The sequence below is a fragment of the Numida meleagris genome, chromosome Z, assembly GCF_002078875.1.
Source record: "Numida meleagris isolate 19003 breed g44 Domestic line chromosome Z, NumMel1.0, whole genome shotgun sequence".
In the NCBI taxonomy this organism is placed as follows: Eukaryota; Metazoa; Chordata; class Aves; order Galliformes; family Numididae; genus Numida; species Numida meleagris.
The window spans coordinates 48799178-48926225 of record NC_034438.1 but is presented as its reverse complement, the minus strand read 5'-3'; the positions used below and the strand labels follow the sequence as shown (position 1 = coordinate 48926225).

Genomic DNA, 127048 nt, shown 5'->3' with positions numbered 1-127048 from the left:
GAAAATAACTGGGATTGTGTGTTTCTTGCTTATTGGTATTGTTTCATACTTTGTCGTTTACCACCTCATTGTCAATAATTCTTGGTTATGATATTATTAGCCTATCAATTAACATTTTCTTAATCTGTGAAGGCAAAACCTGGAAAGGACTCCCAGGCAAAGGGTTGACCCTGTACTATAGAATGATTAACTGTTTTTCATCTCACTAGTCAGGATTATAGAAATATGACTATGCATCACTCGAGACAAAGGTGCACACTATCTTACTTTGATTCCACATATGATTCTAATATAGGATTCTGGAGTATTGCCCAACAGATTTTTAGTTAGTTTGTTGGGAAACATTTAACTTCCTTACATACATAAATGTTAGACGATTCTCCATAAAGATGTGTCCTTTACCCACCTACATACACAATACCACAGTTAAATAGTTTAACTATTTATTTATTTAACAACTAAACTGGCAGCTGAAAACATGGACCAAAATATACTCTATCCATTATGCTTTTCAAGGGAAAGTTGAACTGCAAGGACTTTGAGCCACCATAGTGTGCATTTTTGTAGTAGAAAAAAGCAGAAGAAAATCCTAATTGTATGTTAATGTTGTTACACAGCGCCAGTAACAAATGCAGCATAAAATATATAAATCATGTAAATTGTGTTTTTGTTATTTGGTAAGTAACCTTGCAGTAATTGTTTCAGTCACTCCCTCCTATGAAAACACATCCTGCCTGCCTGACAAGGCCAGCATCCTTCTAGAAGATGACTGTGGAGGAGTAACTATTTGAGAATACAACTCCAACCAATGTAAAACTTTTGCCAGTTAAACAGTGTAATGATAATATTCAATCATCATTTATTTTACTGTATTTGACATATTATTTTTCCAGCATTGAATTTCTTTCCTATTCTCTTGCATGATTATTCAATTGAAACCAATGGGATATGTGAATACAAGGCAGTGGTTGAATAAATAATCATGGCTCCAGATAAAACGAGTTTCTGAGGCTGTGTCATGGTGTTTTTATATAATTTAATCACAGAGATGTATTTCTACTCCATCCTGTGCATGTCTGATGCACACCAATCTGTAAATCTACTCTAGGTACATATTAAGAGAATATAACTTTCTTTCTAGGCTCTGTTGCTAAGAAATTTAAGGAAAGTGAAAACACTCATTCTTGCCTTGATTGAATGCTTGTCTTTCTTTTTTTTTTTTTCTATCAAAAATAAAGTTTAAATTTAGTCTAGACATAATAAATCTAAATCAGTTATAAAATCCACTTTCACCAGATTAAAATGTCATGGGCACTCTGCACTATCAATCTAGTTATAATTTACAAAGATTTTTTTTTTAAGTGTCATTACTGACTTAAATTCATATCTTTCCTCACTGAAAGAGCTTCTAATCTTCACCTATCTATTGGAAAGACAGTGATTACATCCACATGTAATAGTTCATATTGTCACACTAGGTAAAAACATAGAAGTCAAAGTTTTGTATACTGATCAGAGGAGATGAAATGCAGAAGTTCTCGCAGCATTTTATTTACTGCTGTGTTTATTTATCCCAGACTAAATGCATAGGGAAATTGTCTGTTTTCAGTGCAGTCTAGTTAAGAAAATCTATATGATGTCTATGGTAATTTGCCCTGCTCCCTTCCTTTTGTGATAGCCACTTCTATCTGCCTAACCAGAGAACTGTGCACATACAAGATCTCTTTCAAGCAGCAGGTAAATGAGAATGCAAACACAATATTCTGACTCACATTTCCCCCTTCTTCTATCTTATCCTAGTTTATGCCAACATCTACCTTATATGCCAACTCTATCCCCACATGATTTCTGCAGAGAACTGAAGTGATCTGAGCCTTTTCATCTACCTCATGACCCTGTTTGCAGATAAATACGGGCATGTTCTGAAAGTACATGATCTATAGTTCAGCTGTCTGCATTTTGCTTCTGACGTATTCATAATATGAACTATTTCAATAGGCGGGCCTGGAGAACTGCCTTTCAAAACTCACTAAGTAGACCTTTTCATTACATTTATTTTTGTTTTAAATGTTAAGACAAAGCAGGATTCTAGTAAAAATGAAGATGCTTGGTAGCAGTAGAAATTTTGGCAAATGTCTAGCCACCATTTATTAGGGCCACAAAGCCTAATTTTAATAAAATAACAATCAGTATTACGAAGCTTTATTTTGGTTACATGTGGTACAAACCTATCACTGCGAAAATTTCAGTATATCTGATTTATTATTTCTATAGCATTTAACTGGCCTTGATTTTATTTGAAGCAGTCAATGTTGCAGGTAGGCTTTTGCTCATGCAAATCATTATCAGATAAATTTTTGTCACCAGTTGTCATTATTTCAGCAATAATCTTGGAGGAAGAGTGCTTAGCAGCACAGTAAAAGTGGCTGCTTAGCAATATCTAATAGTTAAAATGAGCCTCCTCTGATATTATCTTTGGAATGGAGCAAACTGTAGGCTAGAACTTTGAAGCTTGCTGCTAACATACAATCTGCGACATTTCTGCCCTTTCAAAAGCTTAGACATAGGCAAGAGGAACAGTTAACAATAACAGTTTCAAAAGACAATGAATTTAATATCCCTACTGTCTTCAACAAGAGAAATCGTATTCTTTTGTTCGATTAAGAGTCTGAAGGTTTTGTAGTGGAAAGGCTAATAACCGATCTCTCTGGCCTTGTTCATGCCACTTGCAAGTGTTCCTTCTGTTCTTTCATGAACTTTTTCCGGGTGTGGAAGAACTATGGGCCTATACTGATACAGCGACATTCACAGTTTTGGTTCTCTTGAAATCTGACATATTTATTTACTACTAGTACTTGACACTGTGTTGATATTTTGATGCCTCCAAGATCTTAAGCAGTAATAGGCATTCTTTCGTATGTGGAGTGAGAACCAGGCAGGGTTTGTGTGTTTTCTTGTGCACTGCTTTGTGTTTATCCAAACTGAAGTTATTTGGATTATATTTTCTCTTCATCAAAATCAGAGCAAAGACAAACCTTTACTTTGAAAAAAATAATTTTGTATTTTAGACAATTAAAAAAAAAAGCAGACCAAAAGAAAAAAAAAAAGAACAAAAAAACCACCAGCACCAACAAAAAGCCACCAACCAGTCAAGCTGAAAATATGCAGGCATAATTGTAGAAGCACTTTCACAGAAGTGGAGAATCCAAATTAGGGATGTAATTGAGACTTATGGCATAAAATCATAGGCTAAATGTTCTGTATCTTAATGACAGACTGCGCAGGGGAAAAAAGTAAAAAATTACTTTAATATATAAAGATGTTTACAGTAGGCACCCTGTATGGTCTGCTAATAAATAGCATTTTTGGAGCAATTGCATCTTATTGAGAGTATTACAATAACGGTTTTGAAACAAATTTCTTACCGTGAGATTTTTTATAGAGGAAATCAGTGACCTATGTGAAGGTCCTGTGTCAAAGATGTGAACCAGGTTGTGAAAGGAACAATAGATTCAGTCTGACTTGGTCAGAAAGATGCTCAAGGCATGAGAAATAACTACAAAGAAGGCAAGAGGGCAAGAATTTATTAACTACCATGTTTGTGTATTATACTGTTGAAAAGTCATTGTTTGTTATTACTACTTTTTTTTTTAATCAGAAATTTAGATGAGTGCAGAAGTGCAAGAAATTATACGCTGTGGCCTTGATTGACAGTTGAAGATTTCAGGTTATACTCCTTCCAGCAAAGTTAAGTGATTTTTCCATTGTCAATTGGCATGTGCCAGATGAACAAGCTTAGTGAAAGAGCTATGCTTGCTACAAAATGAGCAATTAATACAAAACCAAAGTGGAACTATATGCAGGCTCTAAAACTTTAATCCCTAGAAACTCCATATTGTGCCACTATGTCACATCATTCTCAGTGATAGATGCCATAAGTCAGAATATTGATTAATAACAAAGTAGTGTAGAAAAAGAATGGGTGGATGTGTCAATAAATGGCATGAGGAGAGAGGTAGAGTCTGAGGGGAAATACATACAGACTGAACAGTCTTTGTTATACTGTCTTTATCAAACAGGAGGAGTGGGTTAGGACCAGATGTAATTATTTTGTTTTGGAGAGAGAGAGAGTCTATTTCCAGAGAATTAGGAATGAAATGTTTAGGTCACCACAGACTAAGGTATGAAACTGTGACACATAGTTTGTATTCAGCAGTGCAGCAACATGCTGTGTAAAGAAATTTAAACACGTGAACGCTGAACACAATGGAAAGAGGCTTACACAAAATTGATTGAACTCTAATGGCTTTCCATGCTCTGTTTATGTGAACAGCGATAGAGGCTGACCAGGGAATAATGTTCATGTTGACCAGACAGCGCTTAACAATTTTCTGTATGTGTGGGGTAGTGTTACCCACTAGAATATTTAAAACCCCTCAGCTGATTCACTGAATCCCATACTAGAAGGGACAGCTATTGATTTCATTTGGGAAGTGGCAAAAGGAGAAGAACAGCAATGCCATTCTGTGACAGAAGTCCTTTGAATGCTGTTGAAATGGCATTTTTAGGTTCTGCCACTATAAATCCACAAAACAAAACAAAACAAACAAACAAACACCCATCCCAAGAACAACAACAACAACAACAAAAAAGCCCACAAGAAAGATGTAGTAGTCATTAGCGCAATACAGATATTAGGACTCATATGCTTGTCAAAGCAATGTCAGCTGAGGGGGCAGCAAAAAGCTGTGTGCTTCGTCTCTGTAAAAGACATCTATAGTAAATTCTTCTGACATATATAATTTCTTACAATGTTCATAGCCAAATTTCTCTGTTCTTATTTTTAAAGAATTAAATAGATAGATTGGATGGCTGTCTATTCAGGTTGCCTTTTATACCTGTGTGGTATCTACTTTAGCATTATTTCCCCACTTTAAGTCACTGAGAATATGCCTTTCATGGGCTTTAATAAAAAATGCTACTGCTTAGTTTCTCACTATGGGTAAATTTATCTCAGAAGCTCAGAAGCTCTCCAGCGTTTTGCTCCCAGTTGCCCAGTTGCTCCAGCTCTGTATCTGCTGATTAGCTGCTATTCAATAGGTCCTACTCAGCAGAATTTTGCAGACACGTGAAGAAGCAGCTGCTATTTCTAAACAATATATTTAGTTTAGATACTTATGATTATTTTAGCCAGTGCAATATAAATGGTAAAAAAAAAAAAAAAAAGGATTGGAAGACAAAAAAGCAAAAAAGTAGTCCTGTTGTCACTCTGCGTCAATTTCTTTTTTTGCTACTTATAAAAATGTAGATATGGAGAAACATGAAAGAACGCTGGGGCTTTTCAACAGAAAGCTCAGATCAGAAACATTCTTTTCAATCAGTGTTGGATACTGCAGTGGATTAATGCAGTGTTTTGATTTATGTTGTTTTAATTAACTTTCAGAGCTTGGAAGTATTGGATAGTTTCTGAAAGGCATGATAAATTTGCAGACTGGAAATAGTGCTTTTTCTATGTCCTTTACTGTTGCAGTATCCTATTATTTCTTTTCCTAGAGAAATACTCAGGGCTTTGAGAATTGTCTTAGTGTCAACTGGGACAGAATTGTTTTCTTCAGAGTGTCTGGTATGATGGCATGTTTTGGCTCTAGGAGAAAGTCTACGTGGATAACACACCAATGTTTATAGTCTCTGCTAAGCAGTGTTGTACAGAGCCAAGGCCGTTCCCTGTGAATTGTCTGAGGAGCTGGGAGAAAACAGGACAGCTGACTTAATCTGGCCAAAGGGATATTCCATACCGTATGACATCAGGTGGAAGGAGTTTTGAAAAGGGTAGGAGTTCATCTATCTCTTCCACTGCTTGGTGGGCTAGCTGGGGATTGGTCAGGGTGTGGTGAACAATTGCATGTGTACCACTTCTTATATACATTCATATATATATATTTGTCATATATATATGCATTTGTCATAACTATTATCCTTTTCCTTTTCTCTTTCACGGGAAATAGTTTTATCTCAACCCATGAGTTCTAGTATTTTTTTTTTCCTGATTCTCTCCCCAGTTCCCCTGTGAAGTGGGGAAGTGAGCCAATGACTATGTGGTGCTCAGCCACCTCCCAGGTTAAACCACGAGAACTTACTAGATATCAATGTATTCTATCAGTTTAGTCAAATCTTACTCATGAAGACTAACAGTATTTTTCAGCACCTTCCTCATCAGCCATTTTGGATATTGCTGACTTACAGGGCTGAGGTTTAGTATTTTGTCCTGTTCACAGTCCTATGCGCCAAGTGCAGCTAGCTGACCTGGGACATGTTACACTGATCAGTTTACACCGGCTGTCCAAAGGCCTTACAATGTATCTACACTCCTTAATAAATAAATCTTAATAAATCTTTATAAATCTTTTTTTTTTTTTTTTTTTTCCTGAGACCTAGGAGCATGGTAAGGACATTTTACATAGCCCTTGTCTCTGTGTCTTCTCCAAGGCTGTATGTGGTTTCATAGCCCAAGGAGACAAGGAGATAACAGTAAGGAGATAACAGTTATTTCCTGTGTTTTGTTTTTGCTTTTGTTTTGGCAACCAACAGAAATTATGTCTGTATAGGAAGTAACTGAAAGTTGTATTATGTGCCTTGAGGCGTGGCATAAAGGAAGACAGAGGTGTTTGCAAAAGTAAAGCCTGCTGATGCAGAGGCAAAAAGCTGTGCCACATGGGAGGAGGAGAACTGGCTGACGCTGCCTTGTCTACATAGCCTTCTGGGAATGGTCTTCTTGTACATGCCATTTACTGAAGTGTGGCTGGGTTTTATGTCAGAGAAGCTCTTGTGTTTTCATTTCATAGTATAGATATAGCCTCAGCAAATTCTGCACTCTTTAAGGCCCTGATATCCTTCCCAAGTCGTTTAATAGTATTATGTAGTTTATAGCTATTTTATCCCGTGGGAAGAATCAAGAAAGGAAATTTAAACAAGTTGAGTTCTGTAAAACATATCAAGATTTCACTATCACATGGAACGATTACATTAAGAAATTTTTGGTCATGGAAAATGCGCGTGAAGTAATAGTACAAACTTTCAAAACAGTCTCACATAGTAGCAGTTTGACTCAGGAGCTCACATTTGTTGTTAAAAACACAACAATATAATTAATGATGAAAACATTCATTGCATTTTAATATACATACACTGTAATAATGTAATTAATGTAGCATTACTTTATTTCTTATTCTGTTACTATGCTCGTTACACTTTTTTGTGTGTGTGTGTGTGGCAAAATTGCAGATTTTTGGCAAAGGCTTTCCTTGTTTCTTGCCTGATCTTGTGGGTGGCAAACCTGCCCATGGCAGGGGTGTTGGAACGAGATGGTCTTTAGTCTCCATTCCAACACAAGCCTTTCTATGAGTCTGATGATTCCATGATTAAATAACTGTCTTCTATAATAGACATGCCTGTATTTTTGATAAATTATTCTTGTACAGTTTACTCTTTAAAGCTTTAAAAAATATTTAGATGTGTTTAAGTGTAAAGATATCACAACTGTATTATTAGAAAGAAATTATTTCAAAATTATGACTCATTAAGTCAATAAAATAGGTCAGATCATATAATTTAAAAGGAAATTCTTCTTTCTGACTATTTTCTTACACTCAAGTAAATTGGTAGAATCTCTTTGCATTTACATGGATATATACAGCGAGACATAATCCCAAATTTTATAACTAACAACCCTCAAATTCATGGTAATAAAAATTGATGAGAGAGAGCTTTTGGTCTAAATATGGTAGACTGGTCAAATTAGAAGTTTGTTGGGCAAATGTTCAACATTGTCCAGAAGTAAATTTGGAATGATATGGATATGAAGTTTTAAAATTTGAAGTTTGCTTTGATCCCTTTACAAGCAAAAAACTTGCATTTTGCATGCTGAAGTGAAGAATGAAGCTCTCCAAAAATTCAGTGATAATCTTCTTGGTAGGTAATTGGCCTGTTTATCTTCTATGGATGCAGTCATATTTAAAGCATATTAAAATTAGATACATGTAAAAGGTGGAAATACAGTTGTGTATTTTCTTACACATTAAAAATTCACAATGGATATTAAAATGATGTATATTAAATTTTCTCCTCTCAAACTGTAGCAATATCTGTCTGTTATCTCACTACAGTTGCTAGCCACCAGAAACAATTCAATATAAACATCTTTAAAACAGTTATGTCTCTGTAAAGTGTTTCATCTTTCCTAAAACAAAGCATTTCAGATAAAGACACTCCAGTCAAATCTGTTAAATATATGTGTACACATACATACACATTAAGAATGAAATTCAGTTTTCCTAGAGCTTGGATAAGGGAGTGGGTATGGCTGTATAATTACCGTATAATGGGTATAATTAAAATATCTCTACTTTTATTTCTTTTTTTCCTGATCTGCTTATTAATCGTGGGACAGGTCCTGGAAAGGTGCCACGTATTTGAAACTCACATTGAGGATTAGTAATTGAAACCTTTCAGGATTTGGCCTTGAAGTTGTAGCACCATGGGATTCCAAACAATTTGCCCTCTGGAATATAACTTACCACATTATACATTAAAACAGATTCTCTATAAATTGCAGATTCCAAATCACTTGACCAAAATTTTCTGCAGAACAATTACAATTGTCACATATTTTAGTCTTTCTTTGATATTATTATATTGAGACAATAATAGACTTACACTTTGAGCATGTTATGAGGTAATATTAATGTACCAAATTCCTTGCCAGTTAAGTATTAATTATTAAAGATAAAATACAAAATAGTGTGCAGTGTTATCCTTTCTCTAAGGTAGCCCAACTCTATTGTTTCCTCAGTCTTGAGTAACAGAATAGAATAGAGTACATTGACGTAGGTTGGAGAAAACCTTAAAGATCATCTTGTTCCAATCCCCTTCTGTGGGGCTGTGATACAATGTTCTCTCCAACATATTTGACCTAAAATGGATTTCTGTACATTGCCTCTGGGAGATGCACAATATAGGGACTCTATTACACCTAAAATAATCTGGAGAAAGAAGTTGTCAATAAATTAAAGAAAGTACACCATTGCTAGGCTTTTATGTCTGATCAGCTATATCTTCACAGTAATTCTTGCAGTAATATTCAATCAAAGATAGGAACAGATCCAGTAAGTAAAATCTCCTCTTGTATTTAAACAAATTGTGAAACCATAATTGGCAAGTATAAGACCATATATAGACAGTAGATTAAATAATACTAGATTTGTGTGAGATACTTTACAAGATTTCCTTATGCAAAAAATGATTAATATCTTAGCCTTTCTTCCCTGATATGCAAACAGATAGATATCTCCATTTTCTTTATACCAACGTCTTATCATTTTTATATCACTTTTGTTAGCCAGTCTCAGTGGTTTTACTCATTTGCTCTTGATAGAATGAAGTAATACTAAAATATTCATCTGTCTGTCAAGATACAATAATTTTATGCCAGAAAGCAGCATGGAGAAGGGAGAGACTATGTTCTTGCCTTATCCCTGCTTTTCAGCAACTACATAGAGTGTACGTTTAGATCTTTAATATTATTGTTATATCGAGAAATGGTGCTGACTATTAGGATATCATCTGCAGGGAGAAATAATAATTGCTGAAGAACTGACATGCAAAATGCACACAGTTCTATGTCTTTTACTTCACTGAAGATTTAATTTAATTCAGTGGACTGGATTCTTATTTGCAGCTGGAGTTGAAGGAGCGCTCTAGAGGCACATCTTGTAGTCTAGTTTCATCCAAAATTAATCCAGTTTACACGCTACAAGATTTCTCCATGATGTGAAACAAAAATGCAATATGTGATTTCTTGCAAAAGGAGTCGCCTGATCTGTATAGACAATTTTAGATTTCCACCTAGAGAGAAGATGTCCTTTATCCCCCAGGAAAAGGCGCTTAGGCAGGTGTAGGCCAGATACCTTATCTGGATAGGATGGGGACAGGTTCTGTAGATCCTCAGCTGCTGCATTTAAATGCACTTGGGGCAGATTTCTGAAGTTCCCCTGAACTGAGAGCTCCAAATAGCCAAAGCAGGAAAATCTTTAGTATTGTTCAGATATGTCACACCCACACCAATGTGTGGGATTCAAGGCTAATGGAAGAAGAAGTAGCACTGCTTTTGCAGTTTTCTGTTGCTAATTTATTAGCTTGTACTTGGAACATAAGCTTACAAGATGAAGTTTAGTTATTTCTTCTCTAGCACAATTATCTGGTGCACAAACAGGAGAATTCGTGGTCTCTCAAAACCATTATTATCTGCCCAAAATATTAAAGTATGAACATGAATAGTGGTTTGAGAAGGAAGTTTTTTTCTGTTTGTTTTGTTAGTTTAGTTTTAAGAATTAAATTCAATCATGGTATGCCTGTTACTATTTCTTCTTTAATGAAAGCTAATGTAAACTCCCATGTAGATTGCATTTGGCCCCATGTATGTACACTTTACAATGAGAAGCTATGGTGGGGCACTGTACTGCAACTTCAGTTCCATCGGCAATGATGGAACAATGGAACTTTTCTATCATTTTTTCTGTAGAATGGTTTTTTCTAGTTCAATCCATCTTTTAGAGATGGTGACAGATTTGCCAAAATGAAGAAGATGATGTTATCATCTATTATGAAGCCATGTTATTTTTCAAATGGATCTATATCAAGAGTTGCAGATTTGTGAACAGAGCAAATTTTCTTTATTGGAATACGGCATGAACTACCTCTTAGTCAGTGACTAAAATATCTTCAGTTACATGTTAAATGGTATGTGCTGAACTTCAACTAAATGATGTCAAAAACCAGATGAGTTCAGAATGCTAATCTTTAGCCGTCAGATTCAAAGCTATATAATTATACTTACAAAATCCATTGTTCAGGATTGTTCACAGAGCCTGTGTGCAGTCTCCATAGGCTGGAAACTGTCCTCAAAATTACAGCATACAAGTTATCAACTTTACATATATTCTTCAGTGTCCAACCTCCATGCAAATGTTTCATCTCATATGATTCTTATGAACTTTTTTGCCTTGGGATGTTGCCACTACCAACTCTTACTCCACAACATCTTTGGATGTTGTGAATATAGTATTAAATAACATCACTCTTATTATTTTACTTGTTTGTTGTTGTTGTTTTTCCTAGGCACTTTGTGTTCCCAGTGTTGCAGACTCATACATGGAACCACTTATGACTTTACAGCAGTAGCCACGGATTATATGTGGGCTGCTATGAAGGTAATGTCTCCTATTTATTATGTTGTCCCACAATGTCAGAAGCGGATGGATGGTGGTGGTATTTCAGTAGAGTTTGAACCTTCCTACCAGTATTCCATTATATTTTGTTGCATGTGACAGATGACAGCAGAGGGGCAGTCTGACAAAATGGTGTCTGACATGGAAAAGCATATGAAGAAGGTGTGGAAGTGAATTCCTCTATGTAGAAAAAAATGCACCCATTGATATTTGTTGATGCTTGCTGAAAGTTTACAGAGACCAAACAATGGATGTAGGCACAGTGAGGCAGTGAGTGATGTGCTTCAGCAGTGACAAGAGTGACAGTGGGACACCTCCGCTGGTGCAGATTCTTAAGAGAGTGGCATGCAGGCTCTTGTTGATTGGTGGCAAAAATGCATTGCCAATGGTGGTGACTATGCTAAAAGCAGTGTTTTGTAGCTGAGAATTTCCTGTATCAAATAGTGTTATTGTGCTCTTTATGTTTGTTGTATTTTCCATGTAAATAAATAGGAAGCCTTACATTCAGAGCAACCTCCATATAAGACAACAATTTCCAGCACTGTCAATCTGGCCATTTCCCTGACACTAAATGAAATGAAAGATAATCAAATGACTATTTACAGATAAGAAGTTAGTTGAAAATTGAGATTTAGAAAATATCTCTTGGTATTGATTTGACTGCCTGATTATATAACAAGAAGCATGTATATTAAGAAAAAATAATTGTAAGGGTTAGAATTTCACTGAATAATTTTTGATCAATTCTCTGATCATTCCTTTTCATTTTACTGAGGTACTTTATAGCATATTATGCAGATAGCCATTCTTTACTTTTTACTTTTGAGATCCAAAGGCTGCAAATTTCAATTAAGTGTAGGGACTGAAATAATTGTAATGTCTGCAATAGATGTGAATTGTAGCAAATGAAGTTGTGTGTGATTAAAAGTGGTGAGAAAGTAATGACTTCAGAAGATCCAAACTCTGTCTGTGAAAAAAGGTTACTCGCGGCAGACAAAAAAAATGCCTAGATGTCCTTTGGATTTTTCTTTCATGAACATTTAATGGCAGTGTTCTCACATGCAGAATAAGAGTGTGAAAAATGGCTTTTTTTTTTTCCTTGTGGGCTCACATGGGATAGAATGAAAGGTAGGAAAACGACCATTAAATGTTGCAATTAATTTTTTCTCTTTTTTTTTCAACACAGTTCTTTTTTGATTCAAATTAAGATTTTCCTCGGTGTTTGCCATGCCTGTGTAATTTCATGTTAATTTTCAAGAGAAAAAGCTATTTTATCGTAATATACCTCTGTCTTTTAATCTTAGATTAAGCTGGTTGAAAATAAGTACTAAAATAATCCAAATGAAGGAAGGAGGAATATTATATGAGGGGTTCCAATGAAGAGATAGCTTCTGTATTCATATTAATGCTCATATGGTACATCTATTAAGTACATATCTTTTTAAAGGATGACCAGCCATAGTAAAACTAAATAACTTGAAGAGAAATATTAAAAAAATAAAAATAAAATATATAGCTATTTAAGATAACGTTCCCACATGATACACTAACACTATGTAAAACTGTAACAGGTTTATTGCCATAGAACGGTATTAGATTTAGTGAGTCATATGGTATTTGTTAAACCTGAAGATAGTATGGAAATAATTTCAAAGGAATAAAGGAATGTGTGCCAAACGTTATCATCCATTTACCTCATGGTTGCCATATTGCCATTATTACAAAAAAATCTGGGAACATAAAGAACTTGAGCTGACCCAGATATGGCTTTGTCATAGCAGTCAGTACAAAATGTAATTTTAATGGCATCTCCAAGCTAAAAGTTATGGAGCCAAGCAACTCAAAGAGATCACGTTTTTCTCCCAGATAGTTATTCTAACCTCAGAATGATGTTCAGCATGGACTGAGCACACTGTTACACTGGACAAAACTATACTGAATTTTCAAAAATGACATTTATTCCTGAAATTCTTTTTAAATAAAAAACATCCTTACTATGTATTTATTTATAGATTGAAAACTAGCCTTTAATTTCAGGTAAGTAGAACCAAGTACAGTGGAGTGACAGCAGAGAGAAAGGCCCAGTGGGCACAGTGGACCTCTTGCTTAACCTTCATTAGAAGCATTTGAAAAAAGGCAGCATGTCTTAAAATTTTTGCTCACAAAAATACATGTTTTGTAGCGCTTTAATACATTTTTTGAATTCTCTAATCATTTTTGTTTTGGTTCATGGAACTACATTGTTGCCTGTGTGATTCTCTCCTTCCCTCCCTGCATTTTTTTTCCGTCACTCTTTGGACTTCTGCATGCTGAATAAACTTAGCCACTTTGTCTAAATCTTGACATGAGCCATTCTACCCTAGTGAAGCTAATTCAACATGAAAACTTCATTTATATCAGCAAAGACAAAGAAAGAATTGTGCTGGGAATCTAAAAGTATTGATCTATGTGAAAGTTATATTGCTGAGCTCTCTATAATTATATGTCACAATACAATTTGCCACAGGGAAGATTTATTTTCAGCAGACTTCCACAAAATTAAAAAAAAATCTCAATATATGCTTACTGGAGGGATATAAAAATGTTATAATATCCACCTCTTTGGTTAGAATAAACAATCTGTAATGTCAGAAATGAACTGGCATTAAGCTGATAAGGCATATACAGTCAGACATTATGTAATATTTGGAAGTTAGTGCAAGTTCATTGATTTGTATTATTGCTAGTTCTAGTTTCCCAGTGTTGCTACAAAATGTTGTCCAAACTCATTAGATATTATTGTTGTAGTCAACAAAAACAAACAAAAAATAGCACACCTCACAGCTGGAATTGCACCATTATCGATACGGGAAATGATCACTTGTGCAGCAGTGAATATTGTCTGTTGATGAATATAGATTATCTCTGTGTAAGTTATGTAAGTTACATAGGAGAGTTGTGTAAATAAAGTGCAAAGTACTGGAAGTTGTTTAAAAATAAGATCCCGAATACATTTCCTCACTTGGTTAAGAAGCAAATTATAGGAGTCTGCCCTTGTTTCTTTCTTTCTTAACAGCCTTGCTGCTACTCAGCTTTCATCTGTCATTAAGATCCCTGCTGGTACAGCTTTAGGTACAATATAGGATAATGACACTGAACGCAGTAGGAGATCTTAACCACACTGAACTTTCCTTATGTTATAAAGACTGGTTTAACAGAATTAATATCTGCTATAACTGAGGATGGACTCTTTTTCCTCTATGACACATAATCACATTTTGTAATAATAAGGTTAGGACAGTTTCATATAATCTGGCACCAAGCCTCCTTTTGTAATATTGCTTTGTCTTTTGCTTATTGTAATCACAATCAGTTTTCTTCCTTTTTTCAAACCTTTGTCTCCTTTGAGTGAAAGCCAACTCCTGAACTTGCTGTAATAACAACATGTTCTGTTGTATACTCATAACAGCTTTTTGTTGTCTTTGACAAAGTATTTGGCATTTCTTCTACTTTTCCATGTACAGTTGCTATCTAGAGGATCCATGACTAGATTTACCTTTCTTCTGAATATGCAGACCGTATTTTTTAAGCTGGCCATAGCTGTGTAGGTGGCCACCTTCTAAAAGCTTCAGCATCTGTATTATTGAATAAATAGAAAAACTGGGAGGATGATATCCCTGAAAACTTTCTTTCCCCTCATTGCACCCGTTGTTTTAATAAAATAAATTTCCTCTCACTACAGACCTTACCTCATCATTTTGCATAATCATCATGACTGAAGTAACAATTGCTGCAGCTAGCACTATTGATCTCAATAGTGCTCAGGTAATTAAGAGCTCTTTATGAAGTACTCAAATGAAAAAGGAGGATTTTCAGCAGTTCTCAGCATTGTTGTTCCAGGTAAGAGCTATCAGCTTCCCACAAACTTAAAAAATCTGTCCATGGCACACTGAAAACATGTAGTACAGCATAAATTTGTAGATATTTAATTTTTTTGTCAAATCTGGTAAGCATATCAGGAGAGTTCTTACGGAATGTCTTACTGTTGCACAGGACTTGTACTGCAGAAATGGTGTGGATCCCCAGATGGAAGGAATTGTACTAATTGACACACTCTTTCAAGTAAGTTTCATTAGACTTGTCTCTTAGCAGGACTGTGAGGCTTGGCAAAGCAGGACTGTGGTCATTTTCAAACAGCTATATCAATATCACAATTTCTGGTGCTTTCTTACAATCCTACATAAGTTATTTCATTTGGCAGGATAGTTTCAATATGAAGTGGATTCTTTGTGAGCGATAAACTGATCCCATTTCTGTCATTCTTAAATTTACTGGAGAGATTTCTCAGCAAAAGTAGCTAAGTACCTAAAATTACAGCCAAATTAAAATACCCTTTTCCTATATCCTTTTAGGCCAACATTTCTCTCTTTACTAGATAGATAAATTAGTCACTTGGTTTTAAATTGCAAAGTAACACTAATCAAAGAACTAATTTGTTGGTGCTAATGATGATTTAGTCAAAGCAAACATATTACTCAAAGAGAGAAGACTGCTGCTGAGAAAGGCTTTGTTTTCCATTGGCAGATTAGTTATTCATTGGTGAATGATTATTTACTTATGTATATTACTGTATACTGGAAAAGAGAGAGTCAGATGTATTTATTTTATATGACCAATAAATGGTATTCAGCAATGAAACAGGTTTTCCATTGCAAGCTAGATTTGGAGAATGTTCAAAAGGAGGTACTTTATCCTAGCAGAGGTTTCCCCCTATGCTTCCTGCAGAGTCAAAGAAAAGAGATGAAAATAACAGAAAGTTCATCCTTTCAAAGTACCCTCTTAAGGTACTCTCAAGTCAGTTTTATTGTCCAGTGAGTAGAGAGAGAGCTGGGCTTTAGCTAGTTTTGGTGAACTGTTCATCTCTGCCAGTTAGTTTTAATAAAATGCCTTTGCCTGTTTATTTCATGAAGCTTGATCAGGAATCTAGTCCACAATTTGACAAAGCTTACTGATACTAGGGGAAGCTCAATGCCTACCTCTCAATAAAATCCAGAACCTCTGAAGCCAACACTTACTCAGTCCAAAGGGATAAAAATCTTAATGTCAGTTTGCACTCAGCATGTGTTTGATTTTCATGTTTCTGACAAGCTTTCTTAAATTTATTATCATGCACTATAAAAATAAACATGACTATAAGTAGGAAATTGCTTTTATGTTTTAAACTGAGGAATCTGTTAACTGAATCTCTTTTCATTTTACTCTTCATTATTAAAGAAACATTTGGTTCTAATACTCAATATTTGTCTCAGAGATTGTTGATTGAGGCTACTGACCAATCATGTAGGTATTTCTAAAGCTATTTCCGTGCTGGTGTTACTTAGATTTGCCAGTCTAGTATTCAAATCAATGAATCAAAAGGTTTTTTTTGTTTTGTTTTGTTTTTATTTTTATTTTTTGTGTTGCACAAGCTTAAAGCTGTAATGCATTTTAATATATATATATTTTTTTTCCATTTTAAATACTTGGAATGTTCTCTAGACTCAAGAGTTTATAGTAGACTGCTCTCAAGCCATGTTATGCCACCCCTTATGTACAGATGTTGAGTGGACAGAATTAATACTTCTTGAGTCAGTTTATTCTGAGTAATGACCCATTAGATGAGAAGCTCTGTGTATTTTTCCAAACACTATTTGTTGGAATAGACTAAGTTCAGAATATATTAGAATTCTCACAACTGAAGTTATTCCCACACAATTCTCAGTGCAAAAATATTGTGACCTTTGAAAATATTTATTTGACTAAATTCTTCTATGGTCAACTTTCCTTCATCTGTGATCTGAATCCTTCTCTTGATTCCCAAATGATTCATGAGGCCATTAGTTTTCCCTCAGAAATAAATATTTTTTCAGGGGAGTTAAAACATATTGTCATTTATGTTTTAGAGATTAATAGCAAATATTTCACTTGGTAAATTGTTACTTTATTGTAGAAAATGTGACATTCCATTGTAGATAGAAAATATATTCTGAGGGAGTGAATTCTATGATTCAGTGAAACAACTTAAAATCATGAGAAACAGAGAAGAAGAAAATAAGTTCGGTAGCATCTAATATTTAACGTTGAAAAAAGTAATTGTGGCTTCCTAGGCAAATTTGTTTTCTTTTGATTCTAAAGCTCCTGTCTTAAATTCATTTGTTGATCAGATTAGGACTACATTCTTGATATGCAGGGAAAATTAACGAAATCATAGCAATACAGAGTGTGCATTTTTCCTCTGCTTTGATATAGTCTGGTCGACAGATGAAACATTAAAAAGTAAGTTATACTGTATGTTTTGTGAAGATCATTGTGAAATTCTCACGATGCTGCATTTCAGACAGTTGGCATTATAAGACCTGTGTAACTTTGTTCACTTTCCTTGTCTGCCTAAAAGAAGTCACAAAAAATCCTATCAAAAAGCTTCATCATTAGTAAAATCAGAAGGGAGTCCAATACTAATTGTACGCATACTAGTCCACAAGTAAAAGAAACTGATAAATACATTGAAAAGTGAAATACTGAAAATATCAGAAGTTAGACTAGTGGATCATGCTATTGAGACTGGATTGATTCATGTCACTGAAACATATGAAAGCATATCTTGTTTTCTTAGAGACAAAAAAAAGAAAAAAAGAAAAAGAAAAAAAAGATTTATTATTTTAATATATATTAAAAAATGTCCTTCTTCTTTCAAACATTCTTTAATATCTCTCTCATTTGTTCTTCATTATTTGGCAGCTCTGCAGTCAAAATGACATTTCTGCTAATGTAGATTATCCACAACTGCTTCAGAGCACATACAATAACCAGCCAACCAAAATGACACAAAGATAAAGAAAATATACTGTATCTCCAACCTCACTATTCAAAAGATCAGTTATGAATAACCTATCCCTTACATGGCTTTATCTGTATTCTCTCCTCTGCCTACAGTTCTCCATATTTTGAGTACCAAAATATTGCTTTATTTCTTCTTTATTTTCACTTTATTTTTCTCTGTTTTCCCTCAATTCCTCTTTATTATTTTTCCCCTAAAGCCTTCTGCCAAGATGAAACATTTTAAGATGTTCACACAGTTAAAAAAATAAGGCCAGTGAGGCTGATTGAAATGCCAAAGTATGCTTCTAGAAAAATGTATTTTTAACTTTGGAAGAAAGACTGTACATAATCATATCTAGAAATAGCTTATATTTTGGCCTACTCCTACCCATGGATAATAGCAACATATCTGAGGGTTAAAAAGTATGGAAAAAATTAGCAAAAATATCTCATGTTCTTGTCTGGAGTCATTTACTCCTCCTCAGCTTCCCTAGAAAATTAAAATGCATTTTTAATAAAACATGAAAATGTGGATAGATTGATTATATTACTTTCATATAGCCTAATAAGCATTTAAAATCCAATGATATAATACAAGAAGGATGTATTATTAAAACCACATCAAGAATGACATGAATGATATATGCTTTAGCACTTCGCTTAGTTCACTTTTGCTGGCTGTTTACTTGTTTATAAATATTCATCAATTTCTTAATAATCATATCCATAGCAGACAAGTAATATCCGAAGAGGAGGATTAGGATTTTAATGTAGGCATAAGACTAAGTGAATTTCTGCTTTTTCTCTCTTGAAACAATAGACAAAAGATAATGTACTATGTATGTTAGAAATGTCATGTTTCCCACTCATTTATTTTTACTTAATAAGTAGACTCGTTCTGAAAAGTGAGTACAAAAATGTTTTATTTCTGCTCTACACAACACACAGCAGTCAAATCTCTCTTAAAGAACGTGGAACATTATTAAAGGATGGAAAAGACAAGGGCTTTTCAGCCTTGTAATGACTGTTCTGTATAGTGTTGCAGCCTGTGCTGCTAACGCTTTTAAGTGTGTGTGTAATGCATACACAAATGTCCTACTCTCAGGCTGAATTTCCACAATTCATGACTTTCTACCAATCTGTGACGCAGTCCACTTAGTACCATGCATGGTTCCCTTTTGGTTGCCATGAGATGATCCAAATCACTCACAAACAAAGTCTCATAACAATACAATGCTTTTTCTTCCATCTGTAGGTGACAGAATAGAATTACAAAGGTTGGAAGGCAGCTCTGGGGGACATTTGGCACATGTTGGACTAATACAGAAATACACAAAAAATCCTATAACCTCTCAAATCTTCCATGAGCCCAACTTTTAATTATGAATTAAGAGAAACATGTCTGGTTTATAGCTTGCTCCCGTGTGTAAGTCTTCCCAGACTTTGTTCACTCAAGTTATATTTGCTTGAATTCATGCTGCCTTACTTTCTCCCCTTTTACAGGGATTATGTGTTTTGACTCCTTCCTTCTCAGGCAATACACTTTTGTCACCAATGCTGTGATGAAATAGTTCTTTAGCTGTGAAGATGACTGGGCCTTTTCATAATAACCCGAACTTCTGACATGAAGTAAACATGCCATCTTTTACACTTGTTTTGGTTTACTAGAGAATTTACACTTTGTATTTCGATGGCAAACAATTACCTACTCCCAACTTTAAAAAAAAATCTAGAATAATATATCTTCTTGGAATGATTGTTTTTAAAAAACTGTACATGAACATTTGTAATGCTGGTGCATTTGCAATTGTACGTGTAGTGTTGAATACATATAATTGCATCATAAATATATAAGCAGTAAAGACCAGACTCCATTTTACTGATTGTCATTCAAATACAGAGGAAAGACATAGAGGTAGAAGAAAATAAGCATATGATTGATTTGAAAATGAAAAGGGAATGGTGGAAGATTTAAACAATTGTGTTATGATAATAGGTGAGAGACTTGGAAAATGGGCTTTTCAGAAACATCCTGAATGGATATAAGCAGGGAGTATGTTTGTCAAGGCCAGAGAAAAGAAGTTTCAGGTCATTCAGACGGTAGTTGACAATAGTTAGACCAAGAATGTCATCTCTCTGGATTAATTAACAAGGTTGCATATGTTAGGTATTGTTCCAAAAGGATACATAAATCCAGAGCACATCTGAGCAATTGTGGGTTAACTCAGTCACATGTATCGGCTGAGCTACAGCAATGTAGTGCATTAGAGACAGAACTTGGCTTCAGAGCAATACAGACAGAATGAAAAACTGAGGGAGAGGTGTGGTCTTACCTCCTAGTTTTGACAGGAGGTCAACATGTATGCATGGAAACACAACTGCAGAAAAGTTCATGTTGTCTCTCAGCATTTGCTTCTATACATTGACAAGAACTGCATCAACAGTACTCATTTTCCAAATGTTTTATAAATAGAAACTGAGTACGCAGCTTCTTCCTGCAATATTACACTTCTCTGTATTTCTTCCTCATTTGTATGGATGTATAGCCAGTCTCTACTTTCCACCCAAAGCAGGTAAGAGGTTAAAGATATTAGCTTAAAAGCTTTCATTGAGGTTTAAGGTACTTCACTTTTTCTCTCATTCTTGTGACACAGGTGATAAATGGCTATTAATTAAAATGTAGCAACTATAATCATAGATGAAGTCCTAAATCTGAGCCAGAGCAAAACTACAATGCAGACCATGCTCAATTTCAAGACACTGATATGACAATCAAAGGTGGTGGTGTAGTAATTGAGAAATGGGATAGCAGGCAAATATTAAGAGCTCAATTTACTAAGTACGTTTCTAATTTCATGGCTGGATTTGGTGTGCATACAGAGGTATGTGTTTTCACACATGCAGGAAATACAGGAATGGAGCAGTAGACCTTTTAGCCATTGGGCTACAGATAATAAAAGATTAGGGCTAGGTCTGGGGTTAGTTATGGGTTGATTAGGCAGCCTGACCTCTGTGCCAGGAAAGGTTATGGAGCAGACTGCCTTGGGGGAGATCACGTGGCATTTGCAGGACAACCGGGGGATCAGGCCCAGCCAGCATGGGTTTGTGACGGGCAGGTCCTCCTTGACCAACCTGGTCTCCTTCTATCATTGAGTGTCCTGCCTGGTGGATGAGGGAAATGCTGTTGATGTGATCTACCTAGACTTTGGCAAAACCTCCGACACTGTCTCCCACGGTATTCTCCTGGGGAAGCTGGCAGCCCATGGCTTGGGCAGGTACATTCTTTGCTGGATAAGGGGCTGGCTGGAGGGCCGAGCCCAGAGAGTGGTGGTGAATGGAGTTAAATCCAGCAGGCAACCGGTCATGAATGGTATTCCCCAGGGGTCAGTGCTGGCATCTGTCCTCCTTGATATCTTTACTGATGACCTGGATGAGGGCGCTGAAAGCACCCTCAGTAAGTTTGCAGATGACACCAACCTGTCAGGAAATGTCGATTTGCCTGGGGGTAGCAAGGCCGTACAGAGGGATCTGGAGAGGCTGGATCTCTGGGCTGAAGCCAATGGGATGAGGTTCAACAAGACCAAGTGCCAAGTCCTGCACTTTGGCCCCAACAACCCCAGGCAATGCTACAGGCTTCGGGCAGAGTGGCTGGAAGATTGTGTAGAGGAAATGGACTTGGAGGTGCTGCTCAATGCTTGGCTGAACATGAGCCAGCAGTGTGCCCAGGTGGCCAAGAAGGCCAATGGCATCCTGGCTTGTACCAGAAATAGTGTTGCCAGCAGGAGTAGGGAAGTAATTGTCCCTCTGTACTCAGCACTGGTGTGGCTGCACCTCGAGTACTGTGTTCAGTTTTGTGCACCTCTCTGCAAGAAAGACACTGAGGCCCTGGAGCCTGTTCAGAGGAGAGCAACGAAGCTAGTGAGGGGTCTGGAGCATAGGCCTTATGAAGAGCGGCTGAGGGAGCTGGGATTGTTCAGACTGGAGAAGAGGAGGTTCAAAGGTGATCTTATCGCTCTCTATAACTACTTGAAGGGAGGTTGTAGTGAGCTGGGGGCCAGCCTCTTCTCTTCTGTAACTAGTGACAGGACAAGGGGGAATGGCCTCAAGTTGTGCCAGGGGAGATTTAGGCTGGATGTTAGGAAATACTGCTTTTTTGAAAGAGTGGTCAGGTGCTGGAATGGACTGCCCAGGGAGGGTGTGGAGGTACCAACCCTGGAGGTGTTCAAAGAACATTTAGACGTTGTGTAAAGAGACATGGTTTAGTGGGGTTGTATTGGTGGTAGGTGGATGGTTGGACTGGATGATCTTGTAGGTCTTTTCCAACCTAGCTGATTCTATGATTCTATGATTCTACTCTGTGGATCTTAAGTCTTAGTACTTCATAGACTGTTCTCATCCAATGCAGGTTTTGCATGTGGCCTCAAAATAATTTTCTCTGTGTTACATTAAAGTACTGATACAGCTTCCATACTGTCTTGGGAGTGAGTTTTGTGATGTTGCCTACCTGCCTGTCATCCCCGATACCGAATTTCTTTCCATGAAGAAAACAAATTTTTTGGTTGGTATAATTTATGCTGGAGAATCAGGACCTGACAACATGGAATTACTACTAATCTATGGGGAATTCTCAAGCCTAGTTTAAACTTGTGTTATGCACTGAAGGTACTTCCTGGAATATTTAGTCTTTAGGAATTTTCTTCATCTGGGGGAAATTTATATGTCCATGCAATCTATGAATCAGGGCCATGATATCACTATGAAAAAAAAAAACCCAACAAACCAACACAAAACTGCTGTGGGTTCTTTTCTCACTTTCTTCCATAGAACAAGACCCCCAGAGTAAAATGACTGTGATACTGTAAACACCTTTTTACTGTATTTAGAATTTTAACTCTTATTTTGTGTTTCTATTCTGGTTTTTATTTTCTTGAATAGCTTTTCACCATTTCAGTGTGTTGTGGTACAGTGGATATTGGTTCACATATGTTTATGCTTATTCACTTTGATGAAAAAGATAAGTAATATTTCACAACATTGTAGAGACTTAGATTGGTATGCTGTTTTCCCTTTTTATATGTCATTTGTCTTTGGAGATAGACTAGATGAGAATTTAAAAAAATCAACAATTTTTTGAGACTTTGATCCAATATTTTCCTGCTGTAGATAGTTTTATTGTTTGATTAATTATAGTCAACTTTCATAGACAGAATACAAGCCTATGTAATAATCATATGAGGACTGCTCTGAAAGTAATGCACCTATTTTATAACGTTGGCCTACAATGTCAGAGGTGGATTATTCAGAAGCAAATTTCAGTAAAATAGCTGGGTTTAGAAACTTATTTTCTCACCTGAACAGATTTTGTAGTTTGAAAAAATTTCTCGCCATTCACTGCATATCAGAAGTGTCTATTGATCTGATAATGTTCACAGTTCTATGTTTTCTATTGTATTTAAACTAGCAACTTTGTATGAGTGCTTGCAAAACTAGTTTGAACCAACCAAAAGAAATCCAGATGCTGAGGAAAGTTACTCAATAGAAATGTTGATTCTGAGGATCCCTCTTGCTGCAGTTGTTGCAGATTGCTAAATGACATCTCAGCTATGTTTCTTACATAGTTAGGGTTCTGTTTCTATGGTGTAGATCACTAAGTCAGAAGATAAAATAAATGGCATGTGGCTGTCCACGATCCCTGTTCTTCTGCTGTGTTGTATTACTAAGGAAAATAAAGAAAAAAAAAATTGTGTGTTTTACCAAAGAAGAGAAATTCCCACAAGGTGTAGGGCTGATTTAGCCACCTGCAGTACCATTCTCAACTTCAGTTCCTGCCCCAGCTATAAATTCAGCCAGCACATGCTGCACTCAGGCTGCTGGCAACCAAGAAAGGATTCTTAGGGAGCTGATGCAAGTTGGCAGAATTTGAAATACTTCCTGTGCTCTTTTAAATGTTGCTAGTGGATGAGTGCAGTTTGACCTGTGATCATAAAGATAAGTAGATCTCTGATGTACTCTCTTTCTCAGAAGAATGTTGAAACAGCACATGACTTGTTTTAGATGAGTTTAGTGAATAACAAATACCAAATACTGTAGAAGGCACGCAAGAACATTGTGCAAAGTGTATTCGTTTGAGCTTTTTATTGAGCAGCTGAAGACAATGACCAAACCAGTAATTAATCATGGCCTTTATATACAGTGTGCTATCAGAGCAGAAGGGGAAAAAGAAAAAAGACAAAAACAAAACCAAGAAGACTTCATTGTTTCAGTAATCTATTGCAATGAACAATTTGTTGAGCTGAAGTATTAATTTCTTTCCAGTGCTTTGTTCTGCTTCCTTGTGGAGATAGTATTACTGTTTTATTTTCTCATTTTCCTTTTACTGCTGATGACTTTTACTAATGACTTCTGAGACAATGCCTTCCAGCCAGTAACTACCTAGTTTATGCTGGAATTCATCTTTGCTACATGTTTGATTGGGCAGAAACTGGGATTAAGAGATATGTAAAATCAGTAACATACAAGGATTAATTGATACTCTGCTCCCATGGTAATTTTTTTTGCAGGTTTGTAGCATGAGTAAGTGGAACTGAAACTCAAAATGACTGAACAGGTTACCAATAAGATCTTTTGTTACTGAATTTACATAAAGTAGAGAGGAATAACTTTGAGATCCAACTGAACTTTGATATGGACTGGCCTAGATTATGTTGGTTGCTTTTTTGGATTCTCTAGGTAGACTTAAAAGTCAACAATAATCTCTAGTGTAAATTTAATTATGTAAGAATGTTAATTTCTATACAACATTTAAATGAGATCTCAATAAAACTTTGGAGAGTTAGATTTACAGACGTAAGCAGCATTGCTATGGTTCAGGTTCCTCTTTAACTGTCAGCAAAATGAGATGTGCAATACCCCCCTCTGAACTGCATGAGTCTAAGACATTGCATTTGAAAGGACCTGTCAGAGAGATGTGGCACTTCTAGCCCCACAGATTGTCACAAAATATATTAAATTCATGTAACAAAATGTAGCTTAGGTAGTCCACTGTGAATTGATAGCTAATCTTAAAATAAACTACTCCATAGTTCATAATTAATAAAAAGAAGACATGTCAGATAGTGGTAAACATCAGCAAGAAAAACATAAAATTATACCTAAATTTTCCACAGCTGTTGTACAGTATGAATCTAGTGGTAATTTAAGCTGATTAGACAAGTAATCTCATAGGTAACACCTTGCATATGCTTTATATACCTGTGTGATTTATTTTACAGTTCTTTAACTGTAAAGGTTGAACAGGACACAAATATTTTGACTTCAACTTATTTATTTAATGCAAGTGACAAATTCCAGCAGATAGAGCACATATCAATATTGGTAACTTTATTTAAAATAGTGGAAGTGTTGACCTCTATCCTCAAGAAAATTGCTTAAACAGTTAATCTTCATATGAACTGTACTAGTGATGTTATTATGTTTTAATAAGAAGTCAAAGCAATGACAGTGCTACCTGGTATTCATTCTTCATACTGCCTTTGAGCTGGATCCTTTTTCAAAGTGGTTATCAGAATGGGATTGCTGTTAATTTTTCCCTGACTGAGTTTCTAGGAAAAAGTCAGTAGAGACTTTCAGTTTGGGCTTTCATTGCATTATCCTGCTTAAACAGTATCTTAACATTAAGGAATTTGTAGAAATAAAAGTTTGAAAAACTTGATTGTCTAACTTTCGAAGAAATGAATTGCAGAAGAAATGAAGAGATAGAGAAGCTTCATTATCATATTGGATTATGCATTATCTTCAGACGTCAATTGGAATAAGAATTTCTCTGTACCTATTCAGGGAAGTCAGAGATGTGAAAAATGAAAGAGAAGATCAAAGAGATCTTCTCAGGTAACTTATTTTACTATGCGTAAATTACTTAGATTTTCTCCTTCATCTTGAAGGCTAGAGTAGGTTGGTAGAAGCATCTGTAGAATCATCATTCCTCAGAGGAAGCATTATATTCTTGTCTTTATTGCTGTTCACCAGGGACAAATGGATATAAATTACTCAATTCTATGTTTTCTATTCTGCACAGAATATTTCCTGCACAGAGCAGTGCTTAGATGCAGTATAATAACTTGCTGTAATGTAGTACTTGAGTAATTTTGGCTTGTGAGTGTCTGTTGGATAAGACAAGGTCAATGAAAAGGCTTTACTGATATATTTTATGTCATGAGGTCAAACATGACTCCTTGCTGTGTACAGCATAGGACAAGAGGAGAAAGAACACATGTTAAGGAGTAGCAGTGCACCTTCAGAATACATCTGAGAATGATATGGCTTTCATATATAAAACTGTAGTATTTGTTCTGGAGTTAGAATAATATGGATACAATGAATATGAAATAAAAGGCATATGCTCAATAATAAGACCTTTCCTTAATATGCCCATGTGTTTTACAAAGAATTCAGCATCATTAGTCTGTTTACCAGCTGGATATACTGAGAGACACAGAAGTTCCCTCAGCAGGCCAGAGGCAGAGCCAAGAGTAGAATGTCTGCCCTGTAGTCTATTCACTGGGTCATGTTAGATTAACTTTAGTTTGTATTACCTAGGTCTTTTGTTTTGGAAAGGCAAAGCAAAGCAAAGAAGGCAAGGCAAGGCAAGACAAGGCAAGGCAAAGAAAGGAAAAGAAAGGAAAGAAAAAGAAAAGAAAAATTCCACTATGAGTTACTACAATGGTCTTATTTTTCAGTGTGTAGCTTAAGTGTAGAATCCCTTTTACAACTGAACAATTAACAGATACAATATGTTATAATAATGCAATTATATGTCATTGCCAAATAAAAGATAAGCACCAGATGGTAAGTTTTATGTTAACTTACAGTGCAAACCTTCTGCTATTCATTTACAGTAAAACAATATATTAAGACAAAAAAATCCCTCATTTTTGAACTACAGTGTTCTCTGTACTTTGTGGGCGCTGAAAATATTTTTCCTGCATGGAATATAAAACATAAACACTGTATCTCAAAAATTACAGCTCTTCTGTAGTTATCTTTTGTCTCAAAATAAAGTACAATTTCTCAGTCTCATTACTATATCATAGGTTTATATCACATCTATGCTGAAGACACATTTGTATAAGCACATATAAGAAAGAAAATAGTCAATGAAGATGGAAGAGGTTATAGTATCCTATGCGTTATAGGATATAGGTTATATGTATCCTATGTAATGCCTTAGTCTTTTATGCTACTGAATAATCATTACATTCAGCAGACTCCACTTACTCTAATACTGGCTTTGACTTCAGTGGCACTGATCTGAAAGCAGTGCATGAACTGATGACCTTCTTTGAAGACTCTCTTCTACCATATGGTAATTATATATTTTTTATGAAAAATAACATACTTTATGTTCTATATTTATTCTGTTCTCAACATTATCATAAGTAATCAAATAATCTAGGTAGGTGGCTATGAAAATGGTGCCTTCTATTTATTTCCATGGAAATTACAACAGATACGAAGAGCACAATAACACTATTTGATACAGCAAATTCTCAGATACAAAACATGATTTTTCAGCACAGTCACCACCATTATCTATTCATTTTCATCAACAAAAAATAGGAGCCTGCATTGCATGCTTGTAAAAATCTGCATGGCCATCTGGAACATGGCTTGTATTTCACATCACTGTCACCATTGCTGAAACACACAACCCACCAACTCATTGTGCTCACATCCACTGTTTGGTCTCTGTAAATGCTCAGCGAGCAACGGTGAGTGTCAATGGGTGCAATTTTTTCCATACGGAGGAAATCAATTCCACAGCTTTTTGTCGTATGCACTTCCATGTCAGACACTGTTTTATTAGACTGCCTCTCTGCTGCCATCTGTCGCATGGCAACAAAATGTAATGGAATACTGATAGGAAGGTTCATTCTCTACTGAAATACCACCTCTGATGTCATGGACCAACATAATAAAATAGGAGGCATTACTTTTGGAGCAGCCCTCAGACTTCTTATTTTTGTCATGGCTTGTTTGCCAACCTGAAATGTAAAAGGAAGGAAAGAAAAGCTCACTTCTGGTCAATGCTGCCATGCTTCTTTTCCTTTAAAAACAAATAAACAAAAGAAACATTACTTTCTGTGGGTTAGGAAGAATTGCGTAGTGGAAAACTATGTTTTAGATGTTATAATCAAGAGGTTCTGTTATTTTTCATTCTCTAATTCATTTCCATCTGTCATAAAATGAGACTAATCAGCTCTTTTTTTATTAGATCTTTTTTTAAAAAAGTTGTATTTTCTTTAGAATTTCTCAGTCATTTTCTGTACATCCATCAGTTTTAAAATGTTTTTGATGAGTTAGTGTAGACACTGTGAAATGTCTGTAACATACTTGCCAGAATGGCTATCTCCAAATTATCAGCAGTCACAGATTTGTACGTCTTGAAAAGCCTCAAAAATCCTCCTTTCTTGCCATCAAAAGCCTCAGAGAAACTCTGCAAGGTTACAGGAAATGCTATGACACCAGGCATGTCTGTAAATCCCTTGATAAATGAAGCCTCATCATTGGTTTAATGAGGATAGAAAAACAGGTTTTTTCTTCCTTGGGAAAACAAATATTCAGTGCAAACATTTAAATCTGAAATATTTTCGACAAATATAAAACACATCTGGCCAAATATTTCAGCAGTGGCACTGCAATGAAATCTGTAGTCTGGTTCTTTCATGTTCTCCTTTACCCCACTCATCCAGATAGGCTGGATGGATTACTAGTCCCCTGCTGTAAAGAAGTGCAAGGACAGCAGTACTTGCTAAGAAGGGCACTCTGGGAAGAACAGAATACCAAAAAGTAACTGGGAGGCTTCCCTCCATGTACTGCAGATCAATCTGGAGACAGTTTTTGGATTAAATATTGTATTTATATTATTATAATATTATATGCATCTGATAAATATATGGCTGGAATTTTGGCTTTTTTGACCATGGGGTAATTTACTTTGTACCTGGCTTGATGGCTGCAGATGGGTCCCACCTGTCTCAAAGAGGGAAACAGATCCTAGCCCAGGAACTGGCAGGGCTTGTTGAGAGAGCTTTAAACTGGGTATGAAGGGGTTAGGAGTTAAAAGAAGTCTCACTAGAGATGAGTTTGGGGGAACAATGATGGGGTTGGGGCTGAGGCAAATGGCTCAGCTGAAGTGTATCTACATCAATGCATTCAACATGGGCAAGAACAGGAGGAACTGGAGGCCACTGTGTGGCAGGCAAACTATGACTTAGTTGCCATTACTGAAACATGGTGGGATCACTCCCATGACTGGAGTGCTGCAGTGGATGGCTACAAGCTTTTCAGAGGGGATAGGCAAGGAAGGAGGAGCAGTGGAATGACTCTGTGTTAGAGAGTGTTTTGATGTTGTAGAACTGAGGGCTGGGAATGACAATGTTATCTCCATAGGTAAAGATCACAGGGATTACCAACAAGGCTGACATCTTGATTCTGTTCTATTAAAGACCACCCAAACAGGATGAAGAGACAGATGAAGTGTTCTATGAGCAGATGGCAGAAGTCACGCACTCACTAGCCCTTGTTCTCATGAGGGACTTCAATTTACCAGACTGACATTTGCTGAAAATATAACACAGCAAACAGTCTAGGAAGTTCCTTGAGTGTGTGGAAGATAACTTCCTGACACAGCTAGTAAGAATACTTACCAGGGTAAGCACCCCACTAGCCCTTCTCTTCATGAACAGAGAAGGACTGGTTGGAGATGTGGAGGTTGGGAGTTGTCTTGGGCATAGCCACAATGAAATGATAGAGTTCTCGATTCTTGGTGAAGTCAAGAGGGAGATCAGAAAAGCTGCTTTCTTGGATTTCCAAAGGGCAGACTTGGAACAGTTCAGGACGCTGGCAGATAGAGTCCACCGGTAGTCAGTCCTGAAGGGCAGTGGGGTCCAGGAAAGCTGGCCATTACTCAGGGTGTTAATTTTAAAGACTCAGAAACAGTTTCTCCCTGTGTGGTGTAAGATGATCCAGCAGGGAAGAAGACTAATGTGGCTGAACAGAGAACTTTTCTGAGCCTCCAGGAGTAAAAGAGCGTTTACATCCTGTGGAAGAAGGGACTACCAACTTGGGGAGAGCACAAGAAATTTGCTAGGACATGCATGGAGAAAATTAGATGGGCAAAAGCCCAGCATGAGCCAATCTGGTCACTGTTGTAGAAGACAACAAAAAATATTTTTTACAAATATATTAACAGTAAGAGGATGGTCTAGGAAAATCTCCATCTTTTCTTTGATGCAGTGGGCAATATGACTACTGTGGATATGGAAAAGGTTGAAGTTCTTGATGCCTTCTTTACATCTGTCTTTAAAAATCAGACCAATTATCTCGGGTACTCTACCTGAAAGTCTGGGATGGAGAGCAGAATAAACCCCCAATAATGCAGGTGGAAACAAAGACTTGCTGGACTGTTGCAAGTCCATGGAAACAGATGGGATCCACCCAAGGTGCTCAGAGAGTTGACAGAGGTGATTGCCAAGCACTTTCCACCATCTATCAGTGGTCCTAGTCAACAGGGGGCTCCCAGATGACTGAAGGCTTGCCAATGTGGCTCTCATCTACAAGAGATGCCAAAAGGATGATCCAGGAAACTATAGGTCTGTCAGCCTGACATTGGTGCCAGGGAATGTTATGAAACAGATCATCTTGAGTGAGATCAAATGGCATGTGCCATTTGTGCCATGAACCAGGGGATCAAGCCCAGCCAGCATGGGTTCATGAAAAGTAGGTTCTACTTGACCAACCTGATCTCCTTCCATGATTAAGTGACCTGACTAGTGGATGAGGGAAAGGCTGTTGACATAATCTACCTAGATTTTAGCATGGCTTTTGACACCATCTCCTACATTATTCTCCTGGAGAAGCTGGCAGCCTGTGGCTTGGACAGGTGTACTCCTGGATGGGTGAAAAACTCAAAGTGGTGGTAAATGGAGTTAAATCCAGTTGGCAATAAGTCACAAATGCTGTTCTCCAGGGGTCATTACTGGGGCTGACCCTGCTTAATATCTCTGTTCTTGACCTGGCTGAGGGGATTGTGTGTAACTTCAATTAGTTTGTAAATGATACCAAGTTGGGAAGAAAGGTGAATCTGCCTGAGTGTAGGAAGGCCCTAGAAAAGGATCTAGATAGGCTGCATTGATAGGCTGAGGCCAGTGGGATGAAATTCAACAAGATCAAGTGCTGGGTCCTGCACTCTGGTCACAACAAGCCCAGGCAATGCTACAGATTAGGGCAGAGTGGCTAGAAAGCTGCATGGAGGAAATGGACCTGGAGATGCTGATTATCACTCTGCTGAACTTGAGTGAGCAGGATGACCAGGTAGCCAAGGATCACAATGGCATCTGGGCTTGTACCAGAAACAATGGAAGCAAGGAGGTGATTGCCTCCCCTGTACTTAGCACTGGTGAGGCTACATCTCGAGTACTACTTTTCTGAAAGAGTGGTCAGGCGCTGGAACGGGCTGCCCAGGGAGGTGGTTGAGTCACCGTCCCTGGAGGTGTTCAAGAAACGTTTAGATATAGCGTTGGGAGACATAGTTTAGTGGGGTTGTTGGTGGTAGGTGGATGGTTGGACTAGGTGATCGTGTAGGTCTTTTCCAACCTAGCTCATTTTATGATTCTATTCTATGATTCTACTATGTTCAGTTTTGGGCCCCTCTCTACAAGAAATACACTGAGGCCCTGGAGCATGTCCAGAGAAAGTCAATGAAGCTGATGAAGGGTCTGGAAAGCTTTATAAGGAGCAGCTGAGGGAACTGGGATTATTTATTCTGGAGGAGGCTCAGGAGAGAACTTATTGCTCTCTAGAACTACCTGAAAGGCGAGGTGGGGGTTTCCAGGTAACCTGTGATATAACAAGAGGGAATGGCCTCAGTTTGCACCAGGGGATAGTTACTGCACACCAGGAAAGTGTGTGATATACACTTGATTTTTTTCATTAGAAAAAAGATTTTCCATTAAAAAAAATCATGTAGAACTATTCAAGGAACCTTGCTGAGCCAACATTTAACTCTCACTGAACATATTTTGGCACCATAAATGTAAATGAACACAAAAAATTGTTAGTAGCTTTCACAGGGATGTGCACCATGAGTAAGTCCATACCCATCCTATATTAGATATTATTTACACTGCATCAGTCATGATTTCAATTATTATAAATCCCTGTACTCTGGGAGTGTTGTTTTGCTCAGGAACACAATCCAGATATTCTTCTCTTTTTCTAGCTATATTGAGTGGAAAGAAAAAATAAATATCTGATGCACTCAATGCTAATCAAAAGTTCATGTACATGGAGTGAATTTACTGCCAGTCAAAAGATGGCTGTGTTAGAAAAAAAAGCCTGTGAAAGAGTTTCAATACATCTGCTTTGTTAGCATTAAGTGTCAAATGTGCTACGTATTTCACTGTGTTTCTGGTTCTCTGCCTCTTTCCTTTTTCTCTTAAGATGAAAGGTGTCAGGTTTGTGGAGACTGAGATTTGCTATTACTGCAAAAGGAGTGCTGTTCATATATTTATCTTTCTGGCTTTTTCCGCTGACATTAGGAGGATTTCAGAGCTACCCTGCCTTAGCCTTTTCAAACATTGCTTGGGTTGAAAAAATCATTTTCTGAACGTTTTCTCTGGGTTATACTCAATAAATACATGCAATCCATGGCTGTCTTTTCAGTATTCAGTTTATTGTGCTGCATTTTATGTAAGGTAGCTTGATGATTCTGAAAGTAATAAAAATGATTACTTTAAGAAGGTAGACAAAGATTTTTTTTAAATTTTTCTTTTCCTCTCTGTCCAAGATGTTTTGTTTTCTTATTTCTTTAGTTACCCATATGTATCTGCTATAGTAGCACTTACAGTGATATATTTCAATTACAAGTCTATCTCTTCACCCTAGTGTTTCACAGTTTATTGGTAAAACTTATTACATGGGCAGTCTTGCCTTCCCATTCTGAATGGCATGAATGTCAGTTCTTTTTACCTATTAGTTACCACTACAAACAGTCTTTATATATACATTACTAATTATTAGTTTATTACCACTAGAAAGAAGAAATGAGATTTTCAGTGGGCACTTACATAATTTTTATGATAGTGAATATAGTCATTCAGTTCCCTATTCTCTTTGATTAAAAAGAAAAGACTAATTCATTTAGAAAATGTTTCCTATTATATCATGAATATATACCTGTTAGATAATCCAGTAAGGGACAAATTCTTACTTCTCCATAGCTCATGAGAAACTTTATTATTTTTTTGACTAGATATCTTTGCTCTAATTATACTCCAAACTTTCATTAACCATACAGAAAACATATTTCTATTGGATCTCTGTGCCCTTGTTTTGGAAGTCCTCCTTCAGACTAGACAGATAATTATAGGGCTTTTCATTGCTGCTTCACATTTTGGAATTAAATTGCTATCCCTCATGTTCACCAGTTTTCATAGACTTCAGTGCACTCAGCTGCCGAATTTGAGAATGGAGGACATGAGTTGTCCTGTATTGTCTCTTGTTTTCTGGGTAATGTTCTCTAAACAGGAGGTGACACTTAGATTATCCTTGATGGGAATTTGGTCTGGTATTGCTTTTCCATCTCATGGAAAGTATTCTATGCTGAGGAACAATAAAACAATAACATTAAAATGAAACTAAAAACTGCAGCAATTAATTTCTGGGAAAAATATTGATGCTCTATCAAAGTCTGAGTATATTTGGACTACTATGTGAAGATTTTGTACAAAAATATTTTACTTTTTTTTGCTGAAACTTGGATCTTTTCCGTTTTCAATTTTTCTCTGACTCATTCCCCTCCTCTTCCCCTTCCCCCTCCCGTTCCCCCTCCCCTTCCCATCTCCTCTTTCCTTTCCTCTTTCCTTTCTTTGCTTTTGGCTTGCCTTTGCCTTGCCTTTCTTTCTTTGCCTTTCTTTGCCTTTCTTTGCCTTTCTTTGCCTTTCTTTGCCTTTCTTCGCCTTTCTTCGCCTTTCTTCGCCTTTCTTCGCCTTCTTTTGCCTTTGTCTTGCTCTTGCCTTTTCTTCCTCACTTTCTTTCCTATTTTTTTTTTTTTGGTTGAAAGAAAGCAGATACTTTAAAGGGTAAAATTAATTCATCAAAACTCCTTCAAAAAACCTTTTCAGCATATAATTTTCAGCTAGGCCTATATGCAATAATAAAGCAGAATAATAAAACCATAGCAACAAATGCCTGTAGTAGTGCACTTCACAGCCTGCTAAGTGACGGATTACTACTGAGCATCAAACAACACATAAGTATTTTCAGAGAGCTTTAGTTTGCCTAAATAAATTTCCTCCTTACAGCTTTTCTACCTTAGAGTTAATGAAAACTTGTCATACATTACAGTTCCTGCTGCTCACAGCTCCTAGCAAAAAACCTGCCCACCCTGGATGGTTTTTGGTACCTCTGAATAGAGGAGATTTGTTTGTTTGAAACAGTTTACTCCAGTGCTCAGTAACCCATTTGTTTTTCAATTTTGTTGAGCTGATGCGATATCATCAGCCATGTCACATAATAGTATCGGACAGAAGTAACTAGGCATGACGTCTTGTAGTGATGACCCATCAGCCTGGGAAATTCTAAATGACATGCATTACTGAAAGCAGCCCTTACAATTAATCTGTTTTTGAAACAAACTGCAGTGATACTCTTTGGATGATTGGAGAAAAGCAGGGAAAAATTAGAAATCAGCTCCTGTCCATAAAAAATGGTCACACACAAAGTATTTGCACCTAATCTTCTCCATATGTATTGCCAGAAAATATACCTTCTGCTTAAATAGCTTTGTTAATGGCCTGGAAAGGGATATGAAGAAGAAAAAAAAATGCAGTTTTTTTTGGTTGTTAGAAGGGAAGGGGAAACTGGAAAATGTAGAAACTGCCTTGACTTTCTGGGACCTCTGCAGAAATAGACTGTGCCTCCCAAAGTTCCTCCCAGGCTCTTCTAAGTCATCAGTGAAGCACAGGTAAATATTCACCTGGTGTTCATTTAGTGATTTAACTCTTCTTAAAAATGATGTAAATGATGTAGCTTAGAAATGGTGTTAAGGCAAGGAAGACAAAACAGTAGCTGAATGCTGATATCATAGGTCATAAGTGTACTACTATTTCAAAAGGAAGTGTTTGAACTTCTGTGCAAAGTTCATATTCTAGATGTAAAGGGAGTTCCTACTGATAGTAAAGCTGAAGAAAAATCAGATCTGATTATGTGCTGCTAGCTAATGCTGTCCTGGTGCTGAATAGGACTGAGTTGTTCAAAATGGTAGTGCTGGAGTGATTTATGCTTTGCGTAAGCTGCATCCCAATGAAGAGGACAATTGCTGGTGTTTTAGTATTAGTATAGGTATAATTTTGTAACATTTTTCTGTAATTTGCCAGCACATATTCAACCTCAAAATTAGAATGAATGGTTAAAGCAAGGGCTTCAGTACATATCAGCACATCATTAGTATGTAAAAACCTCATTTGGATGGAAGAACTACAGAACCCTGTAATATAAGAACTTCTAGTGTAAGGCAGTGCTTGTGCATTTGTCTTTTATATCTGTGACAAGAAGGTGACAGATTTTTTAAATTTTTTTTTGTGTATGCACAAACCATTCTTCTGCTTTGTTTAACAAGCTCTGGCTCCTCAGTCAAACCTGTACTAGAATGATTATTAAATGTCAGGGTTTTTTTTTTTTTCGTTTCTTCTGGTAAAATCTGTCTTTTTCACACAATTATGATACCAAGTTACTCTGTGAAAATTCTATAATTGTCTTGAAACTGTATCTTTTTTACCATTTTTCCTACTTCCTACTGTTCTCTGTGATGTTTATAAGAAAGCATTTGTATTGGACCCATGAATGCTGAATGTAGGCAATCCCAGAGATACACAAATTTATCATCTCACCAGCCTTTTCTGTCAAGATAGTATGCCACCCTGCTCATAAAATAAATGAGTGGAGGTGAAAGACCTAATCCAGGGACACTTATACTATGTGCATCTTACTTGCACATTATTAAGTCACTCTAGAAGTGTACTTGTTGAGGACACAAAATTCATGAGCTTTGGTAACTTTCCCAAATACATTTATGACTTAAATTTCTCCTCACTATTCTTCATGATTAAATGACACTGAAGTCTACCTGCTATGGAAACTCTCAGCTGTTCTGCCATGTTTTCATATCTCTGTAGTTTATTTTTTCAACTGAGACATTCTCATCACCCATTAATATCAAGATCACTGATGACTCTTTTTTACTTTCAAATCGTATCCTTGAAGTGTACTCTGCAAAGGTATAGCTATTTACTGCTCTGTGTATTATTAGTGATTAAGAGGTCCTATTTCTTTATAAAGCAGGTGTGAGAAAGAGGAGCATTATTCAATGCAGTGGTTTTTTTTTTTTTTATCATTTAAAGTAAGGGCAAAATGAAAGAAGGCCATAACTGGTTGTTATGGCAGTTTCCTAACTACTGTGACTTCCAATACTTATTAGAATATTAATCTAGGTTGAGAGTCACTGAAAAATGCAAGATGGGGCCATCAAAATGTACAGAACATGGCAAAATCTGGACAATTTAAATTCAGCAGTACTTAAATACATTGTACAGAAAAGCAAGGAGCAAGTTACTGGGAAAAAAAAAAAAAGGACATTCACACTCCACAATTTTCTGTAAATTGAGGTCATACTGTTTTTGCTTGCTCTTAAGTTGAAGCCTGACACCTTGCAGAGGGATAATAAATATAATGGACATATCCTGTTAATTGGTACACCAGTAGGAGGCTGACCTAAATTGCTTCTTTTTGGAATAAAATTTCCAGGAGGAGAGAAAGAGACTGTATCAAACCAAGCCTTTTCCAATTTACATCAGTGAAAGAGAGAAGGGTACACTTCATTACCTGTGTTATATGAGTCCACTTTTGGCTTGCACTGTCTGAATAGTCTTTCTTAAAAGGCAATTTGGGGGATATAAACATATACATTTTCAGACTCTGTGAACTTTAGTGCTCAGAGAAGCTTTTCCATGCAAGTTTGCCAAGGCAACAGCAGCTGTTATTAGAGACTCCCATGAGTGCACAGAGACAACTGTGCCAATTTATATGCCATGTGGTGATTTTCAGGTGTGGACAAATGACCAGTGAAGATAAAGCAAATCTAAACACCATGCAACACTACCAAATATCCAGTTCTAGGTAAAGGTCTTCAGAGGTGAAAGGTAATTTCAGGAAATCTATGCACATGATTTAAAAGATTTTTGCACGATTTCCACTGAGTATCAGTGAAGTCATAAAAGACTTATTTAAGTGAACAAGCTCATGCAAATAATCCTATTGGCAGTGCTTGAGGAAAGCCTGCTTATGTAAGTAAATGTTGTTATGAATTATACATGTAGCCTGACTATGTTAAAAATCCTGTTATTGCCTAGCTCTTCCATGCCTTTCTGTTTCTTCATTTACCTTAATCACCTTACCTTTTATACTGTGAAGTCTTCTGGGCTGAGATTGTCATTTTAGCCTATTTTTACAGAACTCAGCTTAATGAAGCCACAACATATAACAAGAACATGCAGTGTTTAACACAAAGGAATATCATGATGAAATAAAACTCTTGAGCTCACATTTTGATGTTTTACATCCATCCATCTGCATGAAAAGCTTAGCTAATGTCTCAGAGCTCTATCTTAAAAAAAAAAGAAAAGAAAAAGAAGAAATATATAGTCTGATGAATTGCAATAAGAAAATAAGGTGGATGCTGCCAATGATCATTAACAGAACAGAGGAATCCTGATTATCCTTGTAAGTCTTATTTTTTTATTTTGCACTTCAAATACTGTGAAATCATAATCTCCATCATTTTCTCATAAAATTGAACACATTTCACTCATAAGTGCGTCCTCCTTAACATAATCTGAAGCATCTCAGATTTTATTCACAGATCATTGAGAACCAAAAAGGCCAATTATAAGCAAAAATCAAGCAAAGTAATAAAATCCCAATCTATACTGAGAGAACAGGGCTGTATACTCTATTTTTATTACAAATATGTAAAAGCAATTTAATTTAATCACCTTGAATTACTAAGTGCTGCCAGAGAAATAGTCAGAAGAGAATGCATATTTTCTAGTTTATTCCCTGAACTGTACCACTACTGCATATTTATGATATTTTTATGCACTACTGTAGTTACTGTTATGGCAAAAGAACTTAAAATAAAGTTTCACAAGAAGATCTCCATTGAAGTTAGAGTGATGCAGCACTAATACATTCCATCTGCTCTTCTTCCCAAATGAGAACACACTTTTTCTTTACAGAATTGTAGGGGCTGAAAGAGACTTCTGAAGATCACCTAGTCCAACCTGCTGCTAAAGTAGGTTCCCTGCAGTAGGCTGAACAGGAAAGCATCTAGGGGGGTTTTAAATATCTCCAGGGAAGAAGACTCCATAGACTCCCTGCGTAGTCTACTCCAGTGCTCTGTCACCATCAAAATAAAGAAGTTTTTCCTCATGTTGGTATGGAAGTTCCTGTGTCCCAGTTAGTGCCTGTTGCCCCTAGTCCTGTCAGTGGGCATCAACAAAAAGAGCCTGGCCCTATCCACTTGGTTCCTGCCCTTTAGATATTTATAAACATTGGTAAGATCCCCTCTCAGTGTTATCTTCTCTAAGCTAAACAGTTCGGGTCTCCCAGCCTTTCCTCATTAGAGAGATGTTCCAGGTCCCTAATAATCTTTGTGGCCCTCTGCTGGACTCTCTCAAGTAGTTAACTGTATTTTTTGAATTGGGAAGCCCAGAACAGTGCATAGTACTCCAAAGGTGGCCTCAACAGGACAGAGTAGAAGGGAATAAGAACCTTTCTTGACTTGCTGGCGACGCCCTTTTTAATGTATCCCAGGATACCATTGGCCTCCCTATAGAATCATAGAATCATTAAGGTTGAAAAAGACCTCTAAGATCATCTAGTCCAAGCGCTGACCCATCCCTACCATGCCCACTAAACTGTGTCTCTCAGAGCCACATCCACACGTTGCTTGAACACTTCCAGGGACAGTGACTCCACCACCTCCCTGGGAAGTCTGTTCCAATGCCTTACCCCTCTTTCTGAGAATAAATTTTTCCTCATATCCAATCTGAAACTCCCCTGGCACAACTTGAGGTCATTCCTTCTAGTCCTATTGCTAGTTACATGGAGAAGAGGCCAACAACCACCTCACCACAGCCTTCTTTCAGGTAGTTGTAGAGAGTGATAAGGTCTCCCTTGAGCCTCCTCTTCTCCAGAGTGAACAGCCCCAGTTCCCTCAGCCGCTCCTCATAAGACTTGTGTTCCATACCCTTCAACATTTTCTTGGCAACAAGAGCACACTGCTGGCTCATGGCCAACCTGTTGTCCACCAGGACACCCAGCTCCTTTCTGCAGAGTTCCTTTCCAGCAGATCAGCTCTAACCTGTACTAATGCATGTGGTTCTTCCGCCACAGATGTAGGACTCTGACTTTGTCCCTGTTGAGTCTCATAAGGTTCCTCTCCACCCAATTCTTTAGCCTGTCCACGTATTGCTGAGTGGCAGAACTGGTGTGCTTCTGATGTGTCTTCTGAAGTGTCAGTCACTCCTCCCAGCTTTGTATCATCAGCAAACTTGCTAAAGGTCCATTCTATCCCTTCATCAAGGTCATTCATGAAGATTTTGAACATCTTCAGAGGGACCGTGACAAACTTGAAACATGGGCCTGTGTGAACCTAGTGAGGTTCAACATAGCAAAGTGCAAGTTTTTGCACTTAGGTCAGAGTAATCCCAGATACATATACAGACTGGGATAAGAAGTCCTTGAGAGTAGCCCTGTGGAAAAGGACCTGGGGGTCCTCATGGATGAAAAACCGAACATAAGCCACCAGTGTGCTCTTGCAGCTCAGGAGGCCAACGATATCCTGGGCTCTGTCAGAAGGAGGGGGCCCAGCAGGGGTAGGGAGGTGATTGTCCCTCTCTACTCTGCCCTTGTGAGGCCCCATCTGGAGTACTGCGACCAGCTCTGGGGCCCCCAGTACAGGAAAGATGTGGAGTTGCTGGAGAGGGTCCAGAGGAGGGCCACAAAGATCATCAGAGGTCTGGAGCACCTCCCCTGAGAAGACAGGCTGAGGGAGCTGGGCTTGTTCAGCCTGGAGGAGAGAAGGCTGTGAGGAGACCTCATTGCAGCCTTCCAGCTGCAATGAGCTGTTTAAAAGGGGATTATAAAAAAGAAGGAAATCAACTTTTTATTTAGGTGGATAGTAATAGGACAAGGGGGAATGGTTTTAAGCTCAAGGAGGGAAGGTTTAGATTGGATGTTGGGGGGAAGTTCTTCACAGATAGAGTGGTTAGGTGCTGGAACAGCTGCCTAGAGAGGCTGTGGATGCTCCATCCCTGGAAGTGTTCAAGACCAGGTTGGATGGGGTCCTGGGTGACCTGGTCTAGTACCAGATCTGGAGGTTGGTGGCCCTGCCTGTGGCAGAGGGGTTGGAACTTGGTGATCCTTGGGGTCCCTTCCAACCCAAGACATTCTATGATTCTGTAATTCTAAGACTGGACCCGGTACTACCCCCTAGGAATACGGCTAGTTGTAGGCTAGTTGTAGGACTCCAACTAAACTCTGATTGCAGCTGTCTGAGCTCTGCCAGTCAGACAGTTTTCCATCTACCTCACTGTCCACTCATCTATCGCACACTTCCTAAGCTTACTGATGAGGGAGGCAGTATCAAAAGCCTTGCTGAAGTCAAGGTAGACAACATCCACTGTTCCTCCCTCATCTACTCAGCCAGTCGTGACATCATTCTTCATGACTTTTCAAACTTCAAATAGATACAAATGATTTAGAAACCACCGACATGCCATTTCATTCTGATCAAACACATCAAGGACACACAATGAATGCAATTTGAGATTCACTGATCATAAACTCGTCATGTGGCCATGAAAACAGATACGAGACACCACAAACAAAAAATGACTGTAGCATCTTCTAACCACGTCTTCCATGCTGTTTGCTGGTAATTGGCAGAACATTCACATGTATAAAGCCTGTGCACTCTTTCCTCTTCCTGAGTGTTTGAGGTTGGTAGGAATTCATATCCAGTATCTGGTCACTCTTCTGTTGTGAAACAAGGTACATGATGAATGCTGGCATGCAGTTTGACAGCTAACTTACACTTAACAGCTTTATCCCTAGTTCTGTATCCTTCCCCTTGACACTGCATAGTTACATAGCTACATTTAAAGTATCCTTTCACTCTGCTATTCTCTGGAAAGTTAAGATTGCTATTTTAAATGAAGAATGTCCTGGAGCTATTTCCTGTCTTCGAAAATGGAGGAAACATTTAGGTGTGGTCATAGCCGCCGGTAAGGGATTCTCATTGAGTCGGTCACCAGAGGGCAGTAGCAGCAGGGCAGAGAGCTTCGTGCAGCGACACGTACCAGTCGCATTTTTTAAGAATAGACGTTTTTTGGCGCTCAGAAGAAAAACATTCCAGACTAGAACTGCGTTCAATAAATTAAATAAATACATTCTATTATGTACTGATTCTGTTATTAATCACTGTAATAAGCCATATGCAATTTTGTGGTAGATCTCTGACAGCAGTCATTTTGGAAGAGGAATATCAGAGGCCTCTTTAGGAGAAAAGGGCATCAATTTAGAGGAAAATGTCATTATTTTTCTTTCCATTAATGAAAAGAAATATGCTTAGAAATAATTGCAATGGGCTTAAAAGGATCGTTACCTTAGTTCAGGTTTCCCCAAGATGTTTTATTTCATTTGTAGGTAAATCCATTACCTATGAAGTAAAGCATTTTAATAGCTATAACTGTCCAGTGAGATATCCTAAGTGAAAAGTATTGAACTAGCATGGTATGTAATAACAGTGTATTGACACATTGGGGAGTGGGGTTTTATCTGACCAAGTCAAGTGCTGGAGAAAAGCCACTTTGGGGGTCAGTGTGTGGAATAATGGTACATTAAGCACTGAGGATGCCAGCCCTCAGGCTGGCATTCCTGCTTTGCCTTACCTTTCAAACTCCCACATACTCATATCTTGTTGTAGAGTCTCTTCATATGTTTGATTGTTCTTAAAACTATGCTCTTGCTCCCTCTGTATTACATATTACTAATGCAGCACTGAGGAATGGGTTTTATTTTTATTTTTTTCACCCCTAAGGAACAATAGGTGAAGAGTCAATACCTCAAAGCCTTGCTCTCTGTGGAATTGTACATACCAGTTATACTTCTCATTGCAGTGTGACAGCTGACTTTAAAATATTAATTGGAAGTTACACCACATTAAGGATTTGTTGACTGCTTTAATAGGTATTGTGAGACTCAGAGAAGCCTTCATTAGCCCTCTAGCTTTAATGATTCTGAAGGGATTGTTTAATGAGATACCAAAATAAGTCATTCCAAGGAAGCAAAAAATACTATCCATAGCAAGAGGATTACCTTTTTCCCTTCTTCCTATTTTATTTTATTTTATTTTATTTTATTTTATTTTATTTTATTTTATTTTATTTTATTTTATTTTATTTTATTTTATTTTATTTTAACAAATGTACCTGTTTGTAGCTTTATCTGGATTTAAAGCATGGCTGGTGAGCTAAATCTTTGTTATGGGTTACAAAAAAACTGGAGATTATTTCCAGATACTTGATTAAGGAATGTGCAGCCACTTTAGTTTGATCCAAATACCTAGTAGCAATCTATTTCTCTTTTTAAGATCTTGTTGACAACATTCACTTTAGATCTTGCAAAATTATGCTGGTTATTAGCTTTCCCTTCCCTGGAAGGGGTACAGAAAGCTAAAAGGTAGAATTAGTTTTAATTTTTCTCCAGAGGAAGTTTCACTAAAGTGAAATCTCATGAAACAGTCTTCCCCAAATAAGTACCCCTTCTCTTAAGACATAAATGAACAAACTTGCTCTCAGAAAGAAAAATCATAGGAAAGAAGAAGTAAAATCAGTATTGCAACAAGTCAAACCAGCTCCAGATGCTCTCAGGAATTTTTGGGAGCATGCAGAAATGTCATTGTGCTCATTAAACTCCTAGGCAGCACTTTTGTTTTCACAGTGAAAGCCATGCTGACCTTGCCAGTCCATTAAACTCTAACAAGGGTCTCTGCAGGTTCATAGTTCCAATTATGACTCAGTTTATAAGACCCTAGCAATAAATACAGTTTGACTCACTCCACTGTGGGTTGATCTTTGCTCCTGCTGTTGCCAAATAAACAATGGGCTGGAGGTGGAAACTTGAATGCCTTGTCTTTTTTTTTTTTTTTTCTTTTGAAAGTAGAAGACTTTCATGTAGAAGAACATGTAAGCTAACATCCAACTCAGTTTCACAAGCAGGCTTTTATGGGCTTCTATTGAAGCTCTGTGCTACTGCTGAGTCTAATCACTTCCTTTTGGCTGGCATGAAAACTTCATATCAATTCTGAAACGAATATTAAAAAGGAAATTAGAAGAGCTATAATATTATATATATGTGTGCAAGTGCATAGATTATGTCTGTATTGGTTGTAATAGGTATGATTTACCAATGGTAGCTGGTAAAGAGAAGTGAGGAGGTTAGTGGGAAGTTATTGTATTAGTCAAAGAAGGATTTTAGAAATGGGAGTTCAACTTTTGAGAGTATATCTAAGAAGGAACTGAGACCTGATGTTCTGTACTGAGGTGGAAAGTGACGAAAAAAAAATTGAGTGTATGTTATCCATTATTGTCAGAATTGTTGACAGTGTTCACAAACTTCATCAAAGACACAAATTTAACTGAGGGTGTAATAACTGAGGGGCAATGTTTGTGTGCACAGCTAACACATGCAAAAAAAAAAAAAAAAAAAAAAAAAGAAACAAACCCCAAAACAATTGTTCTGAAAATGAATAGTTTTCATTCAGTACAAAATATTTTGTTTACTTATATAAATATTTGTCATTGTCATTGTAAGAAAGACTGGATCATTTGTATAATTGTAAAGGAATAAGTTTAAAATATGACCATGTTATGTCAGAGTGATGAGACAAGCTGTTCATTTTTTTTTCTCAAAAGTGCCTGTAGGCTATATTTCAAAGGTATTTGAACTATTACAAAGTGCAAAGAAGAGCTTCATGAGAGTTTCAACGAAATATTTAGGGCTCTCTAACTGTCTGATTGTCTGTGTCTGTGTCCAGCTGCCCAGAAAAACAGTGAGATATTGTGTATAATAAGAGTTATTATTAAAATAATTCTATATTATACATACTCTGGGCTCAAAAATTAGGAAAATAGGGATGAACTAGAAGTAGTACATGTACTAGAAATACTATGAAAGGATCAACTTTTCTATATTTATGGTATTGAAGGTTGAATTATATAAAATCAAGTTGACAATTTTTGCAGTCAGAATATCTGCCATAAATCTCAGCTTTTTTTTTTTTTTTTCTGTTCTAGCAGTGCTTTTATGAAAAGTTACTGCAAAGACCTTCAAATGAAAATGACCCATACCATACTATGTTAGTGCTTGAATTTACTTTTATAAGTCACAAAAGAAGACACGGAGATATGTCAATGTCATTGGTGGGAAATAGGAATAAAAGAAATATATGACCTTTTCCCTGTAATTCTAAGATATCCAAATGTATTAGATGCGTTAATGCAGTAATTCCCATGCAGAAAGTTTGAACAAAGCTTTGTAAAGCTCTGGAATGATTTCAGTTTCCAAAAAAGCAGAAATACACATCAGTGAGAAGATTAAATAATAAGTTACATTTAACACAGCTCTATGTAGTTTTTTGTTGTTGTTTGTTTGTTTTTGCATATTGCAGTTTTAGGTCCACAGTTACCGTATGACTGCTATGAAACTTAAAAAAAAAAAAAAAAAGAAATAATGAATCCAATACCAATAAAGTTCTCATTATTCTCTTTGTCAGTCCAAGACATTGAATAACCTATTTATTTATATATTTATTTGTTTGTTCTTTTTTTTTTTTTTTTTTTTTTGCATGGGTAGAGACAGAAACATTTCCAGAGTATGATTAGCTTATGTCTCATACATAGCCTTTCAGCTAGAGATTTATACATAACTTGTGTACACAATTTATGAATGGTCATTGCATTTCAAATCTGAAAGGGCTAGAAAATGCTGTACGATCATGCAGACAAATTATGTATCTTCTTGACAGGTATGTAGATTGCTTGCTTAGAAAACTGCAAAGATTAATAGTCAGTCCTACAAGTTATACATGATCTGACATGATATTCTGAAATTCAATCAATAAGCGAATCTGATAAATCCCTAAAATAAAATAAGATAAATAATGAACAAAAATAACAATATTTCTCATGCACTTCTCCCTCCTAGAACAGAAAAAAAAGGCATGTTAAATGATTATACGAGGTTCAGTTAAGGTTAAGGAAAAGTACGGCCTGAGAAAAAACCCTATTTGAATACCTCTGCTTGAAAAAGCAGAATAAACTATCTCATTGATAAATTACCATGAGATCAACATGCTGGAATTACATGACAGGAAAATATACCTGATATTTATACTGTATTGTAAGAACCTTTTTCTTGTCTTTTTACCCTTATAAAATGCTGAATGACTAATGAAGTCATTCTTTCTAGGATAACTATTTCTTTCAAAGAATGTTCTCAGTTCTAAAAAAATCCTGATGTATTCCCTGCTTTTTCTCTTACCTTCCAAAACATTTCTACAATTCAATTATATCTTTGCCCGATTTTGAAATTGTCAGATTTTTGAGTTTCCTGCCTTTTGATGTTTCCAGCAGAAATATGAGAAGCTGTTTTAGAATCTACATATCAACATTATTTATTTATTTATGTATTTCAACTGCTTTACAGTCAAAACAAAATGGTAGTTCAAATGAGTCCGAAATCACAAATAGAAATTTTCAAATACAAAAATCAGTAACATTTCAAATGTACTAATACAAAAGTGATAATTCGAAGATACACACTGTGGTATAATTTCCCATCAGGAAGTATTTGCTACAGTGCGATGGACTCAGAAGCTCAAACCATCACTTACTGAACTTTTTATGTATCCCTACAGATATGGCCAATCTCTTCAGATTCAGTCTATTACATCTTATGCCAGTTTTTGCTACTGAATCTGCACTCATATTCACTCTAGGCTAAATTTGAATGATATTAAGATATTCAGGCAGGATTGTTGGAATGACTACAAAAAAAACAAACAAACAAACATACAAACAAACAAAAACAGAACCAGAAGAAAAGTTCATGCATCTGTGACTATTACCTCCTTTTTGCTCATAATGTCCTATGTTTCACTGATGTATTGGTTTGGATGCAAGACAGTAAAGCCAGATTTATCTTTGTTGTGCTTTTGGAACATACAGCTACAGAAGAATATTCAGAACAAAATATTGACAGATGGAATGGCAAAAGAAGAATGTTAGTGAAGATCAATAATCACTATGGCACAGAGAATGTAAATATATTCCTTTACTTTTTATGAGGCATGTGCCATGTGAGCTCAGGGTGTTCCAGCTCCCTGAGGTTGATACTCCCTATAGGACACTGGCATATATTTTCTTCTTCCTCAGTTCTTCACATTTCTATTTCTAGTAAGCTGCTTTGTGGAAGAGCTTGTATCACACATATGTGTCTTTGAGGAGATCGTGAGCATATTGTGATGGGAAAGGATAGGAAAGCAACTAGTCATTGCCAGTTTTTTTTTGGTTGTTGTAGTTTGAGTTGAAATGAGTTGATGACAAATGATTATCAAGACTAGGTCAAACATATCTTCACATCTTGGCAGTCTGAATTAACATAAGTAGAAAGGAGAAAATTAGGCAGAGGTAATTCAGCTATTCTGTTACAACCTCTCCCAAAACAATTATTAGAAATCATGCTGAAAACATTTCATATAGAAAACTGACAGAATGAGCAGACTTTAGGAACACCTTTTATGATGGGTCCAAGAGCAAACCATAAAAAGAACTGTGAGGTGAGAGTCCTTTTCTGAGTTACGAGTGTTGGAGGCTAAGCCTATTTTGTAAAATCAACAGGTCCATTAAACTTCATGCTAAGACTTTAGATGTCTGCCACTGAAAGGAAGTTTTGATGTGGCTCAGCTGTGTAACATTGTCTCAGGCTGCCAAGGAATTTGTGAAGCCATAAGGATAAACATAGAGAAAACCATCTAAGGTAAGACAGGTAGCATTGCAGGCAAAGCTAAGATTGTTCAAAAAGGCATGGTTAACAGCTCAAGGATTCAAGAGGAAAAGCACTCTTATAAAGTGATATAAAATGCTGAAGTTGAACAAACAAACAAACAAAACAGAGAACTGGAAGACGAAGATGTCAACTCAGAATAACTGTTCGAAGTAGCAAAGGTTGCTACATTTCCTGTGCCTGCCTGATGGTCAGGGTTTTTGGTGAGCACATCACTGTTTAGTGTTTAATTTGGATGGTAATACCAACTCCCAAGATCCAGTGACATGGTATGTATGTGACTAATGCGGTGGAGGGTTGTATGGAAAGCACCATTGTATGCCAGCAAAGATAACAAAAGACCACTGGCAGATGAAGTGGCTAGTCCACTTCAACAATATGAATATAGTTTATCTCCCTCCCTACAGGCCTGTGTCTCAGCTGTGGATAAACTGTCCCAGAAGTTCCAGCAGTTCAAAGATGACATGTTCTGCTCCCCACATGTACAAATCAATATCTCAGCTACTAGAAGTAAGCATTCCTGTTCTTGAGAGAGAGGATATAGTGGATACACAGCACATACCATCCTGTAGTTTTACTTCTGTGACCTTGGAGAGGATATATGGAAGTGGGGTGGAATACCCACCTTGATCCTATAGGTGTGGGTATGTGAGTTGCAAGGGAAAACAGTCCCAAGAGAGGGTCCTTCCAGGAAAATGGTAGCTCCAGTTTCCAGCAGACGGTTCTCCAAATAGAGAAAATGGTCTCATCTAATCTCTGAAGTTGACGACAAGTCTTTTGGTTCTCATACATGAGAGATAAGTAATGAATACAATAACCAGAACTAGAGGGGCCTTGCCTCCAGCTAGGTGGAGGGAAACGACAATTGAGTTTATTGGACTGTATGCATTTGGTGGCCTGTTACATCAGAACCACAGAAATAAGAGGCTCTAGTAGACACCAGTGCACAATGTACTCTAATGCCATCCAGTTATAAAGGGACAAAACCCGTTTGTATTTCTGGAGTGACAAGGGTATCCCCAAAGCCAACTGTATTGGAGACCAAAGTGAGTCTAACAGGAAATGAGCGGCAAAAGCACTCCATTATGGCTGGTCCAGATGCTCTGTGCATCCTTTGTACAGATTATCTCAGGAGAGAATACTTCAAGGACCAAAAAAGGTATAAATGGGCTTTTGGTGTAACTGCCAGGAGATGGAAGACATTAAGCAACTGTCTACCTTGCCTGGTCTCTCAGAGGACCCTTCTGTTGCGGGGTTGCTAAGAGTAGAATAGCAAGTGCTGACTGCTACTACAACAGTGCAATATCAATATCACACCAACCAGAACACCCTAATTCCCATTCCTCAGCTTCTTTGCCAACTGGAGAACCAAGGAATTATCATCAAGACTCACTTGCACTTTAAATGTCCCATATGGCCAGTGCAAAAGTCCAATGGAGAGTGGAAGCTAACAGTGGACTGTTTTGGCCTGAATGAAGTCACACCACAGCTAAGCACTGCTGTGCCAGACATGCTAGAGCTCCAGTATAAACTTGAGTCAAAGGCAGCCAAGTGGTATGCCACAATTGACATTGCTAATGCATTTTTCTCAATCCTTCTGGCAGCAGAGTGCAGGTCACAGTTTGCTTTCATTTGCAGGGGTGTCCAGAACATCTGAAATTCAGTGTCCCAGGGGTGGAAACACAGCCCTATTGTTTGTCATGGGGTGATCCAGATTGCACTGGAACAGGAGGAGGTTCTTGAACACCTGCAAAACATTGATGATATTATCATATGGGGCAACACATCAGAAGTTTTGGAGAAAGGGAAGAAAATAATTCAAATCCTTCTAAAAGCCAGGCTTGCCATAAAGCAAAGTAAGGCCAGCACTGGAGCTTCTAGGCTGTCTAGCTCCAGTATCATCTCCAGCTACTTTTGTGACATATAAACTTTATTTTCATTTGAAGGAATCTGGCAAGAGTGCTTGATGTTTGCTAATATGAATTTCTCAACCATAACCTGGTGGAGTGCTGGATAATTGCTTTGACATATTGGTCTATTTCTGCGTATCCTTGAAAAAAATGATAGAATATTTCAATATTTTACCTACTTGAAAATATTTACTAGTTGCTATTTTAGTGAGACTGCTCTTTGTTATATTAAGGCTATTTTACACTTACCTCAAGGCTACTTTTCAAAGATATTGTGATACTGAGCTAGCATTAGTAAGAAGGAACTAACACATTTTAAGCTAGTAATTTATTCTTCTAAAGGGTAATGATATGGAGAAGAAAATTTTTGTTATATGAAAAATTTTGGAAACAGTGTTAAGGTTTTAAAAAAGCATGTTGTAAAGTGAGTCTTTCATTCAGATGCTTTTCATTTCTAATCTCTAAATTCCATTAAGTAGTTCAGACCATTAGAACACCTTCTATTTTTCATGTTTGTTATCTTGCCTTATTTTTTTTTCCCATCTGCATTCTGACAGAATATCAGGGACAGTCTGCCCTCCCCTCCCCCCTTCCTCCTCCCAGCATAATACCAGTTTCTCAGCTGGGGCAAGTGCAGTCTATGGTATCAGCTGTTGGAGGTGTATAGTGGTAGAGTGGTATTGTGGTCAGTCTAGATTTACGTCAGATGAAAAATAACCTTTTGCAATAATCTCAATGGGAGACCCTAGGTTAGGTTGATTATTTCTCATTTTACTTGGGAATTCTACAGCTGCTTATTAATTCTTTACCTTGTTTTCACAACTGAGTGACTAAATTTGGGTAACAGCTGAGGACTTAGGATCAAGCACGTTTAAAGAAAAACACAAATTTTAAAAGTCATCAATGGCAGTATCTGCAAATTGAAAGTGCAGGCAAAACAAAACAGAACCACTCAAAAATTCCCAGTGAAAACAGTAAAGCTTGTCTTGCTGTTTAAAACTGCTATGATATGAGGAGTCAAATAAAATGCACCATGACAGAAACTCAGGGTGGATTATAGCCTTTGATAGAGACATTGAATAATTTGGGGGAACATTTGAAGAAAGAGACATTTGATAATTTGGTTCTTTTACTTCTTCTCTTGGATATTTCAAGTGATATGTTTTCCCTTACGTATTTCAAATACTCTCCTACAGAGTACTACTTAAAATCAGAATAACTGAACTTCATTGAGTTGGAGGGGACCCATGTGGATCATGGACGAGGCCAGACCCTTTTCAGCTGCATGTAGCGATTGGACAAGAGGAAATGGCCGCAAACTGGAGCATAGGGAGTTCTGTACAAATGTGCTTGAGAACTTCTTCACAGTGAGGGTGACAGAGCACTGGAACAGGCTGCCCAGAGAGGTTGTGGAGTCTCTTTCTCTGGAGACATTCAAGACCTGCCTGGACGCCTACCTGTGCAACCTGGTCTAGGGAGCTTGCTTTGGCGGGGGGGGGTTGGACTCGATGATCTCTGGAGGTCCCTTCCAGCCCCTACAATTCTTTGATTCTGTGACCGCCAAGTCCAACTCCTGACTCTACACAGGGCAACTTAAGTGTTAAATCATATATCTAAGGCCATTGTACAAACACTTCTTGAACACCAACAGGAGTGCAGCTGTGACCATTTCCCTGGAGTACTTGTCCCAGTGGTTGACCAACCTGCAAGTGAGTAGTGAAAGACTCGAAACTTTCTCAAAATAGCCAGTTAGCTGCTGTCTTGAAAACATTCCTTCATGCTCTACCACTGACCGGAGAAGAAATTAGCACATTCCACTCACACTTATGAAGAAGGTGTAAGCTGCCTTGAGGTCACCCCTCAGTCTCCTCTTCCTCATGTCAAACAAACCATCTATCCTCAGACACTCCTCATAAGTCATGCTGTCTAGACCTTCTACCATTGTTGTCCTCCTTCGGACACATGCTAATATTTTTATATCCTTCTTACATTAATGAAGCCCCAAAATGCATGCAGTACTCAAGGTGAGGCCATGCCAATGCTAAATATAGTGGGACAGTCCCTTCCCCCAGTTGGCTAGCTGTACTGTGCTTAATGAAAACCAAGACATTGTTGGCCCTATTGGCCATCTGGTCACATTAGTGACTTATTGAGCTGCACACCAGCCACTTGTCTCCCAGTCTATTCATACATTCCAGGTTATACTGTCCCAGGTACAGAATCTGGTACTTACTCTTTTCAGATTTTGTATGGTGATTGTATAGTCCTCTAATTTGTCAAAATCACTCTGTAAGACCTCTGTTTGCTCAAGGGAATCAGCAGCTTCTCCCAAGTTAGTGTCATCCACAAAAGTACTTGTATGAACTCAAATTCAGTGTCTAAGTCATTAATAAAAACATTGAACTGACCCTAAAACTGACTCATGGGGAACATCATAAGTGACTAGCTGACAAAAAAATAACTCCATTTACCACAGTGCTTTGAGGTCATCCCTTCAGTCAGTAGTTCACTTATCATATGATGTCTAGCTATATGCTGGCCATTTTGTCCAGAAAGATACTGTACCAAAGCTTTGCTAAATCCCAAAACCCACATTCACCATCTTCCTTCTGTCTTCTAGGTGGCTCACCTTGTCATAAAAAGAGTTTAAGTCAGCTAGGCATGATGTTCTCTTAATGAACCTACCTTGGCTTTGACAAATGACTGTGTTGTCTTTCAAGTGCTTTTCAGTAACTCCTAGAATAATCTCCATGCTTTCACCAGGCTTTAAAGTGAGGCTTACATGGTTATAGTTATGAGGATCTTCTTTCTTCACCTCTTGAAAACTGAAGTAACTTTTTCCAGCTTCCATCCAACAGAGATGTCTCTGGACTCCCAAGACTGTTTATAAATAGTGGAGAGAGATTTTATAATAACATTGACCAATTGCTTCAGTACCATGAGATGAATCTTATTAGGTTCCAAACACTTATGTGCAGCAAATCCCATACAAATTCAACATCAACTGGGAGATTTTCAGTCTTCCAGTTTTGGTCCTCCAGCCCAAGCTCCACAGGCCCCAGGGTCCCTCACTGGTTCTAAGAGGTGGAGAAGGCCTTAAATGTCTCTGCTTTATCTTCATCCTTGTTTGTGAGGTGACCAACTGCATGAAGTAATGAACCATTATTTTCCTTAGTCCTTCTTTTGCTGTTAACATACTTTTAAAAGGTTTTTTTTTTTTTTTTGGTTATTCATTGCTAGACAGCTTCAACTCCACTGCTTCTTGAGTTATTCATTGCTAGACAGCTTCTTGAGTGTCCAGCATTTGTGGACCTAATACCCCTGAAAGCAGCTTATGATAAAAAACTATTAACTTTCTGATTACAAAAAAATGAAATCACATTTGTTTACCTTTCTTGATTCAGACTTCCAACATGTCTAACCTAGGAAGGAATGGAAATACTTGGTTTGCAAATTCCAGCAGCTTTCAATTGTATCTTTATAAAATATACTTTATTGACAAAGTGTTGGGAGTCAAAAAGACAGACACCACCATAAACCATGTTTATGACACCACTAAGGCAACTAAAAAATATGTATATATATATGTCAAAAGACTGTGATACCCAGAGCATGAAATTATAAGAGTATGCATATACTGGAAAATTATGAATGTCTTGAAGAAAAGATGGTTCTTCTTGTGCAGCCTCAGCCTCCTCGCTAAGCAGATAATATGAGAAAGAGGGAGGCCTTGATGCTTTGGAAATGCTGCTATGAAATAGCTAAAACATTGGTGTGTTGCCAACACTCTTTGACCACCAGTCTGTAACACAGCATCAAATGGGCTGTGGTGAAGAAAATTAACTTGATCATGGCCAGACCCAGTACAATCATATAAAACATTTCAATTAAAAATCAGTTATTCAGAGATTAACTGATATCAAACCGAAGGATTAATACTTCCTCTTACAAGCATCCTGTTAATATATGATATAATAACAAGTAATGGAATCATAGTCTTGTGTATGTATAGTAGAGATGAAGTCATTTGCAGTTTTATTCTTTTAGACTTCAGCTACTTCAATTCAATTTGGTCTTCGAGAATGATAGGATTTGAGGATTCCATTTTTATGTAATGACATAGCTACAGCATTTCCTGCCTCAATGTAGTTTTCATTTTGTGCACCTTCACCTGGTTTCTGTGGCAATCATATTAAGCAAAGATGTTGACTTCAGTTTCTGATCATGCTGAGTATGATGCAGCGAAAGACCACAAAGAAGACTGATGCTTAGCTTGATACTTATAGGCTGACTAATACCTACAGAAAGTTCCACTTTCGTTCTGATTTTAACTCAGCTGCATTTTGTGTTTCCATTTGCTTCACATTGTGCAGCTAATAGAGCTTCTCCTCTACTGAATGTTTCCATCTTAAATTTAAATGGGATTAATGCTGTGAAAAGTTCTTTTTAAATGATTAGGTTAATAATCTGGAAATTATGGCTCTCCACATAAAGCCTTCGAGCTAGCACCAGTCTTAGAATTTATTGCAGTTCAATGGAAACTTGTGTGTGTGTTCGCATGCAGTTACTAGTTTCTCAGGTCATAGTTCAGAGACCTAATTGTAGTCATAACTGTGATTTAACTCCTACTTATTTTACCTGTAGGGACTTAGAAAATAGTGAACATGCTCTTGATTGCATCAACAGCTGTAGACATTTCCAGGTGTCACATCACAAGCTAGGTGAATGGCATAAATCTTGGAATAATTAAAATTTGGGTTATAGTTGAATGGACACCTCTCATTATTGTTAATTTTCCATTAAATGAGGTTCTAGCTTTAGAGCATAACATAAAAAAGTCAACAGATCATTATTCTGAAACTTTCTGTCTTCCGTATTTTATCTTTTTATTTGTTTGTGTTGCAGTCAATTTTCCTCCTGAGAAAACTTGCTTTGCTGAGAAGATAGTGTGAGATTCATTACATGGGATGTCATTTTCCGTACTGCATATACTAAAATTAACCAACACCTACATGAAAAAATTGTCAAATTATCTCTCATTTTGAACTTTCCTATTAATTCCTCCTTAGGATTTCAATTGCAAATCACGTGAAAAGTACAGACACCTTTCCTAAATAAGTAAAAAGAAGAGAATATGTTGAGTGAAGTAGTCAGGATTTAAAAGAGACTGGAGATTTGTCAAATGAAGAATTTACAGGTAAGAATAAAGTACCTAGGGACATCTTGTATGTCTTTTTCCCTGCACTCCAGATCTGTGTATAGACAAATAATCCATCACTGCTGTATCAGTCACATATATGACATTTTTACAAAGTTACCTTTCAGTACATATCTTTTTCACAGCCAAATCTCTTTCAGCTCTCAGATCAGAAAATCAAGTGCTCTAAGAACAGTATAAATATAAGTACAAACAAGATCCTGCATTGTTATACAAATGTATACTTCTTCCTAATCTATGTAACTTCTTGGGGCCCTTGAATTGGTTCAAAAGTATCTTCCTTTAATAAACACAATTTTAAGCACTGAATTATTATTATTATTATTATTTTGTTTGGACTTGTCTTTTGCAGTAAATAAAGGAAGCATAGGCTTCAGTGTGGGGATGGCTTGATTCCACTGATTCCACTGGTGTTACATGCAGTGTTTCATGGTGACACTGCAATCACTCTGGCTCTATGTGCTTGTTCTTTCCATTTTTATATTGTAATCTCTGGAATAGTTGCTTTAAGAAGCCACATTTTCAGGCTTGATAATAACCAATTTCATGATACATTAAATTTGGGAAGGGACAGATTGAGCAACATGGCTCAGAGGGCTCCATATAGAGATGAAACTTCAATTCATAATAAAAGGACTTACATTTATACATGAACTCCCCCAGATCATCCCCTTATCCATGTTGACAGCATAAGTTCATGAAAAATTGAGCTAGATTTATCCTAGAGAAAACGTGGAAGGTGGAGGTAAGTAATGTAAAGACCTGTGCTATAAGACAGTCTTTCAGCTCTAAAGGTAACTATTCAAACCCATTTGAAGCTGATGCTGTCAGTGAGTAATTGCAGTCTGAAGAGCTGATTGTGCTCTTTAAGAAATGATAAGTTCAGCCTCAAATTTAATAAAAGTTATATCTGTTATCTAACAATGTTAAGACCACTTGAAGAAAACTTCTGTCATTTAATACTGAAATTTATTGGTAGTATTATCTCTTGCTTAGCTGTGAGCACAAGGGTATCCATAAGGACAATATGATGACTTCTCTAGATGCAATTAAGCTTGAATATGAGTTTAGATGTGTTTCAGAGCAGGAACAAATTGAAATGCATAACTTCATTTAAATTTCGAATACTGCTCCCATAGGTTTTTTGAGGTGATATCAACTGTAGTAGTAGAAGCAGCCATTACTATTTCTGGCCTTTTACTAGGGAATGTACATGTGCGGGAGTAATGTTTAATACAATTACAATTCGGAGTTTATAGTTTGGGATTCTTGTTTTGCAGAGTGACCTTATGTCAGGTGGCATAGAGTTGATTTTCTTCCTAGAGGAGCTTTGCAGAAATAAAAAATACTCAAAATCAGCATCACCAAGAACAGCAGTGTTGTTCAGAACATCTGTTATTGAAGAGCTCGGCCTCAAGCATCTTTAAATGAGCATCTGGTTGTTTATTTATTTATTTGTTTACTGTTGCAATTGATTTTAAAATAATCAAGACATTGTAAATCCAAAAGTCTTTTAGAAGTATTTTAAGGAATGCTGGAAAACAATTGTTTCTACAATTGAACAGCTTACCTATGTTTTGCACAGCAATATCAGACTGCAACAATAAAAAAACCAGTTATTCTTCTGTCATCTAAGTAATTCTCATTAAATTATTATTTTTTTAATATCCCGCATCAGATAATTACTTCTTACCAGTTCACACACCTTACACCAACTATGAAAACTGATGAATGATATTAGTAAAATATCCCTCGACTTCTATATTCAATCATTCAGGAGTTAAGTAATTTAATATATTAAATTTGTAATTTTGAGGTCAATTTCACTAAATAGGAATCTTGTAAATAGGTGTTAGAGGTGGCTGTGCAAAACAAAAACCAACAGTAATGACGGTGATAATTTTATAACATAAAATGGAAGTAAGCCAAACAAAACAGCCAAATAAAGTAATCACAGTCAGCTAAATAAAACATCTCAGTTTATACATGCCATTGACAGACAACAAATCTGCCGATTAATCAGTGTACCCATACCAATATGATTTGATTCCAGAAGCAGAAAAAGTCAGAACATGAAAAAATTTGAAGACACTGACACATAGATTTTCCCATGAATCTCTGGTAAAAACATTACATAATTCTCATCTTCTGTTCATCGTTTTAACAGATTCTGATTTTTGTGAAATAGTCAGATGATTTAACATCACTTATTTTTCTGTGGAAAAAGTATAAGAAATGAACTTGGTATGTGGAGGATTATACATAATTCTTCACAAACTTTTCACATGTGTTTCTGTTCTTTAAATCTCTTGTGTAAAAATAAAAAAAGAGACTTTTCCTTTCAAGTTTTTGCTTTCTCATTGACTTCTTTTATACAGCCAAATGTTTCTCATTTTGAATCCCACTGAATGAAGGAAATGCAATATATTTCAATTAGAGTTGGGCTAATCTTTCTGCCAAATTCACCAGTCTGTGTAAAACTCTGATAAGAGTACTGACTGAAATTGATAAAATTAGACATCTTTGGCTGAGTTGTTCACATCAGAATTATAAGTTTAGATGACAAAACTAATTTAAAAAATGGACTTTACTGATTCCTACTTTATACCAATATAAATGCCACAAAGAGTCAGAACTGATGGATGACAGCATCATGAAAACAGCAAATGGGAGACCAACAGGGTCCATTTCTAAATTAGATTCACAAATTCAACCGTGTGAGAGCAAGCTATGTAGCTGGCACCACAACAGGAAATGGTCCACATTAGGGAAAAAAAAAAGTTCATGACATTTCTTCTCTGTCTTAAATTATCACATGCATTTCACTCTCCATCTTTCACCTTAGTTTCCATGACCAAAGCCTTGCAGCTGAAGTATTGTAAAAGTAACTGCCTCTCTAGAGGCAACTAGTGTTCAGGCTTGCTATGTGAAACAGGCTCCACTTAATGCAATAAATCCATTAATATTTGAGCAAAAATTGAGATGCTTTCCTGCTCAAACCAAGTAACAGAACAGATTTTATTAGTGTGGTATTAGAGAGTGAAACAGTATGAACAGGTGGAACTGCAGACAGGCTGAACTAATATGAATGAAAACACAATAATTCCACTCTTCCATGCCTGCTGAGTACATTATTGTAGAAGGAGGGTGTAGCATTTACTGCAGACATTAACTGAGTGGCCTGTTCTCTGGGCTCATCAATGTAAGTAGTTCTATGATTCCTTACACTGTGCACTTAGTTTAAATCCTACAGAAATTAACTTTAACTTCATGCAAGAAAGTCAGTACAGTCAAATTAGCTCCATGCACCATCCAAGTTACAGAGCCCTGCTGACATGCAGTTTGTGTGACCTGAGCTGAGCATATTACAGCTGTAGATATCTTCCTCCTCCTAGTGATACTGTTGACCTCAGAGCTCATTCAAAGCTCTGTATGGAAGCACTGCATTGCACTGTCTGTTTTCGTACCTGCTTCTATAAACAGTGTTATCTTCTGTTCCTGGAAATAATTTGTTTCTGTCTCCTTATCAGAAAGCTGGTCTCTCCAGTGGTTTGACCTCCTGCATCAGTCCAGATGTGTGAAATATTCAGAGTCTTCACTGACCGTTGCAGGAACAGTGTAGGGCGATATTGTTAAAATATTTATATTCAGTTTCAGATACTGTTAAAGCATCAGCTTGGCAGAGAAGACAGAATCCTAAACTTCGCAAGCAATGAAGGAGCAAATTATTTTCAAACATTTTGTTTTAAAATGTAAATATAGCTACAACTTTAAAATGTTGCACATATGGAATCTTAAATGTTCTAATAAAACCTTTGAATTTTGCTTTAAAGTTTAATGGAATGTTGGGAAACAGCTTGCTTGGCAGCGCTCGGTAGCACGTAGTTACTGATTTACTAATGATTTATGATGTAATGATGTAATCCCTAGATACATGGAATGTGGTGTTTCCAGTGTGTTCTAGTATATTTCAGCATATCCATAGTATTCTGTATCCATAGTATTGTAGTTAACAACATATCCCATATATGGTGATTACTCGGGCAACGATTTGTTAGCGTGTGCGTTGCATAGAGCTTGTATCCCTGGACCCTGTATCCCTGGAAGCATATATGCTATATAAGATGGTGTGTTGCTACAAAAAAGTAGAAGCCGTGAACTCATGTTGAGTGTTGAGCTTCCCGCGCCATAGGGTTGCCTGTGGGAAACTTGGGGAGTTTCCCCACAATGGAAAGCCTGTCAATTCTTTTGGATCTGTCTTTTCCACACGTAGCTTTCACTAGTTCTATTAAATGGAAGTATAGAACATGAATATTGTATCTATTCAAATCTTAATAAAAGAAATGTAGAAGAATAAAATCCTAATAACCTCTTTTAATGTAACACCATTACACACACATTTATCTAGTTTTATTTTTATTTTTTTTCCCCCAGTTTTAGTCTTTCTAAGCATGTGTACATTAGGGTACAGATTTTAAACTGTTCATGTACAGTGTTCTTCACTGAGGGATAGAAGAGTGAATGGAAAGAAGAAAAAGAAAATAAAGAAGGGAGAAGGGGCAACAGTCAGACTGGAATGTAAATCAGCAGTTTGGCTGAGGATCCGAACCTGATAACTTTTCTGAATACAAGTACAAACCCCAGGCTAATAATGCTTCAGCATTTCAAAAATTGAGCAGATATAAAACAACAAAACCAGGCTTTTGAAATTGAAACACTTGTCTGGTTTTGATTTGTTATTCCCACATAAACACAGCACATAAACTGCTTCCCATTGGTGCCAGTTTTACCACAAGGCATGAGTTGTATAATTTGGGAGCATGAAATATGAAACAGGACATTTTTATAAAAGAAAATATAAACTAAAACCATATTTAATACATTGCAAATCTTCCCTTTTCCTGTTCTACAGCGATACACCCCAAATGAATTTTTTTTTTCTATACTATAAAGTAGGCCTTATCTCCAACAGCTTTTGGGCAGGTTAGACTTCCATTTGAAGGGATAAAGTAAAAATTCAATGAGATATGTAATGATTTTTTGGGGCATCTTAACATCATCCTTCTTTGTATCATTTATTTATCCTATCTCAGACCTGTAATAAATTGCTCAAGCTTGTTCTCAAGATCCTAGGCTAAACAGAAAAGGAGCATATCCTTGGGCTTATCTCTCCTCTGATAATTCTGAACACAGATGTAAGATTATACTTTAAAAAAAAAACAACAAAAAAACCCAACACGTTACGCTATCTTAGGTATAGGCCTGTCCAATGCCTGTTCTAAAATTAGAACAGAATCTGTTCTGCTTATGTCAAGCTTGTAATGGTACCCAGGAACCTAAGAAAACTGTAATCTCCATATCACCTATAGATGTTGCCTCAGTAGTCTGAATCATCTCTCCTATGAGGAAAAGCTGAGAAAGCTGGGACTGTTCACTCTGGAAAAAAGAAAACTCACAGGGGCTTTCTTAAATGTCTATAAATATCTGAAGGGTTTTGCAGAGGGGATGGAGCCAGGCTTTCTTCAAAGGTACTCAGTGGCACCCAGTTTTTGACAGTGGTACCCAGTGATAAGTCAAGAGGCAATGGACAAAAACTGGAATGTGGGAATTTCCTCCTGAACACCAGTGTTACAGTGTGGATGATTGAACACTGGTATGAGTTGCACTGAAAGGATGTAGAGTCTCTCACATAGAGATACTTAAAAGCTTTCTAGACACAGTCCTAGGCAACCTACTCTAGGCTGTCCTGTTTGAGCAAGATTGTTGGACCAGATGACCGCCAGAGATCTCTTCCAACTTCAGCCATTCTGTAATTCTGCAAAAAGGCAAAAATGCCTTGGTCCTATTGGAGTTCTTTCTGGTCATACGCATACATATCCATTAAGACAAATAGAGATGCAGGAAGGGAAAATAATTAATTCCACATTTGTGTTATTAGTGAATTGATCTGACAGATGGTAACTGTCAGTTTAACTCCTTGCTCTCATAGATGCTTGTGCAAAATGGAAGTGCTCCAACTTGAGAGACTGAGAAAGCCTGTTCTTCACATAATTTATCTGAAAGCAAGATTCCAGTAATATACAGAGCTCATACACTAGTTGTTTCTTATATGGGTTGTTTTTGCTTTAGGCTTCCTGTGATTGTACCCGAACATTTACTTTTGCTGGAGAAATCTTATCTTAGGCAAAGCAATGTCCAAACAGAAAATCTTAACAGAATTTTTATAATGTTGACTGTCAGCTCATTAGACACACAACAATTCTAGTATGTTAAATATTAATGTTGACTCATATTTACAGACCAGCAGAAATCAGAGAATCATAGAATCATTGAGACTGGAAAAGGTAATCTTCAAGATCATCAAGATCATCAAACTGACAAAGAAGTAAAATGGTGTTTTGTATTTATTGTTGGCACCTACACTCATAAGGGAAAGGCATATTTACTTCTTCATTTAGATGTCTCTGTCTTGCTTACAATATCATTATTAAATAATGATCAAGTTAGTAAACATTTGGAGAAAACATAGGTTATCCTAGCAATTCTGATGTGTGTAGGACTTATATGGTGAATTCACATGTTAATAGATTTAAGTACTAAAATACTAAAGTGCTCTCCAAGCCGTGGCTAAGTTGACCTAACAACTAGCATAGAGGGAAGTATGAGGAGTAGGTATCTTGGTAATTAATATACTGCTACACTATGGAGCCAGCTGGTTAGCAGAGAACAGGCGAAGGTTGGATAATAATGATTATGGGAAAAAAATGGCACAGTCAGCCACAGCTGACTGGCCAGAGTAAATCTATAGAATATTTAAAAATAAAATGTGCAGCTAAGCATTTTTTGAGGATGCTGGCCATAAGAAAAAGGATAATGTGCATTATTTATACCAGTACAATATAAAAAAATAGCTGCAGATTTCTGAGTTTCTTTTGGTCTTTTTTTTTTTTTAATTTTCATTGGTTTAGTACACCCTTTCCCTATTTCATTCTGTTATCTGAAACATTGCTTTCTTCTTTTTTAAGCAATTTTATTCTTGAGTAGATGTATCATCATTTCCTCACAGATAAATTAATGATATTGTTCGAAGACATACCACATAATTTTGTACTTTCTCTTTCCACCAATTTTGTTATCTCAGTTAACTAATAACACTACTGCCAGAGCTGAAGATGATAACGTAGAAAAGAGATGCCTTGGTATGAAAATATGTTATTACAGAGTGAACTTTTTATTGCTTTTAAACAAATAAAAGCATGAATTGTAAATTAGACAATCACCCTGTCACTCACCAAGCTCAGCAGGCTTAGTTATTAGTTCATTTACTACTTCTCTGAGGAGTTATTCACTACAAAGAACTGCATCTTCTGTTCATAAGAACTCAACTGGACACTTCCAACATAGTTTGAATGGGATAAACTGTCAGCTGTGTGAACTTTAAAATGTTTTGTCATTTAAAACCCATAAATTGCTTGTTTTTCCACTAACAATTATAGTTAAGATCCATTAACTATATTTGAGCGAGTTAATTATCAGGTAAAAATGGAGGGACAAGACTGGGAAGAAGAAACCTAAACAATCTGACCACACTGAAAAATATATCAAATCCTTCTAGGCATTCCTTTCTTCCTATGGTACTAAAGGAGAGGGCTTCAGTTGGTTTAGAAGAAATATCGTTGAGCCTAATGATTTTCCAGTATTTCTCTAGGTGTTTTATGCAGAAGTCTCTGCCCTTTTACTTACATTCTTCTCTTCCTACCTCCTGCTACTCTTTTTGTCCATTCTCCTCTCTAGGCCATCTCTTTCTAGAAAGAGGTAGACGGTAATAAGCTGACTTTTCTGGAGTTGTAAAATACATAGTGCTTGAGGAAAACAGGAACAAGTCTTCGAAGCTGTTACCTTTATGTTAGGAAGCAAGAAGTGGTGAAATGCAAGAGGTGTTGTTGTGACTGTATTTACCAACTGGGAAAATGCATGAAACTTTCAAAGCGCTCAAGCTTCTAAAATTTATTAGCACTGAATTTCTGATTGTAGATAGTGCACTTCAACATCTTTATCAGTGAAAATGGTCAGAGGGCTGAATCACCTCTCCTATGAAGAAAGGTGAAGGGAGCTGGGCTTGTTTGGCTTGGGGAAGAGAAAGCTTTGAGGATACTTCAGCGTGGTCTTCCAGTACATGAGTGGAGCTTGAAAGCAGGAGGCCAACCATGTTTTTACTTGGTATGTTAATGATAAGGCAAGGGGGGAATGGTTTTAAACTAAGAGCAGGTAGATTGAGATTTGATGTTAGGAATTTTTTTTACTCAGAGAGTGGTGAGGCACTGGCATAGGCTGCCCAGAAAAGTTGTAGATGCCCCATTCCTGGAAACACTCAAGGCCAGGTTGGATGGGCCTCTAGGCAGCCTGATCTGGTGGGTGGCAACCCTGCCCATGGCAGAGGGATTGGAATTAGATTATCTTTAAGGTCTTTTCCAACCAAAGCCATTCTATGGTTCTGTGATTCTACAATTCTGTGATACTCTGAGGATTGTGTTGCAGACAGAAAGGAGCTGTATCTCTATAAAACAGAGAGAGGACTTTGTTGCCAAACAATTATTACAGGTACAAGGGGAAAAACCATTTGCAGATAAGAGATCATTCATATAGTGAGTGCCTTTTTGAGAAATGGTCATAAAGTGTCCTGTTAGTGTAAAATGTACTGAGATATTTGTGAAGTAGACACATTTATGTTCTTTGAACCAAGCAAAGGTTATTAGCCTGTCCACTTACTATTAATCAACACTTGTTTTTGATCAGTGACCTATCTGACTTTTTTGTAAAAATGAAGCATCCAATTAGTTTGAAAAGAACTCCTTTTCAAACTCTGCACAGCTTCCAAACATATTCTTTTAATTATATTTCTTTTCAAAATACAAACGAAACAAAAAATATTTAGAGAATGAAATTAATAATAGCCATTTATCATTTGCCAGTGTCCTTTTCTTCCTTTTTTGTATCTTTAATAGATCCTTTTTGATACAAGTAAGCTTTGGCTTCCAAAGTCACTACTGTATTGTTGAAAACTTGCAATTTATAAAACACAAGTGCCACCTAAACTTTCAAGTTTGATATTGCATTCATCAGGTAATTCAGATGAGGCAAAAAGTACCTGCTTTTAAGTTTTTTCTCTTCAACTCAGAAGCACTGGCAGTGGATAGGCAGAGAAAAAGTAGACTACAGTAGGTGCAGTCTACACTTATATCACTCTCTTCAATGCTTTGCACAAGAATCATATCTCTGTGTTGCTAATGTGTTGTACTCTGTGACTTTTTGTATCTTGAATATGGGCTTTGTGGGATGTCTGCTTGCTAGTGTTGCAGGGAGTAAAAGCAGGATCTGAAGCAAGGCCAGGTTCAGCTGCCTGTGTCTGCAGGTTTACCTAAATTTAAATTTGAATTTCAGTGTGTGAAATCAGTGTTCACTCACACATTAATTTCTCAAGGTTGCACATAATTTCTCTTACAAACCTTAAATCAGATCTTCTAAACTCTCCAAGGTTTCCACATATCTGCAAATCCTTTGCAGTCATCCAACCAGCAGTTCTACATTTAAGACTGTACATTTTATTTCCCTTACTATTCATAGAAGCCAGAAATCTCAGTTAGTTGAAACTTGTTTGTATTTCTCAGTACTTTATTTAAATCTTTTTTGTTTGGCCACAGAAATCACCAGATTCTTGCTTTCATAGACTTTCCTTAATACCTACTGGAAATAAGTTGCCCCTCATGTAACTGTATGATGTCACATAACATGCAAATATTTAATATATTATAATGAATGGAATGAAGAAAAACGTGGTCAAGAAATCCTTAAAGTCTGTGCTTGAGAGGTTCAGAAAACTGCCAGGATATTCAACAGATATTTCTTTGTTAGGCAGGTTGATGGTAGTTGTCCGGGAATGATTTTGTCACTACATTTCAACTGGATGTAGAGCTCAGCCTTGGAAAATAACCTACCACAAGAGCAGACTAAAATGCATGATAAGCCATTGTATATGCATAAAGAATATGTGAAAAAATGTGAGAGCTTAAAGGCTACATAGCATGGTCTAATAGCTGGGATTTTATTTCTGTCAGAGGCTTGACTCATGTATGAATATTTTTAATTAAATGAACCAATACAAAACCAGACAAACCAAAAAAAAGAAACAGTAGTGAAACTCAGTGGACCCCAGGATCAGCATAACTCCAGAAACTGCCATGCTCACTGTCTGTACAGAAGTGGCCCACTGCAGTGCAGGAATAACTTTTTTTAGAAGCCAAAGTAGTAGTTCAAATTACATCTGATGTAGCACATGGGTGTCCCACACAAAGAGGAGTGAGGAGCAGGCACTTCATCAAGGACGTGTAACATTGTGTACTTCATGATATGATAGTTTAATTTTTTTCTGCTTTATTCTATGCATGGTTCCATGGGAAAAATTATTACAGTATTGATTCTGGGTCAAAATCAGAGCTTCTGTTTTTGTCCCGCTACTTGTAGACAGAAAATTATCTTGGAACAATGAGCAAAGATTCTCCCACCATAAATGGGTGGTAATGATAGCACAGATATGAAAAAATTAACCTGAAAAGGGACAGGTGAAGATAGTTGAGATATCCTGCTTGATTGCTTCAGTCTCCTTTATTTAGATTAGATGAAGTGGCCTTTTCAATGAAACTGAAAAAAGTAGCTTCAAATCACTTCCATTTCATGGTGTCCTTCTCATTTGTAATAAATATGAATGTGCCACAACAGAGACTGTTATAACAGTACATTGTTTCAGTTGTTTTGTAAAGATTGAATATCTTACATCAATAAACTCCAGTACAACAACAAACCAATGAGTTAATTGCTGGAATAATTATATCAGTCACCAACTCTAAAGTGCTGCAAAAATGCTCCTGGAAAAAAAATTTATACTCGTAAAATGTCTTTTCTTGTCCAATATGTTTCACTTCTGCAGATGAAAAAGGAAATTTGCCTGTGTCAGGTCAGTTGTCCTTGCAGAGATATACGAAAAATAATTCTGAAGCCGTTTGTTTCCCCTTAAATAAAAGTATGGCAGTGGTACATTTGTAGAAATGTCATTATTTTGTTGTTCTTTGAATTGCCCTGCTGGTAATGTTTTCCTGCTTTTCTCTCTATTCTGTAGAGCTTTCAAAACAGCCTAGTATTTAAACATTAAGTGATATTTCAACATACTGCAGAGCTCCAAGGTGCTGGCGCAGGTTCAAAGCATATAGGACTTTGCCCCCCTTTAAAATAAAAGAGGACAAAGAGCGCAAGAGAGGAGGAAAGAAATAACTTCTAATGAATTCCACACTTGCATAGCTGAAAGGCACTATATGTATTTAGGGGTCTCAGGAGTTTTTCAGGACTGGAGATTATAATACAGCAATTAAAGGCACATTGTAGTAGCACTCATTATCACAGCAGATCACTATAACCTATAATTGACAGAGAATTTTTAATTTCAGTCATATAGTAAAATAATTTTTTGGAACAGTTACATTAAGCAGAGAGGAAAGAAACCATGTTTGGAGTCATATTACATTTTGAAAAATGAAATTAGCAATAATTTCTGATAATTTCCATTTCCAAGGGAAAATAACAACACTTATTAGGTTCCTGAAGTAAGATATTGAGTGAACTTGTGGGTCTGATCCTTTAGTAAGGAGATGAATTGCTGAAATTCTTGGTTTTGGCCTCTAGGAAGTAATTTTTGATTTTACTTTGTTCACTGACCACATTTGCTTTTACTTAATTTTTGAGTAAATATTTATAAAAACAGTCCTGAAAAAAAACAAAACAAAACAAAAAAAAACAAAACAAAAAAAAACCTGAAGGAAGAAGGTCAAGAGAAAGATTTTCTGAAGCAATATTTATTTAAAAAATTAGCTTTAGGCACATGCAAAGTTTCATCACACAGTCCACAATGTATGCTGGCTGGAATCACTCTTAGCTGCAGTGATACTTGGGATCAGAGCCAAGATAGCAGATCCAAACTGGCCAAATGGATGTCCCACACCACAGAGCGTCATGCCCGGAAATAAAACTAGGGGAGATGTTATTATTATTTTTCCCTTCTTTTTCTATCCTTTTAAAACTGTCTTTTTCTCAACCCATGAGTTTTACCACTTCTGTTATTCTGCTACCCATCTCACTAGAGACAGCTGTGTGGTTTAACCCAGCAGGCAGCTCAGCACCACAACTATCAGTTACACCCACGCCGAGGAGAAACACACTCCTTTATGTAAAACTATTTTTTTATCTAAGTACTGAATCTCAATGATATAACATTCTGTGCTTCTGTGACAACATTTATATCCTACTGTAAATCCCATTTTTATGATCTAGTATAAAACAAGATAGTACTTCTACAATATTCTTGTTGGTGTGAATAAGCCATGGAGCTGCAACTATGTTGTTAGGCTAGTATTTATGCATAAAATAGATCACAACCTTGGCTAGGTTAGTTTCTTTGCAGATGATATTATTATATTTTGGAAACTCTTGTGCGGAAGAAAAACTAGGAGTACATGTACAGCACATGTACAGCTGAACACAATCAGAAGGACTGTAAGTTAGTAGCGTCCAGTCACTCCTGAGTGAATAAAAATAGGAAAAAGAGAAGTGGAATAGACAAAAGGCAAAATTCAGCCAGAAATTCAGACAGTTATATTTTAAATCTTAAGGGTAAAAAGCAAAGGCTCTACCATCCTCCCCACTCCACACCTGTAAAGTCTGCCAACACTACTGTATGAAGTTTGATATGTTGCCACGTTATATTATTATTATAAATAAAATGTTATTCTCCAGGAGTGTTTTTCTTCCAATGATTCTTAAAGATCAACTCAAACTCCCATTTTGCCAAATTGTATCAGATGTAGAAAGACCTGTGTCACAAACACTGAAAAACTTACCCTTCCCTCCATTCCCACACCCACAACAAAGAGAAGGGCTGTTATATAGCGTTAAGAGAATGAGGATAACCTAGTAGCATAAAATTTGAAAGAGGCTGGAGTAGGGTTTTTTTTTTTTAATTTATAGTTTCACACATATTTCCCAAATGGTGCAAAAGAAAACTAATTCTTGGGCAATAAAATATACTTACATTCTTCAGAAAGGTGCACACCTTTTGTGGAGAGCAAGTCCGTATGTCAGTGAACTCACCCCCAACCCCTCAATTTTCCTCTTTTGGCATAGCCGTTACATACAAGGCCTTGCTCAGGCACACAGTGGGCACAGCACCAGTAAAATTCAAAGTCTCACTAAGGCAGATAATGACAACAAATCTGTCTCAAACTGCAGGCTGAAATTGCTGATGGCAAACACCTGGTTCAGAAGCTGAGGGCCAATTGAGCATGCACAAAAAGCCATCACTAGGAAACATCTCCCTCCATAAATAGTGGGAACAGTGTAGTGGCAGGTTGTACAAGAGGAGCTTTCCTTGAGTAGTGATGCTGTTCAAGGTTATGCCTGCACAGAGGTGCCTTACATCCTAATGTCAAGAGACTCCTCAGTAAGTGACTAATTGCATAGGATTTGTTTGCTTTGCTTTGCTAATAGTATATCTTACATTGATCATGCTCTGAGGCATAAACTGTTTAAAAAGTCTGGGACTAGGAGCGGATTCAACTGCACCTAGATTTCTCTGAGGAGTTTAGAAAGTGAGGGGGAATCAATGGGAAGGTCTCCAGGATGAGTGTGTTTAAACTTACTCTCTATGCAGTAAATAATCAAGTGTACCTTGCCACCTCAAATCTTGTTAGGTTGCTATGTTCTTTGATTAAATCACAATACCGCAACAATAAATATATTCCTGTCTCTCTCTCATTAATAAAGTGTTTAGTTTATACCTGTGATAGTCCTCTATCAGGATTTATTCATTTACAGTGTGCTAAGGAAAACAAAACTGTTCCCTGTCCTCCACTGAGCCACTGGAACAACTTTCCTCTGCTTTATTAAGCATGACCCCTTTATTAAGCTTCTGGTTTGTTTAGTGGGACTAATACAAATGAGTGAAACTTCTTCTATTTGCATGATCTCCTGTAGTTTTGAAGGTACACAGGCAGGCAAATGTGTATGGCATACACAGTTCTTGCTATCTCAGGTGCTTCCAAGATGATTTTAGTTCCAAATTTCACAACTGCCACATATAGAGGAACTTTTCTGAAAATCATCAATTTACTAAAGATCAAGATTCATCTTGAAAATGAAACTGTTATGTTCAGCATCTTAAAATACTTTTGATTCCTTTTTTTCTGTTCTTGAATAACTCAGAAAGCATCACTTGTGGAGAGAGGTGAGATAAAGTTCTTGTGGCAAAATAAAACTTCTCCATGATCGATCCCTGCTGACCTCTGGAAGAGATGTCAGAACACCTGGCTGCAGAAGACAAGCCTGCCTCATGCAGGCACCATTGCCAGGATTGGTTATCCTGGGTACAGTTGCTTAATTCACCAGCTGTTTGGGGCTAGATGATCTTCATAGCCATATGAGCTTTGCCAGGATTTGCTTCATTTAGTACACAGTAATTAGATAGGATGACTTTGCCCAGTGTTTCATGTGGTGAGGGAGCATAAATTCAGAAAAGAGGAGTGTTTTATGAATCTTGAAACTTTTATAATAATCTACATTTTCTGTTTTGAAGAAGAGAATTACAGTGGCCTTCTAGAAGTTAAATGCTTCTTGCATTGGAGGAAATCTGTAAGAGTCACAGTGAAACATGGAAAATATGAAACAATTGAACATGCCTGTTTGGCTTTAGAGTTGAGAAAAACTTTGAATTGTGACAGAGAAGTTGTGCTAAAAACACTTTGGATACTTAACCAAATAACATGTTTAGGTGTTTAAATGGATTTTGTAGGATAAAGCAATATAAGTTTATATCTGTTCTGTCTGTTCCATATTCTCTTTATCATGGTGGAAAGTCACATTTCTATTTTTCTTTGCAATACTGTAGGAAATGATCAGCACCCTGAAAGAGCAACTGCATATGGTCTAGGTGAAATCAGGCATAGAATTTAAAGCCTGAGTGAGTATGTATAATATGTATCAGCAGTATTTTCAATTACATGAATCAAATTTGGGCAGCTGAATACACCTCTATCAGCATTAAAATGCTTAGATTTCTGAGCAGTTAACAACTTATTTAACATCATTAACAGTTTTTGGCTTGGCTTTAAGCTGTTAATTCTGAAGATGTCCCTTTAAGCTAAATGTGATTGATTTCAAAAGCATTATTACATTGACACAGTCAATGTCTGCAAAGAAGGACCGGGATGTGCTGGTGGGAGAGCAGGTTGGCCATGAGCTAGCAGTGTGCCCTTGCAGCCAAGAAGGCTAATGATGCATTAAAAAGAGTGTGGCCAGCAGTTCAAGGAAGGTGATCTCGCCCCCCTCCACCCCCTCCTCTGCTCTGCCCTGGTGAGGCCAAATTTGAAATGCTGTGTCCAGCTGTGGGCTCCTCAGTTCTATAAAGCCATGGAGCTCCTAGAGAGAGTCCAGTGGAGGGCCATAAAGATTATTAAGGGCCTGGAGCATCTCTCTTATAAGTTCTTGTGATTGTTTGGCCCAGAGAAGACTGAGAGGGGATCTCATCAATGCTTATAAGTAGGCTTTTTTTGTTGGTGCCTAGTGGCAGGACAAAGGTTAATGGACACAAACTGAGACATAGGAAGTTCCAGACCTACATGAGGGGAAAAAAAATCTTACTTTGAGGGTGACAGATCACGGGAACAGGCTGCCCAGACAGGCTTTGGAGTCTCCTTCTCTAGAGGTATTCAACCTCTCCCCCAGATGCTTTCCTGTTCAACCTACTGCAGGGAATATGCTTTAGGAGGGAGTCGGACTGGATGATCTCCAGAGGTTCCTTCTGACTCCTATGACTCTGTTATTCTGTGTTTCAGTGAAAGACAAGAAAGTTAATGTTAGCTAGCCTAAATATAAAATAGTATAACCTGTCAATATACTAGTAACAACTTACAGACTTCACAAGAAAAAAAAGAATGAGGATCTCTGTTTCTTAGGTAACTCTGAATGGCAAAATATAAAAACAGAAATTTCTACTTAAAAAAAGCGCTGATATTCCTCTTTCTCTTAAGTAATTTACTTAACAGAAGAATGACTATACTTAGGTCTGATAGGTAACCACTGTACTTACAACGTTAAATATAATTATTCGTCTATAAACATTTATCTATGAAATGAATGTATTCTAAGTTAGACATTCTTTATCAGCATTGTTGCCTGGCAATTTTTCTTTTACTGATGTATGAGAATTATTGCGATTTAGCTGAGAAAAAAGTGTTATAAATAAGTCACTTGAAAAGTAATGCCTCCTATGGAAGCTATAACAGACACAAAGAGCTAAAGAATACTATTTGACATAGCAAATTCTCAGCTACAAAACACTATTTTTCAATAGTCAACAGTCATCACCATTAGCTATGTATTTCCACCAGCAACAAACAAGAACCTGCAAGCTGGACTCATAAAAATCTTCATGGCCATTCAGAATGCAGCTTGTCTTTCACTTTGCTGTCACCACTGCACCACTCACCACCTTACTGTGCTCACATCCACTGTTTGGACTCCATAAATGTTCAGCAAGCATCAATGAATGTCAGTGGGTGCAATGTTTTCCACATGGAGGAATTCAGTTTACACAGCTTTGCTTCATACACATTTCCATGTCAGACGCCATTTTGTCAGACTGTCCCTGTGCTGCCATCTGTCACACTGCAACGAAATGTAACAATATTGGTGAGAAGGTTCAGTCTCTACTGCCATACCACCAACAATTTTTCCCACTCTGAAAGTTTTGAGATTTAGCAAGACAAGGCAGACATGGAGATGCAGATCTAGTACTGGTAATTTACTGAGCATGGGAATATCAAATTTATAAAAAATTATATGGTTTATGCTGACTAATTTGTAATCAGAAAATAAATGATTTCACCACTAAGTCCTATAGTGTTAGGGCAGTGTCGCTTAGTTTAATTAGATTTTTAATTTGCATAGTAAAAGCTTGGCTTGAGGTATTTTTGTCTGCATATCTTTTGGATAGTATTGTTTGAAAGGGCTGTTTTATGCAAAGCTCTTGTAGCTTTCTCATAATATCCCCTTCTGCAAGAAGAGGGGAAAGGGTGATGACACACTTCTGTAAAAACAAGTGCAATCAAGGTTGAAAGGAAAGTGCTTAGACAACAGCTTCCAACCAATTTAATTCCAAGAGAAATTCCTCACTGCCTGGTTTCTGAAAAACTAAGAGGTTTATTTTACTACAAATCACAAAATGATGGTAATTTCAACAGGAATGCAACTATTTCAAAACTATTCACAATATCTTGAAAATTTACAAGAGGTAAAGAGGTAGAGTGTACCTTCTGATATACGTGAAATTTGGGGCAAGGGATAAGGGCTGTCTGCAAGAACTATGGCGTACTATAGATGTGGTTGCAGTTTTCAAATACATTGGCTTATTTTAGTCTAGAAACTTTTTACTTCTTTGTATGGTACCTGATCAGAACAAGATCCTCACTCTGGGAATAGCGTCTAGTTACTGGAGTCAATTATAAGCAGATGACAGGATAATTCCCTAATTTTCTTATTTGTCACTGCATTAAGTTATGGAGGGTTAAAAGGCACTGTAACAGTATGCTGAAGAATTTTGGCACTTAAAGTGGTATTTCTGGTGCTCTCAGCCGGCTGCCTCTTCAACCTGGGAACAGCTGCATCTTTTGATTTTCAGAGATGTCAGACCCTGTCAAATTTGTGCTTTTTCTCCACACATGAACAGTGTGTCATGTGGTAGCTTAACACCAGATAGGCCTGATAGGTATCCAAAAATTGGATGTTCTCTGAGATAAATTCTAGTAAGCAACCTAATGGAATCTAATGCAAATAGACAGGATAGGGCACTACACAAAATGAATTTATCTCTAAATTGGAAAGATATGTATCTGAAGGGTGGACTATACAATGGATAGGGAATTGATTGGATGGTTGCAGCCAGAGGGTTTTGGACAATGGCTCTAGGTCCAGGTGGAGGCAAGTAATGAGTGGTGTCCCCCAGGGGTCTCTGCTGGGACCAGTGCTCTTTTACTTCTTTATCAATGACATAGACAGTGGAACTGACAGTACCCTCAGCATGTTTGCTAATGACACTAAGCTGAGTGGTGCAGTTGATACAACAGAAGGAAGAGATACCATCCAAAGGGACCTGAGCAGACTTGAAAAGTGAGCCCACGTGAACCTAATGAGATTCAGCAAGGCCAAGGGCGAGGTGTTGCAATAGGGCTGGCGCAATCACAGATATGTGTATTGACTGGGAGAAGAACTCATTGAGGGCAGCCCTGTGGAGAAGGACTTGGGAGTTCTGGTGCATGAAAAGCTTGGTGCAAGCCAACACATGCACTGGCAACCTGGAAAGTCAACTGTATCCTGGGCTGCATCAAATGAGAGGCAGCCAGTAGGGAGTGGGAGGGGATTGTCCCCCTCAACTCTGCCCATGTAAGTTGCCACTTGGAGTACTGCATCCAGGCCTGGGGTCCCTAGCACAAGAGGAATGTTGAGCTATTGGAGCAGGTCCAGAGGAGGGCCATGAAGATGGTCAGAGGACTGAATCAGCTCTCCTATGAAGAAAGGTTGAGAGAACTCGGCTTGTTTAGCTTGAAGAGAAGGCTTTAGGGAGACTTCACTGTGGTTTTCCAGTACATGAGTGGAGCTTAAAAGCAGGAGGCCAACCAACTTTTTACATGGTCTGTTAGTGTTAAGGCAAGGGAGGAATGGTTTTAAACTAAAAGCAGGTAGGTAGAGATTAGATGTTAGGAACTTTTTTACTCAGAGAGTGGTGAGACACTGGCATAGGCTGCCCAGAAAAGTTGTAGATGCCCCCATCCCTGGAGGTATTCAAGGCCAGGTTTGATAGGCACAGGGGAACTGGAACTAGATGATCTGCAGTGTTCCCTGCAGATTCTATGAATTTGTGGCTACTGCTTTTGTGAAATCCATCCACATAAGATTAGAGTTCCTTTTTCTTCACTGGATAAAATATTTATGTATTAATCCAGAGACCTCCACTTTGTCTGCAGCCTGGGAATGCTAAACTTTTGTATTCCACAGAACTCTCTGGTTTAGCTGGGATAATGGATTGAAGGCAGATAGAAAAGTATTTTTTTCTGGCATACTGCAAGGCAGAAGTGATGAAAATAGAACTGGAAAGCTCAATGGCTTTATGATTAGTGAAATTATCTAGGAAGCTTCTTGTTAAGTGTGTAGGTATTTTTACTAGATATTAACTATAGAGCAAAAATTTGTGTGTTTTTTCTCTCGGAATAGGTACATAGAAAATAGGCATTGAAGTTTCTGTGTTTTAAAAATGTAAGTTATAGCTCATCTCACTAAAATCAAGAGTACTCTATACTTTTCAGAATGTGTCGTTTTTGTCCTAGACTCCTTTTTTTCTTTCTTTTTTTTTTTTCTTCAAAACTAAAGCGATTAAGATGCCAGTGCTGCTTCATTCATTGTTTTTGAACTACATTTGCTAAATACAGTAATAAATAATAGATCCAAGAAGGTGCCTACTATTTTCATTTCATCTAATTCTTGATAAGCTCAGTCCATTAGCACCAATTATTTTGGCAGACACAGAAATCAAAATTACTGTGAGAAGTAGGCCTGAAATTAACAAGTTGAAATTTAGCATAGACAAGAATACAATACCTAGAAAAATGATAATTAAAAACCAACAAAATTGGGAATATCTGGGCAGGCAGCCATCTATAAGCAAATGTCACAAGACACGCAAACTACATGCAAGTCGCAAAATTTTTTGTGTCATCCTTTAGCCCACTGTCCCAGGAGAATGACTTGATTATAGTAGAAAAGCCAGTAGCAAAGCAGTTAAACCAGTACAACTTAGTTAAAAGGACAGTGTTAGTGTATACTAATATTATAGGAGACACAGCATTATTTGTCTGACCCATCAACTTATACCTTTTCCATCAGAAACCCCCCAAGTGCTGAACAGATCAGGTAACTGTCCTAGGGAGTACTAGATGACCTCTTGAAGAACTTTCCAAACTTACATGTGAGCAGTGTTAGGGTATTGTGCCAGCTCCAAATTTTGGGAATAGGAAGATGAAAGCAGAAATTAAATTTTGAGATTTGAATGTATCATTCTAGTTTTAGCTCCAAGTGATATCCTTTAAGATCTTGTTCTATGAAAAACCTATTTTCTAAATCTTGGAAAAGAAATGAATAGTTTGAGATTTTAGCCACGTATATAATAAGAAAACCATATCTTAGGTTAAATATTTCTGGAAAAGTAATTGCAGAAGAGATGAAGGCAGCATTAGATGTTTGGTAAAGAAGCAGTATGCTCCAGTCATCTCAGCAAGTCAATTGCACTTTATACATCAGAAGGTACAAGTCCCTTAAAGGATCCTGCCAGTTTGGAAGAGCAGAAAACTTCTGCAAGCATGGTAGAAAGGCAGATCTGACATGCCCCTGTAGTTGATAGAGTCTATCTATCATCTCAGCACAGACATGGCTAAGTCTGATATATGCCTCAGAGAAAACTGGGGGAAATAAAAATCCAAACCCAGAGATCAAACTATCCAGCAGAGAAAAATCCTTCCTGACCACTGTAGATTATTAAGTTAGATGCTGAAGTATGAAATGTGATTAGATTCATTATCATAATATAGAACTGTAACTATTAAAGTGACTTTAGTATTTTTCACTTTAGAAATGATGTCAGAAATTATAGAGTCAAAGAATCATAGAACTGTTTGAGTTGGAAGGGACACTTAAAGGTCATCTAGTCCAACTTCCCTGCAGTGAATAGGGACATACACAGCTAGATCAGGTTGCTCAGAGCCTGGTCCGGCCTGACTTTGAATGTTTCAAAGAACAGGGCATCCACCAGCTCTCTGGGCAACATGCTCCAGTGCCTCCTCAAAGCTGTTGGAAAAACTTCTTCCTTATATCCGATCTAACTCTCACCTCTTTTAGTTTGAAACCATTTCCCCTTGTCCTGTCACAGCAGACCCTGCTAAAGAGTCTGTCCCCTTCTTTCATGTAGCTCCTTGTTTAGATATTGAAAGGCTGCTATCAGATATCCAAGGAGCCTTTTCTTCTCCTGGCTGAACAGCCTCAACTCTCTCAGCCTGTCCTTGCAGGAGAGGTGTTCCACCCCTCAGATCATCATTTTTGTGGCCCTCCACTGGCCATGCTCCAACAGGTCCATGTCTCTCCAGTACTGAAGACTCCACATCTGGACATAGTTGTCCAGGTGAAGTTTCAGCAGCACAGAGTAGATGGGCAGGATATCATTTCCCTCTACCTGCTGGCCACGCTTCTTTTGATGCAGCCCAGGACATGACTGGCTTTCTGGACTGTGAGGGCACGGTGCTGACTCAAGTGCAGCTTGACATCCACCAATACTCCCAAGTTCTTTTTGGCAGGGCTGTGCTCTATCCTTTTGTCTCCCAGCTTGTACTGATAGTGGGGGTTGCCACAATCCAGGTACAAGACCTTGTACTTGGATTCATTGAACTTGTTCCAGTGTTTCACTACCCTTATTGTAAAAAACTTTTTTCCTTAGATCCAGTCTAATCATTTCCTTTTGGCACCTATCTTATGTCAGTAGTGCGGGTTGTCATGACCCAGGTGCAAGACCTTGCACTTGTCTTTGTTGAACCTCATGAGGTTCTTCTGGGCCCATTGCTCAAGCCTTTCTAAGTCTCTCCAGATGGCATCCCAGCCCTTACGTGTGTCAAACACATCACACAGCTTGGTGTCATCGGCAAACTTACTGAGGATGCACTCAATCCCACTGTAGATATAATTGATGAAGATTTTGAAGAGCACTGATCCCAGTACTGATCCCTGGGGGATGTTTCTTGTCACTGATTTCCATCTGGACAATGAGCCATTGGCTACTGCTCTCTGGATATGATCTCATTACCAGTTCCTTGTCCACTGAAGAGTCCACCCATCAAATCCATGTCTTTCCAATTTGGAGAGAAGGATGTTGTGGGAGACCATGTCAAAGGCCTTGTTTAAGTCCAGATAGATGACATCAGTCCCTCTGCCCTTTGTGAAGCCATGCTGGTTATTCCATATCACCTCCCTCACTTCCATGTGCTTTAGCATAGGTTCCAGGAAGATCTGTTCCATGATCTTCTTTGGCACAGAGATGAGGCTAACAGGACAGTATTTCCCTGAGTTGTCCTTTCTACTCTTCTTAAAAATGGGTGCAGCATTACCTTTTTTTTTCCATTCACCAGAGACTTCACCTGACCGCCGTGACTTTTGAAATATCATTGAGTGGTCTTGGCAACTGCATCAGCCAGTTCCCTCAGGACTCTGGGATGCATCTCATCAGGACCCATAGACTTATGGATTTTCAGATTTCTCAGGTGGTTGTGAACCTCTTGCTCTCTTACAATGGGAGTAGCATCGCTCCCCCAATTCCCACCTTCTGAACTATCCACATGAGGGCTGTGTGTAGGGCAGTCACTAGCGAAGACTGAGGCAAAACCACTGTTGAACACCTCAGACTTCTCCTTGTCTGTTGTTACCAGCCTGCCTGTACTGCTCACTAGATATGGTATGTCCCCCTGGACTTTCCTTTCCTGGTTGTTGTACCTATAGAAGCCTTTCTTGTTCTTTTTTGTGCCTGTCAAGTCCAGTTACAGTTGGGCCATGGCCTTCCTGACACCATTCCTATGCAGCCTAGCAGCATCTCTGTACTCCTCCCAGGTTATCTGTCCCTGCTTCCGCATCTGTACATTTTCTTCTTGCTCTCCAGTTTGACCAGCAGGTCCTGGTTCAGCTGAGATGGTCTCTTGACTTCCTTTCCCAACTTCCCACACTAGGGGATGGAGAACTCTTTTGCCCTATGCTTCATTAAAGATCTGCCAGCTCTACACTGCTCCATTGTCCCTGAGGACAGATTGCCAAGGAGTTTTGTTGACTAACTCCTTGAAGAGCTGAAAGTTGGCTTTTCTGAAATTAAGCTTCCTGATTTTATACTTTGCCAGTCCAGTATCCCTCAAGAATGTGATCTCCACCATTGCATGGTCACTGCAGCCCAGGCAGCCTCCAATCCTGATGTCATCTATCGGTTAACTTGCATTGGTGAACTTCTACCAGAGTCTATTTAAAGAAAAACCAAACCAAAACAAAAATAGCTTTTTTTTTTTTTTCTTTTTTTTTTCCCCCCAGGATGAGAAAGAGAGAAAAGAAATCAAATTACTATGAATTTCCTTATCTTGCCTGCTATTTAAACTGTGACAATAAATTTTTTCAGGATTTATATTCTGCACATTGCATCACAGACAGTTTATCTGCACACTGTAGAATATATTTATCTAAAACAATTACTTGCATAAATGAATCTGGACTTGAGTCAACCGGATCATCTGAGTTTCTTTATGAGTATGATTCCTCTGGGATCATTCAGAATGGCAAAAGAGAAGGTAGAATACACTGTGATATTTGACTCTAAAAAGTCCACTGTTGATCCATAGCAACATTTCTTTTTCTTTTTCTTTAATTTATTAATGTAAGGCAAAGTCTTTTGAGATCTTTTATATCTTTTTAAATCTATCAGGTTTTTGAGTATCACATATAGCTTTAAAATGGATGAATGTAATTCCAACTTGTTTGAACTAATTGTCTAGCTGACAATGATACATTTGCTTTGAAGTCACATCGTTTACAAGGCCATAAAACTCCTATTTAACTTGACCTGAAGTCTCTGCAGTTCCTCGAGAGAGAAGCTGCTAGATGAAAATGAGCAGCTCTTTTAGTAGCAGAGCAAGTGCTTAGCCCCAGAGTGTCAAAGGTATTTAATGCATCCAATTGTTATTTAGGTTATTAATCTGTGTAACTTCTATCTGTTCAGCCTCCTGGAAATATCTGCTCACTTCACGTACCAAATGGTTAGCTTTAACATTAGTCTATCCACATCCTCACTTACAATTACATCTGTCTGTAAGCATAGATATTCCTACATGTGCAGTTTATCTTCTCCTCAGATTTTATTTTTTTTAAATGTTCGAGACATGGTTTGTGAAAATGTAAAATAAGAATGATAATGTGTTGTGGTTTAACCTGGCAAGTGGCTAAACTCCACACAGCCTTTTGCTCACTCCCCTCTCCAGTTGGTTGGGAGACAGAATCAGAAAAAAAAAGTAGAACTCGAAGGTTGAAATGAAAACTAAGACAGAAAAGGAAGAAACAACAGTAATGATAATAATTATACACAAAACAAGTGATTCACAATGCAATTGACCACCACCCAATGACCAGTGCCCAGCAAGTCCCCAAGCAGTGGCAGCCCCTCCTGGCCAATGATGTCATGAGGTATGGAACATCCCATTGGCTACTTAAGTCAACTTCTTGGGCCCCTTCAGCCTCCTTGCTGCTAGGACAGTATGAGAAGCTGAGAAACTGAAATGCCCTTGGCTCTGTACAGAACTTCAGCAACAACTAAAACATTGCTGTGTTATCAACACTGCTTTTCTCTTAAAGCCAAAACATAGCATCATTCTAAACACTACAAAGAAAATTAACTCTGTCCCAGCTGAAACCAGGACATGTTAAATATAGCATTAGTAACTAAAAATATGCTGTGAATTCTATGGCATAGGCATACAGTATGATAATATAATGATTCAAATGATTTTACATGGAATTTCATTTTTAAACAAAAAGAAGAAAGTTTTCTTCATTTCATTAATGCCTCTGACATTCCCCAAATGCTCAAGTACAATACGGAAGCCTTTATTTTCCCCTGATCTTCAGGCATTGCCAGAGATATCAGATCTGGCTGACTTAGAATCAGCTATGTATTCATTAGTTCTAAGATATTTATAATAGTTCGCCTTCATTTTTTATTACTTATATTTTTAAAGGGAAGGTTGTTTTACCCAAAATCTAGCCTGAGCTATATCTTTCACTCTCATTGAAATCATCCTGTTCTTACCAAGGTATCAATTTGGCCCAACACAAGTTAAAAAAACAAGGATATATTTTTTGAGCATTTCTTGCATATGTTAATGTTAATTTGTTGATTAAATGTTAATTAAATTTTTCTTATTATTAAATTTTAATTGTTAAATCCAAGATTTTGATTCAGAATATTTTAACATTTTAATGGGGCTTTTAGAAAAGTTTTCAAAGTTGTTCCCTGGTGGTGAAAGATGTTCCCAGCTGCTGAACAGCCAGCCCTTCATGTCCATTACCCATACAGATACCTGATAGAATTTCTCAGTTCTTCTTGGATCACTTTCCAGATTAGTGCACGTAGATAGCATATTTCTAACCCAAACTTCTTTGAACATATCTTTGCAAAATCTAGAAGTTTTAATTTGGTCAGGATTTTCTACTTGCGTGACGAGTCACAGGAAGATTTAACAGCATAATTAATTCAGATATTTAAAAAATATATATTTTGACGATATTTTCATAGAAACAACCTTTTCATTTTATTTAGATTTGCTTTTTGCACAGAAAATCACCAATGCAACAAATACTGTTACATTTCACACTTTTGGCATTAAGATTACTGAAAGAAAAAAATTAACTGAAAAGCTGTGAGAAGGTAAATCAGAATAACTGAGTAGGAAAACGTTACGTGGCCTTCAAAAAACCTGACTCAGTGAGATCATGTCTCAGCACTAGTTCTGTGGTTTGAGAAAGAGTCAGAGCTGGCTGGACAATGGCCTGGTAGTCTCAGCTTGGGCAGTTTTCTCAAATAAGTATCAGAAGTGATCTGTCCCTGCAAAATCAGGCTGTTTAGTGTTTCATTCATGATAAAAAGCTTTGCGCTACAATTACAAGGTGAACATATCTTTTTTTTTCTCCCCATAATTACGTTCTGGATTGTCAAATCACTTAGTTTATGTAGTCAAGATGGGTATGGGAGAATAAACAAACAAGCAACTCCCCAGAAAATTTTAATAGTAATTTGTGTCCACAGTATGTCATAAACTGCTCTCCTTATAAAGGTAGACACTTGTGTTCCTCAACAAACACCTAGATATACCCATAGTATTTTGTTTAGATCTAATAATGATACAACATGCTTAGGCATTTCTCCTGAATAATTTATTTTCTAAAACAACTAAAAACAACTTTTCATGAGATGGATCTCTAAAAGCATTTATTATGATATTTGAAGCTTTTTTTTTTTTTCATTTGCAGTGCGGGCAGATCCTGTAGCAATTTGTTTAATGTACCAAAACATACACTGAGAAGGAAAACAAATCAGTTGAGCTGGTTGTATCAGTGCCCTTTATTAAATGTGCTCTAGATAGTAACAGTTTTTTACTATTGCTGCACATCCAACATGACGATGACTATAACAGACCTTTGATTTCTCCACAGAGTTTGGCAATAATATTTCTGATATAGTGTGACTTGAAAAGGACTCTGCATTCTAGAACAGTTTTGTTTTGTTTTGTTTTTTTAAAAAGAAACTCATAAGATTAAAACTATCTTCCCAGTGTTTTCAAATGGTTTGCTTTCCCTTTAGGGTCCAGCTTGTGTCTCCTCTATCTACCTAAAGTAATTTTAACACTTTCATATTGATATTTTGAATTATACGGGGAGAAGTTATTGAAATCTAAAATTCTCTTACGGTTTCATAGTAGACTAATAGTTTCATTTATAATATTGATTAATATGGTGAAGACAGATATCTAATGCAATCTACAAGCCTACATGGCAGACTGTCTTATCAGTGCATTCAGTCAATATAATTATTTATTCCAACAATTTTGGGAAAAAGTCAAAGGAATTATACAATGTATTTTACAGATTAAATTGGTTTTTTTTTGTTTGTTTGTTTCGTTTTTGATGTGTCTGCTCTTATGAAATAGCAGGCACTAAATATTTATTAGTTAAAAATTCTAATTTTTTCACAGTATCTGAAATTTTTCTGGGTAGTAAAAATAAATGGATTATTATCAATCACACTGTAATTCTGTGTCAGACAAAGATACGTGTATATTTCTTACCAGAGAGTATTTGGTTTCCCATTAACTCCAGATGAAAGCATCAGAACCTCTGGGATTACAATAACATATTACAATCTTAATGTTCGTTATTCACTATGGAAATTTCTGGTGTCACTGTTGTGGATCTTAGGATCTGAGGGTGTTCCTGGCTGTTTACTTCTGAAAGTGGCTTAGAAAGCCATTTTCTAATCATGAAAATATGTCAGATTTTGAAGTTCATGGAACTTCGAAAAAAATTATCGGTGTGAATAAAATACAGTGTTGAGCCAATAAAAAATATCCCTAACTAACTATTCTGCTCTATGACTCTTAATAATCTTTCCAGTTAAGAGGTAAATAATATTCCCTTACATCCTTCCACATTCGGAACTAAGGGCAAGAGATTATCATTATCAGGAAACAACCTGCTCTTCCACAAAATACTTCAGCTGAAGGACACAATGGCTTTGGAAGAGAGTTATGTTGATGATATTTTTTATGTAGATTTACTTGTACTTTTGAGTAATTATTTGGTGTCCCTTTAACTTTAGAGAATTATACCACTTAGATGAAAGATGGATTTGGCCTCACGGGTTGAAAGTCTACTGACATTCAGAGAAAAAGGCTGATGACAACAGCAACAAAATTGGATGGAAAAGAAGATCCTGCCTGTACTAGATAATTTTAGGACTCTAAGTAGAATAAAAGAGTATCTTGCATTATTTTCTTGATATACTACACCCAAAAATCTCTTTTTATCAACAATAATTCAAGAAACTGGAGATGAGACTTGAACTATTTGAACCTCCTCCTCTGGTAGAGGATCCCAGCCTCTGATGGTAAATGTCTTCTGACATTAGATTTTTTCTCTTCCTTATCTGAAGCAATAGCATCTCCTTTTCACATAAGTATCATTCAGTAGTGGAGAATGGAGAATACCTTAAAGGTGAACTTACCAACAGATTTTCCTTCCTCAGTTCATTCAGTATCTCACACATATGCCCTTTTATTTTCCCCACAGCACGTATGCAACAATTATGGCAAAAAGAGTTAACATAAAGGTTTGACATGAAGAATTTCAAAAGAATCAGAAAACTATTTTGTCTGACATTCTCCCAACACTTGCTCTGTGGTCATTTTCTGCTTTCAGATCTGTTGCATCACATTTGAAATGCAGACTTCTGGCTATTGTTTTTCACTACATACATATGTTAAACATTCTTACTGGGGGCACTTTTTCTTCACTTTGTTCTCTTCTGCCATCATTATTCTTTTGGTGTTTAAGTATGCACTTTGTCCTCACCTGTTCAAATTCCTTTCAGGTTGGCAGTCATCCTTCTAAGGATAATAGTAAAATGATATAGTACAGTACTAGCTCACAGTCCTTCAGGAGGTCCTTGAATAGCACAAATTAGAGGTGACTTATATATTTATTTTTAAAAACGTTCAATTTGGTGTGCAGTTATCATCCAACTGAAACATTATCCTTTATTTCTCATCAAGCTGAACCTGCAGTCTGTGTCCTATATGGAGGCTAGAATATTTTACTTCTCATCTGTGTTGTCAACCAATGCTAATTGAAATGTTTATAAAATTTTGATACTGAAATATTACCGTTTAACAGCTCAATAATTCTTTAATGAGCCCTCTGTTTTATTAATAAAATGATTTATAGAAATGCTTAATCTCACTGATTTACCATTAACATTAATGAGTCTAGTTATTAAGCACTTAATTTCAGAATGCCACAAAAATACAGACCCTGTAAAACATGCAATATCTTTTTTACTAAGTTATTTTATACTTAGAGGGAATCAATGATGTTGAAAACTCACAGTTTCCCTCAGTAAAACAAAGATATTTATTAGCATAGAATTAGAAGACTCTTTCATATAATTTCTCTGTTGTTATTATTAGATTTTATCGAAATAATTTAGTAAAGGGCCAATCACAGAAGTAATTCTACAGACTGAAAATAGAGGAGCATACTCAGTTGACAGAAATAAAAGTATTTTCATTTTCCTTGACTACTAAGCAAAGACTGAGAATTGGTTCCATTAGTAAGAATCTGTTTCTTTATTACCATCATTATAACATCTTGAGATAAGTAGTTTTATAACACCTTGTTGGATGTTACGAGATTTTTACAAAAATACAATCATAATTTTATTTTGTTTATAGATTTTCACTGCTGTGCAAATGAAGTGCTCTTATTTAACTGTTAGTGAGACAGCTTTCACTCAGCCTCTTTCATGGGAAATGTCATGAAGTGCAGTTTTTACATATGGGATAACTTTCTCCTGTTATGAGTTCAATGAAGAAGATGCAAAAGATGCAAAAGAAATTTCATGGTCTTGAAAGATGCCGCAGTCAAACTGTTCCCTTCATTGACCCCTCCCAATTTTAGTCTAAGATAGACATTTAGGAAGGACAGAGAAGAGAAGAGGAAATTTATTTTCTTAGTTCCATTAGAGCATTTGACCTGGTTGTTATGTCCTCCTTTGGTTTTAAGTGTGAGGAAGGGATGCATTTGGCTTTCTCAGTCAAATTGTTGGGCCTGTTTCTTTTTTTTCTTTTTCCTTTTTTTTCTTTTTCCTTTTTTTTCTTTTTCCTTTTTTTTCTTTTTCCTTTTTTTTTTTTGGTAACTTTTTCTTTTTTTTTGCCACATCAAATTGCATTTATGCATTTTCATCTGTTTCCTTTACTCAGAAACTTTGTTGCGTGTAATTTTTTTTTTTTGTATAATCATGGTAATTAGTATTCAGAAAAAATAATTATTCCTTGTGTTTTCCTAAAAAAACATAGTCTTTTCAGAAAAACATGAGGTTTTGTGGATACATGACTTCGTGTGTATTGCGGTAAGGTTAAGCAATGCTTCCATAAATGTCAGCGAACACCAGAACTTCTCAGAGATATCACAAGAGATAGCGAATGTGACATATCTTATTTATGTCATGTACAATTGTAGCACTCGGTGGTTTTCTAGGTGATTTCTGAGGCCTTAGGTTCATTCTGCAGAGTCTTAATTTGCCCAGTGTTTTGCTTTTAGGGACTCATTTCTCCTGGTGAAAGAGAAATATTGTTGTTACAGAGGTGGTAGGCAGAGGGTAATTGTGTAGGAGCACATGCAGACAGGGGCTTACATCACCCACAGAAAAGCTTAATTACACAGAGAATCAGATATTAATCAATGATTTTCACTGATAGGTCAGACCACCATATTTACTGTGAAAAGGACTGAAGAAAAAAGTTCTTTACTGGAGCAGTTTTTCTCTGACCAGGCAGATGTGCAGACAAGGTAATTTCACATAAGCTACACTGTCTGAAGTTAATGGAAGGAGATAGTGAGGGACATGATAGTTTACTTTTTGCAGGGTAATAGGTGTCTGATCTGATGCACAAAATTCACTTTTTACTTTGATCTGAGGTACATTTAGACACTCAGACTATATTCTGTATTTGTTCTGTTGTTCTGTTTGAAATTGCTGCTTCTGTTTTTTCCTATACTTCCCAGCCATTTCTGACTGTTCTGATAAACACAGGACGCTGCCCGCACTTCCATTAATATTATCATCATTTCTGTTATGACTACTTTTAATTCTACAATTAAAATATTGTGCTTTCAGAAGGAAAGAAAAATACTAACTACTTTTTTGGATTACAGTATTTAAAAAAAAAAGTTATTTTGAAGCTTAGATAGATGAAATAAAGTCAGTAACACTCACAGAAATATTTTTTTCCAGACAATATCAGCCTATTAAATCAGGCCATAGTTACTGTTTTTTCCTATCTTTGCTTCCTTGATGTTTTCTGTTAGGAGAAGCAGACATTATCCATTTCAATGAAAGACAGCACTGAGAATGGTAAATTTAATTCATTTCAAACCACTCTGCTCATATAAGTGTGTGTGTGGATGTGTGTGGACGTTGATGAGGTGCTTTCATTTTTAAGAGTGTGCTCTGTACCATTCATCTGTGTATTTAAATAAAGTTGTTGGGAATATGATACTTTAGCCTTAAGCTGTCAAAAATGAGATTCCAAAGTATTCAGCAGCACAAAATAGCATAAAAAGAGCTTTACCACTATTTATCTCTGCTTGCCAGCTTGTAGTGTTGATGTGTCATTATAAAGCACTGAAAAGAATACAGCAACGTAAAAAAGCGAAGCTACATGGTCACAGACGCTGAAACATTTCCGATTCTGCCATCTTCCTCTTTTATCTACACACACTCACGCTAAAAGACACAAGCAGTCTCTCACAGTGAGTCTGTTATAATTTGGCTATTTGACAAATACAGACATGGTGTACACTACAGCCTTCCAAATAATTAAAAAAGGAAAATAAAAAGAAGAATAAACTTTTTTTTCCCATAAATCACAGATTCATAATTTCTACTGACCATCATGACAACACTGAAGCTCAACACCTTCTGAAATCCTGGTCTATGTCTGATTTTTCCCTCACAGTTTTGTGATGTTTTAAACTTCTTTCAAATTATTTAAAAATATATTTGTTTTTAAAGCAAAAATATACAATACTTCTCCCTCACCTTACTTGTTGATGTGAAATATTTAGAACATACATAAAAAAATACAGTAAACCGAACAAGAGAGACCATCTGGTGCCTTGGATTTTTTTTCTTCTGAATTTAATCAATGTAAATGTTGATTTAAGGAAACCAATTCTCGATAAATCAGTAAGTCCCACCTTACTACAGTGTTAGGGGAAGAAGACAATATGTCTGATTTTTTCATACTTGTTAGAAGTTGCTCTGCAAGAAATGAAATTAAGAAGGAAAAAGAAACATATTCACCAAAACAGAATTGCTAATATGAATAACAGTAAACAAAATTCCTTTGTTAAGTATCTTTTCCTTTTAGCTGTTGACCTGGAAGTCAATTTCTATCACAGTCCCATTGTGGAAACAACAGCAAAGTGTTGTAAATAAAATACATGACACTATTACAAGTTAATGAAAAAATGCTTTGAAAACTTTTAGCTAGTTCCCAATATTGAGAGCTAGTTGCGAACTAGCGAGAGCGAGAGTGAACTAGCTCTCAATATTATGTTCCCTTCTCTAGGCTAGATATTCTGCTTTCTTCACTGTGGCAATATTCACATGAAAATCTTCCCCCTAATCCCTACTTTGTTCAACCATCAGTCCAACTTTAACTGTTTTACAGAGAATGTATTCAGAACTGTTTGTTTTTTTTTTTGGCTCGGTGAAACAGAAATCATAATTTAGTCTAGTTTTTGCAGTCATTTATTATCCAATAAGATTATTTATTCCACTGCATGAATATATTTTCCTTTGTTTCCACTTCTGTTTTTTTTTATCTTTCTCCTTTATCTTCTTCAGGCAGTCATTCCAGGTAGTGTCCAACTTTGCAAGGTTATTATTTTGTATATATAACCACATACTTATATTGGCATTAGTAATACTGCTTCTGTGTATCTAATACATAAAAACATAACAAAAAGAATATTCACAATTGTCCAGATGTCTGTCTGTAATACATTATGTGAAGGATAATTGATTATTGTAATTGTATACAAGTATTATACCCTAAAATTTATACACATGCACACAGGCACATGCAAAGAAATGACATACAATTAGTAAGTACATTTTCTGAATTTGTAGTGTATTATTAGAAGGCAAAAGGAAACATCATAGACAAGTGAGTGACCTGTCTCTATCAGAGAGCAATAGAGAGTTCAGAAAGGCAGCTGACATTTGTTTCACTACCCTGTGTTGTTGTTTTTTAAAAGCTTACTGAAGTCTGTAGACATGCACTGAAGATGTACTTATTTCAGAAAGTTTTTGCACTGATGTCTTTGTGAAGATATGGATTTCAATACAGTTCTGGATGGAGAATTCTACATTTTGAAATTGTTACAGCTTTCTCCATCCCCAAATATTACCAGAAGAAAGCAGCCCACTTTCGTAGCATATGGCATTATGTTGAAGCCTGTGTCTTGACTTGCACCTCTTTTTCTCACTGCATTTCCCTGAGGCACTGAAATCTTAAATGCAGTTTGCATGCTGCTGTTACGGCCACAAATATAGTTCTGTACAATTACACTATTGTTTCTGTTAATATTTTCTATATATTTCTTACTTTAGTTTTAAAAGCAAAACAGATTCCCTGAAGTGATATCATTTTGAATTTGTGAAGAAAAGAGACAATTGCAAATTAAAAGTGGATTTTTTTTGTATTACTTTTTAGCTTATGCATGAAAACAATCAGCACATGTTAACATTACAACAGCTTTTTTCACGTTATGACAAGGGTTAGCAAATGGGCTATAAAAGCCCCATCTTTTATAATATCTTTCAAAAACGTTAATTCAGTTATTTATTTTTTCATATTATAACAGCTGCCATTTCCCATGGAAGATCAACTGCTGCAGTCCTAGGGCCCTTTTTGTCTCTGTGAGCTTGTTGATAACATCCATGCAAAGAAATACAAAAGTGAAATCCCCAAGTTATAGTCAGTGATGGAGACACAGGCATGAAAATTTTGAATGTCATCCGCTGCAGATGAAAATAGTTGAATGGATAGTTTGAAAATGCCCTGTATGTAACATGATAAAATTTAATGCTTTACATTTTTAAAACCTTGTGGTAAAACAGGAACCGGACCAAATTTAGATTAGATTTGAGAAAACACCATTATATAACTAATGGAATTTGAAAGATTTTTTTTTAGAAATTCCTTTGCAATATTAGCTGACTTAGAAACATTTAGAAAATACAAGGCATTATATATATTTTTGGGAGTCAATTGCCCTGTTCTTTCAGTTCCATAAAAAATTATTGCCCAGCTTTCCTAGTGTTAATACCAATAGATTCACTGCCCCTAACTGCTGCATGATAAGAGCAAGTAATAATCATGAGCTGCAGGCACTCACTTGAAGTATTCATAAATGCACAAGTCTGTATTTGGCTTCAAATAATCAGTGAATGAAAATACATAACAACGTTGTACATAGAGATTAAAGAGCAACTGATTAAAGTAATTTATTTAATTTTCCTGAGAGAAAGTTATGCTGACTTAAAGATTAATATAAATCTTTAATGAAATTTATTGGGTCAGTTTCCTTCCGTCTGAGAAGTTTTCACATCCTAAAATGGAATAGACAATTCTTATATAATGCTTATTTTTCTGCTATGTTTTCCAATTTCAGATACTGTTATTTATCATGAGAAAAATGAAATAATAGCGATTAAATTATTAGGAAAAAAAATCAAGTGGTAATCTAAAACTTTTGAAAAATTGACAGGTGTATGGATTTGTCTATTTTTTAGTATTTTTTTTTTTTATAGCGGCTGCTCATAAGACAGCTTTTGGAGGTAAGCTGAGGATACACCACACACTGGGAGTCTTTTGTTTTCCAGGAATTTGATTAAAATCTCACCAGCTTCATTCCCATATGAACAACAGCTGCACCCTCCACTGCCTCAGAAAAGCAGCCTTTTTTTTGTGAGTTGATGGGGTGGGCAGTGCCCAGCATGCTCTCAACCTCAAACAAGACAGTAGAGAGGCTGCAAGGAGATAAACGCTCCTTTGATGATAGCCATAGAAAATAAAAAGATTGGTATATTTTACTCCTGCATACGAATGAAAGTGTAACACTTGCTGTAACAGGCTGAATATTGCTGCATTTAACTTAAATGTAATTTAATCTACATTTTATTGCCAAGGAATGTGAGGATTCGTCCATGTGCACCAAAGTACTCACTTATGCTTTCCTTGATAAGCATACATGGCTCATAAGAAAATACTTACTCAAGTAGAAGGTACAATAGATAAAATAATCGTTAAATTTCTGAAGCAATAGCTATCAAATGTTGTAGGATACTTATATGGACCTTTGTAAGACAAAGTTTCAAAAAATGTTGACAATACCAAATTCATACCGTGGGTATAAGTATCTGGAAAAGTTGCTTCGGAAATGGGAGGTTTGTAAGTAAAACATAAGGGAGACAAAACACTTGGAAGGAAAAATGTTTCAGAGCTGAGATGAGACAAATGCTAACAAGCTGGTTTCTGCCATGGGATGATGTGATCAGTCTATTAAAAATTATATATATCTATTTATATAAAAATAGATATGAACATAAACACGTGTATTTGTATATGAATGTGTATATGTATATGTACATTTTGTTCACTCTCTATCATTTGGAACATATGGGGCAGGGAGATAGAGAGGAGGAGACATTTTTGTTCTTTCCTTGTGATTTAATCTGAAAATATTCATCTTAATTCTATTTAGGCAAGTCTTATTGAGGTATGTAGACAAACCGTTCACATATATATATTTATTACTGATATTCTTTATGAAATTTGACTTTTGGAAATGCACTGTTGCATGTGGGAAAAAATCAGTCAACCTTTTCCTTGAGGATAAGGACTGACGCCTCCCACAGTCATGGGAAGGAAAATAGAAGGAACACAGGACCAACCTGAAACAATAATTTGGTAACCCAGATATGTGAATAAGCAATGATACTCTGTTTTGTGCGGTAGTTCAGCACTAAACAAAATGTCCTCAAAAATACCAGTGGGAAGGTGAGAACTGGAGGTTGAGGTCAGAATAACACAAATGAATGTTACTTCTACTCAGTTTTTCCACTTCTTGTACTCCACACATCAGAATAGTTTTCAGAAAATGCAGCAGTAATGCACTCCCAGTGTTTTAGAAGTGAGATAGATGCTCTGGGATAGACCTGCTCTTGCTTTATTACATACTTTGAAAGATCTGCTGGAAGAAAGAACCCCAGGTTTAAAGTATAAAGCTGCTTTCAAAGGATGTAATCTAAAGATCTTCTGTGTTGCAATTCCTACCTATGCACTTAGAAAGGCAGATCAACAGTCGAAGAATAAAAAGTTCAATTGAGGTTCTGAGGTAGTTTAAAGTCAGTGGATCATGTGCACAGTTCTTCAGCCATTCATAGTAGATAATCTTTAACTGTGATTCTGTGATATTTGGACAGTTTCTTGAATTCTTGGATACTAACAGGAATAATCCTTCTGACTGCAGGAAGTTTATCAGTATAGGACCTCATTGCTTGAGTTATATGATTGAAACAGGAATATTTTCCTTTCTTCATATTCCAGACCTTCCTGAAGCTTATCTGGGTCAATATAATATGCGATTTCAGTAGCATGAAGTGAGTCAGGTTCTCTCCAAACAGAATAAGACCATTCCTCCAACTATTCATAATGTTTTTTCTTTGATGCTTGGTTTTGTTATTGATTTTGCTCTGTGATATTCCCTTTGAGTGCACAACTATGATTATTGGAAATGAGCAACTCATATATAATCTAATTTCTCTGGTTTTGCCGTTTTCTCTTACCTGTCCATCTGATTTTCTCCTTCAATCCAACTTTAGTGAGTAGGACAGTATGCGTGTTCCTCCTCATTAAAATAATTTTATTCTCAGTATTGTTGGCCATAGATACATTTTGTCCTAAAAAAAAAAATGTTTGTTGGTAAATAATGAATATTTCTATACATAGTTCCATTTTCATTAACTGACTTTTTTTCTTCTTATGAGTGTGTGGCAAAACAGTATAAGCAGTAGAAATGTTTATCTTTGCATTTTTCCTTTTATTTCAGTTTAACTAAGCTTAAGTTTTCCCCGGTTGACATTTACCTTTTTGTCTAAGGCCCATGAGAATGGTGTGAAGAAGTTGACTAATCCCATTCCATTTAGAAAAGAAGGCAAACTCTGATAGAAGAACAGACTGGAAACTACATTTCAATTTCCTTGGTTTTCTGATTTCAAAATCTGGAAGTCAGCATGTTATTTCCTTTGTATTTTGCTTTCAAATCTTTGGGAATGGGTGTTTGAGAAAAAGATTTGGGTCTGTGTCAATGGTTTATGGGCGTTCGGCCCAGTTCCATGACGAAGGGGACGGGGGATCCATGGGTCCACGCCCCGGGAAAAGGGAAAAGGGGAAAAGGGTAAGGAGATGGCCCTGAGAGCAAAGAACAGCGGCAACAATCTGAGGAGAAACAAACTAATTTACTAAATAAGATATCGGAATGCAAAACAACACACTATAATACAATATAATTACAATTTAAGCTGATAAATCCAATACAGAGCGAGAGAATGTCCCAAAATCAAGGTAGGCCTTACTCTACTACCGACAATAAGACGGCTGGAGAGCGAGGTGCTGCTGAGAGACGGTGGAAAAAGGGACGAGGTCTCGTGATCTGCAAGTTTTTATACTGTGAGCTTTTATCTTTTCCCTCTGGCTGGAAAATGGTAACAGAGGAGCAAAGTGCCGTGGGGAATGTAGTAGTCCTTCTCTTCTGAGAACCAGGTACATTCACTACATGATGTTATGATGTGGAGTACCAATAACCGAAAGTCATAAAACCACGACAGTCTGTTTCACCAGTGACCTAACTAGCTGCTTGAAAGTCCTGGAAGGTCTTTTCTTGGAAAGTAATGTACATGCAAAATAATTATTTATGTAATTCAGTACTATATCTTTAGAAACTTAACTGACATTAAGTATATACCTTTGCATATGTCATCTCTACCCCTTGACTAGCGGAAGTTAGGTCTGAGGTAAATATCTAGTTATTATTATTAAATACTGTTCAAAAAGCTCATTCAGAAACTGGGGACATTGCATGAAACTGACTAAGTTCTCCATAAATGGCTCTTTTCCGTTAACGGGTTATGAATATGACAGCTTAAGAAAACAGCATGTTATGGGAAAGAGTCGTGAAAAAAAATGAAAGAAGATAAACATCATGATATGAGATAAATGGCTACTCTTTCTCTGAAGGAAAACGATGTTTTTAAAACCTGAGTTCTCATATCTTTGAGAAACATTTGATAGGTCTGCTGCTTATTTTTTACTATATGTAGTAGAAATACATGGTACTCATGGTAGAGTCATGGTGACTGTTTTATTATCCCAGTGAGGCTTCACATGTCAGTAATTCCCTATCTCTTCTTTCCCACTAGTTTTTATACTTCTTCAAGGACTTTTGCTCTTCAAAAGTAATACCACAACTCATAAGACAGCCTTCAGCTCTTGCCTGACAGAAAGCACCATCTTCATCTCCCCTTTTGTATGCTAAAGCTATGAGTCATTACATTGGAAATGTGCCCATCCCAAGAACATTTTTAGCACCATTAACTTGCCCAGACTTGCACATAGTGCAAACATGCCCATAAAATGTCATGAAACATAAATATAATGAAAACATAAAACGCTAAATGATGATGTCTCAGGGAATGTTTTCAGTCAGCTCACCTTCTTTAGAGCAGCCACCAGTACAACCTTCTTACAGCTTGCCCTTCTATCTCTGTTAAGTTTTCAGGAAATCAGTACACTTTGCCTCAGACCTCGAGCAACAGGTTGCATTTTAATATTTTTTATCACTCTTTTACAGTTATAAAATCAAGGCACTGTAGAGTAAATTATATGCAGCTCAAAGTCTCTTAAAAATTTGTGACAGAGCAAAATAGTGAATCTTGGCTTCGAAGTTTGCTATCCTAGCCACCAGCACGCTGATTATCTGGAATTTTGAATGGTGAAATTCTTAAGAAAATGAAGAACCTTAACCAAAAGTTATCACTACTATGAACTCTCCCCATATAGGAAGTATATTCATACTACTACATGAAAAATATTTTCCACTGCACTTTTTACGAAATACAATATTTGAATTTAGTTCCTAGTTATGTCCCATACTTTGCATTATGGGTTAATACTAAGGAAAATATGTTAAGCTTGTGCATTTGCTATTCATCTTCATCTCTCATCCACGTAAATGGAGGCTTCATAATTTCAGAATTTATTTCTGGGGCCAGTAAGTCAAAGAAAGCTCATAGTCTGCAGGGAAAAAGACTGTTAGTTTCAATAGAGATGTGCAAACTGCACTTATTAAAATAAAAAAGATTGGATTTTTTTTTTCAAAGAAATGGTCTGATGTTTGGGTTAAGTCTCCTGTGGGAAGATCTAACTTCCATACTCACTATTAATGGAGATTTTCAAGCTCAATTTACTCATGTATTCAATAAGGGAAAGTAACTGTTATCCCATTCCTTTCATTACATGATGCAAATGCTACCTCTGCAGTACAGAAATGCTTCATCAATTTGGAAAGCAGACTATAGGGTTTATTCCAGTAGTTTAAACATACATTTAAGGGACAATTCATCTATTTTCAATGAACAAGATTTTTTTCTGAGTTGGTTATTTATTTATTTTTGCTATTTATTAATTTTTGAAAGTATATGGGAGATAGAAATTTGAGGGGAAGAAAATGAATACAGGGCATAGCTGGTTTATCTGTGACTTGCTTCTTAGTACAGACACACCTGCCATAAATTGATTTCTTTTGTGAATGGCAAATCAAATTCTTTGTATTAGTGATCAGTGTAGTTATGTAGAATGGTGGGCTTCTATGTCAGTTGTGATGCAAGGCAAATTATTCTTACCATTGATTTGCAGATGCTGTCCTAAAGAGAGCATATTATTTCTTTCTAGGGTTGAGATAAGCTACACTGCTTAGAACAAGCTGTAAACTGGAGTAAGCTTACAAGCACATTTCTTTGACAATTCACGGAAAAGCCACAATCTGGGACAAGGCGGAAAAAGAAATCAAACAAGGAATCAATAGCCAGAGTATCTATTTTGGGGCAGCAAGATATTTATTATTATTTATCTACTAGGCAGCCCTGCAGTCAGCTATAGGATGAAAGGGATGCAAGTGTGCTTTGAAGGCACGACTGTCTTCTCTAACTCCTTACATTCTGCAAGAGATGAGGGATATCACAACATTTATTCCAGTGCTTCTGTCAGAAACTGTCACTAGATGGATGCAAATATGGTATATCAGAAAATATTTATTTACACATGAGAAACAAAAGCAGCTGATAGAAAAACCCTTGAATGACACAGATCCAGACACTATAGAAAAACAAACACACAAACAAATTCATTATTTACCCCCTCTCAATCCTTCACTGGATGTTAATGTAGACTGGAAAGGTACAAGCACTCTGCTTTCAAACCAAGATTTGTCCTGCAATCCTGCAGTAGACATCTATGCCTTGTCTTTCAAGGCACTGAAGAATCTCACTGTGGTAAGTTCTGAGACCCAAAGGGTATTTCTGTAAATAGGTCTGCTCAGTGTGATTGAGAATCCGCAACCTTCCATGATTAAAAAAATGTTGAAGAATGTTTCAGATTCTGTCTTTGTCAAGTGGTAAGTAAATAATGGTCCAAACTTTGCCTTTTTGCCACCTTCATTCCCACACAGATTTATCTCTATTTTTGGTTGGAGGAGAAAGACACTGTATCTTATCTGCCCGTAAGAAAGACAGTTGACAAGGGATTTTTATGAGACAAATGCAGAAAAAATACCATCGATATATTAGCAGGGTAAAAATTCCCGGGCTGTAATAAAATTAAATGCAATCTCTATCACCTCCTGCCCTGTCTCACTATTGACAAATAGTTTGGATCAGTTTAAATGACCATTGGTGTCATCTCTATCTGTTTACTGTTCTTCAAGAAAAATGTCTTGCTGAGATAAATGATTACTATCTCCTTCAGAAAGGCAGGGAAAAGAAGAGAAAAAAGGCGGGGGGGGGGAAACTTTAAATCTTTTAAGCTGCTGTAGGCAGAAGAATATCATGTGGAAATTTCCTTAGACTTTTTTGAAAGTAATGAAAAAACACAAATTTAAATGCTTAATATGTAAGCAAGTTAATTGTCAATTTAGACTGGAGAACATTTTCAGAGAAATCTGTAGCTGCGTGAATTGTGATTCTGCATGTGTAAACTAGAGCTGCTCAGCACTGTCAAAGCAGTCTTTTATGTACTAATGACAAGGTCTGGTGGGAAAGTAGAGTTATTTTTTTTTGTCATTGTCTGTGGGGAATGCAGCTAAAGTGTGATATTTTTCCTCATTATCACTTCCAGCCCCTCAAACCAGCATATTTTCTCACCATCCCCTCCCAAGTTTTTGAACATTATACAGTACACAACAAATGAAGTGAAGAAAAAACCGTAACATCTCTCTAGGCAATTCGATATTAAAGGTGGTCTTAGGAGTTCTGCTATATAAAGGAACCACAGCAATCTCCATGTCTTTCCACTGGTTTACCAATGTTATTCATTGTCAAAGGCAGCAAGAGTTCATGTAGATAGTACTCGGCTTCTCACCTCTGTCAAATCTTCCCACAGCTGGTTTTTGTAGTCTCAGCTTATTCTCTCCTGAAAGACAGCATCTTCATCTTTTAAACTGCTGTATATGATTTAATATTCCCAGCTTTTTAACTTTGTCTTCTGACAGAAGGAAAACCTGAAATAGAATTTTATTGAAGATTATTATTGTTAAATTACAAATAAGTCTATATATTTTTATCATTTAAAAATAAACTTTCCCATAAACTAGATAAGCAACATTATTATTATTGTTGTCCCTGTTATTTTTTTTATATCAACACTAACTCCTTTCACATTACTATGAGATCGTGAATAAAGGGTTCAAAAAACAATGAAGAAACTATACAGATGTTTATAGAACTGCTGCCTCCTTAACAAATGAGATAATAACTTGTGTGAAGCTCACTTCAGAATGAATTACATACTACCAATTCTGGAGTGGAAAATAGTTCGTACTAACAAAACTTAAGTTGCTTTCTGAAAGAGTAATAAAATCTGCACAAATTCTAGTTAATTTTCTTTCTTTCTGTCTTTTTCTTATAGTACAGTATAAAACGTGACATTTTTTTTCCAAGATGGAATAAAATAAGAGCACAGTACAGTGATTTGGCATTCTGGAAATTAGTGGAAAATTTAAGAAACACATTGCAGTCTCCATTTTCTATCGTTGCTTCCATGAAGCTTCATTTTCATTTATTTATTTAGTTATTTTGCTGCATGCTTTGGGTCTTACATCAAAACCTATTTGAGTTAAATCTACTATTAAGTCTGTGTCAGAAGTTCAGTCTAGCATTGTAGAAACCAGCTATTAAATCACAATTCATTTATGTGCTGTCTTTTAAAAGAAGGTGAATTCATTACAACTGACCTGACTCCTGACAGGGTGTGGCTTTTACTTGGTTTGAGAGACAGACCGCTTGCCTTCTTTTTCTTCTTTTTCTGCTAAGCAGAGCTGGGAAGTCCTGTTTTTAGACACAGCTCACCAATGAATACTTCTGGAGAAACCCTCAGGAATGTACTGAAATTTTGTCACGGTGTCACGGTGACCAGTCTGTTCCTAAGGATTATTAGTCCCTTCATGGAGGTGAATGGTCTCTGGGCATATCGTGGAGCACTTACAAGTAGTAATGTATAATTTATTTTGAAAAGTTTGTTTTCCTCCTGAGGGAATCTAGCTCTTTAACATGCAGGAAGGTTGGAATGGAGGCAAAGGAACTGTAAAACTCTCTTATGATGATTACTGAAAGGTCTATTGGGAAGACCTTATAAATAAGGTAGACATTTAATGTAACATAACAACTAACAAACATAACAGATACAGCTTGACAAAGAAAGAAACTTATGTGTTCTCCTTGAGGTTGATAACCACTTACCGTACTTGTTCAGCTCGATCCCAACAAAGGTCCGTGCTTCCATGCTGAATCCGCTCCTTAAACAGAAATATGTATTCACGAGAGGAAATCTGACTAAATGAAGATGCCAACATAATTTTAGGCTGCTTAAAGGGAGAAATTAAAGTTAAGATGAGTGACGAGAAAGTAAGATTAACGGAAGTCTGCAAACATTACCTGTAAGTAGTTAAATGGTAGAGAGTCACTTAAAGTTGTTATAAAATTATTTAATGCCTAGGACAGCTAAAAAGCAGAGATTTCATTGAAAGAAAGGTTTCAGGCAAAAGGTCTCCACGGAGCACCACGAATAGTGTTGTCTGAGACAGTAGATCCAGAAAGAGTTGCAACTTACTGTAGCTCATATGAACAATGACAAGCATCAAGTTGTAAGTGTAATGCTGCAACCTTTCAATGAAACAGGAACTGGTTGAAATTCAGAAGGTCAAATTTTTCCTGTGAGGAGAAATTTGGAATGGGCTGCCCAGGGAGGTGGTGGAGTCACTGTCCCTGGAAGTGTTCAAGAAACGTTTAGACATTGCGTAGAGAGACATGGTTTAGTGGGGTTTTTGGTGGCAGGAGGATGGTTGGACTGGATGATCTTGTAGGTCTTTTCCAACCTTCCTAATTCTGTGATTCTATGATTCTATGATTCTTTGCATTTTAGAAAAGTCAAAATTCCATGAAAAATAAATTTTAAATTTTACCAGTTTGTGTTTAAAAGAGGTAATATAACAAAAAAGATCAAATATTTTTACAAATATTTAAAAGGACTCCTCAAACATGATCATGAAACCAGAAATGCTGACTGTAAGAAAATCTTCCACTTGACAATTTGCCTTTTAATAGCTGAGACTGACATTTTGATGGGGAGGGAAAGGTGATAGGTAGACCATGGATAGTAAAATGAAACCAAAATTTAAAAACATAGCACCTGTTCAGATTTTATCTGAAGATTATTTTCGGTATAGTCTTAATTCAATTTTTATTTTGAATTCTATATTTCACCCTGTCATTTTGAAAATAAAATTTAAGCCAGAATTGTGTCACTAATATGTACAGTGCTTATTGCAAGCCCCTTTCCCCACAATAACAACAAAAATCTGCCAAAAAAGACCCCACAAAAACCTCATACACACACACACACACAAAAGGCAATATAAATATGGCTTAATCTATATTCTTTTGTTCATACTGCATGTATCAAGAATAAAAATGTCACTTCAAATGGATTTATCATTCACATTTTAATATAAAAACCATGCATATATATAAGAACATTCTATTTTTAACATTTGTATATAGTGTAAAGCCACTTAGAGTTTAGAAAGGCTCTGAAATGCTTGAATTCAATGGGCATCAGACAAAGAAATTATTGAAGGATTGATGTGTGAAAAATAGTGTTTAATACTATGGCAATAACCCTCAGATTTCTTATTAATTTTTCTTTATAGATAATGATGTTTTCCCAAGACAGCACAGACACACCCATGATTTGCAAGTTTTAGGGATCCAAATTCCCACTAATTACAAAAAATTTGTGCACAGCTGTGTCTCATGAAACTACCTCCTGCCTTTGTGCACTCTACAAGTAGAGAAAATCGAAAGAACCAACATTTATTTTCTACTTTATATAAAACGCAAAACTTATTTGTATTATCTTATATAACAACACCTAGAAAGCATGCAGCAGTAACACCACCATCAATCATTTCGCTATTCCATGCAGAGTGGTGTGGCTTCCTTTCCTCACCACAGGAGGGCCCATAATCTATTACAGGTCCTCCCTGCAGCTGAGCTAGTACTCCTTAGATTTGTATCCACATGTGTAATCTTGTTAAGAAAAGTGCTGGCACCACTGGCCAGCTGATCAGGAAAAAAAATCTCAGAAATTGCCATGGTTGAAGTATCTGGGTTTGTAGGAACTAAAGTCAATAATCTTAAAGATTAAAGAGGCTCTCTATCATTATCTCTGAAATGGCAGGAACTATTTGGGACTGGCTGTGATTTAGGTAAAGTTTATGCTACATGAGTTAGCAGGAAGTCAGGCACCGAACCTGTTTTCGAGCATCTTCTGCACTACGTGCTCTGGGAGTTCTGTTCAGAAATTACCTTAGATGAATGAATAGGGAAATCAAAACTGTTCAGAATAGATTTGAATCTATTTGAGATTAGATTTGAACACATGATAGACAAATAATAAAGCTAAACATGATTCTTTATATTGATTTTAAAACCAACAAGCATGAAAAAAAAATGTCATGTCAATCAACTTCTGTTTTACTACAGCTATTTTTGAAGTCACCAATGTTTTAATAATTTAAAGTAAAAGAGGATGATAACTCGGGTCTCTCTGTATACTTTGCTATCAGTAGTTCCAGTGTCACTTTGTGAGTTGCAGAGGAGAGATAAAACTTGTTCACTACAGTGTATCAGTAGTACTGAACTTGTGGCTGCATCAGGAATGTCCGTGCTGCATTCTTGATTAAATCATAGAATCATAGAATCATAGAATTGCTCAGGTTGAAAAAGACCTTTATGACGATCAAGTCTAACCGCAACCTAACCATACTACCCTAACTCTAACAATCCACTGCTAAATCATGTCCCTGAGTACCACATCCAAAAGGTTTTTAAACACATTCAGGGACAGTGGCTCAACCACCTCCCTGGGGAGCCTATTCCAGTGCTTAACAACCCTTTCTGGAAAGAAGTTTTTCTTGATATCCAACCTAAATCTCCCCTGGTGCAGCTTGAAGCCATTTCCCCTTGTCCTGTCACCAGTGAGAAAAGACCAACCCCACTCTTGCTGCAATCACTTTTCAGGTACTTGAAGAGAGCAATAAGGTCTCCCCTCAGCCTCCTCTTCCCCAGACTAAACAGCCCTGGTTCCTCCAATCTATCCTCACAGGGCATATTCTCCAAGCCCTTCACCAGCTTTGCTGCCCTTCTTCGGACCTGCTCCAGCACCTCAATATCCTTTCTGTACTGAGGCGCCCAAAACTGAACACAGAACGTGAGGTGGGGCCTCGCCAGTGCCAAGTACAGGGGCAGGATGACTTCCCTAGTCCTGCTCACCGCACCATTCCTGATACAAGCCAGGATGCCACTGCCCTTCTTGGTCACCTGGGCACACTGCTGGCTCATAATCAGCTGACAGTCCCTCAGTACACCAAGGTCCCTTTCCATCAGGCAGCTTTCCAGCTACTCCTCCCCAGGCCTGTAGGGTCACCTGGGGATGTTGTGACCAAAGTGCAGAACCTGACACTTGGCCATATTGAAACTCATATGGTTTACCTTGGCCCATCGATCCAGTCTATCCAGGTCCCTCTGTAGTGCCTTTCTACCCTCTGGCAGATCAATACTCCCTCCCAACTTGGTGTTGTCTGCAAACTTACTGAGGGTGCACTCAATCCCCTCATCAAGATCATTGATAATGATGTTGAACAGGAGCGGCCCCAGTACCAAGCTCTGGGGGACACCACTCGTGACTGGCCACCAACTGGATTTAACTCCACTGACCACAACTCTCTGGGCCCGGCCATCCAGCCAGTGTTTCACCCAGCAGAGCATATGCCCATCCAAACTATACGCAGCCAGCTTCTCCATGAGGATGTTGTGGGGGACAGTGTCAAAGGCCTTACTGAAGTCCAGGTAGACAACATTGACAGCCTTACCTTCATCCACTGAGCGGGTCACCTTGTCATAGAACAAAATCAGCTTTGTCAAGCAGGATCTACCATTAATGAACACATACTGACTGGCCCTGATCCCCTGGTTGATTCATGATGAGATTATCTGTTCCATAACCTTCCCTGGCACCGAGATGAGACTGATAGGTCTTTAGCTACCAGGATCATCTTTCTGGACCTTTCTGAAGATGGGTATCACATTTGCCAGTCTCCAGTCCACCGGGACATCCCCAGTTAGCCAGTACTGTTGAAGGATGATGGAGTGTGGCTTGGCAACCACATCCACCAACTCCCTCAGCATTCTAGGGTGCAATCCATCTGGCCCCATGGACTTGTGAGTGTCCAGCTTTTGGAGCAGTGCAAAAGCATCTCGTCATGGATTAAGTTTCAGTTTGGGTTGAAAAAGGAAGGTAGAAGGAAATTAAACAGGACTCCTGAATCCTTGTCAAAACTGGGAGGTGACCATCTGATTACCTGTGTCATCCACCAGCGTAAGTACTTTTGCAGTTGTGTACAAATTCAGAGCTGCCAGAGGTGAACGGCTGGAGTCTCCTTCTCTGAGATATCCAAAACTTACACTTTCCTGTGCAATCTCCTCTAGCGAACCTGCTTTAGAAGTGGGGTTGAGCTAGATGAACTTGAGGTCCGTTCCAACACCTATAATTCTGTGAGTCTGTGATAACTATGAATCCATATAACTTTTCTGTGTGAAACACCATCTTAGATCAAAGAAGTAATCATATGAGAAATAGATTTTTTCTTTTTTAAATAGGAGTGAGGAAAATTTACAAGTTTTTAATTATGTAGCCTCCTAAATACCAACTTAAAATTTTCAATCTTTGATAAGAAGTCTACTGCAAAAGATTCAGATAGTGAAGGTTATGCAGAAGAAAACATTTACCAATATAGAAGAAATTTTCCAAGCAAAGGAATACTCTGACGCAGGCCAGGATGCCATTGGCCTTCTTGGCCACCTGGGTACACTGCTGGCTTGTGTCAACCAGCATCTCCAGGTCCTTTTCCACTGAAAACTTTCCAACCACTCTTCCTTAAGCCAATACTGCTGAATGGGATTGTTTAAAACCAAATGCAGTACCCAGCACTTAGCCTTGTTGACTGTCCTGTGATTGGACTTGGCACATTAACCCAGCCAATCCAGATCCCTCTGCAAAGACTTCCTACGCTCAGAAAGACTGACAGTCCCACATATCTTGTAAACTTGCTGAGAGCGCGCTTGATCTCCTCATCCAGATCACAGATAAAGATGCTAAATGAAACTGACCACATGATTGAGCTGTGGGAAACATGAGCAACATGATATTAGACTGACTCTGCACAGTGTTCAGAAGTTTTCCTCAAATAATGGCAACACAGCAAAGTGTTAATTCAGCTCTGAATTCCCAAGGAAGATTAAGGATTTTCTCTGGAATAAATTTAACATATTTGCAAGAAAAAATGTGATGCTGGACTAACAGATGTTATGTCTGAAGGAATACCCTCTCTGCTCAGCAAAAGTGGAAAGGAAATTAAGTAAAGCTCATGATGATAGTGTTGAACTTCTAAGATCTGTAAATTAAATATGTGGGAAAATTACAAATTTGAGTTATTACAGTTAAACAGAGAGAAAAGTACCAAATTTTGAGTTAAATATAAGGCAAATCTTTGATCTGATAAATTCATTGAAAAGAAAGGGGGCTAAATGTAAGAAGATGTTGTGAGAGTTACCTAAGCCTTCAATTAAATTAATATATGATTAAACAAGCATATATGTTGTATGAATGCTGCAGTGAGAATTCCAATATCTTCAGGCAGATAGGTGCTAAGGAAAGACAGGTTTTTGTTTGTTTCTCTTTTTTTCTTAGAGGCTAAAAATGAAATTTAAAATTTCTTTTATTATTATTGGAGAAAAAGCATAGAAAGCTTTTTTCAACATCACGTATTTACATAAATGTATAAAATTGAAATATTTAGTGCTGTCTATAAGGTGGAGGCAATTGGCAAAATGACAACAGTCAGCTCTCTTTCTTCGCTCTGTTCTTTATCAGCAGGGTTCTGAAAAGTCCCATTACAAATGTTATACACATTCCATATCTCCTTTATTTATTTGTGCAGCTGTGTGTGTTTTTAGCCTGTTGAGTTGTTTCACATGAAAAAAAAAAGAAAACAAAAATGTATTTTTGACTGTATAGAAAATTAAGGCTTCTTTGTATATCATGATATGACTTCAGGACAACCGAAGACTCAGATAATCTTTGAGGTAATATTACTCCTCTGGCAAAGCAAAGCAAGAGAAATATATATATTCAATGTAATAATAGTAATAATAAAAACAACAAAAACAAAGCATCTCTTTAGGTATTAATAATTCAGTAAGATTTGCATTAAGATGAAATGGAACACAAGTCATCAGTTTTGCCTTGAGGAAAAACACAGCCATGAAGATTACATGACAGGGAAAAGTTGAGAAAAAAAATACACTAACTACCATAAAATGCTACTGTGACATGCACAATAAATATTAGAAATCATGACTTAGAAACTCTAAATACTGAGATAATAGGTTTCTTTTAAAACATTTTTAGAAACATTAATACTAATTAGATATCTAAGTAGGACTCTCATTTCTCCTAGGTAGTCCACTGAAGACGGAACAGACCACAGCAGGGATTCACATGATGCCATATTAAGTTATATGCAAAGTATGGTGAAATACGGGACCTTTTTGCACTCAGAAGGGGATGAAGAAAGGATAGCGTATTATTTACCTCAGGATATCTCACAGAGACAACAGAGGTGTGATCTATCTCATGAGAGGGCTGATGTGACGCCATGACAGAGAGCAAGGTTCAGACACTAGTTGAGTACATTTTTTGGAAGTCTTTAGACACCTGCATGATGTTAGTTGTTAATTAGGAGGTATTATTACTATCTTTGAGGCAGGACATTATGAGATTCTTTAAGAATAGCTGTGAGGCTACTGCAAAGACACATTTTGTAATACTGAAGGATTCAAACTTAGACTTTAAATGAGGCAAATCTGAGGGTACTAAAAGTCACAGACACTTGGCCAGCTAACTCCCACTGAAATCAGCAAGAGCTAGATGACTAAATATCTTTGAGGATCTGAGCTCAAATTCTTACATCAGTGCAAAGAACTGAACGGCTAAAAACACTTGATTTGAATACCAGATAGAGCTACGGAAAATCATAGGATACTCTGCATTGAAAGGGACCCACAAAGATCATTCATTTCAGCCCCTGGCTCCACCCCAAATTCAAGTCCTGTGTCTGAGAATGTTGCTCAAATGTTTCTTCAACTCTGCCAAGCCACATGCTGTGCCCGCTGCTCTGGGCGGCCCATTCCAAGCCTACCGCCGTCTGGTGCAGACCCTTTCCCTGACCCCCAGCTGCCCCTCCCCTGACACAGCTCCATGCCATTCCCTCAGGCCCTGTCGCTGTCACAGAGAGCAGAGCTCAGCGCAGCCCTCCACTCCCTGTGAGGAGCTGCAGGCACCGGGAGGCCTCCCCTCAGCTCCTCTGCTCTGCGCTGAACAGACCCAGGGACCTCTGCTGCTCCTCATACATCTTGCCCTCTAAAGCCTTCACTATATTATTAGACCTGCTTGGATGCTTTCTAAAACCTTTATGTCCTTCTTATATTGTGGCAGCCAAAACTGCACGCAATGCTTGAGGTCACCACACCAGAGCAGAGTGGGTCAGTCCCTTCCTTCGCCCACTGACATTGCTGGGACTGATGCACCCCAGGGTACGGCCGGCCCTTTGGGCACGCTGCTGGCTCAAGCTGTCATTGGCCAGAACCTGCATGTAACAAATTATTGATTTCTTTTCTCTCAAAGTAAACATCTAACTTCCTCAGAAAAAAAAGATATTGCCCTATGTCATGAACTCAGTCTTTGACTTTATTAATTTAAAAGATCCTATATAATTTTTTGCTAATTCAGAAAACAGGAAAAGTTATTTTTGTGTATTCTTTTCCATACTAATTTTTGTATCTACCATGAATGACTGCTGTCTTAATTTTAAGTACAGGGTGATTCCAAATGGTGTGGTCATTTCGTAACAAATCCTATAAGGTGGGGAAGGTGAATTGATCTCAAATTTTTGAAATATAACTTGTAGAACTACCTTGTGAAATTTACTGCTTTTCAACTGTTGTTTTTTTTTCACAGTTTTGGCACTGTTAATACATTGTTGTCAATACCTAAAATATTTTTTCTTCTTTACATAATTTATTCTGCTTTTTGCATTGATTTAGCATCTTGTCTCAGTATTCCTTTGTGTTTACTGATATGCTTACAGCTGTCTGCATGGTAAACACAATTTCTATTTCCATACTGTTACTTTTATTTGAAACTCCCATTGATTACAGTTTTGGCAAAACACAGCCTACAGATTTGTATAACCGTGAGACAACTGTCAACATGTCAGTATTATACAGCCTGGATGACATCTCTTAGAGTAGATTTCCTGTAGCAGAGGTGACTAATCTTTAATAGCAGCTGTAAGGGATGTAGGAATGAAATTTCCCTAGAAAGGAGCAGTACAGAAGCTGTTATCAAAACTGTGACATGGGTCTATCCACGCTGAATGTGAAGTAACATCACCAACCATCCTAATCCTACTTGAAATCCTATCTGACAGCAGTACTGGCGTGCTTCTAGGGTCATGATATTTATGTTCTAGTATTAGCTCTCATTTTGTAGATGTATTTCTATTTGGACTCAACATTGACAATTTTAGGTAAAAACTGAGTAATTTCTAACCCTTTCTTTTTTCTTTTTTTTTTTAGTTGCTTCTTTTGCTGGCTGCAAAGTGTTTTAGAAAAGTGCCAGATTTTATATCTGTTATTTGCTTTCCATTTTGTAACAAGCTATTTAGTCAGTCATTGCATTTCATTTTTCAGATCTTCAGTGATTCCAAAACTCTTCTTTTGATTTATGGAGATCATCTCTTTAAGTTCTGCTAGTACATTGGTCCAAAATCTTAAGTGCTGGTAGTTGTATGTAGCTTTAAGTAGTAAAACTTCTACAGTTTTTAAGCCTTTGAAAGCATCCAAAGGAGGGCAACAAAGCTAATGAAAGAGCTAGAAGGCATGTCCTATGCAGAAAGACTAAGGACACTTGAATTGTCAAATCTTGAATAGGCCAAGCAGTGACTTCATTGTTTTCTTCAACTTCCTGAGGTGAGGATGTGGAGAGAGATGAGCCAGGCTCTTCTCCCTGGTTGCTGATGACAAGATACATGGGAATGGCACAAAGCTATGGCAGAGAAGGCTCAGACTGGGCATTAGGAAAACATGTATTTACTGTGAGATGATCAGACACCTGAACAGGCTTTCTGGAGTGGTGGTTGATGTCCCATGCCTGTCAGTGTTCAAGAGGCATTTGGATAATATGCTTTTGGTTAGCCCTGAGTAAGTCGGGCAGTAGGATTAGATGATCTGTGAAGGACCTTTCCAGTCAAGCTATTCTGTTCTATTCAGAAAATAAGTCTTGACATGAAATTCTACTGTTCTTCTTTCTGGATCAGTTGTCACATGTAAATAAGCATTAAGATGGTAATTAGAGCTGATTTTATCACCTTGATAATGCAACATTTTCAGTTTCATATAACTCCAAATGTTTCTTTTATTTGTTTCAATGTATTAGATCTGAATGAAGAGCTGCTGCAGACTTCATGCAGGAAAGACTCGGTTTCTGAATGAATATGCAAAACAGGATTTTGAATTAATCCCTGTCTGTACTGAATTTTTAGGAAAATTTCCACTGACCTAGGAAAGCTCTGGGCAGATTCTGTTTTCAATTAATGACATCTAAATAGTATACTGGATAATTATCCTTTCATGTCTCAGAGTACACTGACTACTTCCACAAAAAGCTGCACATTCTTGTATAGGGCCATTTGGACAATCTTACTGTATTTTTTTCCACTAAAGTACTATACTTTTAAAAGTATAGAATAAGGTTAGGTACAATGACCAGATTATCGCCAAAAATGATTAATTCTGTTCTAATTCTCATTTTCTCAACAATCTTTATCTTATGAATGGATGAATATAATTTTACCTTGAGTTCTCTTAGCAGTATGAAGATTGTCACAAGAATGGATTGGGTGTTATTTTCTCTTCTTGTTAGAGTCTTTGTCATGAGTTCTCACAGACCTTTAATGCTTCATACGTTCTCATCGCATTATATATTCTCATTCCCATAACAAAGATTATAATGAGAGAAGAAAATGTCATAAAATTAATCCATTCTCATAACAGACTGTAATGAGGACAGAAAATGGAACAAAATTAATCCATTATCATAACAATGTGAATATTGTAATGAGAACAGAAAATGGCATGAAATTTATCCTTCTTGTGACAATCTTAAAATTGTACCAGGGCAGGAAAGGATACAAGATTAACTGGCCCTTAAGACAGAAGCTCTAGATAGAACTGAACATCATACCAAAGTAATCTGTTCTTGTGGCAAAACTGAAAGGCATAATTCAGTGGTTGTATAGAGGTGCCATATGTAAATCACTAACCACTTTAAAGTTCTCTAAACTGTTGTGAGATTTTTACCCCTATCACTACTGGGGAGTGTAAAACATATAAAGTTTTTAACACTCAGACCTTCAGGACAGAACTCTAGTTTGTGACTGCAAACAAGTCTTGTAAGTAACACCATTAACATTTAATATACTTAAGTATAATGTGCCTTACTCTGGAAACTCATTATTTGTATTGAACAGATTGGACCAAATATTTAAATAGCTATTTTTGACCTTGAGCATTTTCTTTTGCATTACATAAAATGTTAATACTAGTCACTCCTTGCATATATAGGGTCTAATTCACAAAATATTCACGTGTGCTTAATAAACTGCTGCTTAATACTCACATCAAGCTCGCCAGTCAGAATTCCTGAACCACAAATCCCTCCTCAGCTGGACCCTACTGAAACCTGGAGTTACAAGAAGGCTTTAGGTGGTATCTGCTTTCTATTTTCTGTTCTTAAGCAGCTAAGCGTGTGATGTGCCCTGATTTTACCTAGACAATAACTTGAAGATTGAATGTTCCTACCTGCCTCCTCTTCCACTGATCCCATGCAGTGCTCTCCTTGTAGTGGACCCCATCCCAAGGAACTGAACTCTCTCTCCTCTTGTGCAAAGACTGGGTATCTATAAAATTCAAATTAGTAGATGTTGCTCTGGTAGAGTTCAACGTTTAATACTGCAGAGAACACATATCCTAAGGGGCACTTAGTTTGTAACCTAATCATCAATTGGTGATCATTAATATACAAAGGAACATTTGCCAAACACCATCATTTATGGAAATAAGCTCACATCCTTTCCACCCTTCTCACCTCAGAGATCATGAAAGCAATACTTTTTAGCCTAATTTATACCACATTAGTGTTACTATTCATTCAGTATACTATATAAACTTAGTAACCTATACTGATTTAAAAAAAAGGAAAAAAAAACCAAAGTCAGTGCTTCTCTTTAAAGTTCAACATATTTTTGTCCTTTATGTGAATATTGTGGATAAAATACCCAACACATAATCCTGTGCAATTTTCTTGAAAGTTATTTTCTCTGTGTGGCCTTATGAATGAAAATATTTCATCTATCTATATTTGATAGGCTGCAGTCTTTTTTACCAAGCTGTTGATGTATCTTATCTTGTTCCTTGAGTGCTGATTTATACCAGACAGACAAAATTTTATTTTTGCTACAGACATGCATCATTACAGCTGGGAACATCTATTCATTACTGTTGTGGTTTAACCTGGAAGACAGCTAAACACCACACAGCCATTCACTCTCTCTGCAATCCCAGTGAGATGAGGGAGAGAACTGGAAAAAAAATAGAACTCATTGGTTGAGATGAAAACTATTTACTAAGGCAGAAATGGAAAACAGAAACAAAAATGTGATGATAAAATATATGTATGATAATATATGTATATATAAATACACGATCTGATTACTCACCACCCATTGACTGATGCTCAGCCAACAATACAATGGCCTGCCAACCAACACCCTCCTAGCAGTGCAGTGTCTCACCACCTGCAAACCATTGTCCAGACATCCCTGAGCAGCAGCCACCCCCAACCAAGTCCCATCAACTTTGTGGCCTTCTACAAGATGTCCTGTTGTGTGGAATAACTCCTCAGAATCATAGAATCATAAAATGGCTTAGGTTGGAGAAAACTTTAAAGATCATCTAGTTCCAAGCCCTCTGCCATGAGCAGGTTGCCAACATCAAGCTGCCATCCTACATGGTCTTGAATACCCCCAGGAATGGGGCACCCGCAGCTTCTCTAGGCAGCCTGTGCCAGGGCCGCACTACCCTCTCACTAAATTTTTTTTTCCCTAACATTTAACCTAAATTATCCACTTCTAGTTTAAAGGCGTTCCCCCTTGTCCTATCACTATCAGACTGTGTAAAAAGTCATTCCCCCCTCCTGCTTGTAAGCTCCCCTTAAGTACTGGAAGACTGCAATGAATTCTCCCTGGAACCTTCTCTAAGCTAAGCATAACCACCTCCCTTGACCTTTCTTCATAGGAGAGGTGCTCCAGCCCTTTGATCATCTCAGTGGCCCTCCTTTGGACTCGCTCCATCAGTTTCCTTGCCTAATTCAGATCAACTGTCTTGGCTCCACCCCACCCCCATGCTGCCACGCCATAATGGCAGTGGCTCTTCCCCACTGTATGTCTTGGCCCTGTCCTGGGCACACTCTCATCACTTAGCAACAATCAAAACATTGGTGTGCTATGAACACTGTCTCGGTTGAAAGCAGCACACTGTTCTTATACTGTCTTCTGAAAACTGTAACCATAGAAGATTTCCTAGTTTTTAACTCCCAGGAATCTTCATCCTATAGAGAAGAATATAAAATTAAGTAGCATTAATGAAGGCTAACTATTTTATTCAAACTTGTGTGTCTTACAATATAAACAGCACTTTCTTCATTAGCCTATGTAAATTAGAAGAGTAATATGCAAAGACAGCAACAGAAATTTTAGTAAGTTATTTCTTCTCTGTGTCATCCTTTTTTACATTTGGACTGGCCGATTTTTTTTTTTTTTGGTTCGTTTAATTTTCAAAGACCGATTATAAGCATTCACAATTACAGATGAAATTTGAAAAGTAATCCAATACTTTTCCCAAAATGCTTCACTGAATTCACTGCTCACTCTTTTAGCCTTTCTTGATCCTTCTTGTCCACTGAGGTCGAAATGCATTGTCCAGTAATACAGTGAAAATCCTTCCACACGTCTTTTCTAATCTTAAAAGTAAGCCTCCTGAGGTGGACATGGCTTATTTGATCTGTTTCTGAGGTATCATGTGCATGTGCAAAGCTCTAGGTTCGCTTTCAGCAGGTTTTAATAATGTTTGCTAGCTGTTCTTTCACCTCCAGGGTTATAAAAGCCACAAATATATTTGCTGCTGACCCATCATTTCCAGTAAATGGCATCCCTAGTGCTTGGTCAAGATGAGGAATGAGAATAAAATGGCTGAAGCTCAGTCCAGATACATATTTTTGTAAGAACGTAAAATGGTATGTTATCTAAAAATTACCAAGGTTTTTTAAAGCTCCATTTATTTTCACTTAGTGTTCACCACTGTTAAGTTAAATTTCTGCTCTTGAATGATTTTCTACTGAAGGAATCCTTTAAGCCATCTGATGATGAATGTTACATATTTTATACACAATTCTCTAATATTGTAGTGTCTTCCTTGTGATACGGATCTGAAAGATTACTTTTGTGTCTTACAGATATAGTGTAAAGAGGATATTTCATCCTTGTCTAATCGGTAATTTAGTGATCATGATTCTAAGCAAAGTAAATTTTTATGAATGCTTTATATGTAAATATATGTTTCATAAATGATATGGGTATAATTTGAGATGTAGTTTATAATTTTGCTTTACACATCCTTACAGTACATACTGTAGGAACCAGAAACCTGCAAGCAGCATTTTTCTTTTTCTTTTTCTTTTTCTTTTTCTTTTTCTTTTTCTTTTTCTTTTTCTTTTTCTTTTTCTTTTTCTTTTTCTTTTTCTTTATTTTTATTTTTTTTTCTTTTTCTTTTTTTCTTTTTCTTTTCTTTTTCTTTTTCTTTTTCTTTTTCCTTTTCTTTTTCCTTTTCTTTTTCCTTTTCTTTTTCTTTTTTTAATTCTCATGTTTTACCATCATCTGTGCATAAACAGTAGATCTAGATATATCTTTCAAGTGGAGAAAGAATTCTGAAGGGCTGTGGAATGGTCCTCTCAGTCAGCCAACCAGCACTCAATGTAAGTTGCATCTGAAATATCAATGTGGCTGTAGACAGTTCATGGCTTATTTATGAATAGATCTCTCTTTACAGGGTTAAGGGGTGCAAAATTAACTCTCCTCTCTGCAAGAGATAGCCAGACTGCTGTTACCTATGCAATTACCAACCAGTGCATACAAATACCTTTTTTTTTTTTTCTTGTGACATTCATAAAGTGTGTGATATTTGGTTGCTCTCTATTCCATAAACAAAGTGATATGGGACTGGCAGGAAAATGGAATAACATTCAAATTAAATATTCTCTGATTATAAAAAAGACTTGTGGGATAGTTCAGTAATGGAGAGGTCCCAGTTAACTGGATAATGGCAAATTCCAATTTTCATGAAGGGCAAGAAAGAAGACCCTGACAATTACAGGCCTGTCAGTCTCACTTCAGTGCCCAGTAAAATTATGGAGAAATTATGCTGGGAGTTTTTGAAAAACACCTGAAGGACTATATGGTCATTGGTCACAGCCAACATGGGTTCATCAGGGAAAGGTTCTGTTTAATAAATTTAATTTCCTCTTCTGACAGGGTCACCCATCTAGTTGACCAAGGGAAGCCAGTTGATGTCATCTTTTTGGATTTGAGTAAATCTTTTCATACTTTCTCACAGTATCCTTCTGGCCAAGATGTCCAGCATACAGCTAGACAAAAATATAATGCAGTGAGTGAGAAATTGGCTGATAGGTTGGGCCCAAAAAGTTTTAATAAATGAGATTATATCAGCTATTATATATACAACTAAAGGTTGTTTTGAGCAAGTTTGTTGATGCTGCTAAGTTGGGAGGAGCTGTTGACTCCACTGTGGGTGGAGAGGCCTTGCAAAGAGATCTAAATAAATTAGAGAGATGGGCAATCAGCAATTACATGAAGTGTAACAAGATTAAGTGCCAGATTCTGCATCTGGGAAAAGGCAGTCCTGGCTATACATTCAGACTGGGGGATGAGACACAGGGGAGAAGCCCTGTTGAAAGGGATTTGTGGGGTCTTGGTTTACAGCAAGTTGAACTTGATTCAATAGTATGCCCAGGCTACCAGAAAAGCCAAGTATATCCTAAGGTGCATCAAGCACAGCATTGCTATGCGATAAAGTAAAGTGACAGTCTAGCTCTACACTGCACTGATGTGGCCTCACCTTGAGTACTGTGTGCAGTTTTGGAAGCCACAGTACAAAAAAACCATAAAACTATTAGAGAGTGTCCAAAGAAGGGCTACAAATACAGTGAAGGATCTGGAGGAGAAGATGGATGAGGAGCAAATGAAAGCCCTTGCTTTGTTCAGCCCAGAAGAGAAGAGATAGAGGGGAGACCTCATTACGGCCTACAGCTCCCTCGCAGTGGGAGCAGAAGGCCAGTGCTGATCTACTCTCTTTTGTGATCAGCAGTAGAACTTAAGGGAATGGTATGAAGCTGCAATGGGGGAGATTCAGGCTGGATATTAGGAAAAGGTTCTTCACCAGAGGGTAGGAGGCATGGAACAGGCTCCCCAGGGCAGGGGTCATGGCACCAAGCTTGCTGGAATTCAAGTGTCTAGACAATGCTCTCCAACATATGGTCTGATTTTTGGGTACAGAAAGGAGTTGGATTTGATGATCTTTGTGGGTGATCTTTATGGATGACTCTTCCATCTTGGGATCACAGAATCATAGAATGGCTTGGGTTGGAAAGGACCTCAAGGATTATTAGGTTCCAGCCTCCCTGCTTGTGGCAGGGTTGCCAACCACTAGATTAAGTACTAGATCAGATTGCCCAGTGCCCCATCTAACCAGGCCTTCAACATCTCCAGGGATGGGGCATCCACAGCCTCTCTGGAGAACCTGTTCCAGTGCCTCACCACCCTCAGTGAGAAACTTCCTCCCACATCTAATCTAAATCTTTAAAATGATTTCCCCTTTTCCTATCACTACCTACCCATGTAAAAAGTTGACTTCCCTCCTGTTTATAATCTCCCTTTAAATACTTGAAGGTTGTAATGAGGTGTACCTGCATACTTCTCTTTTCCAGACTGAACAAGCCCAGCTCCTTCAGCCTTATCTTCATAAGGAGGGGTTCTCCAGCCCTCTGGTCATCTTCATGACCCTCCTCTGGACCTACTCCAAGAGCTCAACATCTTTCCTGTGTTGGGAGTCCCAGACTTGAACTCAATACTACAGATGGGATTTCACAAGAGCAGAGTAGAGAGGGACAATCATGTCCATTGCCCTGCTGACCACCCCTCTTCTGATACTGCCCAGGATACTGCTGGCCTTCTGGGCTGCAAGAGCACACTGCTGGCTCATGTTAAGTTTTTCATCAACCAGAACCCCTAAGTCCTACTCAGCAGGGCTACTGTCAAGGAGTTCTTCTCCCACTCTGTATTCAAATCTGGGGTTACCCTGACCCAAGTGCAGAACTTTGCACTTTGCTTTGAAGAGCCTCATTAGGTTCACATGGGCCCACTTTCTGAGTTTATTGAGGTTCCTTTGGATGGTATCCCTTCCTTCTGCTGTATCAACTGCACCACTCAGCTTGGTGTCATCAGCAAACTTGCTGAGGGTGCACTCAATTCCATCATCTACGTCACTGATAAAGGTGTTAAAGAGTACCAGTCCCAAGACAGACCCCTGAGGGATACTGCTTGTTCCTTGTCTCCATCTGGACATGGAGCCAGTGACCCCAACCCTCTGGCTGCAACCTACCAGCCAATTCCTTATCCACCAAACAGTCCACCCTTCAAATCCATCTCTCTTCCATTTAGAGATAAAGATGTGGTGGGGGACAATGTAAAAGGCCTTGCAGAAGTCCAGGTAGATGATATCACTTGCCTTCTCTTTGTCCATTGATGCCATCACTTCAACATAGAAGGCCACTAGATTGGTCAGGCACGACCTTACCTTGGTGAAGCTATGCTGACTGTCTCTGATCACCTGCTCATCCCTCATATGCTTTAACATGTCTTCCAGGAGGATCTGTTCCATGATCAGGCACAGAGGTGAGGCTCACTGTAGTTCCCTGGGTCTTCCTTCCTCCCTTCCTTATAATTTGGAGTGATGTTTCCCTTTTTCCTTTCTCTGGGGACTTTGTCTGACAGCCATGACTTTTCAAGTATGATGGACAATGTCTGAGCAACCACATCAGCCAGCTTCCTTAGAACTCTGTGATACATATCATCAGACCCCATAGACATGTACGCATTCAGTCTCATGAGTCAGTCTCAGACTTGCTCTTCCCTTTCATTTAGGGGGTAGTTTGCTCCCCCGGTTTCCAACAAGAGATTCAGGGATGTGAGGTTCAAGGATGTGAAAAATATGAGAATCATGTGTAGTGAAGACCACCACATCTGATATTCGGTTCGTAACTTGTCACCCTGCCCGCAAGGACTACTTTCTGTCCCCAGTCACCTCGTCGCATTTACACATCAATATGATGAGCAGCAAAATGGCGTTTATTGTTAAAAGCTACAAAACTATATAGTATATCTTATCTTTTACTAGACTGTTCCAGAAGCTCACACAAGCCCCTGGCCAATCATATTGAATATCCCGCTCTGGCCACTCTCTTCCGAAAGGCCATACACGGAGTTGTTGTACACCTTGTTATGAAAACAAAGAAGGACAGCCTCTCCTTCTTATGTCACGGGTTCAAGTAAAGTAGGTGAACCAATAGCAAGCATATGAGGAAGGACCTTCAGCGTTACAGCCCGAGTACTCAGTAACATGCCTACTACAACAACCATGGCTGCCAGTGACAACAGAGGCAAAGAAGTGAGTACCTCAGCTTTTTCCATATCTGTTGCAGCCAGTTCTCCCTTCTCATTTAGCATTGGAGATTTGCTCTCGTTGGCCTGTCTCTTCTGACCAGTGTACCTATAGAATCCCCTCTTGTTGTTTTGAACATCCCTCACCAAGTTCAGTACCACTTGTGCCTTGACTTTCCTAATCCCATCTCTGCATATCTGGACAGCATCCCAGTATTATTCCAGGGAGACACGTCTTTGTTTCCACTGCCTGTGTGTGCCCTTCTTTACCCTCAGTTTATTATATTTTAGGGATATTTTATTATTCTGTGATTTTGTGATTCATTCTGGTTGCTTTCACATGTTGTGTTAAATCACTTCTGATTTGGAAATGAAGCTGGAAGTTTTTTGGAGGTATGAAGATTTTTGTACAGATACATCTTTACATTTAGGCCTGGTCCTAAATTGTCCTTGTCCTGACAGACAATATCTATAGTTTTTTTGACCTTCTTTGTGACAGTGCAAAGTCATACTAGACCTGAGGAAAAGGAGAGAAATTCCTTCTCTGAAGGCATCGCTTGTCTTGAAGTGCCAGGATTGACATGTTTCCTGAACAGCTGTTTACAAAACTATAACATCTTGATCTGGTCACACCTGTTCTCTGAGAGAAGGAGAAAAAAGTAAGGATCTCTAACTTGTTTCTCCCCCCTTTTTCTTTTTCTTTCTTTTTTTTTTTTTTCAAGGATGTAATGTAGTACTTCACTATCTAGTGCAAATTTGCTTTCTCTGTATTACATGTGACCTGAAACCGGGAAAAAAATCAAGGAAATAGGAAAAAATTCACCGACATCTGAATTTAGGCTACTCTAGGCTAATCCATCTTTCCTTGCAGCAAAGGTTGAAAGGCTGAATGCTGTGCCACTTCCTTTTTGATATCCTTTGGTCAGACCAGGGAATAAGAAGGCATGCTCATGTTATCCATAACACACCATAGAGATCTATGTGGTTAAAGAGCAGACTGTGGGCAAGTAAGCTGTGTTCTCCAAACCCATCAACAGGATAAGAGAAAGGAGTTTTTCATAGCCTGGGAAGATCAACAATACTTTTAATGATTCAAAACAGGGAAAGGAAAAGGAAAGGAGTCTTCTCTGCTGATGAACCTTAAGACTTCACCAGGATGGAAGATTTTAAGCAGATACCTGATGCACCATTTTCTGCAGCTTTTAATACAGGAAGGAAATCAAGATTTTCTAACAGGTTAAGGAGATAAAGAGTTCTGCAAAAAAAATAATAATAATAATAATACAGTTATGTTTTACATTAGTTTCTACTTACTGGTTGTTATTTATAGCTGACTGTTATTACATAGAAATAACAGCTGCTTGATCTGCTGTTACTGATTTGCTTTCTGGTTTGATGAGAGGTTCATGCTAAGAGAGGGGAAGGTGTTGGAGTCCCATGGATCCAATATCAGGGTGAAACACAAACATCTTTCTCAAAGTTACGAGTTGAGGTCCCCTGTTAAACAGATAGCTGGGAGGTTTTAACCTCAGTATGAACTTCAAAGCCCGGCAATAATCACATTCAGAATTTTGGTTTGCATAAAACTCCACAGTCCTATTGTTTGCTTCAGACAGGAAAAGATCATTTTATTCATCAAATAGCTACTTAAGATGTGGTTTAATGAATAAACTGGTTTCCTGCAGAGCCATCTGCAATTAAATGAATTTTGTATCTTTCAGTTTACATCTGTATCTGTGTTAGTGACAGTTTGGCCAACTGATTCTGTCTATTATTTGTTTACTCCTTTAAACGCATCTTTGGGTATTCTTAATTTATTTCAGAAGAATCAGAGCACATAACCTGTGAAGGATCACATATCTTCTAACCTTGACACCAGAAAAGGGACTAATGCCTGAAGAGGAAGTGTGTGTGTGGGGATACTACACAGCTTAATCCACTGACAGGCTTCCCACAGTTTACTGCACTTTTTTCTCAGTGTTAGGGTCTGAGTGGACACAGTAATGCTGTCTTTAAAAGTTGTTTATTTAATGTGGTTAACTCTGTCGTGCTGATAGCAAGATATCTGAGACCCACAAATAGACTGTGAAAAACAGGTTCTCAGCTTTCTGCAAATCATTTTGTTTCCAATGACACAAAGAGAATTAATAGTTACCTTGAACAGAAATGAAAATAAGGTAATCTTTCTTTCCCATTAAATTCTCCTAGTTATAAGGGAAAGACAACTGGGTGGTTTCAGGGTGTGTATTCTATTAGGCTGATGTTTTCTTCTGGTTTCAGGATTTAGGCTTCCTCTTATCCTGGAAAAGCAAACCAAGGCATACAAAATCAAACCAAACTCTAGTATCACCTTTCAAAAAGTGATGGAAAATATGCAAAATGTCTGACACAATTCAAGTTTCTAACTGATTGATTGAAATGGGAGGGAGACACACTTTTGCACCATCTGAAAATCCATAAGGTACCTGTCTCTACAAATAAGCAGCTGAATGGCTTCAGTGCTTGGCTTCCTCTCTCCAGAGTGCCACTGTTCTTTTCCTATTTTCAAAGGATATTGTACTTTTTGGTCTTGTAGGTATCTTTCTGTGAAAGATGCTGAATCATTTGGAAGGTTAGAGGTTTGCCTCTTCTCCTAAACATTTGCTGTTTTAGAACACGCGGCATTTTCCTTTTGTCTTGTAGAAGTTAATTTGGCTGTAGTTCAAGTGTGTTTAAGCATCTGTCTCTCCATTCACTCTATTCACCTTATTCTAGATGCAAAATGGATGCTCTCCTTTGGATCAGTTGATATGCAAGCAAACTAAATAGAAACTATATTCTCAGATCTTGTCATGGTTTTATGATTTTCGGTTATTGGTATTCCACATCATAACATCATGTACTGTATGTACCTGGTTCTCAGAAGAGAACTACTACATTCCCTAGGGGACTTTGCTCCTCTGTTACCATTTCCGGCCAGAGGGAAAAGATAAAAAACTTGCAGATCACAAGACCTTGTCCCTTCTCTTTCCACCCATCTCTCGTCCTGGCAGCATCTGGCTCCCCAGCTGTCTTATCATCGGTAGTAGAGTAAGGCCTACCTTGATTTTTTGGACATTCTCTCTCGCTGTATTGGATTTATCAGCTTAAATTGTAATAGTATTGTATTCTAGTGTGTTGTTTTGCATTCCGATATCTTATTTAGTGGGTTGGTTTGTTTCTCCTCAGATTGTTGCCACTGTTTCTTTGCTCTCAGGCCTATCTCCTTACCCTTTTTTCCCTTTTCCCTTTCCAGAGGCATGGGTTTGTGGCCCCCTACCCCATTAGTCACGGAACAGGGCTGAACGCCCGTAAACCGTTGAACAGATATTTACAATTTTATTTGTTGATCATACCACTATTTGATTAAATATTTTTATTTAAAGTCTTTACATTGATCTGAACAATCTCTACTTTCTTTTCAGTTCAGATTCTGTTTTTACCTAAGATGTCAACAGCACAGATAGGAATAAAGATGCCAGTAAATTTAAATATCACTTAATTGTCCATAATCAGTTAATTATGGATCTTCTGGACACTAAGTTTTGTCTAAGTAATAGATAATCTTGACTTTCTGTAAGATGAAGTAAATGTCATCAGCTTTCTCTGATTATATTCTGCTATTCAATTTTAGTATTCACATTGGGATTTGTTGTAGAAGTCAGCCTTTACTACCATCTGTTTACACAATGATATCTGAAATATCCACTTACACTTAGTTCCTTCAGCTCACCCACAACTAGGATTCCTGCAGACTGAGGTAACGGTTGGTAAGGATTTTATTTTTAATGGCTGTGCATTTAATTATGTTCTCTGCAAAAGTCTCTCAAGTTAAGTTAAAAATAGCACTACCATATGGATTGTTAACCTGAAGGTCATAGTAACCCTCACTTTCTGAATGCCAAGACTGAAGATTTTTTTTTTTTCATTTCTATTGCAACAGAAACTAGCAGTACTGAAAATTCTTTAGTGTCACTGAAGCAATGTGTCTGAAAACCCACTTTTTTAGGAGAGGATAGAATTTCAAAATCTGTCTCAGACCTTCAGCTGTGGTAATAAGCAGCAAATCTGCCTGTAATTCAGCCTTGCAATTCTATTACGCATCAGTCTGCAGGACATGGTGTCCCAGCTGAAGAGGCTTGCCTAAGGGAAACATGGTATTTGGGGCTTCTGACACTCAACCTGTCCTGGAAGTACTTCTTTCTTGCCATTACTGGAAACTCGTTTGTTACCTTATTAGGTGTATTAAGGATGTTCATGCCTGCAGGACAGATCAGATCTGCTTTATTATTTTCCATGATTTTTGTTCTTAAGATAATGAAATGTTAAAGACAAATCCTCTGTGTTGTATGATTGTCACAGAAAGTCAGACTCACTATGATGTAGAAGAACAGACTGATAAAAATGTACTAAATAAAGAATAATATTTATTTCAGATGTTAACTCAAAAAACACTTGTCAGCATTTACAGAAAAGAATGTATATACACAAATGATGACAACTACCAATTTATACATTCATAAATGCATTGTATACTGAAAGCTATAATACATCTCTGTTACTAGGAGCTAGGAAAATTTTCCTGTCTTAATGAATACAGACAGAAAACATTTCCTTTAAAATATTTAAAGCTAGAAAGTCGTGCAGTTCATTATAGGACATTGCATTCAATTAGTACGGAACTCTGAACTCAGAATCCATGTTTACAGTTGAATGTGTTCAAGAAATGTCTATGTTGTATTGAGAGCCATCATTTAGTTGGAAATATTGGTGATAGGTGGACAGCTGGACTGGTTGGTCTTGAAGGCCTTTTCCAACCTTGGCGATTCTTTGATTCTATTCTATGACAAAATAGAACTACAGTGTTAAGTAAATGCAGAATGAGAATTTACATGTATCTAAATCGACTTTGAATTAATCATTCCAAAATTTCATTTGAATAATTACAGAATCCTATTAAGACACACATATAATGAAAAGTGAAATTTCTTAATTTATTCAAAGTAAGTTATGTCTGCTGGAAAATTAAGTGAAAACATATACAAATTTAATACAGACTCTCATTAAACATTTTAGCATTGGCCAGATGTTGACTTGTCCCAACTTAAAATCTGCCACAAATCTTCACTCAGCTACGCATTGCTTTCTAAGTTCCCAGCCAAGCATGGAAGGTAGGAATACTTCTATGAAGAAAGGCTGAGAAAGTTGGGCTTATTTAGCCTAGAGAACAGATGGCTTATAGTGGTCTTCCAGTACTTAAAGGGGACCTAAATGAAAGATGAGGAGGCACTCTTTCCCAGAGAGAGTTGTGATAGGACAAGAGACAGTGACTCTCAACTAAAAAAGAGTAGACTTAAATTAGATAAGTTAGGAAGACATTTTTTTATGAGGGTGGTGAGGCACTGGAAAAAGTTTCTAGGGAAGCTGTGGATGTCCCATCTCTGGAAGTGTTCAAGGTTGGATGGGGCTTTGAGCAACCTGAACGAGGCAGTGTTGTTCCTGTCTACAGCCAGGGAGTCGGAACTTGGTGTTCTTTAAGGTCTGTTCCAACCCTAGCCATTCTATGCTTATAGAGAACATCTCTGCATGATGTGGAGTCCAGCTTTCTTCCAACATTCATTGAAATACAGAGCTGAGACATGAATATGACATACAAGGTTCATATGGCAGATGCATGTGGCATCAGGGTCAGGAACTATAGCTTATAGTATATATATAGGGTATTAAATATGCTGCCCTCAGAATCTGGCAAAATACCTGCTGAAATCATGTCCTTCACAAGGCTTTGCTCCAAGTGACAAAAATCCACAATGATTAATACAGTAAGAAGAAAACATATATGTATAAATAACTCAGACATCTTTTCTCTGGCTCTCATTTACAACTCTTCCCTATAGAAAATACCTTTATTTTGCTGTTCCTGAAAAGTGGATACGTTTGACTTTGTGCACATATAAAATTCCTTATTTGTTCTCAGACGTTATAAGGATGGGAGTGATCACTAATAATCAGGTTTCTGAACAAATCAGTTTACTGTATTTACAGCAGTGTAGAAAGCACACTCCATTTGTACCTAACACAAGCAGCAGTCCTAAAACCAACACACATGAAATAAGTGAATAGAGCTGACTATTTGTAATTCCTAGAGTATAAAAGCAGGGGTCATGAATTAAAAATAAGGTTTTTTTTGTTATTTCAGATGCTAACAGTGTAACTATCAGGGTAGATATCACTGTGTTTGGAATAAACTGCAGTTCAGGAATGAATCTTACTTTATTTGATTCAAATCCTGGACTGTAACGTTGCAAAACTCTCAAATAATTGTAGATGTTAAGAATGGTAACAATAATTTAGTTTTCAAATTATAGCCATCAGTGAAACTTATGTGGTGTGGAATGAAAGAAATACCGTGTAAAGGAAATTATTAAGTTTTAGAACCTTGTATATTAAAGTCTCTCTGTTGCAGCATAAAGGTCCGATATTAGATAAGCTCCACATAGTGTAATTGAATGAGCTCAAAGAAGAACTGAAAATGTTGATAAAAGGCTGCACTGGGAATAAAGACTGAATGTGCAAACTTTCTGTAAAATTGAATCGCGCCAAAGTATTTCAACTGAAAGAAAAGGAGAAAGAAGAGGTAAATTAAATTCAAAATAGGGATATGTATTAAAAATCAAACTAAAGCACTCCAGAGAGAGAAAAATACTTGGCATTAATAATTATATGTTGTATTCATTCGAAGAAGGAACAAAATCAATCAGTGTATATAATTATAAAAAACGTTTAAAATCAACCCTTCAATCTTTTTATATGAAAGAGTTCATGTAATTCTATAGAAGATATAATAATATTCCTGCATGAATATTAGTGAATATGCTTGTTGTTAATGTACTGCAAAAAAATCTCTTGAAAAAAAAAAGAAATAATTCCTGCGGATGAGTGCTTGCTGGGCTATGATGCACTAGGGTGTTATGTTTGGTTTTGGGTACAATGACTCAGAGCATTTATGAAGTCTGTGAAAGACAACTGGTCCAGATATGTCAGCCTAAGGACTGTAATTCTTCTAGTCTACAAACAGAGGAAGGGACCCAGCAGCTCATCGTGAATCAGTGAGTGAATCAGATTATAGGCTTAATTAAGTTAATATTACAGTTGAAACATTAGAATTGATTTTCATTTCATATGTTCTTAACAGTCTTTTTTCAATCTATGTGCCAAACAGTGAGGGGAATTGACCTAGTAGATTTGTGACCAATTGATAATAAACATAAGCTACAATCCTTTAATCAGCTCTCAATACATTACAACACATGCATATTGCAGTGCCTACTGATGCCCACTGCATTGTCTCCCAGTGATTATCTACACAGGATTTTAAAAATAGAAATGTGCACAGAATTAAGTTGATGTACAATGACTGCTCCAAAAGTAATGCCTCCTATTTTATTATATTGGCTCATGACATCACAGGTGGCTGTCTCTTGTACTGCAATAGAAGATGAACATTCTCACCAATATCCCATTACATTTTGTTGGTGTGCACCAGATGGAAGCAGAAGGGCTGTTTGACAGTGGTGTCTGACATGGAAGTGTGTGTGAAGCAAAGGTGTGGATCTGAATTCCTCCATGTGGAAAAAATGATATCCATTGACATTAATTGACTCTTGCTGAACATTTATGGAGACCAATCAGTGGATACGAGAACTGGGTGGTACATTTCAGCAGTGGAGATAGCAATGTGAAAGATGAGCCATATTCTGGATGGCCATGCAGATTTTTATGAGTGCAAAATGCAGACTCTTTTTCATCACTGGTGAAAATGCATAACGGTGTTGAAATACCCAACAGCGGTGACTGTTGAAAAGTAGTGTGTTGTAGCTGAGAATCTGCTCTATCAAACAGTGCTATTGTGCTCTTTGTACATGTTGTAGTTTCCATGGAAAGAAATAGGAGACATTACTTTTGGAGCAACCTGCTTATGTTAGGGAACAGCTCAATCCTTAGTACTTACTCAGCAGCTGCTGCTCCTATGCTATGCATGTCTGTGTGTACAGAAGATTAGATATTTGTTACAGGATGTGATGTGGTAACATCAGTGTATTGATATAGCATGTGGCTCCTTGCTGGATGCAGTTCTGAAGAGTGGCCAGTAGCTTAGCATTCCCAGCAGCCCTGCCACTGTATCACTATAAGGAGAGCAGTACCATCCCACTGTGCTCCTCAGGTGCATTCTTACCTTTCTGCTTTGTTCATGCATAGATATGTAAGGGCAGGCAGCTGACTGAATTATATACTTAGGAACAAGTATTTATGCTACATCCTCAAGAACAGAGAAACAAACCATTTTGAAACCTGTCAAGACTATGTGATTTGTTCAAATTATTCTACATTTTCATAAAAATAAGATTTGAATACAATCTTAAACTTCTTTTCCCTGTGTGTATGTAACACAGTTTCTCATCTCTTGTAGCACAACTTCTGAAAACACTTTTTTCTTATGAAACCTGTACTTTATTGTTCTTGTAAGTATGTAGTTCCTCATGGCAATGTTTTACAAGAACAAAAAATGTCTGAGAGCAGGAAAAGCAAGAATGGAAGCTCTTGAAGTTCTGGAAGAAAAAAGTACATCTACAGCTTTTGAAATTAGTAGGATTCAACTGCTTATGCCATTCTAAAGGATCATTTGGTTCAATTGTGCAGTTTATTTTGTGTTTGTTGTTATCTCTGTTGCCCCTGAATTTTAGCTTATCTCCACTTGGGACAAGTTAAGCATCCATTTTCTGTACTAAGTGAACAGTAAGTTTCACAATATTAGTATAGCAAAGTTACTGATTCTTTCAAAACAAAGTTACATACATGTATTACTTTGCACTGCTTTAATACGTTATACAGATCATAAAAAAGTATACAGTCTTGAGGTCATTCTTGCCCCAGATTTATTTGCTGCTGTATTATCCAATTCAGACATGATGTAGATAACTGCACGAGTGTGTCCTGACTTCTGGCAAATTTACACACACCAAAAACAAAGGCAACCTCTGCTGTCATATAAGGTACTGAGACATACATTAAAACTAACAAAGCAGAAAGGGCCTGAAATTGAAGCAGTTTTTAAAATGACAGTTTAATGAAAGTGATGTGAAAATACTATCAGTCTGATGGAAAACATCTGTCCTCAACTATTCTTCAATGATGAGAGGTTGTGAGACACTTCAAGAATTTTTTAGCAGTCTATGGTTATATCAACAGTAGGTCAGGCATGACCCGTCTCCTAGCAGTGACAGCCCACAACATAAAACCTTTCAGATGATCTACAGATCCTGAATTGGCCCTTTTGTGTGATAGGAATACTTCAAAATTATTGCATGTCATCATTCATGGATTTATAATTAAGTTGCAACCTGAACTGTTATTTTAAATAAAAACCTGAGACTGTAAAATAACTGCCATGAATATAACATATTGTTGTAACATTGCGCAGGAGATAGGAAAATGAGAGCCTTAATAAATGACATTACATAAATCTAGTACGTTGCCTACCATTGTGTCTGAAGCCATAAATACTAACTACAAACTATGATGAGAGTGATTTGTCATTTCATTCTTACAGATTTCCTCAGTTTTCTGATGTTTGTTTAATAGTTTCAGGCAATGTATCTTACTGATCACTTTCTTTTTCTATCTAATATTTTATACTCCATGCTGCCTTTTTAGAGTGGTATTATACATCCAAACTCTGTTCTCATTCTAACCCACAAACAACCTTGACTGAAAGAAGCAACAGTTAGTCAGTATTTCATATTCGCTTTTTACACTATGATATTAACGGTGTCTTACTGCCAATGTACATAAAATCATTTGCAATTCTAGCAGAGCTGTTCATGCTGCTGTGGTCAAGGGTATGCCATTTCTTCAAATTTAAAATCCTCTGATATTACTCAACAGTGCAAATTTGCTTCAGGCAGGTGGCAGAAAGGTTCTCAGATTCCATTTTTTTTCTCCAGAATGTGAAACTAATTGGTCGTTTTTTTCCATTCCAAGAGGGAAGGAAAAAAATCAAGGAAAAAGTTCGGAACAATTTGAAAGTGACTCAAGTAACTACTGTTAGCAAATGAATATGCAAGTGCAAGTGATTAGTCTCTGATTTATAAACGAAACACTGCAGAGGGGATACTAATTAAATAAGAAAAGACACTGGAGACACTTTCCTGCAAAACCACTTGAATCTTAATGTTGATTAGGTAATGTCACTTCGTTTATAATTCAACACACTTTATGCATTTTTTACATATACTTTTCCATATTGGCTTCCTGAGGTTGGTGTTAATCAGAGCTGTCATCTAAATCATAGCCACTCCTTTAGGGCTTTGCTGAAAGGTTTTGCTTTCACTGTTTGTTATTTTTGTTGTTTTTAAAATAATATTTTTTATATATTTGTTGTTATTGTTGCTGGTTTTGTTTGTATTTTTTTCCATGTTTATAGCATTTTACTGAACATACATCATCTACGTGCTGCCAGAAAGGCTACAGTCTCCTTTTTTTCCCTTTCCATTTATATGACCCAGGGGCTCTACATTTGAGTGTGTGGTTAGCCATGCTTATATCACTGCAAAGTATGGAGGATGAGCAAGCTTTTACAGCTTCATGAAGCCTTCCAAGAAAGATTTTACTTCCTTGATTCCACACAAAGGCCCATTTTCAGCCGAAGCTTATTTTAGTTTATGTGTGCTGTAGTGTGGGAAGAAGTCTGATGTGTCTTAGAACCAGGAGTGTCTCACATTACTGGTGTTATGAGAGCTATTTTGCATTGTTGTAGCAGCTACAGGTTATCTCCTAAAGCCCCCTTATACTAGATATTATATCAATACAGATGAAGAAAAAAACATCTGTGCCTCACAAAGACATGAAATTAGAAGCCTGAGAGAAGTAGATGGCCCTTGTAGAATAATTTGAGAAAATAATGCTATATAGTCATCCTTCTTTAGTAAAAGTTGTGATATTTTTGACATATCTCAAACTGAGACTATTTCCAAACTCTCAGGTCTATTGTACATAGCGTAGGTACTGCAGTGCTGGCTGTGGGCTGCTGGATTTGTCTTTGACGTGAAGCCAGAGCTGTCCCATGCTGGACACAGACGCTTCCAGATGGCTCCAACAGTCCCACCGCAGTGCACAGCTGGGTCTAGAGGCTGAGATGGTATCTCTTCAAAGAAAAGGGAGAATATACTTGACAGAGAAGGAGAGGAAAACAATGAGAAACAGCAGAGCGAGCAAGAAAAGCCAGAGGAGAGAAGATGCTTGGTGGTGAGAGAGAAGACACCTCACTAAAAGACCGCAGCCCATTGAAGACCTTTTCAGGAACAGAGGGAAACAATCAGAAGGAGTGAGCAACAGAGATCAACCACTGAGTCTTGATTAAGCTTCCCCCATGTAACTTATTGTATCCCTGAAACATATGAGTGTGGGTGGAGGGAGAATCTCTGCTCTTTTATGAGTATCTGATCCAGGACCATTGTCAGTGCAACAAGGAATGATAAGGAAAGGAATAGGTTGTAAATAAGAATATACAAGAACACAAATCTGACCAACAATGGTTAAGGGAAGTGGTGATGGGACCCAAACCTGTTCAACCACATGGATTGCTGAGGGCACTGGAAGGGGTGCGATGGTTTATTCCACTGTGGTTATATGCTCAGGTCTCTAGTCTGCTGGTAAACAGAGAGGAAAGGGAGAGACAAAAGCCAGAATGCACCAAGGCCCAGAGCTGACAAAACAACCATGGTGACGATCACAAACACAAACCTGCAGGTAACACTGGTTGATGTGCTACAGAAAAGAGGCAGGCGCTGCTTCCAGAAGATCAGAGTGGGCTGGGCAGAGGTGAGGGGAGAGGTGTCGGGGTGCGTAGAGCTCTGCCACCCGTGGAGGCTGTGCAGGGGAAGGGGGAGTGAGAACAGAGAGGGGTGGGCAGAAAGGGAATAAAGGAGCACTTTGTGTGTGGAAGGGTTTCGTCAGCGCTTCTGCCTGGCTGAGCCCTGCACCTGATCACTGCAGCCTGTTCTGTCTTCTCACTGCATCCTCTCCTAACCAAACTTGTGTATGTTCTCACTGTCCTGCATGTA

At 37.3% G+C, this 127048-nt stretch overlaps 1 long non-coding RNA gene across 1 annotated transcript; it reads left to right on the top strand.

Moving 5' to 3' along the window:
• LOC110390351 lies at positions 11171 to 58655 on the top strand. Its single transcript, XR_002433713.1, has 5 exons — positions 11171 to 11264; positions 15004 to 15161; positions 15315 to 15383; positions 54343 to 54470; positions 55772 to 58655. It is a non-coding gene; the product is annotated as an uncharacterized LOC110390351 (long non-coding RNA).